The sequence below is a fragment of the Gopherus evgoodei genome, chromosome 13 (genome assembly GCF_007399415.2).
Source record: "Gopherus evgoodei ecotype Sinaloan lineage chromosome 13, rGopEvg1_v1.p, whole genome shotgun sequence".
NCBI classification, from domain to species: Eukaryota; Metazoa; Chordata; order Testudines; family Testudinidae; genus Gopherus; species Gopherus evgoodei.
Window position 1 is genome coordinate 8,381,171 of NC_044334.1, and position 144,179 is coordinate 8,525,349.

The 144,179-nt window shown below is 42.2% G+C and overlaps 2 protein-coding genes across 8 annotated transcripts; one reads left to right on the forward strand and one right to left on the reverse strand.

Moving 5' to 3' along the window:
• Window positions 1-1,574: 1,574 nt before the first annotated feature.
• Window positions 1,575-86,882, forward strand: LOC115661161 (dynein heavy chain 10, axonemal-like). Its single transcript, XM_030583410.1, has 72 exons — window positions 1,575-1,686; window positions 2,648-2,837; window positions 3,359-3,557; window positions 5,200-5,394; window positions 6,066-6,236; window positions 9,375-9,551; window positions 9,956-10,132; window positions 11,022-11,191; window positions 14,736-14,887; window positions 15,358-15,522; window positions 16,271-16,478; window positions 17,245-17,401; window positions 18,388-18,864; window positions 19,152-19,310; window positions 20,314-20,430; window positions 20,511-20,613; window positions 20,834-21,012; window positions 21,659-21,870; window positions 22,887-23,043; window positions 23,837-24,070; window positions 24,178-24,300; window positions 24,852-25,085; window positions 25,615-25,838; window positions 28,661-28,930; window positions 29,008-29,191; window positions 30,026-30,160; window positions 30,899-31,051; window positions 31,466-31,654; window positions 31,760-31,906; window positions 33,332-33,523; window positions 33,702-33,820; window positions 34,021-34,179; window positions 35,965-36,100; window positions 36,239-36,361; window positions 38,234-38,368; window positions 38,756-38,972; window positions 40,222-40,341; window positions 42,207-42,352; window positions 42,903-43,055; window positions 43,890-44,150; window positions 47,523-47,695; window positions 49,142-49,235; window positions 50,442-50,609; window positions 51,917-52,105; window positions 52,783-52,954; window positions 54,255-54,458; window positions 54,937-55,017; window positions 57,024-57,221; window positions 57,925-58,086; window positions 58,766-58,940; window positions 60,578-60,759; window positions 61,602-61,738; window positions 62,681-62,898; window positions 63,677-63,898; window positions 66,615-66,762; window positions 67,814-68,093; window positions 69,015-69,244; window positions 70,355-70,628; window positions 71,121-71,225; window positions 71,877-72,031; window positions 73,023-73,177; window positions 75,508-75,691; window positions 76,642-76,842; window positions 77,944-78,153; window positions 78,531-78,626; window positions 80,289-80,460; window positions 80,807-80,938; window positions 82,644-82,855; window positions 82,950-83,117; window positions 83,477-83,657; window positions 85,864-86,009; window positions 86,487-86,882. Exons 2-72 carry the CDS (start codon window positions 2,698-2,700, stop codon window positions 86,631-86,633), a joined length of 12,540 nt encoding a protein of 4,179 aa, XP_030439270.1. The 5' UTR covers window positions 1,575-1,686; window positions 2,648-2,697; the 3' UTR covers window positions 86,634-86,882.
• A 1,287-nt stretch (window positions 86,883-88,169) lies between these two features.
• CCDC92 (coiled-coil domain containing 92) lies at window positions 88,170-113,419 on the reverse strand. 7 transcript variants are annotated; one of them, XM_030583411.1, is made up of 7 exons: window positions 113,253-113,419; window positions 111,906-112,028; window positions 111,334-111,415; window positions 97,801-97,911; window positions 92,564-92,709; window positions 91,093-91,134; window positions 88,170-89,944 (listed from the first exon to the last, which is right to left on the reverse strand). In XM_030583411.1, the coding sequence occupies exons 5-7, from the start codon at window positions 92,691-92,693 to the stop codon at window positions 89,169-89,171; spliced, it is 948 nt and encodes a 315-aa protein (XP_030439271.1). In that variant the 5' UTR covers window positions 92,694-92,709; window positions 97,801-97,911; window positions 111,334-111,415; window positions 111,906-112,028; window positions 113,253-113,419; the 3' UTR covers window positions 88,170-89,168. The 7 variants fall into 7 exon arrangements, with proteins under 7 accessions (XP_030439271.1, XP_030439274.1, XP_030439273.1 ...); XM_030583414.1 differs by lacking the exon at window positions 111,334-111,415; XM_030583413.1 differs by lacking the exon at window positions 97,801-97,911.
• Window positions 113,420-144,179: the final 30,760 nt, after the last annotated feature.

Below are 144,179 nucleotides of genomic sequence, written 5' to 3' on the forward strand. Positions count from 1 at the left end.
GAGATTAATAAGACTGCGACTTTTCAGCTTGAAAAGAGACGACTAAGGGGGCATATGATAGAGGTCTATAAAATCATGACTGGTGTGGAGAAATAAATAAAGAAGTGTTATTTACTCCTTCTCAGAACACAAGAACTAGAGGTCACCAATGAATTAATAGGCAGCAGTTTAAAACAAACAAAAGGAAGTATTTTTTCACACAGCGCACGGTCAACCTATGGAATTCTTTGCCAGAGGTTGTTGTGAAGCCAAGACTAATGGGTTGAAAAAAGAACTAGATAAGTTCATGGAGGATAGGTCCATCAATGGCTATTAGCCAGGATGGGCAGGGATGATGTCCCTAGCCTCTGTTTGCCAGAAGCTGGGAATGAGCGAAAGGGGATGGATCACTTGATGATTACCTGTTCTGTTCATTTCCTCTGGGGCACCTGGCATTGGCCACTGTTGGAAGACAGAATACTGGGCTAGATGAACCTTTGGGCCGACTGAGTTCTTATGTTCTTATGTATCTTCTTATATTTCTTAAAGTGTGGTGCCCAAAACTAGACACACTACTCCAACAGAGGCCTCACCAGTGCTGTGTAGAGCGGGGTAATTACCTTATATGCAGCACTCCTGTTAATATACTCCAGTATGATATTAACCATTTCAGTTTTCAGTTTCATTTTCAGTGTGTTCAATTGTGATCCACTCTACCGCCCAGATCCTTTCTTAGTACTATTGCCTAGCCTGTTATTCCTCATTCTGTATTTGCCTTGAATAGAAACACTTCAGAAAAAAATGAAGAGAAACACTTACTTTATTCCCCATCTTCTGAATTTTCAGCAACATAACTTGGATAATGGAGTATAACGTTTTCAAAATCATCATTGTTAGCTGTCTCCCTGTTAGTCAAATCAATGTGATAAACATTACATATATTAAAAACTGCAATGACATTTGTTTTAATTTAGCACTGAAATCTTTTATGAATATTCAAAAATTCTCTCTATAAGGACCTGATTTTGCAAACAGTTACACACACAAGTAACTTTATGGAAGTGAGTAAGCCCATTAAAGTCAGCCTGACTACTCATATCTATAAAGTTACTCATATGCATAAATGTTTGCAGAACTGAGGCCTAAAGCCCCAATCCTGCAATTAGTTCCATATGGCAGACCCCACTGCCTATGTGAAGCCCCATTAACTTCAGGGATCTGCTTGTATGGGGCTAATCTCCTGACTGGAACCTAAATTGGCAAATATTTCTTCCTCTAGGAAGTGCTCTGTGTTTCAGAATTGTCTTATGGCCACATTATGCATGTGTAGCCATATAAATATCTTTATTGATGCACCCTTGTTTAGTGCACTGAACATGTTGCAAATAAAAGCTTAAGAAATGTGAGCATGGTTATAATTTCCCCCCCAGTCATAAATAGAATTCTAATGCCTTTTCTTGCTTCCTCTCATCTTCAGGGTAATGGCCCACTAGCAGAAATTGACCTGTGGCGTGAAAGAAATGCTACCTTAAGTGCTCTGACTGAACAGATAAAGCTCCCATTAGTGAAAAAAATCTTAGCAATACTAAAGGAAGCTGAATCTGGACTTCTTGAAAATTTGCAGATAGTCATAAGTGATCTTAGCAGGCACCATGTGGAAGCTGTAATAATGTTAGGTTTCTTTCAACTCTGGAGCGCCATTTGAAGGTATGTTTATCTAATGATACTTCGGGAAGATTGTCAGTGTTTAATTCAGTCATGTCTTTCTTTGATATAAGCCCAGCTCTTCTTTTTATTTTTCCTGTCATTTTTTAAATCAATAAAATACACCATGATTTGCTTAGATAGTAAAAAGAAAAAATGCTCGTTTAGTTTCTCTTCCTAGGTGAAGAGTTGTTCGGATTGCAGTGATCAATAGAGAGGAGAGTGTATTCTGTCTCAGAGATAAGTGGTTTGTAACCTTTTTAGGCAACTGTAGAAGTTTACCGAATTAATGGCTGATTCAATTCTTATTGACAATGGGAGTTGGATCAGGGTCCCAAGATCTTGGCTGCCTCATCTACTGCATGTCAACTCTCATTCACTTCTGTGCCCACTAGACCTTTATGGAATGTGGGCTGCTTCAAACCTCAGTTTTGGAACCGACTTTACTAGGAGTTGTACTTGCGGATAGTAACTGAAAGTAGAACTAGGTCTGAGATTTTAATCACTTAGGTAGGAAGTGCTGGCTATTATACCACAGCCTCAGGGGAGTCACTTAACATGGGTAATAAAATGAGCGAATAAACAAAACCAAAGATTTATCATTGCTCCACTTTTGGGCCAGTTTCTGCTGCTGAATGCACTCGTGAGTCTCCTGTGTGAGGAGCTAAGACTCATTCAAGCATTCAGAGGTAGATTTGGGCAAAAAGTACTGGCAGTCTTAATAGAAACTAGAATTTTAATGAGAAAACAAATTGCCAGAACCTGAATATTCACATCTGTAGGCCCAGTCCTGCAGACACTTAGGCACATGAGTAACTTTAAAGTTACTGACACGTAGGTTTGCTGGATTTGGTCATATGTTTGTTAGTCTCATAAATTCTCTTGAGCCCAAGTATTTAGCTAATAGAATAGTATCTTTTTTTTCATGGCAATCTTATTCACAATATTATCCTCTATTTAAAAGAATTTAACTCATGGCACTGGATTAATATTGTCTTGGATACAATTCCTTCAATGATGAACGCACTGAGAATGGTTTGGATTATCTCACGGCATTACAACAAGGATGAGCGGATGATACCCCTCATGGAAAGAATTGCGTGGGAAATTACAGCCAGGGTCTGCAAAGTTGTGGACTTACGGACTTTGTTTAAGTAAGCAGTAGATTCTTACTTAACTAGGTCATAACTGTTAGTAGCTTTGAATATCTTACAGTAAGTATGATAGGTGTCAATTTTATCAAGTATGTCTTACTTATAGTCAGGAGCTTTCATTATATTTAGCAAATTTAAAGGCACATTTGAGAAGTTCACTATATGCACTCATATATTATTGAAGCAGCTTTAAAGGTGGAGATACTGGTTCCCTTTTGACATGTGCTGGTATAAAGTAGTAGTAACTCTATCGAAATCAGTGGAATTCCAGTGGTACAAATATGATGTAAGTGCTATCAGAATCAGCCCTGAAATCTTCTTCCTTTTGAACTTTTCAAAAACCAAGTCATGAAATGGTTCTTGAGGTGAGATAGTATTGGGAAATTTTAAGTTTTAGCTAGATTTCATTAAAATAGAAGACTTTATTGAACCAAGATATTCTAGCTCAATGAAAGCATCATTTCATATTAAACCTTTAAAGGTTCTTGTCAGTCTTCTAACTGCTTTGTTTTGTTTAATAGAGAAGATAGAAACATTGCAAAAACTAAATTGTTGGAAGCCAAAGGCACTCTTGAAATGTGGAAAAAATCCTATTTCGATATTCGTGCCCAGATTGAAGCCTCAGGAAGAGACCAACGATGGGAATTTGACCGAAGGCGTCTTTTTGAAAAAACAGATTATATGGCTTCAATCTGTCAAGATCTGTATGATATTGTGCAGGTAGTAATGTGTGTGGTTTTAAATAAAAGCATTGTGTATCTAGATTCCCCAGCTGTGAGAGATTGTTTTGCATTGTATTGTATTTGCTGAATTGAATGAAATGTTAGTAACCTTTAAGACATTTGCTAGTGGGCTCATCTGGCAGATTCTTTGTAATACTGTTAGGGTGACCAGATGTCCCGATTTTATAGGGACAGTCCCGATTTTTGGGTCTTGTTCTTATATAGGCTCCTATTACCCCTCCAACCTGTCCTGATTTTTCACACTTGCTGTCTGGTCACCTTAGATACTGTTGTAGTAGAAATGTATATCTACTGCCTCCCAGGTTTTTGGACTCGAAGCACTTTTTCTAATATACATAAGGCGGCAGAGGAGGGAAGGCAGATGGTTTCTGCTTGCCTGCGCACTTATTATCTGATCTTGGAATACAATTGGCCTTGATCTCAGTGTGGGCCAAGTAAGTTGGAGGAAAAAGAAAAGGATCAAACTGGAGAAGGAAGTTAAAAAAAAAAATGATGGGGGTGTAATAATTATTGACCCAAGTCTTCAATGGAAGCCATGCAGGATTCTGATGCCTGCAGAGTCTCAATGGTTTCTATAGGAGTGTGTGGGCATAGGGGTCTGCTCACCAGTACCCCATTATGGAATGGGTTCGTATATCTGGGTCAACCTCTGTAGGGCCAGAAATGGATGGTGACTTGAATTCAAATTGGCTCTTTATTTGGAGATGGTAATGTGATTCACCACCAAATTTACTCATTATTATATTATCATTAAAAATAATTTAAATGTTTTAAGAGGTCTTGTATTTTAAATGTGTACTTTTAACACTGAAGAATAAATGTAATGTTTTAAGAACAAATTCATAGACATAAATAGAGGAACAGTTATCCAAAACTACAACCAATCTTGCAGTAGCTTTACGCTTGTGCTTAACTTGAGCAATGGACAGTCCCACTGATGTCAGTGAAATTAATTATGTGTGTTTGTAGTTAAGCACATGCTTAAGTCTTTTCAGGATCAGGGCCTTAGTCTGGAAAAGATATATTTTAATAGGTTTACATTATTGCTACCTCTATACATATTTAAAACAATCAAATATTTTTATATATTAGTCATTTTTAGGCTTTAGTGTCTATCAGAATTATATTAAATACCAGTGAACATACTTTGTTTTGGGGAAAATAATCCGCTGAAACTGTGGGAGTTTTCCATGTACAGTATTTTAGAAAATTTGACACACATAAAAGGTCAGTATATCAAATGCAAGATAATAGGTCAGAATTATGGAAATTCTTGTTTGATCAAATTGACATAATAAGTATAATGTTCGTGGATGTGTGAGTTTTTGATCAGAAAGTATATCTTGAGGTAGGAGAAAGAATATAAACTTCGTAGTAACTAGCAATATATTCCTACCAGCAGGAATGGAAATTTTGTCTGAATAAGAACTGTGATATTGGGCACCTAGATTTTTATATGGAATTGTACAGTCTTTGATGGGAATATACAAAATGTATGTCAGTGTAAGGATTATTTATTTCCGCTATGTAAAAGTTATTTATTAAAGGAAAGAATACACAAAAATATTGTTTTGGCTGAAAGATAGTTGAAAATAATTTCTGTTTGTCTGAACAAACAGGTTATTGAAGAGTTCTACAATATATTTGGTCCTGAACTGAAGGCTGTCACTGGAGATCCAAAGCGCATTGATGATGTATTGCGAAGGGTTGATGGGCTGATTAGTCCTATGGAAGTGCTGACTTTTGACCCTTTTAGCATCAAATGTGCATCTCAGTGGAAATTTGTTATGGAAGATTTTAAATCGGAAGTACTGGTAGGTAGCAGGTCGTGTGCTGGTTATTTCTATAACACTGTATATCTTCCTTCTAGAATTTCAAAATTTAAACTTAAAATAAGTGCAAGCCTGAAAAGTAAAAAATAAACGAATCAATAATAAAATAAACGTGGCCAAACATTTTAATTTGGAGTTTTGGGAGGAAGCCAAAGGTTATTTTTGTTTGTTTGTTTTACACTTTGCATGTGAACGTAGAGCTGGTGAAAGGTGCTGGTTCATTCAAAGCCCTGGAGTTTGAAGCTCTTTGTTAATTGAGCAGTGGTAGAATTTGCCTTCCTGACACTCACCTGCTAACATGCCTCTCCTATGACCTAAATGGGAGTTAAGGGTCACACTCCTGGATTCCTTCAGTCCCTCACCTCTCTGCTGAGAAGATCAGCGATGGTACCAGTTGGGATGGTGGGATGTACACTCTTGCCCTGTAGGCATTGGATTGAGATCCAGTGCACTCATTTCCCTTAGGCCATTGAACAGGCATCAGTTGGTTTTTGAAAAAAAAAATTCAAATAAAGAGAAGCAAAATTATACTTTAATATTAGCACAATGTTATGTGTTTTACACCTAGGCCACTCTCTCTTCCTCCCTTTGTCTCTGCAAAGTTAATCCATAAGCAGTTTTGTTTCTTGACTTGCTGTCTTTTTCTTTTCTAGGTTATAGAAAAAGAGGCCAAGAACTTTATTGATGAGTCCTTTAAGACCCTTCGATCAGCAGAGGCTGCTTTTGACATGCTCTTAAACTTTAAACACATCCGCTCTCGGGATGCCATCAATAGACAGATGATGATGAAATTTAATGATATTCTGGCACAGTATTGTAAAGAGGTATTTCACTTAAGAATTTCTTAAGAAACACATAAAATTCTCTGCCAAGTAGAAGTATCCTTTCTTGAACAATAAATCTATGTATCTGTCTAGGGACTTACACGGCCCCTGTCACCATAGTATCTGAGAGGCTCCCAAGTATTTAGAAATAACGATAATAATCTCTCTCTTTTCTTTGTAGCCTGAAGGAGAAATAGCACAATTAGTATGTAGATATTTGTGTATGTGGTTGTCTGTGTTAGGATACTTATTGTTGGTCAAAGGGAGACAAGGTTTGCATTTAGTTCTATATGCAGTGGGGCCTGGTCATTCTTATTTCTTGTGGGCATGAGTTCTACAGCAGAGGCTGTCAAACGGTGGTCCGTGGGCTACCAGTGGTTTGCGAGCTCCATTCAGGTGGTCTACAGGTAGTTCCCTCTAAGGTGTGTGCCTGGGCAGCTGCACATGAGAAAATGAAGGGCCACCCACCTAATTAGTAGAGCCGTGCAGGCATGGCTCCATTGATTAGGTGCCTGGACCCTGGAGAAGACACATATGTAAGGTGAGGTGCTGGCCTTGGGGGGAACAGGGGGTAGGTAGGAGGGGGCAGTGGGGTGAAAAGAGTGGGTGGAGGGGGGAATTTGGGATGTGCAGGGCTGCAGTGGCCAGAGAAAGAAGAGACTTTCCCCAGCTCCAGAGACCACCCCCTTTCCCAGTCCCAGCTCAGGGGCTGCCAAGTGGGGGAAGAAAGGGCACATCCATTGCATTAGAAAGGTAAGACTACTGATATTAAAATGAGTTGTGTGTTTTTATTTGTAGAACAAACAATGTTTATTATTAAGGGTTTTATTTATGTAGCACTTTTATCCAAAGTGTTTTACAATAGTTAGCTGATGCTACAAACAACATTTGGAATGATCATTAAGTGGTCCGCCAAGACCCTTAGCAATCTTCAAGTGGTCCATGAAAAAAAAAATCACCGTTCTACAATATTCCATCTCCTGTGAAAATTATGTTTCCTACACTCATGAGCCTCCTTGTACTCGATGACAATTCGATAGGAACATACCAGTTGTGGGAGATCAGGGCAATAAAAAGAGCAGTGATTTCTAAGATAGTCCAGGCTAGTCCCACGGAGAGCTTTGACTATCAGAGTAACTCCATTCTATAATCTTTGGGGAACCAGTGCTGAGAGGAGGGCATCAGGGTAATGCCTTCATAGTGAACTGTGTTGCTAAGCAGAGAGGCTGCTGCGTTTTGTCCAGTTGGAGTTTTTTCAGGGCATATGCCTTCACTCCAAGAGTATAAAGTAGTGTAGATACATTTAAAGAACTATGAAAAGTACTTTTTATCAGATCTAAGAGATTTCTTTTGGGACCATTTTTGTAATATTTGTTTCCTTCTGAAAAATGACCTCAGTTTACTACTTACTGATATTTTAGATGTTTTTGTTCCCCTGCTTCTGTGGCACCTAATAAAGCATTTGATCTTGAGAGGTCCTGTGTAACTGCAACCCCCATTGAAATCAATAGGAACTGCAGGTGATCAGCGCCTTTCTGGCTCAGGTTCCATCCCGCCATTTATAAACTCCTGCTAGGATCAAAATCCCAGCATCAAATGCTCTCCCAGTAGGGTCATGTTCCTGTAGTATTCGGTTTTAGGAATTGGTTCTGCTGCCATGAGGAATTCTCAGTGATTTTGAGGGGAATTTCACACGTGGACCAGTTGCACGATAGGATCCTTAATGTCAGATCCTGCTGTTGCAGACAAATATCTGTGTAGCATATTCATCCTGGCCATTCATCCTGCCTGAGATTTCCTACCATCTCCTTTCCAGATGTCTCTTGGAAGACTGCCACAATGCTTTACAGGGTACTTTCTCAGAGCAGCAGTAATATGCACAATAAAACTTATCCCTGCCATTGTGTGCTGATGGTGGCAGAATATGTGCTTGCCAGCTCATGGACTCCCACTTTGACCAGCTAGCACGCTGTATTTTATTAGGCAGCTGTAGCTGCCATGGTAAGATCATGGCTTTCCTCATGCATTATTTGCACACAACACTGCTGCACATGTAATTCCACCTCACAGGTGGGGGCTGCCTCATAGCACTCCCTGTGGGGACAGGTGTGGTACTGCCAGTGCTCTCTGCCTTAGTCCACTAGTCATGGCCACCTGCCTGGAGCAGAGTGGCCCATGCTGAAAGCCTGGTGTCAGTCTCTAAACATTTAGCCATATTCTGAATTTATTATCTTTGTTTATCTGTTCCCTTAAATAAACAAACCGAAAAGGCAAGCAGTAAATTGCAGTGCTTGAAGGCAAGGCCTTGACCTGGCCCATTAGGTTCTGACCTAGCACTTAGGAGCTTACCTGTCTCGCCTAGCACTGTCTCTCAATAGAAGCCTGCAAGCTTTCTTAATTGGTTTGCTGGCTCCCAATTGGTCAGGGTCTCCTTAGGGCCCTTCTAGTCCTCTGGAGGGCTAAGTCTTATTGGTAGCCTGGCTTAAGTGGGTTTTCCTTGAGAAGAGAGGTGCCAGAGCACTGATGCCTCCAGCAGGGGGCAGAGAAGGCCTGATAGATCCTGTCACACCTTTTTCCACCTTCCAGGTGAAGTCAAGATTGATCCCTTGGTATTGAAAGCTTGTTTTTCTCTTTGTATGAATAATATTAGGATGACCATTTGAGATTGCTTATATGATAGAAGCCAAAATATGATCACATGTATGTATGGGTGTGCATGTGTGTGATATGTAATACAAAATATAATAATATAAAGTTATATCCTTTTAATAAAAAAATGCAAGAACATCAGAAGGTCTTTATGAAAATGAAGTGCCATCTGGCTGGTAATATCAAAAGTGAAATGAGTATCTATTGGTGAAAATCGACAAAGAGTCCAGTGTCACTCTATAGACTAACAAAAGTATTGGCACATAAGCTTTCATGGGTGAATACCCACTTGGTGAAAATGTAGATGGGCAAATAATTCTAATTAGCTTAATCCAAAATAAGGATGCCATGGAAGTTATTAACAATCTGTTAGTGTTCTGCTGCTGGAATTAGTTGTTGATCCTTCTAATGTGTATGGCATGTGCTAGAGATAGTGGAGATGGAAGGTGATGTTTCTGATAACTCTGTACTGTGTTGATTCTTTTATAGGTTGACATAGTTAATAACATCTTCATCCAAAACCTCAGTAATCCACCTCTGTACAAGAATCATCCTCCAATGGCTGGAGCAATATATTGGTCACGATCCCTTTTCCATCGTATCAAACACACTATTATTCGGTTTCAAGAAGTAGAGGAGTTGCTGGCTGGTGAGCGTGGAAAGGAGGTATGTTGGTTTCATTGGTATTTAATAAAGAAAGTAATACTTTGCACTTCAGTAGCACTGTTCATCCAAATATATACAAGTGCTTTACACGCATTAATTAAAATTGGTGGCATGTTTGTGTACATAAGTATTGTGATACAAAACGTATTACAAATGGGGAAATTGAGGCACACATTGATTGTGACATCTCTGAGTGTGTCTCAAAGAGGCAGTAACAGAGTTGGCAATGGAACTTAGGAGTCTACAGTCTCAGCCCCCTGCATTAACCAGTAGACTATACTCGCTCCCTTATTTAATAAAAACAAATATTAAAAACTATTTTAAGTAGCCCTGATCAGACAAGAAAATTTTGTCTCTGTCTATATTATAGAGTAAAATGAATGGAGTTGAATTCTTTCTTACAGGTAAAACAAAAGTATCTGGAAGTGGCTAGGAGAATGAAAGAATATGAAGATCTGAAATATGATCATTGGAGGGACTGGACTGAACAGATGCTCCCAGTATTATTGAAAAAAACCCTGCTTGCTAAAGTCCATTCTTCTGGGACCATAGTCCAAGCTAATTCGGAGCTCTCCGATCAGGTGAGGGGAGGAAGGGTCAGGTGTCAATCTTCTGCTAATTAATTAATTTGTAGCCAAGTTACTGATCAGGTGAGATTTTCTCAGAGTGTTTTCTTAAAGAGAGGAACTGAGTTATTTGGGGATATGTCGATACTTCTGAACTCAAAATTATTTGGGGATCTGACATGGGCTGTCATATTTGTCAGAATTGTTGAATGACTTGGCAGAAGCATAAATGATAATGTGTGTTGTGCCATCATTCCTGGCAATTCTAGGTAGGACATGCCAATGCTTTGTCTTAATATGTCTATTTTGCTCTGAGCACATTATTCAGGTGCTGTAAAAAATAGTAAGTATTTTCCAACAGCTTCATCTTTACTATATAGATATTTGTTACTATACTATACAGCACCAGCGTGATGTGCTCACTGCAGGATACTCCACTTAAAAGGCAACTTGTTTCCCAGGTACTTCTGGGTGCAATCCAAAAAAATCATGGAATTAACATGAGTTTGCTGCCATCACATTGTTCACTCTGCTTGTGTGTTAAGTGTCTTCCTCTACCCCTATGTCTGCCTTCTCTATTTAGATTGTAAACTCTTTGGGACTAATACACTGGGTTTTCCATTATGGATTGTTGGCACAGCATATGTAGGGGGAGTTTTTGCTCTATCTCTTATGGTCAATTTTAAATGAAGAGATAGTTGCGTTTAATTCATGCAAAGAAAGTGATGAATGTGGCAGCCAGTCTGAAATGCATTTCCACAGCTAGCCCTGAATGTCAAGTCTGCTATATGACACAAATGAATCAGTCTATTTACCTTGAAAATGCCTCTTGAAGATAATTGTTTCTTTGATTTTTAACTGACCTCTCCCTCCTTCTTGCTGCTGTTTCTCTTCTGTGCTGTAGAGCCTGCATTCTGAAGAGGTTGACACCGGGGAGAAGTGGAGTCGTTTCACAGTCAATTTTTCTCCCAAACTCCAAGAGGTTATCAGTGAAACAAAATACATGGAGCAGCTGGGGCTTCCAGTACCTGAAATAGCAAGGAACGTGGCACTACAGGAGGACAAATTTCTTAGGTAAGGATATAAATTTTGAACATGCTCTATGTTCAGGCTGTGCTCAATGGCAATACTCCTACTCACTTCACCAGAACAGGAATGGGCCCTCTGTCATCAAATTTAAAAAACATGAGACTCCGTGGTCATTGTTATGTTTTCTTGGAAGTTTGCACAAATAATCTTTCCTCTGGTGTTGTCTGCTTTCTGTATTATGTATGATGAAATCAAGCAAACAAAACACATGGTAACCCCCCAAGAAAAAGCAAATCATATACTATACTGCAGTGCATTGTAACATTCCTCAGTCACTAGGAGACCTCAATTTAATGCCTGACTCTGCCATCGACTTCCTGTGTGACCTTGGGCAAGTCACCTAGGGCAGATTTTCAAAGGTATTAAGGCACTAATGGTGCAGATAGGTGCCCAATGGGATTCTCAAAAGCCCCTGACACCCATTGATTTCACTCATGTGCTTAAAGATGATCATGTTTTAAATGCTTTTTCTGGATTGGTGCTATAGGGGCCAACCCAACACCTGTTGAAATCAGTGGAGTCTTTCCATTGACTTCATAGAATCATAGATTTGGAAGGGACATCTAGTCCAGTCCCCTGCACTCAAGGCAGGACTAAGGGTACGTCTACACTACCTACCAGATCGGTGGGTAGTGATCAATCCCCTATTGCTCTGCTGTCGACTCTGGAACTCCACCATAGCGAGAGGCGGAAGCAGAGTTGACGGGGGAGCAGTGGCCATTGATCCCACGCTGCAAGGAAGATACGTCGACTTCAGCTATGCTATTCTTGTAGCTGAAGTTGCGTATCTTAGATCGATCGCCTCCCCTCCCCCCCGAGTGTAGACCAGGCCTCAGTATTATCTAGACCATCCCTGACAGGTGGTTGTCCAACCTGCTCTTAAAAATCCCCAATGATGGAGATTCCACAACCTCCCTAGGCAATTTATTCCAGTGCTTAACCACACTGACAAGAAGTTTTTCCTAATGTCCAGCCTAAACTGCCCTTGCTGCAATTTAAGCCCATTGCTTCTTGTCCTGTCCTCAGAGGTTAAGAAGAACAATTTTTCTCCCTCCTCCTTGTAACAACCTTTTATGTACTTTAAAACTGTTATAATGTGCCCTCTCAGTCTGCTCTTCTCCAGACTAAACAAACCCAGTTTTTTCAATCTTCCTTCATAGGTCATGTTTTCTAGACTTTTAATAATTTTGGTTGCTCTTCTCTGGACTTTCTCCAATTTGTCCACATCTTTCCTGAAAAGTGGCGCCCAGAACTGGACACAATACTCCAGTTGAGGCCTAATCAGCGTGGAGTAGAGTGGAATAATTATTTCTCATGTCTTACTTACAATACTCCTACTAATACATCCCAGAATGATATTTGCTTTTTCTGCAATAACGTTACACTGTTGACTGATATTTAGCTTGTGATCCACTGTGACCCCTGATCCCTTTCCGCAGTACTCCTTCCTAGGCAGTCATTTCCCATTTTGTATGTGTGCGATTGATTGTTCCTTTCTAAATGGAGTACTTCGCATTTGTGCTCATTGAATTTCATCCTGTTTACTTCAGACCATTTCTCCAGTTTGTCCAGATCATTTTGAATTTTAATCCTGTCCTCCAAAGCACTTGCAACCCCTCTCAGCTTGGTATCATCTGTAAACTTTATAAGTGTATTTTCTATGCTGTTATCTAAATTGTTGAAGATATTGAACAGAACCAGCCCCAGAACCTGTGGGACCCTACTCGTTACGCCCTTCTCGCATTACTGTGAACCACTGATAACTACTCTCTGGGAAAGATTTTCCAACCAGTTATGCACAGTGATGAGCTCCCAAAATCCTAAGAACTGGTTCCCTACAGGATCCTCGGCAGCACTTTGGCAGCGGTGATGGGGTCTTCACTCGCTCCGGGTTTTCGGGGCATTTCGGCAGCGAGTCCTTCACCCAGAGCGAGTGAAGGACCTGCCGCCGAAGTGCCGCTGAAGACCCAGTAGGGAACTGCGCGGTAAGTACAAGCCCCACGTGCCTCTCTCCCCTGCCAGTCTGACCCAACCCACATCCTACCCCCGACTGCCCGCCCCCAGAACCCACAACCCATCAACCCCCCCAGTCCTTGTCCCCTGACCCCCCACTCCCGAGACCCCCCACCCTAACTGCCCCCCAGGATCCCACCCCTACCCAATTCGCTCCGCTCCCTGTCCCCTGACTGCCCCGACCTCATCCACCACCACCCCGACAGATCCCCGGAACTCCGGCGCCTATCCAACCCTCCCCCTTGTTCCCCATCCCCTGACTGCCCTCTCAAGAACCTCTGCCCCATCCAACCCCCCCCATACACATACTCCCCGGGACTCTCTGCCCCTTATACAACCCCACCGGCCGTTACCATGCCGCTTACCCCCTACTCCCCCCCTCCCAGAGCCTCAGTGCGTTGCGTCCAGGAGCTGCCCTGGACAGCGCTGCAGCGGCATGGCTCCAGCAGGACCTGAGCTCCCACCAGTTGGCCCGGAGCTCACAGCCCTGCCCCCTTACCACGCTGCTCTGAGTGGGAGGAGCTCAGGTCCTGCTGGAGCCATGGGGTCTCAGCACTGTTCAGGGCCTCTCCTGGACGCGGCACGCTGAGGCTCTGGGAGAGGGCGGAGGCGGGGGTAATTGGCATGGTAACGGCCGGGGCCGGAGGGGGTTGGATAAGGGGCAGGGAGTCCCAGGGACAAGGAGTGGGGTGGGGATTGGATGGGGCACAGATTCTGGGGGGGGGCAGTCAGGGAACAGGGGGATTAGGGGGAGGGAAGGTGGAGGCAGGGTCCGGGCCGGGGGGGAGCCTCAAAGATTCTCATGGGGGTCCCTGCGGAGCCTGGGGCAAGGGGCAAATTGCCCCACTTGCCCCCCTGGGCAGCTCTGCCAACCCCTCCTCCCAGCCCTGGCCCGGTCCCCTTACCATGCCGCTCAAAGCGGCAGGATCTGTAGAGCTGCACTAGCGCCAGCGGCTCAGCATGCTGCAGCTCTTGGAGCTGGGGGGGAAGCAGGGGAGGGGCTGGGGGAGCCTTCCCAGCTGGGAGCTCAGGGCTGGACAGGACGGGTCCCGCAGGCTGGATGTGTCCCATGGACCGGAGTTTGTCCACTCGCCCGCCCCTTTAGCAACCGGTTCTACACCGATTTCTAAATTTAACAGTCAGTTCTTACGAACTGGGGCGAACCAGCTCCAGCTCACCACTGGTTATGCACCCACCTTATAGTAGCTCCATCTAGGTCGTATTTCCCTAGTTTGTTTAAGAGAAGGTCATGCAAGACAGTATCAAAAGCCTTACTAAAGTCAAGATATACCATATCTACCACTTCCCCCTAACCACAAGGCTTCAATAGCATTGATGTGTAAGCAGGATGACAGAGAGGAGAGGTGCCAGTAGTTTCTGGTTAGGTGACTAAATTGTTAATCTTGGGAAAACTACCAGTGTAGCACTCCATGTCTGGGTTAAAAATTAGGTTTTCAGATGTTCTAGGCAATACCCTTATTGTAATGTTTTGCATTATGCTTGTGACTCTCTTTAGATACACAGATGGAATGAAACAGATGTTGGATCACTATCACAAATTAATGGAAACACTAAATGAAGCAGAAATCCAGCTTCTTGATGATCATATTCAAGAGCTTTGGAGAGTATTTAGATCAGGGTACAAAAGACTCAACTGGAACTCCTTAGGTAATATAGATGATATTTTAAAAATGTCCTTTAGACATTAATTTTCAGTAAAACATCTCCCAGACTTTACATTTTTCTTTTTCTTGTCAACTAATAGCAGTTTCTTATATCTAAAATACTGAGCAGAAGTGACTACAGCTCAAGATCAACGATATCATAAATTGAACTGTGGTAGCTTTGTTGCACAGTCCAGGTTTAGGAATACAGACTGTTACCCTGTGGAAAATATGATGCAGTCCATTGGCCTGACCCAGTGCCTGTTAAAGAAGTACATACTAGTCTTCCCCTGTGAATATGGAATTGCATCCCCTATACATGACATGTTAATACAGTGACCTTTTGGTCTTAGAAGGAATGGGCATTGCACTGCCTACATTGCTCTTTTAGAAGCTTAGATTGGCTAATTAATGAAATGGGGATCTAAGATATGTTGAAGAAGGAGAATAAAATGGACACATGTTATTTTCAAGGTATTGGTGACTATATTGTTCGATGCACACAAGCCATTGGGAAGTTTGAATCGCTTGTATATCAGATTCATAAGAATGCCGGAGATATAAACAACAAGCTTTTATTAATAGAATCAACAAATCTATTTAAATCCCCACCTTTGAAAAATGAGGATGAACTTCCTGGTAGGTCTTATATTTTGTATTCTCATTTCTCAGCTTTGTGAAGTGTCTTTTTGAAGTGGTGTCCTTGCTACATCTCTTTTATTGTTGCCTAGAGAACACATATTAAGTACTTCCCAAGGCTAATTACAGTATAGTGTCATAGTACAGTGAAGGGAGTACAAGCATAGCTTCAATATCTCTGCTGGTGGTTGTGAGACATGAAGATCTACATAGCAGTGGATCTTTTAACAGGTATCTGCCTTTATTCTGGTCATCCATGTCCTGGCCTTTTCCCTACCTCCACCATGTGCTGCTGTGTGGGGGCTTCCTTGGTGCTGCAGTCCCCAATATACAGTGTCTCCTGTCCTCTTGTGCAGCTCTACTGCACAAATTCTGTCAGGGAGACTGCAGTTATAGAGGATGGGGCTGGAGTTGCCTTTTACTCATTTGTGAAATTCAGTCATCATAGCAGATCTTTCAGTCATTAGCATGCACTAGTGGAGTTTAGCTGTTTCAGAATGTCTCTGATAATTAAAAATGTTACCGCCATATGTAAAAATCTCTGTCTTAGTCAAGTTTGGGATTCTTGAATCTGTACACACCAAAAGGTCTGAGGTATTAATATAATAATGAAGATTAAATTCTAAATAAATTTGCAAGATGAATTTACCGTTCAAAGATAAATCCCAACTAATTATTTTGTTAATCTACTGTTACGATTACAACTAAATAGTGATAAATAATAATTTTCTCTCATAAACTTTTACAGGAGTGAAGGAATTCTTTGAGCATATTAAGCGCGAAAGATCTAAAGACGTGGAACACATTGTTAGAAAGTATGTTGCCATTGGACCCTTGCTAACAAAAATGGAAGGGCTGGTTGCCAACACAAATACTGGCAAAGCTTCAAAACTAGCACCCTATTATGCATTTTGGGAAAATAAAATCTATCACACATTGACACAGTTAGTTCTGAAGTAAGTCTGGTGGATTTACTGTCTTGCATCTGTTTAATGGATTTACTGTCTTGCATCTGTTTATTTTTTTCAAATCAGTTGTTTTTAAATTCATAGGTGCTAAAATTTAATCCAGTCCCCCAGTGACTAGGTGCCTGATGGCCCACACTGAGGATGCTACAGTAGGGGAGACTGCAAGAAATAGGGCAGACAATCCCCAAAACTGGTGGTTTATTCTGGAATTAGATTCACCAAGCTAGTAACAGAAGAGCTTCTGTAGTACCATACTGGTTAACAAGAAGAGGGCTAGTTCAGTGGTTTGAGCATCAGCCTCCTAAACCCAAGGTTCTGAGTTCAATCCTTGAGGGGGCTACTTAGGGATCAGGGGCACAAATCAGTACTTGGTCCTGCTCGCGAAGGCAGAGGGCTGGACTCAATGACCTTCCAAGGTCCCTTCTAGCTCTAGGAGATAGGATATCTCCTATTATTATTAAATCAGTTTATCAGAGTTCAATTTCTTGCCTGTTTTCTTGCAGCCCCGTAAGAGTTTACCAATCAAACCAGTCTCTACATGGCACACTGAGACAAATTCTGTCCTCAGATGCACATGTGGGCCTCCCGTTGAAGTCAGTGTTGAATGGCTTAACTGGAGCGACTTGCACATCTGAGGGGAGAGTTTGACCTCATGCTTGCAATTCCTGCTATTTGTTGTCACATATCTGTGCCTATCTATGATGCTATAAAATGCAGGATTAAGATTGTCTGACTTTTTCTTTTTTTGGGTCAGGAATTTGCAGACTTTTAATGCAGCTGTTCTTCGGGATGTCCCACTGTTCCAAACAGAAACTATTTTATCTGCTCCTGAGATAATCCTGCATCCTAATGCCAGTGAAATTGACAAAATGAGTGTTCATTGTATCAGAGACTGTGTTGAAGTCACTAAGGTGATTATTGATAAAGATTATTCAGGGCTTCTTGACACAATGAGTTATTCTTGCTTTATGTTTGTACTGGAACATATATCAAGGGGAAGATTTTGATTATATTGGTTGAAATAAAAATATTCAGTGCATTGTTTTATTTTACAAACTGTGCTAATGACAAAAGACCAAACTCAGATCTTCATACAGTTTTTATTCAGGCAAAACTCCCATTGACTTCATCAGGAGTTTTGCTTGGTAAGAACTTTAGGATTTGGTCCTATACATGTATAAACACCAGCAGGGAAATAGCATCCAAATACAATTAAGACTGGACCCTGCCCTCTGGTGCATATGTGTGCTAGGAGGAAAAGAGGTGTAGGTAACCTTTCCTATAACCACCAACCTCCTCACAACCAGCAGGGCAGGTTATTTACCTAGCACTCAGGAAGGTGCATAACTCCTATGCTAGCTCAATGGGATATAGTATCTGGCCAGGGGTCTGTTCACAATTGTAGGATGCTCACTGCTTCTTTTCAGAAAAGAAACACAATGTTCTAGGAGCAATCCTACCCTGCACTGATGAACAGAGAACACACCCCCTAAAAATATAAATACAGGTCAGTCCTGCCTTCCACCTTCCCACACCAAAACTGACGGCTCATGCTCTACTTTCTTTCTGAGCCTGACTGACCTGTACCTGCCCCTCTGGCCTAGCTTATGACATCCTCAGGAGATAGTCTTGAAAAACAGACCAAATAACAATGCCTGGAAGAATGCATTTGGCATTGTAAGGTACTCTGAGCTCACTTCTGATCTCAGATACATAGGTGTCCTGGTTTGTCAAATGCCCAGCAGTTAACTTTAAAAGTCCAACATGCCTGCATACTTCAGATGAGAATTAAGCCTTGAGTATTTTAGCAGAGCAATCTTCTACTTAAGGGCTAACAACTGTCACTAATTTCACCCACCCCCATTAATACACTATTATTTTAATACTAAAACTCTAGCATTTTGTACGGTGGATGCACGGCACCTGTATCGACTGCCCCCCTCAGCATGCTGAAGAAGACGAACTCATCACCTTGAGTTTTTTTAATGACATCTCTCAGAACCCACTAATAATTGAACAGGCTGTTCTCATTACTCAAAACATACACAAGCTCCTGAATTCTCTCACCAAGTACTTGAATCGATGGAAGCGATATCGCCCTCTGTGGAAATTAGATAAAGCCATTGTGATGGAGAAGTTTGCTGCAAAGAAACCAGCTTGTGTCACCTTTGATGAAAAGTTGCAGTTCTATATTAAGATAGCTCAAGAAGTGACTCAACAGCCCTTGATTAAAGATGAACAGTGCATTAGGCTTAACCTGGGCCCTTTAGCCTACACAGTACAGGAAAATGCAAAAGGTTGGGTGACTTCTCTTGGAAAACTTCTCAATGAATCTGCAAAAGAGGAACTCTTCAGTCTTCAGGAAGAAATTGAGGTAGATGTTTTTTCTGCTCAGTGATAATCAGTCTTTCTAACCAGCTCTGAGTGGTGCTGCACAGTTGCATGACCTGACCCTCCTATTTTATGAAGGAAAAAGAAATCTCAGTCAGACATTGTTGGGTTCATCTTTATCATCAATTAACTAACTGCTCACTAAAAAAATACATGCAGATTATCTAATTGTTTTACATGAGCTGACTTAATATAATTGTACTTAATTGTGTATGTTTTTGCCTAATTATTCTCTTAATGCTGTTTCTGAAAAGTAATTTTCTTTTATAGAGATTATCACAAAACCTTAGGAAAACTCCTGATTCTTTGGAAGAGCTCAAATTTGTTCTTGGCACAATTGCAGAGATCAAAGATATGACTCTACAGGTGGAATTGAAATATTTAGACATTCAGGAAAGATACCGGACCCTTGCAGTATATAACATTCCTGTAAGTGAATTTATGTTTAATCCCATATATATTTTATACTTGTGCTTCAGATACAAACACCTTTTGTGTAAACGAATGAAGTTTAATTAAACTATTTTGAATTAACAGAAATCAAAAAGTAATATTTTCACATTGTTACTCTCAGATTGAAATTTACTAGATTGCTATTCATTTGTTTAGCTCAGTTTCAGGTTATTTAAATAATGTGTTTGTATATTTCATAACTGAAGGCCTGATCATGTAACCCGCACTTTCCTGTAATTCCTACTTGTGAGGGTATTCCCACAGAAGTCAGTGGTACCATTCACTGAGGAAATCCACTCCACTCACATAGAGCCCAGTGACTGGGCTTTATGCAGAATGGAGGCCTGATTAAAAGCTCATTGAACTCAATGGAATTTGTGTAGATGTATACATACATGGTGCATAATTTATCCATCATAATCCATGGAAAGTGTTTGTCTAGAAGACTTTCCTTCTCTGTACAGGATTGAAGCTCTTAGATATTTTTGATAAAGAGTTGGAAAAACATGACTTCAGTAGGCTTTGGATCAGGCCCTGAGTGCAGTGAGGTTTGGAAGGTGAAATCAACCACTCTAACTCAGGGTCAGCAAGTAGGGCTGCTGTGTACTTCTCCCCCATATCTGCTTTTCCTGCCCTCTAAGCTGGAATAGGAGCTGCAGCTCTCTGTGCTAGTTGTGTGGGTGTTGAAACCACAAGATCTGCTAAAATGTTCATCTCATGACCCCTGTCCTGGCATACTCACCTCATGGCCGTCTACCCTAGCCTGTGTTGTTTTGGTGAGAAGAAACTTTCCTTGGTGTGCATGTACTGCCTTATTCAAGGGTACTCACTGTACTGATGGAAGGCTTTCATGATGTGGAAGGTCTTGTGTTGCCTTTGCACCGTTGGTCAATTTCATCCTCTGTCAGAATTCTTCATCTGAGTGTGAGTTTCAGGATTTGGCTCACATACTTTGTATTCATATGTGTGTTCTCTTTAGACAACTGAAGAAGAGAGAGAGCTGGTCGACAAGATTAAGCAAATATGGGAGACCCTCTTATTTGATTCATCGGAAGTTGATCACAGCCTTGGAAGCATCAAAAAGACATTCACGGAGGTAATATTTTTACCTTACATGTTTAAAATGCATTTAGAAAAGGAAGGAAAAAATCCTAATTCAAACAATATTCCCTTTAGATTACAAGGGAGCAGATTGGAGACTACAGTAGCCAGATAGCAGATTTTTTCCACAGATTTTCTACTGAGGGGCCTGGTGCTGTTGGGGAGAATCTTGACAAAGGTAAGAAGACTTATGTCTCTGTAGTTACATCTTAAAGTAGTGTGAAGCCTGATACACTTGAAAACAGAAACCTATGTACTTTCAAAATGTTTTCCCCTCTTAAAATACAAGCTGAACAAGTGTGACGTTTGAAGAATTTGTGTATACAGAAATGGTGCATTATTTATCCATCATAACCCATGAAAAATATTTGTCTACCAGACTTTCCTTCTCTTTACAGGATTGGAACTCTTAGATATTTTTGAAAAGGAATTGGAAAAACATGAGAAAAATCGTCAGGAGTTGGCTAATGCTGAGAAACTTTTTGACCTTCCAATCACAATGTACCCTGACTTATTAAAGGTCCAGAAGGATATGAAGGGTCTGAAGCAGATCTATGAAATTTATAAATTGCAAAGCGTAAGTGTTCTATAAAAATATATATAATATAGAACTTCTCTTTTATTGCAGTCAAGTCTGTTCCTATCCATTTGACTGAAATAAGTTGTGATTGTTTTATCCTTCTGACTACCAGAATATAGATCACCTGAATAGTGCTTTAGTTATACTCATTTGTCCAGGAAATGTGATATTGTAGTAAGGTCCAGATTCTGATACTCTTATTCATGCTGGTTAGCATCTTATCCCCAAGTAGTCTCATTGACTGCAGTAGGCTTGCTCCTGTGCTTGTGTGCAGTGCTCATTGTGAGTAGATGGATTTCAGGCTGGCCCTAAGTGACCTTAGTTGGTCTTTGAACAAGTATTTTTTTTTAATGGATTTTGGAATAATTAAAATGTGGTAACATTAAAAGTCAGACTGTGACTTTGTAAAGCAGGTTCTTATTACTGCTTCCCCTGTTGTGTCTTATCTTAAATCAGACTATAAGCTCGTTGAGGCAGGGGACTGCCTTTTATGCTGTTCATACAGCATCTTTCACATTTGGGCCCTGATATTGACTGGGCCTCTGAATACTATTGCAGTAGAAATAATAAATACGTTGTCACATTCCTTTCATAGTAACTTAAAAGGAAATATTATGAATATTTTCATCTACCTTGTTTCCAGGCTGCTAAAGAGGAATGGTCGCAGACCCTTTGGGTAAATCTCAATGTGCAGTTTCTCCAAGAAGGAATTGAAGGATTTCTTAAAAGCCTCCGAAAGCTGCCCAAGCAAGTGCGCAATGAGCCGGTGGCTTATCACCTGGAAGCAAAGATGAAGGCATTCAAGGACTCCATTCCTTTGCTACTGGATTTGAAAAACGAAGCATTGAGAGACAGGTTTGATCCAGTTTGTTTAAGGAATTTTCTGTGTGTGAAAGGAAATTTATTTTTGTTTGTTATAACTGTTAATTTCAGATGTTGAAATCATGCAAACATTTTGCATATTATAGTTGATATCCAATTACTAAGATCGCACGAGATGATGCAGTATGTGTAAATATGGTGTGTGTTTTATGTAAAATATGAAGTCTCATTCTAAACATGAAATATAATTCTAAATATAATTCTAGACTGTATTGTGCACAGGACCATTATTATACATTTGTTGACAGTAATTTTCACATTTACCGTGTCATAGTGCTTGACAAAATGAAAACCAAAATCATAGACACATAGGCTCAGTATCTCTGACCAGCCACTAAATTCATGCATGCAAAATGTGGCCATGTGGTTATCTCACTTGCACTGACAGCTAGGCACTTGATCATACAAATGTGATAGTTCCACATAATTACCTATTCTGAGCACTCAAACGAACATGTACTACTAACATGTTATAGATATTATAACTACTGATCTAGCGTCTAATGCTAGTAGTTCTAATCTGGAATGCTAGAAACACTGCTGGAATCTGATAACCACTGGTTGTGCTTAGTTCAAAGCTGGCTGCTGACTGATGTTTTTGCTCCTTACGTTTGACCTCAAGCAGAGGTAGCTGAGACCTGATCAAATCAATGCTCCTCCTTCCTACCACCAGCTCCTCTGACATTCAAACCACGCTTTCTCTGCTAGAACAGCTTGACAGCTCAAAGCTAGCACTTCATCTCTCTTATCTGCATCACATGGAACTACCAAAACCATACCCCCACCGAGTTGTGGGAAGTAAAGAATGAGCTGCTGAGCCAATCCCCAACCTGGTGTTTGGCTGGGATGGAAAGATGGAGTGTCTAGGAAATGAATGTTCCCTCCAATTTGTCTTCATTTGATAGTATTATTCCCTGCTTTTTAAGTTGATCCCTATTGTTAATATCTGGTCTTGTTTATAACATGTTGATTTACTGAAACTCTTCCAGGCATTGGAAAGATCTTATGGAGAGAACTGGCACTAGTTTTGAAATGACAACAGCAACTTTCACCTTGGAGAATATGTTTGCTATGGAGCTGCACAAATACTCAGATGTTATCAATGAGATAGTGGGATCTGCTGTTAAAGAACTTAGCATTGAGAAGGCAAGGTTTTTAAATAATACCTAACTTGTTTTGAAGACACTTAATGACAACAGAGGTTTTTATTTTCTTCATTGTTTTTGATCTTTCAGTTTTAATTATCAAATGGTATTTAGAATAGCAGTAAATAGTTTAACCTTTAGTTGCCAAAAAGATTACGTTAGCCAGTTGTGTGATCCTTGTTTGGATTGGATGGGTTTTAAAGTGTGAGTCTACTTTAAAAAGTGATTGTAAAAGTGTCAAGATAGTTTTCCACTTTTATTGTCTACCAGAAAACTTACCTGACACAAAAATCAGTTTACAATTAAAAATATTTTCTTTCCTAACTGCCAGCTCTGCACATTTGACCTGGGATCTGATAATCAAGCAGGATGCTTTCCGTTTTCTGCATCATTGCCAGTAATTAAGGTTCTGCAGCTCAGATAAGTCCTTCAGTGATACTAGTATAACTGAATTATTTTCACTGGAACTGCACTGGAGGTAACTGAGAAGATAGCTCTGTTAATGATGCACTAGATGGAGCCAAATTCATCTCTCTCGGAGCTGTGTTGGTTCTTTAGTGATAAAAAGCAGAAATAACTTACTTCTCTCATGAGATTAGCAGATAAAACTCATAATGCACACTAAGAACAGATCTATTGGATACATTATCCCTGTTCAGAGTAGACCTGCCCTTTAGAGCTAGAAAAATCTGTGTAAAAGCCTTCCTAAATGAGCAATTTTCATTTTGATGTTAGAATGACTGTCCTCTAGTTTTACAGGACTGAAACAGCCTTTTTTTTATGTTCACATGCAGGGTGTTAAGGAGATAGTGGAAACTTGGGAGAACATGAAGTTCACTGTACAAAGGTATTTCAAAGGCACTCAAGAGCGAGGTTTTATTTTGGGGTCTGTCGATGAAATTACTCAGATTCTTGATGACAATGCCGTCAATCTTCAGAGTATCTCAGGCAGTCGATTTGTAGGTCCTTTTCTATCAACAGTTCACCACTGGGAAAAAACTCTATCCTTGATTGGTGAAGTTATTGAGGTAGGGAAGAAACTGAATGATTAATTTTTCTCTAGCTTTTGTTGTTCATGATCAAGATTTTCCATAGAACTTGTTTCTTTGATTGTAACGCTTGACTCTTCTTCTAGGTCTGGATGGTGGTTCAGAGGAAATGGATGTACCTGGAAAGCATCTTTATTGGTGGGGATATAAGATCACAGCTTCCAGAGGAAGCAAAAAAATTTGACAACATAGACAGGATATTTAAAAGGGTAAGTAACTCACCTGTTTTGTAATGGCTTGTGATTGAGAGAATTATGTGATATGTTTTGCTTTTAGCTCCATATTTAACTGCAGTCCTCCATTGATAGATGTCAGTGCCCTAACATTTTTCTTCTGCTGACGACTAAGCAAGTACTTCTCTCTAGCGATACTTCCAGCTATTCGAACTGATTGTAAAAATGTCAACGTGACTGTGAGCTTACCTGGCACAGAAATCAGTTTACAAGTAAAAATATTTTCTTTCCTAATTGCCAGTCCTACACATTTAAGCTGTGATCTGATAGTCAAGCTGGATCCTTTCCATTTCTTGCATCATTGTCAGTTATAAAGGTTCTGCAGCTGCAAGCGCTTCACGACTTATCTGTCTAAGGCATCATGGATATTTTAGTACTGTAGAAATAGTAAATAATAATAAAAAGTGTGACTATATATAATGATAATATCCTAGATTGTTTAAGTATTGCCATAAAAGAAATCTAACTCAATTTGCTCCTCAGTGTTACCCTTAGTAGTTTTTAAATGTTCTTTTCTATGTCCCTAGATAATGGGTGACACTGTAAAAGACCCAGTGATAAAAAAATGCTGTGAAGCCCCAAATCGACTCACAGACCTTCAGCAGATAAGTGATGGTCTAGAGAAATGTCAGAAAAGCTTGAACGATTACCTGGATTCAAAGCGGAATGCTTTCCCCCGATTTTTCTTTATATCTGATGATGAGTTGCTCAGCATCCTTGGTAGTAGTGACCCACTCTGCGTTCAGGAACACATGATAAAGGTACAGCATCCTGCTTATGAGAATGCCCCATGCACACTATGATTTTTAGGTGGAAGATTCTATACTATACAGATTATTAAGAACCTGCTAGTGTTTCTTTCAAAGTAAACGTGCTGTAACAGCAACATAGGAAACACAAGAATTGCCAGACTGGACCAGACTAGTGATCCAGGCAGTACAGTATCCTGTCAGTGCCAATGGCTGGTACCAGTGGCTTCAGAGGAAGATTCAGGATACCCCATAGTAAACTACTATGCAATAACCATCTCTGTAACTCTTGGTAAATTTGTATTTTCTATAAAAATCTTAATTGGGCCAAATTCTATGCTCATTTACACTCTGTGCAGTTGGGTTCATGGGATATAAATCTGTGCAAAATCTGGCTGTCAGTATTTAAAAATAATTTGTCTGCTATGTTTGATTGCTCAGAGCCTGATCCTGAACTCTAATGGGGGGTAAGTGAGGTACCTAGATCTTAGGAACCTTTAGTACAAATCGTACAAAGGGTTCCTCTGCTGGCATGTTTCAGATGTATGATAACATAGCATCACTGAGATTTCAGGAGGGTGATAGTGGTGAAAAAATGGCAACAGCCATGATTTCAGCCGAAGGAGAAGTGATGGAGTTCCGGCGGGCTATTGCAGCAGAAGGGCGAGTCGAGAACTGGATGACAGCTGTTCTGGTTGAAATGAGAAGAACAAACAGACTTATTACTAAAGAGGCCATTTTTCGATACTGTGAAGATAGAAGCAGGTGAAGTAATTACTGTGATAAGGATAACAATTGAAGCATAATAAACCATTAATAGTTTAAAGTCTATATAAACCATAGAGAAAGTGGTGTAGAGACTTGCTTTTTTATTTAAATATAGTTCCCTTCTCTTACTCTGTATGTTAAGGGTCTATTAAAAATTGATTGCCACCCAGTTCTCACATGCACAGACAGTTAAACAGAAAAAAAATCTCAATCCCCAGCATCTAAACAACTTTAACTCTACCCCTGTAGTTCTGTTTATCTTCAAAAAATGTTATCTTTAAAAATGCGTTTAAAGTGTTATATTTGAAGAACAAAATCTAATTCTATAAATTCCAAATGAATAACTGGAAATGTAATTTACAGCCTTGATTATCTATTGGGGATTATTCTGTAGGCCAAGCGTTCTGACACTAACAGTTGCTTTTCAGTATAAAGAATAATTTAATGAACTTGCTTAGGAATTAGGATCTGTTAACCCACTAGCTTTGTGTCCTTTGATATTGTCCACTTTTAAGTGGAATTACTTTGCTCAGGAGAAAAAGACCGGATGAGTATTTGTATGTGCTTATGCACTTCAGTGATAGGCACTATGATATACATAGATCAATACATTCTTCAATAACAGAGACAGATAAATCAATAGATAAGATGGATTATGTTAATGTACTCTTGAACTGTTAAAGTATTTCTGATATGCTTGTCTGAGGCTTCATGTCATACAATCTTTGTACAGATAAGAATGCAGTGTTAAATTGTTATGGACAGTTCAGAGGGAAGCTGTGTGCTGAATGGATAAGGCTCATTTAAAGTTACTGTAAGGAGAGAGCTAAGGTTGCTTGGGTGCTGGGCCATGAAAAATTTTCTGTTTACACAACTGTGTGCATAACTGGGAGTTAAGGTTGTTGTCAGCACTGTGTACATAACCTGAACCTGTGATTTCCTTAGTTTTTAATGGTTTTTAGTAGGACTGTCAAGCAATTAAAAAAATTAATTGCAATTAACTGCATGATTAAAAAATTAATCAGGATTAATCGCACTGTTAAACAATAATTACCATTTGTTTAAATATTTTTGGATGTTTTCTACATTTTCAAATATACTGATTTCAATTATAACACAGAATACAAAGTGTACAATGCTCACTTAATGTTTATTTTTGATAACAAATATGTGCACTGTAAAAAACAAAAGAAATAGTATTTTTCAATTCACCTAAGATTGGTACTGTAGTGCAGTCTCTTTATCATGAAAACTTTATCCACTCAGTCCTATTGTTCAGCCAGTCACTCAGAAAAACACATTTGTTCACATTTGCAGGAGATAATTCTTCCCGCTTCTTGTTTACAATGTCACCTGAAAGTAAGAACAGGTGTTCTCATGGCACTGTTGTAGCTGATGTTGCAAGATATTTATATGCCAGATGCGCTAAACATTCATATGTCCCTTCATGCTTCAACCACCATTCCAGAGGACTTGCGTCCATGCTGATGACGGGTTCTGCTTGATAACAATCCAAAGCAGTGCAGTCCGATGCATGTTCATTTTCATTATCTGAGTCAGATGCCACCAGCAGATTTTCTCTTTTGGTGATTTGGGTTCTGTGGTTTCTGCATCAGAGTGTTGCTCTTTTAAGACTTCTGAGAGCATGCTCCAGACCTTGTCCCTCTCAGATTTTGGAAGGCACTTCAGATTCTTAAACCTTGGTTCGAGTGCTGTAGCTATCTTTAGAGATCTCACATTGATATCTTCTTTGCATTTTGTCAGATCTTCAGTGAAAGTGTTCTTAAAATGAACAACATGCTGAGTCATCATCTGAGACTGCTATGACATTAAATATATGGCAGAAAGTGAGTAAAATAAAGCCAGAGACATACAATTCTTCCCTTAGAAATTCAGACACAAATTTAATTAATGCATTATATTTTTAACAAGCATCATCAGCATGGAAGCATGTCCTCTGGAACAGTGGCTGAAGCATGAAAGGGCATACGAATGTTTAGCATATCTGTCACATAAATATATTGCAATGCCGGCTACAAAAGTCCTGTGTGAATGCCTATTCTCACTTTCAGGTCACATTGTAAAGAAGATGCTGGCAGCATTATCTCCTGTAAACATAAATAAACTTGTTTGTCTTAGTGAGTGGCTGAACGAGAAATAGGACTGAGTGTACTTGTAGACTCTAAAGTTTTGCATTGTTTTGTTTTTGAGTGCAGTTATGTAACAAAAAAAATCAACATTTGTAAGGTGCACTTTCACGATAAAGAGATTGCACTACTGTACTTGTTTGAGGTGAATTGAAAAATACTGTTTCTTTTGTTTATCATTTTTACAGTGCAAATATTTGAAACAAAAAATAATAATATAAAGTGAGCCGTATACACTTTTTATTCTGTGTTGTAATTGAAATCAATATATTTGAAAATGTAGAAAAAAAATCCAAAAATATTTAATAAATTTCAGTTGGTATTCTATTTTTTAACAATGCAGTTAAAACAGCGATTAATCATGATTAATTTTTTTAATCATGATTAATTTTTTTGAGTTAATCGTGTGAGTTAACTGCGATTAATTGACAGCTCTATTTTTTAGTGTTGATAATGTGTGTAATGGTATTTCTTGTCTTGTTATGAATTGCACTTAGTAACCTTTAACTACAAGTTAGTTTTGTTGTGGGGGAATTTCCTAGTATTTTTAAAATAGTATTTGACACCTTGACAGAGTGCTCTCTTGTCTGTAGAGAGACAGACTTATATCACAGTTCCAAAAATTCAGGGTGGAACTGTTCTTTCAAATATATTATCCCATGTTTTCCATAGAGTTGACTGGATGTTGATGTATCAAGGCATGATGGTGCTGGCTGCTAATCAGGTCTGGTGGACCTGGGAGGTGGAAGACGTCTTTCACAAAGTGAAGAAAGGAGAAAAACAGGCAATGAAACTTTATGCTAAGAGAATGCACGAACAGATTGATGCCTTGGTTACCCGAATCACAAAGCCATTAAATAGAAATGACAGAAAAAAGTACAATACTGTTCTCATCATTGATGTCCATGCCAGAGATATTGTTGATTCATTTGTAAGAGACAGGTAATCCACTGACCTGCTGAGATAATTGCAGAGAGATTGTATTCTGTACTCACAATCTTTTGCTTTCTCCTTTATAGCATCTTGGAAGCTCGAGAGTTTGAATGGGAAAGCCAGCTGCGTTTTTACTGGGATCGAGAGCCGGATGACCTGAATGTGCGTCAATGCACTGGCACCTTTTCCTATGGTTACGAATATATGGGCTTGAATGGAAGACTCGTCATTACTCCCCTTACAGATCGTATCTATCTAACACTCACACAGGTATATATTAAAGGGCTTTTTCATATAATATTCTGTTGAAATATATTTCTTGGGGTTCACAACATGATTATTTTATTGCCCCTTTCTGTTTCCACAAGTGATAACATTATATAATAGTATATTTAAACTCAGTTAAAATCCCATGTGATTTGAAATTTTTAAAGACTATGTAAAAGGCTAGATCAGCTTCAAGGCTGGTTGTTTTGTTAAAATCATGTCTGAAAGGTGATCATTTTAAGGCATTATTACAGTGATGGTTGAGCCACTTCATGAGATCTCCAGTTCCTCTGCTACTGGCTGCCAAAACTCCTACCTCAGCTAGTGTTTTAGTTCTAATTTCTGGTGCCCATCTTCTGTTCTGCCTAATCCTCTGCTGACTTTCCATTCTTACGTATCAATCTTTGCTGGAGAGACTGTTGAGGTGCATGCAGTGTAAAAGCTGACTGGCAGCATCCAGAACTGGAAATGCTAGGAGAGAGACACTCTGGCAGCTGTGGGAGGTGAAGGAAGAGCACAAGCAGGGATGAAGCAGAAATAAATCATAAAATTCATGAGTGTGATGCTTGTCCTCTAATTAGTACATTTGCTAAACAACCCAAACCCGAGCTGAGGTATAACAGTTCATATGATATCCACATAGCTAAACTATATTGTACTGTATGTACACACACACACACACATATGCTACATTGTGGCATGTAAGGAACCTGCATAACTTTTTTATTGAGCAAACATGATGACTTTCTCGACAATGTTTATTGGAAGCCTTTGAGCTGAATTGCAGTGTGTTACCCTGCTCCATTCAGCCTTGCTTTTGTGGTTTGTTTCCAAAAGGCTCTATCCATGTTTTTGGGAGGAGCACCTGCAGGGCCAGCAGGTACAGGAAAAACGGAGACAACCAAGGATCTGGCCAAAGCCCTGGGCTTGCTGTGTGTTGTAACAAACTGCGGCGAAGGCATGGATTTCAAAGTAAGAGTTAGAAGGCTGTGTCCTCTGGTAACAGGATACTAGCACCATTATGCACAAAGACCAGGCTAAATGACTTGCCTTTAGCTTTCGAAGAAGACCTCTTCTAATTACAAATAAATCCCATGTAGTTGAAAATGAAATATAGTAAAAAAATATGTTGTTTCTTGTTTAAGTTCCTGAGGTGGCTGGAGCTCAGGATTCTGGCTTTGGCTTGTAACAGTGAGAATCAGTGGCTAGATGATAAGATTCTAAGCCGGGGTCAGCAACCTTCCAGAAGTGCTGTGCCGAATCTTCATTTATTCACTCTAATTTAAGGTTTCACATGCCAGTAATACATTTTAACATTTTTAGAAGGTCTCTTTCTGTAAGTCTATAATATATAACTAAATGATTGTTGTATGTAAAGTAAATAAGGTTTTTAAAATGTTTAAGAAGCTTCATTTAAAATTAAAATAAAATGCAGAGCCCCCCCAAGACTGGTGGCCGGGACCCGGGCAATGTGAGTACCACTGAAAACCAGCTCACGTGCCGCCTTCGGCACCCGTGCCATAGGTTGCCTACCCCTGTTCTAAGCTCATTGTGGGCCACCAGCATAGAGTGAATAAGCCTAGCAATAGACCTTGGAGTGGGAAGGTGGACCAGTATCTATAAGCTTTGTTAAGTCCTTTACTGGTGTATTATATGCCAAAATGTGCTAATGCTGAATGGTTTTTTGTGCTGTTTTTGTTTTGTTTTCAGGCAGTTGGTAAAATTTTCTCCGGTCTTGCCCAGTGTGGGGCATGGGGATGCTTTGATGAATTTAATCGTATAGATGCTTCTGTGCTTTCAGTCATCTCTTCTCAGATCCAGACAATACGAAATGCTCTAATGAATCAGTTGAAAACATTTCAGGTAAACACACACACACACAAAACCTCTTGAGAAAGAAGGCGAGTCTTGTACTTAAGGCATGGGATTCGGGGAGGCTATCATAAGATTCAGTTTACTTGTGCCAACATATCACACTTGGGTATTGAGAGTTAGGTACTTAAGTGCATATTTAAGCACTTAAATAATTGGCCTGATTTTCAGAGATAATGAGTAGTTCCCTTTAAGTGCTCTGTGCCTGAGTTTCCCTGTCTGTAAAATGGGAATGATAATATCTACCTACCTACCTGACGTGGGAGTTGTGAGGCTTAATGTATTATTTATTGTAAAGTTTTGAGATCCTCAGGTAAAAAGTGTAGTAAAGAAGTGCAAAGCATTTTTGCCATTTTATCTTTTTAAGTCAGAGTCAGTATAGTCTAACATTTGTTTATGTTTTAGTTTGAAGGGCAGGAAATTTCCCTGGATGCACGAATGGGCATTTTTATAACCATGAATCCTGGGTATGCTGGCCGTACTGAGCTCCCTGAATCTGTAAAAGCTTTATTCAGGCCTGTGGTTGTGATTGTACCAGATCTCCAGCAAATCTGCGAAATCATGCTTTTTTCTGAAGGTTTTCTTTTGGCAAAGGTAGGGAAAGTTTACTCCAAAGTAAAGTAAAATAAAAACATGCACATGTGTGGTGTGTGGCTTGGGACTTCTTTCTTATGATTCTCTGTCTTCACTCTCAAATAGGCCCTTGCCAAAAAGATGACAGTATTATACAAGTTAGCAAGAGAGCAACTTTCTAAACAGCATCATTATGATTTTGGACTGCGTGCTCTCAAGTCTGTACTTGTGATGGCTGGAGAACTGAAGAGAGGATCACCTGATCTTAATGAGGTAGACTTACTGTGTTCAGCTGAGGAACTGCCCTCCTATGACTTGGGTAAATTCCCAAAGGTTTAGTGAAATTACCACCTTCTGTGGATCTGTATGTAGCACTGTATGTAGCAGTTCATTGATAGTATCTTTGGTTGTATCAAGAATGCCGTTTGTACATCTGCTACACACATAGGGATGCTTTCCTGTCTGTGGCATTTGTCTTCCCACTTAATGATTTACTTATTGAGCAACATCATTCCTTGCACAATGTTCAGGTACCACCTCTTTACATGCAGTGCTAACAGAAAGGGTATGTCAATATGGGAAGACCATGTTATCAGCAAACTGCAGATAAAAGGGAGAGTATAGCTGTTTTAACCCTTAGTTTACTTTGTAAGTGAAATATACCTATCTCATAGAGCTGGAAGGAACCCTGAAAGGTTATTGAGTTCAGGCCCCTGCCTTTACTAGCAGGGCCAAGTACTATTTTTGTGCAAGATCCCTAAGTGGCCCCCTCAAGGGGAGAACTCACCACCCTGGACTTAACAGGACAATGTGCCAACCACTGAGATATCCCACCCCCAGAAAATGTAATGTATGAAGATATACCTATCTCATAGAACTGGAAGGGACCCTGAAAGGTTATTGAATCTAGCCCCCTGCCTTCACAGGTAGGACCAAGTACTGATTTTGCCCCAGATCCCTAAGTGACCCCCTCAAGGAGAGGGCCCACCACCCTGGGTTTAGCAGGCCAATGCTCAAACCACTGAGCTAGCCCTCCCCCCCATATACTTTGTATATCTGTTTGAAGGTCTTAGAGCAAGGTCCTTAAAGGTACTTAAGCGCCTAACTGCTATTAGGCACTTGAGTATTTTGGAAGATCCGGGCCTTAATGTTTATATCTAGGATGCAAAGGCTAGATGAATATACAGAGTAAAAATTTCCAATGTAACACGTAAATTATGTCGCCAAAAATGCTTATATGCTAGTTGTCTAATCAAAACCTATATTTGCATACGCAAAGCTGCTAATTGTACCATACCTTCCAGTACATTTATATACCCAAATGTAGGTTTTGCAGAGTTTTCTAAAGCAAGTAAGTACGTTAACAGTGAGCATTTGTGAATTAATTCAAGAAACAACCAGTAATTTGGGACATTCCAGAACCCTTGTTTGGAAATTTGATTCATATAATGACAAAATCGAATTTAAAATCCCAGTTGAAACTGATCAGCTTCACCACGATGAAATAGCTTTTATTTCCAACAGTAATTCATGCCAAGATAATTATCTAAAGGTATTAGGAGTACATATAGTAAAAATTGCCATCACTGTGTTAAAATAATTGTATAACGGTATTATACAAATATTTTCTAGGCTATTTACACTTTTGAAAATTGGTTGAATATTTGGGGAATCTCTATTCTTTTGTGTTTTATCTAGGATGTGGTATTGATGAGAGCTCTCCGAGATATGAATCTTCCTAAGTTTGTGTTTGAAGATGTACCTCTCTTCCTTGGCCTGATCTCTGACTTGTTTCCTGGCCTGGATTGTCCTCGAGTCCGCTACCCTAACTTTAACGATGCTGTAGAACAAGTGCTAGAAGAAGGTGGTTATGTCGTTTTACCAATCCAGGTAGAAGAAATGTTGACTTGTTTAACATTATTGTTGTAAACAGTGGGTAAGATCTTCGTATGGTGTATACTGGAGTGGCATCACTGTAATCAGTGGAGCTATACTGATATACACCAACTGAAGATCTGGCCTATACGGTTTTTATACATAGTTATCTAAGTCAATGTGTATTTTTCAGGTGGATAAAGTAGTTCAAATGTATGAGACAATGTTAACTCGTCATACTACTATGGTGGTTGGACCTACTGGAGGTGGCAAGTCTGTTGTCATTAATACTTTGTGCCAGGCCCAAACCAGGTGAGCACAGAAGTAGATGTTAGGGAATCAGAATTTGAAAGGGCATAGTCTGTAGGACAAATGTACTGCAGCAGTCCTATGTGCTCATGCTGTGATCTTCCCTAAAACTTTATCCTACTGTAGTATTTGCTTGGTGCAAAGTTTAACTTGGTCTGTGTTGTGTTTGGTAATATTGTTCTTTCTGGTACTTCTCGGCTTAGGCTAGGATTAGTGACAAAGGTTTATATCCTGAACCCTAAAGCTATGAGTGTGATTGAGCTGTATGGTATTCTTGACCCTACCACACGAGATTGGACAGATGGAGTTCTATCAAACATCTTCAGGGAAATCAACAAACCTACTGATAAGAAAGAGCGAAGGTAACCACCTAAGAATTCAAAATTATATTAGTAACTTTTAGATATTCTGAATTTTACAAAGTCACTTTATTTTATGTTTAATACAAATTAGATTAACAGTCCTAAAGAAAAATGAAGGGAACATACTGAAAGGTTAGGAACCAAACAACAATATTGTCCTAAGAGTTTGGTGTCCCAATCTGATTCTGTAAGGACAATAGCTTCTGCTAAAAACGTTACCTGTATTTGACAGTTCTTCTCTGAGTCTTTGTCCGTGTGCATCCCAGTCTTGGTGCACATGTGCCTCATACATATGAGATCTTGCATGCATTAGCTGCAGGTGCAATATGAGTGGATCCATGTGGACAAAACATCTTGAAGAACCACAGGTACTGATAGGTTAGGAATCATTCTCTTAAGTTTATTTTGAATTACTAGAACAGAGGTGGCCAACCTGTGGCTCTGGAGCCACATATGGCTCTTCAGAAGTTAATATGTGGCTCCTTGTATAGGCACCAACTCGGGGGCCAAAGCTACAGGCACCAACTTCCCAATGTGCCAGATGGGGCTCACCGCCCAACCCCTGGCTCTGCCACAGACCTTGCCCCCACTCCACTCCTTCTTGCCCCTTCCCCTAAGCCTGCAGTGCCCTTGTTCCTCCCCCTCCTGAGCCTCCTGCATGCCACGAAACAGCTGATGGGAAGGGTGGGGGAAGTGCTGATCCGCCGAGCTGCCGGTGGGTGGGAGGTGCTGGGAGCGGGTGCGGGAGCTGATGGGATATTGCTGACATATTACTGTGGCTCTTTGGCAATGTACATTGGTAAATTCTGGCTCCTTCTCAGGCTCAGATTGGTCACCCCTGGTCTAGAGTGATTCTAAGCTACATGAGATGTTATCTTTTGTCTTTCCATTGAATTACTTTAAAGTGGGCAACAGTCATGGCCTTTCATCAGATGCAAATTTAACATATTAGTTCTGCAATTGCAGCCCTGTGCATTGCACATTTGAGGGTCTTTTGCACTGCACATGTGAAGAAGGGAGCTAACAGTATTGCTTAGCTCTTGAATAGAGTTTTCTGGTTGAAAGCACTTCAAAACAGCATCTAATACACATCCCCTTGAATGAGATATGTAATAATATTTCAGTTTTACAGATAGGGAAACTAAAGCTGAGCAGTTCAATGACTCTCATGAGGCCATAAAGGCGGGGGAGGAATTGTGGAGGTGTTTGAGGCGGGTTGGGGAGATCTGCCCATGAGCTCTCTACTTCTGCCCTATTGTATATCATAACTTCCACGTGGAGATTCAGTCCTCTCCCGTCATATGCGGTGCCACACATTCGATGTTCTTTTCCCCACCACTAGGCAACTTTTTCCAAGGTGAATATACTGTAAAGTCAGTGGACTTTGGGTCAGGCCCAAGGAGAACATCTTCCTCTCGTACGAAGGCAGGAGAATGCTTGAGCCTCAGCAGGCAAGCAACCTCAAAAGCAAATTGTGTATGAATTGAGCCTGTAGAAGTGTAGCAGTCTGTTAATCTGAGCTCAGTACTCCTAGTAAGGTGAATGGGAACTAGGCAGGTTGAAGGATAGGAAAAGAGAGCCTTTAAATCTCCTCCGTTACAGTTAATTCATATCCTTAGCCTAAAATTGAGCTAACATCTTTGATGATGATGGTGATAATGATGATGATAGTACTTTAAAAGGAAATAAATGGATAGACTGTGCCTTGTTAATTTCAAAACATGAGGGGACTATTGAAGATGAATCACTGTTTATCTAACGTCTCTTTGTCTGACATGTCTATAGGTACATTTTATTTGATGGAGATGTGGATGCTCTCTGGGTGGAAAATATGAATTCTGTAATGGATGATAACAAGTTGTTAACCTTGGCCAATGGGGAGCGCATCAGGCTGCAGGCTCACTGTGCTCTGTTATTTGAGGTGAGAAATGACCACATCATTTAATAACAAATAAAGGGTTAACTCCATCTGGCTCGACAGATTCTGAAAAGCTGGAGCCACAACTGCTTTTCATGGTTTAAAGTTATTTATGGCCATCATTGCAACTTTGTTTTCTAGGTTGGAGACTTACAGTATGCATCTCCTGCTACCGTATCCCGTTGTGGGATGGTCTTTGTAGATCCTAAAAACTTGAAATATAAGCCGTACTGGCGGAAATGGCTTAACCAGAGAGGAAACAAGGTAGAAAATTGCTGGTGTTGATAAGATAATGATTTCAGAATCTGAATGTAGAATATAAATTGTGGCACCTTCATTGGCTGAATTTCTTTAGAATTCATTTGTCACACAGATCACTGTTACCAAGTTTGATTAGAGCTGTAAGAAAATTAGCAAGTTAAACTTTAAATCTTTGGTGTGGAAACAAATAATATAAAAACAGAGGTGCTTGATTTCCAGAATAAAAGTCAAAAACTATCACAAGAATGAACTTATTCATATTATAAAGTAGTGAATCCATGACCCCTGCTTATGTAATGTGGTGCATGTTGCTTTGAAGAGGGCTTTATGTTATACTAAGGCCTGGACTACACTAGGAATTTACTTTGGTATAAGTACGCCTCTCAGGCATGTGAAAAATCCATAGCTCTGTGAGACGCAGCTATACTGACCTAACCTCTAGTGTAGAGCAGCACTAGGTCGACAGGATATTCCCATTAACCTAGCTACCACCTCTTGGAGAGGTGGATTACCCTCCCCAATGGAAGAACCCCTCATGTTGGTATATGTAATGTCTGCACTGAAACTCTACAGCGACACAGCTGCAGTTTTTTAAGTGTAGACAAATCCCAAGATAAAAGAAAATGAAAATGATCTAATATAGACTAATATACTTTAGTAAAAGGGTTCCCCTGCTAGTACGGGATCTTGATGTTCCAGCTGTTCACTTCACAGGTGATAAGTGAACCAATAAAGTTCAGGACTCACTGCTCTAGAGTAATCCCTGTGCCCTGGGTTCATCCACTTTTATCAGCAATAAATAAATATAATCCTGTAATAAACACAAGTAACCATCTTCATCACCTCTGATTTTCCCCATAATATGCCAGATAAAAGGTAGCAATCTTCCAGTACACCAATAATTCATTAGGGTACTTTAATACCAAATAGTAGGCATCGTGATATGTCTGATCAGTGTACGCCACCATGTCTGTTTCTATGTTAAAAATAAGGTTATATGTACATAAAGAAGAAGAATCTATTTACACTGTATTTATAACAAGTATTCCTATATTATGTACAAACAAATATGTGTCATCCATTCATATAGCTGATAAAGGTTGCAGTGTGAGCAGAAAGACACCAGACTCCAAATTTTATAGCAGAGAGCTAGAGAATGGCCTCCTATACCTGGAAGTCCCTCACTTTATTAAGTTCTTACTGCAATATGTCCTGATCCTCTCTGGGAACTGGAGAAGCAAGAACTCTATGAATTCAGCTCAGTTCTACAAGAGTTAACCCTTGGGTTTGCTCAGTGTTCTCATGTCAATGATTTCGATTCAAAGGACCAAGTCCATAGTAGGTTTAAGTTGACCTAGCTCTATTGCCTTCATCTGGCTGATTCAGACCTACTCCTGCTGAGAATCTGGCCCATAGAGTGATGTTGCATCTCTTGAGGGAACTATACCCAGACCTCCTCTGGTACAGGGAACATCTCTATAGCTATGTCTATACTGTGCTGCAATGTGGACTACAGAGGTGGGAATTGCAGAGTGCCCCAAATTGTTATGCTCTGCCCCATATGGATGCTGCTGGCACAGACTAGAAGGTATTTAGTTACATGATTGACTGTATACAATTTTTTTCTAAAGATTGACTTCTATAAATTCGACCTAATTTCTTAGTGTAGGCATACCATTAGATACCTTTTCATTCACGCCGACAGCATCCATACAGGACAGTTAGACTGCAGGATGCTAATGTGTGCTGCATTTCCTACCCTCATAGCCCAAATTGTCAGGCTGCTTAGACAAATCCTAGTTACAGTTGGTTAGACAGGTAGCAAAATGGCTTTTAATGTTTCTTTGTGGCTGTGTCCTATCTCTTTTTTCTCAGCAAGAACAAGTTGAGTTAAGTCGTCTCTTTGAAAAATATGTACCATACCTTATTGATATGATTGTAGAAGGAATTATGGATGGCAAGCAAGGAGAGAAGCTGAAAACCATTGTTCCCCAAACAGATTTAAATATGGTAAGATATAAAGGGTATTGTTTAAGAATGCTTCTACAGAAGGGGAAACTGAGGCACAGAGGGGGTACAGAACTCTCCTAAGTTTACACAGCAAGCCAGTGACAGTGGTGAAGCCAAAGTGTTCCTCAGTATGCTGACTAGACAAAATGTGCCTCTATTCCCACTATAATAAAGACAGTCGGTTGCTAACACTATTTTTACTTTAACGAATACCTATATTTGCAGACACACACCTATATGTACACAAATCATCACAACATATTTGAATATATTGCCTTGCCCAAAAGGCATGAAAAGAAAAGAAGAGAAAAGAAAAGAAGGCATATTAGAAGTCATCATAATTCTGAACTTCATCTGAAGCCATGGTTTCTCAATTTTCTACCACAGGTAACGCAGTTGACTATGATGCTGGAAGCTGTAGTAGGGCTGGAACCCGATGATCCTGATGTTCTGGAGTGCTACTTCCTGGAAGCTTTGTATTCCTCTTTAGGTGCTACCCTCCTTGATACTGGAAGAATTAAATTTGATGAAAGTATTAAACGTATTTCCTCAATGTCAGTGGTTCAAGATGATAATGTCATGGCTAAACCAGGGGAACTACCAGGTAGGCTTTTGTCATTTATAATTCAGTCTGGGACACTTCCCTTGTTTTAAAAGAAAACAGCTGTGACAGAGTGGGATATGCCTGTGTCAAAGAGTTTGTATTGTATGTTGTCAGGGCTGGCTCCAGGCACCAGCGAAGGAAGCAGATGCCTGGGGTGGCCAATAGAAAGGGGCGGCACTCCATCCGTTGTTGGGGCGGCATATCCGGGTCTGCGGTGGCAATTCAGCGGCGGGTCTTTCACTCACCCTCTTTGTCTTCGGTGGCACTTTGACGGCGGCTCAATCGGGTTTTTCTTTCTTTTTTTTTTTTCCTTCACCGCTTGGGGTGGCAAAAAAGCTGGAGCCAGCCCTGTATGTTGTATGCAGGATATTAGAGAGACAAAGTGGGTGAGGTAATATCTTTTATTGGACCAACTTCTGTTGGTGGGAGAGACAAGCTTTTGAGCTACACAGAGCTCTGCTTCAGGTCTGGGAAATGTACTCAGAGTGTCACAGCTAAATACAAGCAGGGCCGGCTTTAGGCCAATTCCACCAATTCCCCCGAATCGGGTCCCGTGCCTAAGAGAGCTCTGCGCCCAGTGGCAGGGCTGCCCAAAGTGGGGGGCAAGTGGCCAAGAATCCCTTCCCTGGATAGAGGTGCCTTTTTAATTTTTACTCACCTGGTGGCGCTCCGGGTCTTTGGTGGCATTTCGGCAGCAGGTCCTTCACTCGCTCCGGGTCTTGGGTGGCACTTTGGCGGTGCGTCCTTCAGTGCCGTCGAAGACCCTGAGCAAGTGCAGGACCCGCCGCCTAAGGCTTGGCGCGCCGTCCAGTGAGTACAAGCCCCACGTGTTTTTTTACATGGTTTATTTATTTTTTTTAGTCATCCCTGCCTGGCCCTGTCAAAACTGTTCAAATCGGACCCACACTTCCTAAAGCCGGCCCTGAATACAAGGTGTGTTCAACATCAGGTCTAAACTTACCTGAGGGCAGCGTGTTGTTCTGCACTCCAGACAGCTGCCTTGCGCTGGAAAGGTGTTTTTGACACCTCTTGGAAGTATTGTCATTAAGAGCCATCTGCTACTATTGACTTTGAATGACTCTCTCTGAGAAGAGTTCCACCCAGGGGAGGATTGCCCAGGCAGGAGGCACTGTGGAAGACAACCACAAGGCTGCTCCTGAGGGTCCCCTTGCAAGTCCTGGGATAGCGGTGTTCTGGGGGCTGGGGTAGGAACGGCAATGTTAAATGAGAACCACATTGTATATTGCAGGTCAGCTTCCAACTTTGTATGACTTTCATTTTGATGGGTATCAAAAAAAGTGGGTACCTTGGAGCAAACTTGTTCCTCAATACTTTCATAAGCTTGACGTAAAATTTATTGACATTCTAGGTAAGTGTTGCTATCCTTTAATCTAAAATGTGCTATCTATAGTCATCTAGTAGTAAATAACCTGTGCAGTGCAGGATTCCATTCTGGGATGTTTCATTCAGGAAGTAAAGACGAATGACAAGGCAAAAAAAATTATTTTGCTCTTTACTGCTCATTTGTGATATACAACAATAGCCTTGAAGTTTACTGGAAGAAGTTTTTCTTTTTTTTGCCTGTTTTTCCCATTAGAAGTAATAGGCTTTGATATCCTTCTTCATGCTGGAGGACTCCAGCAAGGACTTAGGAGGGTTTGAATGGTGATATCATAATAGACCAGGGGTAGGCAACCTATGGCATGTGTGCCAAAGGCAGCACTCGAGCTGATTTTCAGTGGCACTCACACTGCCCGGGTTCTGGCCACCAGTCCGGGGGACGCTGAATTTTAACTTAATTTTAAATGAAGCTTCTTAAACATTTTAAAAACCTTATTTACTTTACATACAACAATAGTTTAGTTATATATGATAGACATAGAAAAAGACCTTCTAAAAATGTTAAAATGTATTATTGGCACGCAAAACCTTAAATTAGAGTGAATAAATGAAGACTTGGCACAGCACTTCTGAAAGGTTGCCGACCCCTGTAATAGACTGTTACCTTAGACAGCTGGGCTAGTCTACACATCTACATGTTACTCAGGATTGTGAATAATCCATACCCTGCTGAGTGACATAGTTAAGCCAATCTAAGTCCCCGAGTAGACAGCACTAAGTCGATGGAAGAATTCTTCAGTCCAACTAGCTACTGCCCCTTGGGTAAGTCGATTAACTACAGTGACGGGAGAACCCTTTCCATTGCTGTAGTAAGTTTTTTACATTGAAGTGTTGCATTGGTGCAGCTGCAGCTGGGGCACTGTAGAGTTTTAAATATAGACATAGCCTTAGACCCCTTCCCTCTCAGTGGCAGCTTTAGTCTTGCGGGATGTCACCCTTCAGGTTCTTCAAGGATCTTGTCAAAACCCTTCAGTAAAATGAGGAATGTGGAAAACCAATATTCATGATACATCTTAATGTGAAGGACAAGGAAAAAAAGAACACTGTCAGGCCATCTTTATATATAATAAAGAAGCAGTAGGGAATGGATAAAAAATGAGTTCGTTCACAGTTCATCTTTTAAGGATTGTTAGGAACATGTTTTGCATAACTACTAAGGTAAAAAGTCGGGAGTTGCTGAACCAGTGAAAAAAAATAACCCCAGTCTCCCAGGGTAGACAAGCCACAAAAATCACAGATCCTGGCTCAATTGCCTAGTCAGAGTAAAAAGTAATCTATCATGAAATCTCATAATATAATATCTGTTGTTATGCCACCATCATAAAATAGTGACAATTGAGTTGTACAGTTATGACAAAGTAATTGCATATACTTTTATAGTAAAAATTCCGAAAGTACATGTTAACTTCACTGAAAACACAAATAAATTATATGGCCACTAAAGTTATCCGTAATAACTTCAATCTAGTCACACACTGCAAAATTCACCTCTGCAGAGCTCCAGCAAAAGACCTTCATAAATCCCAGCTAAATCCTCAAAATAGGGGTTAAGTGGGGCTTAAATGGTGCACGAGCTTTTTGCTGGATCTGTGCATGGGGTGATTGTAATCTATTTCAACACATATGAATAAAGTTTCCACAATAAATGTTTAAAAGAGAGGGTTGTGCAATTAAGGTTGTTCTTAAATACGGTTACTTAACTGCTGTTTCAGATTACACATTTTATGCTGCTGTATGTTAACACAGTATGGGTTTGCCCCATCAGTGCTTACATATGCAAAATCTCTGGCTCTGCTGCATTTTAAATTAATCTTTTACTCTTTTTTTAAATAGTTCCTACTGTGGATACAACACGCACTACATGGTTGTTAGAACAGATGGTAAAAATCAAACACCCTGTTGTTCTTGTTGGTGAATCTGGTACTTCTAAAACTGCAACTACACAAACATTTCTAAAAAACCTAAACCAAGACTCTAATGTACGTATTCAGGGATTCTGTTCTGTTTATAAAACTTGTGTCTTCCTCTTTCTCATGTTGTGTGTTGTTAAGTAGTTGCATTTCTCCCCAGAGGTGGCTGCATTTCAGTGGTGGGTGAAATAATACCTCCAGTTTAAAACCCAGATTCAACAACTGGATTTGCACTGGTAGGGCCTTGAGTCTGTGCACAGCTTCCTTGACTTTGATGAGGCTCCACTTGGATACAGAGTTCTGATTGCCAGGTCCTAAGTATCTAAAATATTTTAGGATCCTTCAGGATCAAAGGCATTGAATTAATGTAGTTATTCCTAAATAGAGGTTCAGTTTTTTATAAGGTAAAAATGCATTATCAAATGATCATCTTGAGGTCTTAGTGAACCCCCAGAATAACACCGGCTATACTCTATGTGAATAGCCAGACCAGAATGGTGTTTAATGTACAGCTGGTGTGCTTTTTTTTTCATATTGTCAAATGTGAAGAACATTGTCTAAAAAATGCCATTTAAAATATTAAAAAAAAATTTTGATCAAGTTTTTTCTTGCTGTGTAGGTGCTGCTAATAATTAACTTCTCTTCTCGCACAACATCAATGGATATTCAGAGAAACTTGGAAGCAAATGTAGAGAAACGTACTAAGGATACTTATGGGCCCCCTATGGGAAAGCGCCTCCTGGTTTTCATGGATGATATGAACATGCCAAGGGTAAGCTGCCACCCTGTTTGCAGTATAAGATAAGAAGATGATAGGCTGCATTCTTGTGGTCCATTAATGCACAAGTGCAACTGGGTTTATTATACACGCTTGGACTTCAGCTTTGTACCTTCCAATTTCTAAGGTTTGGACCTCTGAGAACTGTGGCATATTTCAGTGCTATTACAATATCACTCTTAAACATTAAAAATGTATCTTTTTTTTGGTGGATAGGCTGCCATCCCGGGGTTGCTCTATCTATAGTCAAACGAGGCAGCTGCCTAGGGCCCCCCCATGACAGAAGGGTGGCTGGGTCTAATTTGAGTGGCATTGTGACTCAGTGTGCAAGATTGCAATGCCACTCACCCAAATTTGGCCCAGCAACCCCTTCATCATGATAGAGGGATGGCTGGGCCAAATCTGCTGCCCTAGGCTTATAAGAAGGGGAGCATCACACTGAAGTTTTGTCCATGGTGGCAGATTGCATTGAATGGCCTCTTTTGTCATTAGGATCTTCCTTTCTTCTTGCCCTTAAAATTCCTGTGACACACTGACCCTCCCTCTGGTTGACATTGGCGGGACGTGACTTCCTTAGACCCATCCATATCTGTCCAAAAGCTTGGCAGGGGTGTATGTGTATGTCACTCATCAGCAACATGAGGTGCTTTCCCCACTGGAAACAATCAAAATGAGCGAGGACAACCAGTGCCCAAAGCCCTACAAAATGTCACTTAGACATGATAATGTTCTATTGAATATGGAGCCAATGATTTTCTGCTCAGCGTAGTTACAGGCAACTCAGAAGGCTGTGACTGAAATATGTTGGCTCTTTCCTTTTTTACAAAGGTTGATGAATATGGCACTCAACAACCAATTGCCTTGTTGAAGTTGCTCTTGGAAAAAGGTTCCTTATATGACCGTGGTAAGGAGATGAATTGTAAGAGTCTTCGAGACCTTGGCTTTATTGCTGCCATGGGCAAAGCTGGAGGAGGTCGTAATGAAGTTGACCCTCGATTCGTTTCACTCTTCAGTGTTTTCAATGTACCTTTTCCTTCTGAGGCATCTTTGCATTTGATTTATGCCTCCATCCTGAACGGTCACACTGAGGTAATGTGAATTTATTTAAAAGGCTTCATAGGATTGTTATTTTTAATTAGTTTTATCTTCCATGAAATTACAGAACTTGAAAGTGTTTCTTTTAATGATTTCCCCTCTTCCCGTTTGTGGCCAATCTTTCCCTTACAGCTTGATGACTGTTATTAATGGGCACTCAGGTACATTCCTGGGTCTTCATTCAAGTTGGGAGAGCCTCATGCATTTATCGAAGGGAAGAATTTGGTTCCAAATAGGGAATAACTTACCTGGGAAGGCAAAGTATTTTGAAGTCATAGCAAACAATAATGCCGCACTTCAGACTGGCAATATTGCTATCACTGTACTAAGGCCTGGTCTACACTATGCGTTTAAACCTATTTTAGCAGCATTAAACCGATTTAATGCTGTACCCATCCACACTACGAGGCCCTTTATATCGATATAAAGGGATCTTTAAATTGGTTTCTGTACTCCTCCCCAACGAGAGGAGTAGCGCTAAAATCGGTATTACCATATCGGATTAGGGTTAGTGTGGCCGCAAATCGACGGTATTGGCCTCCGGGCGGTATCTCACAGTGCACCACTGTGACCGCTCTGGACAGCAATCTCAGCTCGGATGCAGTGGCCAGGTAAACAGGAAAAGCCCCATGAAATTTTGATTTTCATTTCCTGTTTGCCCAGCGTGGAGCTCTGATCAGCACGGGTGGCAATGCAGTCCCAAATCCAAAAAGAGCTCCAGCATGGACCGTACGGGAGATACTGAATCTGATTGCTGTATGGGGAGACAAATCTAGTCTATCAGAGCTCCGTTACAGAAGACGAAATGCCAAAGCGTTTGAAAAAAAAATCTACAGGCTACACAGTGCTGCGTGACAAGCGTAATGGGAAGCCAGAGGCTCAAATGGACGCTCATGGAGGGAGGGAGGGGGTACTGAGGACTCCAGCTATCCCACAGTCCCCAGCAGTCTCCGAAAAGTATTTGCATTCTTGGCTAAGCTCCCAATGCCTGTAGTTTCAAACATATTGTCCAGCGTGGTTCAGGGAATAGCTCGTCAATTTACTCCCCCCCCCACGTGAAAGAAAAGGGAAAGAAATCATTTCTTGACTTCTTTCAGTGTCACCCTATGTCTACTGAATGCTGCTGGTAGACACGATGCTGCAGCAGTGAAGAGCAGTATCCGCTCCTCTCCCCTCCCCGGTGGCAGACAGTGCAGTAGGATTGGTAACCGTCCTTCTTATCAACCTGTGAGTGCTCCTGGCTGGCTTCAGGCGATGCTGGCCGGGGGCGCCTGGGTGAAAATAGGAATGACTCCCAGTCATTCCCAGTAGATAGTACAGAACGGCTGGTAATCATCTTCATCAGCACAACTGGAGGCTGAGCTTCAATCAGCCCCCTCCCTTTCATGTGAAAAGAAAAGATTCTGTCCTGCCTGGACTATCATAGCAGTGGGATGCTGGGCTCCTCTCCCCCACACTGCTTAATGTCCTGCCTGGACTGTCATAGCACCGGGAGGCTGCCTCCCCCTCATTTTATGTCACTAAAAACTCAGTGTTTCTTATTCCTGCATTCTTTATAACTTAATGACACAAATGGGGGGACACTGCCACGGTAGCCCAGGAAGGTTGGGGGAGAAGGGAAGCAACGGGTGGGGTTGTTGCAGGGGCATCCCCCGTGAATGACATGCAGCTCATCATTTCTGCGGGATCTGACACAGAGCAGCTGTACTCTCTGATACACTGCTTCTCTAGTACATTTGCCCCATATTCTAGGCAGGACTGACTCTATTTTTAGAAACCATAAAGGAGGGATTGATTTGGGGAGTCATTCCCAGTTTTGCTTTTGTGTCCCCGGCCAATCTCAGCCAGGGGCACCCATGATAGCAGCAGACTGCACAGAAGGACAGACAACTGTCATCTCATTGCCAAATTACCCTGGCAGCAGACAGTACAGAACAACTGATAACCGTCTCTGCTATCATGCAAAAGCAAATGAATGCTGCTGTGTAGCGCTGGAGTATCGCCTCTGTCCGCGGCATCCAGTACACATACGGTGACTGTAAAAAAAAAAGAGCTGAACGAGCTCCATGGTTGCCGTGCTATGGCGTCTGCCAGGGCAATCCAGGGAAAAAGGGCGGGAAATGATTATCTGGCGTTGCTTTCCCGGAGGAAGGAATGACTGACGACATTTACCCAGAACCACCCGCGACAATGATTTTTTGCCCCATCAGCCACTGGGCTCTCAATACAGAATTCCAAGGGGCGGGGGAGACTGCGGGAACTATGGGATAGCTATGGAATAGCTACCCACAGTGCAACGCTCCGGAAATCGACGCTAGCCTCGGACCATGGACGCACACTGCCGAATTAATGTGCTTAGTGTGGCCGCGTGCACTCGACTTTATACAGTCTGTTTTATAAAGCCAGTTTATGTAAAATCGGAATAATCCCGTAGTGCAGACGCACCCTAAGAGATTTTGTTAGCCACCATGGTCCTCGTCCACAGACGCACTGAAATCATGGGAGTCTTTCTGTTGACTTCAGAATAGACGTTTGGATCAAGCCCCACGTTGCTGCTGACAAACAGTTTTGCATATTATTTTCACTTTTCCACATTAATCATTCTTATTCATTTTAGAACCTTATACACTTTTCTCTTCTCCTTTCCCTTCTCTTTCCTTTCTCCTTGTAGTGGGCTTTTTAAATGTGTTTGTTGGTCTTCAAATAATATAAATACTAAAGTATTGTTAAAATCAGAAAAGAAAACCCACCCTGAAATTCTCTATAAAGTAAGTGTTTTTTGTAGCTGCACAAGGAATGTTGCTAGTGAAACGTTAGTAAAGAGTGATCATCTTGTGCTGAATTGATACATATTGGGCAATAGACTTTTAAGCCGGAAGATAATTTGTAAATTGATGGTTTTCAAAGCTGTCTGTAGCCAGTTACTGTAAATGCACAAAGATCTACAGAATATTGACTTGAAAAGAAACACAGAAAATTAAATATAACGCATTAAACTGCATCACTGAGCACATGAAATTGCAATTTTATATATGAGAATATTATTTATTATCCGTATTGTGGTAGTGACTAGGAGCAGCAGTCATGGGACCAGAACCCCATTGTGCTATGTGCGGTACAAACACAGAACAAAAAGATGGTCCCTGCCCCAAAGAGTTTACAATCTAAATAATAAAATAGCTAGACTAAATGTCAGATGCACATGTTACATTATACACTGAATTTCTGAAGAACATTTTATCTTGCACTGACTTATTTTAAATCTATCAAGTGGGGTAAAGAAGTAGGAAAGTGGAGTATGTTTGATGAAACACATTTCTCCTCGATCAGTCTCGTGAAGAAGTCTTGCCTTTCTCGTGTTTGCAGATTTTTAATGACTCTGTAGCAGCGATCGCTGACAAGATGACGGTCTGTACTTTGGAACTTTATAAAGCGATTGTCCGGGATCTACCCCCAACTCCTTCCAAATTCCATTATATTTTTAATCTGCGTGATCTCTCCAGGGTCTACAATGGACTTGTTCTTACAACCCCAGAGCGGTAAGTGGAGAAAAAGTGTTTAGAAATATTGACTTCAGTGGAACTACACTCATTTATGAGCTGTGCCAGTGCAAGGCAGTTTTGCTATCTGGAAAACACTCACATGTAGCAGTCACATAAATAGGAGATAATAAGGGGTAGCTTTTCTCCTGCAGCTGAGTTGTGCTTTGCTCAGGAGAGTTGGGCATCATGGAGTCAGATACAGCTTCCTGATAGTAAGGGGGTGTCTGGACCATTCTCAGCTGTGGTGTGAGTTAGAGAAGTCTAGGAGTTTCTCTGATTTACTTCCAGCAGCATATAGTCCCTATGAAACTGTATGCCATCTGAGGATCACTGTGCTCTGATACATCACCTTCTTTTCCTGACACACCCTCCATGCCAGGGTAAGAGGGGCACTTGGTCAGGAGTCTGTTCTGCCAGTTTTATCTCAGCTGAGAGTTCTTCGCTCGAGCATAATTCTCAGCTGTTCAGTTATGACCTGTTTAAGACTGACATTTAAGTCAACCCATATCAATATGCCTTTGCCTATCTGCAATGGCATAGGTTATGGATGCTGTGTCAATACTTACTTTCAGCTACCCGACTTCTGCTGTGCCACAGCTTTGATCTTCATTTTGAGTGCAATGCCTTTTTCTTATTTCAGTCAAGCTGCATCCTATTGCTTTGAGTAAATTAATGGTTTATTTTGTTTTCCACCTGACCTCCAGGTTGCATAGTGCACGGCAGTGCTAATGAAGCCAGTAGCAAATGTCTGTAAAGCATCTTTGAATATCATTGACTCTTTTTTCTTCCATCCCATTAAGTGTTGTGGCCTTTTCTTTAATAATTAAGGCCCTGATTCAGCAGTCCAACACAGTTCAGCAAAGTACTTAAGCACAAAACTTTAGGCCTGTACTTCAGTCAGTGGGGTTTAAGCACATGCATGTGCTTAAGTGATTTGTTGACTAAGACAAATTGAAGCATATGATTAAATGTTTTGCTGAATTGGGACCTAAATGGGAACTTTTTATAGCCAAATTAACCAGTACTTCTTCCTGAACAGCATTGCTGAGAATGCAGGGTAAAAGTAAAAGTATTTGATTACTGAGGTTTTAATCAAATTAAATTGAGGATAAAATTAATCAGTGATTGGGCTATGTGAAAAGCTATGTAGATCTCTCTCTCTCTTTTTTTTTTCAGGTAGGTAAAAAAGAGAACCAGTGCATAGATGCAGTTCTCTCTGTTTTGCCTTTCATTGTAGATACATCACTTAGGGGAATAAAGAAGTTTAGAAAATCCTGAATTGTGATATTGTTCCTGATGACAAACACTGTAAAAAAAGATAAAGTTACTCTTTCCAGTGAAAAAGGAAACAAGTCCTGATTTGAATTCAGCGCTATTAACCACATGACTTTATTTGTTGTGTCCACTGATTTGGTGCAGTCTGATACTTTAATTTCGATATAGGTTCCAAACAGTCACACAGATGGTGCGAGTCTGGAGAAATGAGTGCCTGAGAGTTTTCCATGACAGATTGATCAATGAAGTAGACAAGACACTGGTGAGCAACTTCTTCCATTTACTAGTAATCATTTATATTAATATGGGAATTAGTTTAAAATAGTAATGTTAACAACTGTTCCACTACAGTCTTGAAATCAAACTGCAGGCCTGATTCACTGCTGCATCACTCCAGTTTTACACCAATGTAATTGATTTAAACATAGCCCACTGATGTAAAAACCATGAAAAAGGTTAGCAGCTGTCTACAAAAGAATAAGTGAACAAACCCACAAACGGCCAAAAGGTCATTTAATCTGTGATTTTACTGTGATGTTAACAAACTTGTGGGCATTACAGGCATTAGATATATAAAATGTAGCACTGGAAAGCTGAATGAAGTGCTGCATGCGTGTTAGGCTTCTGCTGACTCCATGAACTATTTATGCATCTACAAGAGGTCCTCCTAGATGACCTTCTGGTCTTAAACTCTGTGACTCTATGCTTCATTGGCATGCTTACCATCATCTCCATGTTGCTCTGCAGTAGTGAGAAGCTTACCAGTCCCAATCGTGAGTTTTACCTGATTAAGGGTTAGCATCAGGCCCTGTGATAAACTGGTGAAAATCAGTATTAAAAACTGTGAAGTTAGACAGGCAGCTATACGCTGGCCCAATGGAAATTTTGTCTCTGCAGGGGTTGCAGGATGGAGAGCTCACAATTTCTTGTGTAATACCATAAAATATTTGAATAAGAAAAAACATTTTGATGTGCTAAATCTCCTTACACTTTGATATGTTTGCATCCAATACTATATAATGTATGTGTGTATAAATGCATTTATATTTATATGCATATGTATGTGCTGTATACAGTGTGTGTCTACATTATGTATTACAAGAGTGAATGAATTCTTGGCGACACTGGTGGCAAGACATCAGAACTAACTATAAGAGTGAAGGGTGGTATGTGATTTTACCAGAATAATGATAGTGGTTTTTATAATGGACATATTCTGCTCTCTGTTAAACCTGTGCAGCTCATGGCATCAGTAGTGCCTGGGCTGCTTGTATATACTGCATGGTTTTAGAGGATAAACTCACAATGCTAGCAGAGTCTGATCCGGCATGTTGTATTTGTGCCAGTAGCTTCATTGAAATCAATCAAATAGCTCATGGGTAAGAGTTTGCAGGATCAGGCCCTTCTAGTGTTCCTGAATTCAGAACTCCTTGCATCATTTTACCTGCTTGCTCTGATACACTTCAAGGTACAAGAGCATATACGAGCCTTGATTCAAGAGCATTACAAAGATGATTTAGAGCAGGCCATGAGAGACCCTATTCTTTTTGGAGACTTCAGAATGGCACTGAATGAAGAGGAACCCCGTGTTTATGAAGACATCCAGGACTATGATGCAGCAAAAGCTCTCTTTCAGGTATAGCGCATTAACCAACATCTGTGTCTGAGTCTGTCTGTATGAACTAATATGGTATAGCTATAAAAACCCATAATGGCTCGGGCTTGCGGAGCTGTTTAATTGCAATGTAGGCATTCGGGCTCAGGTTTGGAGCCTGGACTCTAGAACCCTGTGAGGCAGGAGGTCCCAGAGCTCGGGCTCCAGCCCAAGTCCAAACATCTGCACCGCAATTAAACAGCCCCTTAGCCCAAGTCCTCTGAGCCCCAGTCAGCTGGCACAGGTCAGCTTGGGTTTGTATTTGCAGTGTTGACATACCCATAGTTGACAACAGTTTGCCCTTTAGGTGGGTGGCTATTAACATAGATGGATGAGCTCGCCAGGTTCCTCACAGACCTACATTTCTATGATTCCATGCCACCTGTGGTACATTCAGGCTTCGACAATTTTCCGAACTAAAAGCTACAAAAAAGTAGTATTCACTTCATTTAATCTGCATGCTTTCTGACATTTAACTAAAACCTAAGTTGGAGACATTCTGGGCTCACATGCAGTATGTAATTCAAGTTTTATAAACATATGTTGGGTTGGTTTTTTAAGGGACGCTGTCACAGAAAAGTCACATCTCAGTCTTAATTCTTCCCCCTTTTGTGACTAATAACAGCTGAGAGCACTCAAACTGAAAAGGATTAGAGAGCGAAAAGCTTTTCCCCCTTTTTTATCAGTTTGTTTACTTTGGGCATGTGAGAGTGCTTTGCATATAATCATTTTCACTCTTTCCTCACTGAGTTGTAGTTTCCCCTGCTGTTTGTGTGAGTCTTTCACATAGCAAAAGGAGAGAGAAAATCATTTTACAAATAGGAAAATACTGATTGTAAAGCAAGAAAAATTGGTATGAGGATTCAAGGGCAGGTGTAGGTAACTCAGTTTAACTCAATTTTGGATTAGATTTGAAACAGATTTGTCCACGGATTGAAACATTTCCAAAGTAAATAAATAGTGCCATTTTTTCATAATATTCCAGTGCAGGCTTTTGTTTGTTCTTTGTGTGAAGTAAACTTGTTTGGAACCAACCCCTCGTTGTGCACATATAGTTTCCACTGGCTTTCCACTAGGTTTGGGTATGAAATAGTAGAAATCAGTGACCGTCTATCTATTCCATGAGCTGAAGAAATCCCAAATGCTAAAATCTTTCTGATAATCTATTTTTTCTTAATGTCCTTTTGTGTAATAATGCTTCTAAATAAATTATTACATTATGTTTGTTTATTAACCTTTTCAGCATTTCCCATTTCTTTTGTTAACTGTCTAACAAATTGGCTTTAAAGGAGATTCTTGAAGAGTACAATGAAGTTAATACGAAAATGAATCTGGTGCTCTTTGATGATGCTTTGGAGCATTTAACTCGCGTGCATCGCGTTATACGGATGGATCGAGGCCATGCCCTGCTTGTAGGAGTGGGCGGCTCAGGAAAACAGTCCCTGGCAAGACTGGCTGCATATACAGCTGGATGTGAGGTTGGTGGGATTGCTCATTTTCACTGAAAGGGGTTGAGGACAGAAGAATGGTGGGTGGTCCCTAAATTGAGTAGAGCATTGAAGGGGAGGTCACAGAAATTAAGCCTGATGCAGACAATGAGGGAAAATGAGTGAAATCAAAATCAGGGTAATAGCTGCTCTCTGGAGAGATTGAAAGGGGTGAGGTGAGCATTCGGAGATTGGAGATTACAGTGATTTGGCATGGAAGATTATGAGGTCTTGAACCTGGGTGTTTGTGGTTGGGAGCAGAGAATACAGGGTGGGTTTTGGAGATCTAAGTGAAAAATCAGTAGCCTTTAACTACTACTGTTGTTATTTATCTGTAGTGCAGTAGTTCTCGGAGGCACCAGCGAGGCCTCATTGTGTCCAGTGATATACAAACATCTAAATAAGATGGTGCGGAAACAAAGGAGAGGGAGAAGTCCAAAATGATTTTGAGATTCCAAGCCTGGAGGATTGTGGGAATGGAAAAGTTTAATGAGAATACAGAGCAGGAAATATTTTGTCACCATTTTACTTTCACATTATATGTTTACTAGTTATAAGACCAAACCAGAACCCTGGGGAAGTTGAGTTCCAGATTCAAAATCATGTTGTTGGCCCATCTCTACAATATTCTGTGTCTTTCAAGTGTATTTCTACGTTGCACTTATTAGGTGTTTGAAATTGTTCTGAGTCGAGGATATGGAGAAAACAATTTCCGTGAAGACTTAAAAACATTGTATATAAAGCTTGGTATTGAGAACAAGTCGATGATTTTCCTGTTTACAGATGCCCATGTGGCAGAAGAAGGTTTTCTGGAACTCATCAACAATATGTTAACTTCAGGTGATGCAGGAAGAGTGATTGCTAATCTGTAAATACTTGCAATGCACAATCAAAAATGCACCTTTGCTCGAGCCACCAGACAAATGTAGCTTTTAAATATTAATGTTTCCTATTCATACTGTGTCCTCTGATGCTGGAGTTCATGTTTCAGTCTGAGGGCAAAAACACTGTTTCTTTAAATATTGCCTGAAATAACCTTGGCTTTAGTTACAGCTTTTCTGCATCCCCACATGGCCATATACATATGCCTGGGTAGGTTTAGTGGACTAGAATGGTTATTTTGCCCTGGCCGTGATGGCTTGACCCAGAATTCTCAAACTGTTCCCTAATGTGGACTATATCTTAATAGAGGTTGTCTCATGGACATCTTTGATCCCATTCACAATCCAGAGGGACACGTCCCCTCTCACTGGCAATTGAATAACATCCCCATGGAAACTACAGCAAGAGCTTGCATGGAAAACTACATCTTAAGATGTATTTTTAGCATATTTTAGTGCATTTAGCAGCTAAAATGAGAAGGAGAAAACACCATGTGACCATCCTCTCTCCATAGACCACCACCACATGCTCTGTGAACCACCAGTGCGCCACAGCCCTGTTTGAGAATCTCTATTACAAAGATCACACCTACTCTCTTCCTTATGTCCTCTTTCCTTGTCTCGTGTGTGTGTGTGTGTGTGTGTGTGTGTGTGTTTGTCTAACCTTGTCCTGATGTCTGTCTGTATCAGCTGTTAAATACATAAGAGTAGCCATTCATTTGTGATAGTTAAAATGAGGACTGATTATTATATTCACTATGTACATTTTGTGTATAAATCTGATGCAGCATGCATTTTAATGGTGTTGTAGCCATGTTGGTCACAGGATATCAGAGAGACAAGGTAGGGGAGGTAATATCTTTTATTGAACCAACTTCTGTTGGTGAAAGAGACAAGCTTTCAAGGTACACAGAGAGCTCTGTGTAAGCTCAACCCAACTTCCGCTGGTGAAAGAGACAATCTTTTGAGCTATGATTTTTATGTTTGAAACCTAAACAAAAATGAAGTAATTATTCCTCACAACACCCTTGTAAGATGTGAAGGTACCATGATTATTGCCCCCATTTTCTGGATAGGGAGGCTGAAACACAGAGAGTTTAATTAAGTGATCTGTCCAGAGCTATTAAGAGTAATTTTTGCTGAGCCAATTTTAGAAGTCAGGAATTTCCTGACTTCTGGGCCCATGCTCATTCCCTACACCCTGCTGCCTCTTTGCCATACTGACAACTTTCTGTGACTCCTCTGTCTTTATGTGATAGGAATTGTACCAGCACTTTTTCCAGACGATGAAAAAGACTCCATACTCAGTCAGATTGGAGATGACGCTATTAAAGCTGGAATTGGACCTGCTAAAGAAAGTGTCTGGCAGTATTTTGTAAATAAGAGTGCAAACAATCTTCACATTGTACTTGGGATGTCACCAGTTGGTGATACCCTGAGAACGCGTTGCAGAAATTTCCCAGGTCTGTATATTAAATCTAACACTTTAGTGTTTAGCCCGTGTACCTGTGAGATGCAGGTCTGCAGTTGTCTTTTATATACAAGTTCTCCAGTGGGCATGTGCAGATATCTGACAAACATGCAGTTAAACTGCATCAAGGCAAACATACACTATAGTGCGTTTCATTATTAAGAACTTGCACAGTTACTTACCACACATAACTGGAGATTATTGATTGACATTTACAAGGTCAGTTTATATTTGGGTCAGACAGTTAACAATCAGTTAATTAACTTATTTGAGCCAGGAATGTACAGTAACTCTCAAATTGTCTCCATCCTGTGGTTTGGTATTTGCAGAGAAAAGTAGGCTTGTGAGTGGCTGTGAAAATAAGAGAAGTTTTATTGCATCTCGTACTAAAGAACAATGCACTGAGCTAGAAGAAGGGAAGGGTAGGCTTGGATTGGATTGTTTTGGTGACAATATTCATTTGTTTTAAGGTCTTGTCAACAATACTGGTATTGACTGGTTCTTGCCCTGGCCCCCACAAGCCTTGTACGCAGTTGCCAAGTGCTTTTTAGGTAAGTAAAATGTCAGGGATTTTTAACCTTCAAACTCATGGTATATCCAGTGATATCAAGAAACACACTCCTTACTTTAAGATAGTGTAAGGCTCTTTATTTGCTCTTACGTTAAGGATGCTTCTTGGGTCTAAACTAACAGTGTAACAACTAAAAAAACATTCAAAAATGGTTACTGAGATACCATAGAATATCAGAGTTGGAAGGGATCTCAGGAGGTCATCTAGTCCAACAAATGCTCAAAGCCAGGACCAATCCCTAACGAAATCATCTCAGCCAGGGCTTTGTCAAGCCTGACCTTAAAAACCTCTAAGGAAGGAGATTCCACCACCCTCCTAGATAACCCATTCCTGTGCTTCACCACCCTTCTAGTGAAAAAGTTTTCCCTAATATCCAACCTAAATCTCCCCCACTGCAACTTGAGACCATTACTCCTTGTTCCGTCATCTGGTACCACTGAGAACAGTCTAGATCCATCCTCTTTGGAACCCCATTTCAGGTAGTTGAAAGCAGCTATCAACCCCCCCCGCAATTCTTATCTTCTGCAGACTAAATAATCCCAGTTCCATTAGCCTCTCCTTATAAATCATGCGCTCCAGCCTTCTGATCATTTTTGTTGCCCTCTGCTGGACTCTTTCAAATTTTTTCACATCCTTCTTGTAGTGTGGGGCCCAAAATGGGACACAGTACTCCAGATGAGGCCTCACCAATGCTGAATAGAGGGGAATGATCACGTCCCTCGATCTGCTGGCAGTGCTTCTACTTATACAGCCCAAAATGCCATTCGCCTTCTTGGCAACAAGGGCACACTGTTGGCTCATAAAAGCGCAGGTGTCTGAGCTGAGTGTTAGCTGCTTACAGTTGCTCAGACTGTATAAATCCTGACAGGTGTGAAATCCTCCCTTCTCAGACTCCAGGTTTTTTAATATGTCGCTTCCCCAAATATATTTTTAAGTTTGCTAAAATTCAAATTGAAACAACAAAGCTAACAGGTCTGCATTTCCAAGAAGTTAGATCATCTTCTGGCTAGGTAAGTGAAATAAAGCATCCTCACAAACATTAGCAGGATGTTTGCAGTCCTCTGCACAAGGTTCAGTACCAACGAGCAGGTTTTCACTTCAAAACAGATCTCTTTCAGGGTTCTTAAATGAATGTGGTTTAGCGGTTGAGGATGGGGTTTTTCAGAAGCATGGATCCCAGACTTGCTCTCTGGAGGCACTTAAGCCCTTCTGAAAATCCCACCCAGAGGCAGTAAAAAGTAACAGATGCACAAGGGATTACAGGAGCTGCCTGCAAGGAGAATGGAAAAGGACTTGGGAGCTTTACTTATGAAACAGTATCACTCTCGTTCCCTCCTTGCTGCTAAGAAGGTAGACATCAAAGATCTGATATATCTAAACAGCTGTCAAGTAATTCCAGCTTCCCATAGGGGGGGCCATAAGAAGTGTTTGATTCTTAAACTTGCACAGACCCTGGTTTTTAAACCTCTGCAGATCTGGTTGTGTTGGTCTTGAACTGCAGTGGACTATTTGCTCTAATCGTACATTTTCACATCTACAAGTTCTTGTCCTTTGTTGTTTAGATGGTGAGTTGAGTTAGGCTAGAAAAGAATTGATGGCTGGAAAATAGTACATTGTACTACAGTGCAAATACCTGAACTCAATCTGACAGTGGGTGCTTATATCCCAGACTCCTCAAAACTCAAATTTGCGGCCTTTTTCAGAGGGTGTGGGGGTATGCAGGGAAAGAACATTTTAAAAATATGCTGGTAAAGTTAAGAGAGAACTCTCAAGCCTAGAGGCAGTATGGTTTAGTGCTCTGAACAGACCAGCTGTTAGGACTCCTGGGTGCTAGTCTTAACTCTGCCACTGACTTTTCTTTGTCCCGGGGCAAGTCATTTAACTTCTCTGTGCCTTAGTTTCCCTAGCTGTAAAATGGGGATTAATGAAACTTAGCATCCTTTTAAATGGCTTTGAGATGTTTTATTTTTCATATCCTTTTTTCAGGGGAAAATCCACTGATCCCGGCAGAGCACACAGAGTTTGTGATTGAGCACATTGTCATGGTGCACGAATCTGTAGGGAATTTCAGTAAAAAATTTCTACAAAAGCTGAGACGCAGCAACTATGTTACACCAAAGAATTATCTTGATTTCATTAATACTTACTCAAAATTGCTGGAGGAGAAAAATCAGTTCATTTTAGGTGAGATTTTCTCTTTAAAAGACTGTATGTGATTGAAATGTTTTAATCAGACTCATTTCGCTCGGCAAATCTGTGCAAAAGCAATCAAATAAATTCAACCCAAATGAATGTTACCTGAATAATGGGCTATTCCCTGAGTGACACTTTTTCTTTATCTGGACCCAAGCCTGAACCTCCTGTCCAAACATCCCTGAGCTTTGGGAGAGTCTAGATATGGATTTGAACTTGGCATCTCAGACTCAGCTCAGGGTTTTATAAAGATGCCTGAGTGACATGTGCTTTGTTCCTCTTGGAATAGTTAGCTGTATTCTGATTGATAGTGAAATGTGCCTAGTGCATTGAAATGTGATTGACAGACAGTCAGAGCTGGTCTTCTGCAGAAGCACAGAAAATGTGCCACAGGAGAAGAGGCTACATGGGTCAGCCAAGTTCTGCAACTCCTGAGCCAACGCTCAGGGGGAAACTCTCTTGTGGGACTCCATACAATTTTACACTCTCAACAAGAGGACTGACCAAGGAGCCTGGGCTCTTTGGAGCTCCATAATACCTTGTGACCCTGCAGAAAAGCAAGGGAGGCCTGCTGCAGTTTTAAGAAAAGGACTGATTTCTTTGCCTACAGAACAGGACACATTTTAAATAATGGTGTCTGTCACTGTATGATAGCTCCATCAATCACTAATATTTCTCCCTCTTTTTCACTAAGCACAATGCAAACGTCTGGAAGGAGGATTAGCTAAACTGAAGGAAGCTACTGTTCAGCTGGATGAGCTAAATGAGAAACTTGCAGAGCAGAAGATTGTTTTAGCTGAAAAATCAGCTGCCTGTGAGGCCTTGTTACAAGAGATAGCAACCAACACAGCAATAGGCAAGTATTTAAAACTCCTGTCGTCCCACAAGCTAAGCTGGGTTGGGCCAGGTCAGTATTAGGCTGAGAAATTCTTAAAGAACGCAGGTCTTGATGATTCAGTAGGTGGTACTCTTGTTCTGTCTGTACTGACCTAAGGTCCCACCATGGTATCATTAATGGTCATATAGTATTTAGCACAAGAGTAGGACTGTTGACCTTTGTTTTTTGACCAAATTCCAACCTGTACAATTGCAGTCTGTCCATTGCAGTTTCAAGTAAATACAGTGTTCTTCACATCCCATCCCAAACTGTTGGGGAGCAAATTGTGAGAGAAGACAGTAGCAGCAAGGGGAGTTTTTGTGAGCCGAAGGCATGGCAGGATGTGGGAAGGCAATGGGAGTGAATGTGCCGGGGATCAGAAGGGGATTTGTGAGCTGTTTCCCCTCTGAAAGAGGAGACACAAACAGCAAGAAGAAAGTAGAAAAGGAGACCATGTTCTGTTGTTCTAAGCATTCCAGAACTTATCTGTGATGGGAAAAGTACTGTGAATAGCAGTGACCTAGCACTAAATGAGTTAATAGTGATCTAGATGTAGTGGTAGTTTCTGATTTTAGGCCATGTGCACTTTTACTGGTTTGTTAGCTAGCTACAAATCTTAGTAAGCCATTTACTATATACTGCCTTTCGCACTTTTTAGCTGAAGAGAAGAAAAAATTGGCTGAAGAAAAAGCAGTGGAGATAGAAGAACAGAATAAGGTCATTGCTGTGGAAAAGAAGGATGCTGAGACATCCCTGGCTGAGGCCATGCCTATTTTAGAAGCTGCTAAACTGGAGCTGCAGAAGCTTGACAAGTCTGATGTCACAGAGATTAGGTGATTAAGTCTGATTTGTAATAGCATAAACTCTTTGAAATTCATGTCCATGGAGCCTTTGCTGTAGTCTAAGTACCTGACAAGCACTAGCACCCTCAGCCTCACACACCCCTGTGAGCTAAGAAAGCATGATCATTCCTATTAGACAGATGTGGGGATTGAGGATAGAGAGGTCAAGGTCTCATAGGGCGTCTGAGGAAGAGCTTGGGGATCTCCAAGTCCTGTGAGTCAACCACAGGCCTGTCCTTCCTTCCAGGAAAGCAATATAATATTTGATGTCTTTCTAATTATTCTGTAATATATTTCTGCCGTCCTGAGTACTACTGAAGTGTCTGTGGGGGACATTCAAGCAGTAGCCATCCTAGCCCTTTCACTCTGGGGTGGTGATTTTATTCTGCACTACATGTGGGGGACACAGCACTTGTGTTTCAAAGATGTTTGATAGTATGAATGTGTATTTCTCTTGTTATATACCTTCTTCTTTTTGTGTTTTAATAATAGCTCTGATAAAAGTGGCTTTAAAGCTATACCCAAACTTCAGCTCCCTTAAAATTCTGCCATTCCTGCTCCCTTCAGACTCTTCCAGTCCCTACCACACTTCTTGAGCATCCTCCTCCCACTAGGCCTCTAGACACTCTTCTTCCCTATTCCCCTTGAAATGGGCAACTTGACCTTCCTCTTCCATTCAATGGAGCTATGCTGATTTACACCAATGGAGCATCTGGCTGTAGTTACACCCCATTGCATTCCACCAGGCATGGAGCAGGCAGGAATGCAGGGTTCAGGAGTCAGTCAAGCAGGAGGGGTCCCATAGTAGCAGCCAGCCAGGGGTTTCTCAGATAACTTCTTGTTTCTTCCTGGTTTATATAGCGCTCCTCACCCAATTAGGGGTGCAGGATGTGTCCCTTTGTTGGGAACTTCAGGGGTGGAGCCCTCTGTGAGTTAGCACTCACTGGTTCCTTTTCTCTGCTTGTTTCAGTGAGCTGCTGGGTGTGGCCTGATGCTGCCTGTGCATTAAGGCCTGTCATCCCTCACAGTTCTTAAATAATGTTGAATAGGAAAGCATGCTTACATTTAATACACCTACTATGATAAAGACCTTTAAACAGGAGATAGATGAGTATCCAGAAGAAAATATTGCATGATGGGCTAAAACTGCCAATTCAAAGGAAAGATCAGAGTATCAGACTTTGATGGGTTTCTTCTTACCTTTCTGTCCTAAAATCTCCTTTGTTCCCCTAGTAGATCACACTAGTTTAGCCAAGAGTCCTGAGGATTATTTCCAAAACCAGCTCAGTATGGCTGCTGCCACTGTTACTGCAGGCTGATGCAGCTTTAAGCTCCAGTAAAAACATGGTTAAGGGGTTCATTTCTCTGATGGTTGAACTCCTTTAGAAACCTTGAGGACGTTGTTGTATGAATGTAATATCAGTTTTTAGCCCTCTGTTTATAAATCTTTCCTTATTTGATTGGATTGTATTTCTCACTTGCATGAGGAGGTATCTTGGGGAATTGCTGTATTCCAGCTCCCCCTGCACTAAATACCACTGGTTGGGAAAAAAGCTCTTCCAACAAGAGTTATGTATTTATAGCATCATGTACTTTGTCTCTTTTCCTTCCTCATGTTTATTTTCTAGATCCTTTGCTAAGCCCCCTAAACAGGTGCAGACTGTTTGTGAATGTATCCTCATAATGAGAGGATACAAAGAATTAAACTGGAAGATAGCCAAAGGAATGATGTCTGACCCAAATTTCCTGCGATCCTTAATGGAGATAGATTTTGATGGAATTACTCAGACCCAAGTTAAATCCGTCCGAGGTAAATTGTTCAGCTGAATGAATCAGGCACTTGGAATTGAATGTAGAGTTTTATTAATATTATTTCAGATGTTAGCAGCTATGCTGGATGCTTTCTTCTCTTTGAGTGAAATTCACCCTAGTGCCGAGGGCAAATGTGCCTAGTGCTCTGCCCAACTTGCTTTGTACTGTTGGCTTAACCAGGACTCTCCTGGTACAAAGGCCCTGTGCTTGCTCTCTGCACAGGGTTATGCCCTAATTTGCATTGTAATCTTTTGTGACTTTTGCTTAGAGGAGGTTAGACATAAACTGAACAGTTGAGCAGGGCCTTTGTTTCTTTTTTAGCTTCTTTGAAAGTATAATTGTCACATAATCTTCACAATGAACATTAAAGATACAACACAAGTGTGTCATGGAAAGGCAGTGGGCTGCAACGCAAACTAATCAGACCAAATTCTGCTCACATTTACACCAGTGTAAATCCAGTGTAACCACACTGGAGTTACTCTGGGCAGTGAGAGGAGAATTTGGTCCTTTGACTGCCACCTAGCCAGCAAAGGGCTGGATCCTGAGAAATGCTGAGGAATCCCTGCAAAGTGCTGATCTCACTCAGCTTCCCTTGGAGTCATCTGGTCTAAAGTCCTTGAATAGCTGAGAATATCTTGCTTGTTTTATTACTGTCCAGCAGCATAACCTTATACTGTACAGTTGTTTTGCACTGGTTATCAATCACATCCTTGTTCCCATACATACCACAGAACTAGAGAGCTAGTTGAGATTTGATTGACAAGGAAAGCTGTTGCTCTTGTGATTTATGCATTGTGATTAAAGTGACTTGCAGTGTTTTTGTGTGTTAACATTTAGCTCTGTTGAAGACTCTTAACACGACGTTTGAAGAAATGGAAGCTGTTAGCAGAGCAGGCTTGGGAATGTTAAAATTTGTCGATGCAGTGATGAGCTACTGTGACGTAGCTAAGGAAATCAGGCCAAAGAGAGAAAAGGTACACTGTGAAAATATGAACATAAACGACCATGAAGAGTATTTGTTGCCACAAAAATAACACTTGGCAATTCTATGTACTGCAGTGTTTCTCCTCTTCAAAGTGTTAACAACCATGAAAGGGGTGTTTGCTAGAACCACTGTAATAATAATACCTAGCTCTTATATAGCGTTTTTCCTCAGCAGATCTCAAAGCACTTTACAAAGCCAAGCTTTCAATTGCAAGCTGCTGTTTTAATTGTATTATAGGTCTGTGATATCAGTTTCTATTTGCATTAAAGCATGAAGTAAAAGGAAGAGTTTTATAATATGCTATTGGGGAAAGGCCGGAAACAGTGATGAAAGTTATAGGTGCCTACTGAAAACTCACTTAAAATAATACGCATGGCATTTGGGCATAGAGGGACTCAGTGGTATGTTGAATCCATTTCTCTGGTCTAAGCAGGAAACATGTTTATGGCCTGTTTAAAAAGGGCTAGCAATGTAGTTCTTATATACAATGAAAGTGTAAATCCTACCAATACTACTAGGAAACATCTCTGGTCAGCAGGGAAGGTTTTCTGCTTGCCACTTGCCAGTGGGCAAGTGCATTTGTCAAGTCCTGGCTCTGAATGTTTTTTTAGGCCCTAATCCCTTTTTCCTTAGGCAGCCAGTACTCTTATGGGTGTCAGTGAGACTGTTCATGTGCTTACATACCTGGCTAGATCAGGGCTAAGCTGTTCATCTGTGTCAGGACTGCAGATTGAGACCATATTATGCATGTGTGGGGTGAGAGGAGTTGGGTGAAAAACAGTGCCTATTTTTCCTTCTTCTACTGTTTATTACCAGATTGTCTGAAACATATATGAACTAGCTAACTGAAGGTTGAAAACCAATGATTTTGCATCAAAAAATAAAACTCCTCTTTCCTCTGACATGACACATGATGTCTTTCATAATGTAGGTGGCTAGACTGGAACGGAACTACTACTTAAGTAAACGTGATCTGGAAAAGATACAGACAGAGCTGACGACTATTCAGAGGGAGCTCAAAGCTTTGGGAGACAAGTATGAAGCTGCAATAAGGGAAAAACAACAGTTACAAGAAGAAGCAGAGATCATGGAAAGGAGACTTATTGCTGCTGACAAGCTCATCTCTGGCTTGGGATCTGAAAATATAAGGTTAAGTCTAGTGCCAGAAGCGAGATTTTTTGCATTGAACTGTAAATTTAGAGACCATGCATAAAATTTTCAAAAGCACCCTAAGTGATGTAGGAGTTTGTCCCGTTTTCAGAAGTGACTTAGGCACTTAGGAGTCTAAGTTTCAATGAAAGTCACATTTGAAAATGGGAATTAGAATCATAGAAGATTAGGATTGGAAGAGACCTCAGGAGGTCATCCAGTCCAACCCCCTGCTCAGAGCAGGACCAGTGCCAACTAAATCATCCCAGTCAGGGCTTTGTCAAGCTGGGCCTTAAAACCTTCTAAGGATGAAGTTTCCACCACCTCCCCTGGTGCGTTTGAAAATTGTACACTGTGTGTTTTGTTTGTTTCTGTGACGCAACTAACATACTTTGGCTACTGAAAAATAATAAAAAAGAATAATATGATTTTTTTTCAATCCAGAAGTCTTTACTGGGCATACTTGAGATTCACAGTTAATCTTTTAAACTGAAAAGACAAAAGCAAAATGTAACTGCACTTAAGCACTGTTTAAAGGCATGATGCAAATCCACTTGTTTTAGATTCAAAGGAAGGAGGTTCCAGGTCTGACTGAACTTTCTGCTGCTATTACTGCTGTGATATGGTGGTTGATTGTAGGTTTGGGGCTCTCCACAACCTGAAGTTAAAACATGCGCAGTTTAGAAATGCGCAGCTGTTCTACACAAAATGGAGTTCTCTGACCCCTGCTGCAGAAAGGATCTCAAACTGACCGAGAATTCATTCATTTTTCTATCAGATGGACAAATGACTTAGAGGAGTTAAAAATGCGAAAAGTGAAGCTGCTAGGCGACTGTCTACTTTGCGCTGCTTTTCTGAGCTATGAAGGGGCGTTCAATTGGGATTTCCGTAATGAGATGATCTACCATGAGTGGCAAGAAGATATCCAATCACGAGAGATTCCTCTCAGCCAGCCTTTTAGACTGGAAAACCTCCTGACTGATGATGTAGAGATTAGCAGGTATGTGAAATCACTGAGCTTTAAAAAAGCAGCCAAGCTGCTACTGGTGTAGAGAAGGGTGGGAGTCACACAGTTTGGATCTGAATCTGGATCCAGGATTGGAGCTTGTTGGGTTTCGAAGTGGTTGGGTTTGGCCTATCTCTGTGCACTGAATCACGGAAATCAGAAAAAAGACATCAGCATACAATCACCTCTGAAAATTGACTTTGAAAACAGGATCATCTTTCTCAATAGAGAATAATAATTTTATAGTCCTTTTCATCCGAGAACAACAAAGTGCCCTGCAAAGAGATCTTCCCCGTGTATTTGGAGTCTTGTCTGCTTACTCCAATGACAAAATTAAATTTGAACTACTTTTTACTCCTGTTAGCCAAGCATAACCAATACAGCTATTAGCTAATCTTGACCCCTCTCCAATACTAAATATACTGTATTCTGTTCACACTGATCAACAGAATTTTTAACTACGTTCTAGTCTGGAGCTCTGTTCCTGCTCTCTGTTCCCCTTAGCTACCAGTTGAAGGCCCCTAAGTCCTATACTGTGATTGGTGCTCTAGAAATACCTGATAGAGATTAGCTAGCTAAGTGTAAGAGAGGTCAGAATGTCAGTGCAGTGGGCTTTTATCGGGGTGAGCAATGACTGACTTTGTAGAGTATAATCTTTATTATTTGTGTAACCCTTCTGCCCCTCTGAGTTGGCAGCAACAAGGGCTGGGTTCAGTATCCAGGGGTTCCGTTTCACTAACACAAAGCATAACCGGCTCAAGCCCCCACCCACTGACGTGGGACACTTACATACCACCCCCCGGGCACCTCTACGAGGCAATACTTCCCCTCTCGCAAGCACGGAGTCTGAGTGTAGCAAAATCCTTTTAATAAAGGAGGGAAACAATGCGGCATCACATTGGAGAAACACCACAAACAGGATTATAACACAAACCATAAGCAGAACCCCACCTCCAAGTACGTTTGGCAATGTCCTTTCCCCCTTAGGGTCTTAAGTCCAATCACCCCAAAGTCCAACAACCCAAAAGTCTCTGGTCAGTGCCACCCCAGCATTCAAAAGTTTATCTGCAGAGTTTTACCCCCCTCAGCCTGGGTGGAAAGGGGGGGGGCCTACACAGGGTGGTAAGGGGCACCTTACATGGGCCAAGGCCAACTGCTCCGCCTCTCCATGGAGTTCTGCTGCAGCCTTCACCACAACCAGCTCCACTACACCAGCTGTGCCGCTCCTCCAGCCAATCCGCAAGCCACTCCAGCTGTCCCCGCAAACTGCTCCACTCCGCTCACTGTTCCATGGGCTGCTCCAACATGCTGCAAACTGCTCTGCTCTGCCAGCCACTTAGCAATAGGTCTTCAGACTCCCCCACTAGTTAACACAGCACTCAGTAATTTCAGCTCTTAGCAGTTTCAGCTTGTAGTGGGGGAGCCCCAGTGCTGGTGCACCATTGGCCCAACATGAATTCACCTCAGCAGCCTTTAGATGGACTCCTAATGGAATCAAAATTAGTTCTACTCTTTAACAATGGAGAAAGGAGGATGTGTAATTGGTATTCTAGGCCCTCAAAAGGGGACCCCTACCATCAAATACACACATCAGTGCCCAACCTCTCTCAGTTCACTGGATTTTGGAACCCATGTCCCTTGTCTAGCAAGTACTACTTAATTGAGGTTGAGTCATTTCTGTCATAAAGCAGTCTCATAGTTCCTCATTCACATAATCAGGGTGACAATACCTTATTCTTCCTACCCCAATAACAAAGAACTTGGGGCTCCCAGAGCCGTCAAAATAACCATCCCAGGCTGCCGTGGGCTATGCTAGGTGAGGTGGGTGTGCCAATGCAAATACCTAAAATTCTTTTCCACACTCCCCATAATTCACCACCAGATGTCAGGGTAGAGCTCATCCTGACTCTGCTTACATTTGTGATGCACAAACATCCCAGGAAGAATTTTCAGATCCCAAGGCTGGCAGTGAGACAAAACAGCTTTCTTCTTGGGAACTGAGCACCTGGATTCTAATAAACCATTGTACTTTGCACATCTATAGCACTCAGTATAGCTGGTACCACATGATGCCATTAAAAAAATGTGTTTCACAAAGTAGATGCACACTATGAGTGGGATGCAAAGCCCAGTGGGAGACCTGTCATTGACTTCAGTGGATTTGGGCCAGACCCTGTTTCATTTAGACCATTTTCCAGCTAGTGCAGGATTATTCACCACGGTACATTAATTAGTGCTTTAGCCAGGCTAGTTATAGATAACTCAATGATGTTTTAATTGTTTCCCTTGGGAGTCTGTTGTTCTGTCTATATGGCAAAAAGAGAGCCCGTGGCAGCAAGTCGCAGAGACCGTGTCTACAGACTCAGGCTCATGCTGTGACACTAAAAATAGCTGAGCAGATGTTTGGGCTCGGGCTGGAGCTTGGGCTCTGAAACCCACTCCTGTCCCTGGGCTTCAGAGCCTGAGCCCAAACGTCTGCATGGCTGTTTTCAGCACTGTAGTGCAGTTCTGTAGACCCAGGCTCTGACTCGCTGCTGTGAGGTTGTTTTTGCCATGCAGGCATGCCTCATCTCACAAGCTAATACACTGTATGTTCTGGAGTGTTGTAACAGAATACTCAGTAGAATGGCAGTTTTACCCATAAGTGAAGCACACTGCTGTACCATAAAGAATAAAACACACAGCAATCTTTACTCTCTTTCCTCCCCAGGTGGGGCTCCCAAGGTTTGCCGCCAGATGAGCTCTCTGTGCAGAATGGCATTCTGACAACACGTGCTAGCCGATTCCCTTTGTGCATAGACCCCCAGCAGCAGGCATTAAATTGGGTCAGAAGAAAAGAAGAAAAAAATAATCTGAGGGTGAAGCTAAATTTTCATTTTATTTTGATATTTATTGTTTTGAAAGATGCATAAATATCTGCCACTTGACCAAGCCATCAGTTACTAGTGGAAATTGACAGTCGTGATGGTTGAACCTCAATAGGATGGAAGTGCAGTTCCATTAAGCATCTAAAAATAAAGTCAATTATCCAAATGGATAGTGACCATGCCCTGCATCCAGCCTGTGGAGGATTGAAGCAGGATATTTGAAACACCAGAAGCCAAGCTGCCATGTCAGAGACCTCCAATTTTGGGAACAAAGAATGCTGGGCTCCAGTTTCCTTCTTCCCTCAGCAGGGGAGCAACAGCTTACATCATGCTTCTGTCTCTTTTAGTGCTGTGTGAACTTGGGAGACCATAGGTAGATGCCACCAAGACCCCTCTTCTCCAGTGATAAAGCATGTTGTCAAAAATTCAGGAGTTCATCTGGAAGAGGTGTCTGTTTGGGGAGGTGAAATGCTGTTGTATCTAAGAACTATTTAGTCTTAATCCCCCCGGACCATGACCCTCCCATGAGCCTCAATTCCCTCACTGTTCCAGTCCTCCAAGCTCATTCAAAACCACTGTTTTCCCTCCTTGCTCCATTGCCTAGCCATCTGTACCCGTACCTAAGTTCTGGTGGATACCCAACAATGTGATGCTATTCCTGCGTGGCACCTGCAAACTTGCTTGAACTTTGGGCTTGCCTCATTACTCATGCTGCAAGGTGCATGACTTGCATCTCACATAAAGCCCCAGTGCTTGCAGGAACAGGATAGACAAAAATTTAGGCCACGTTGTGTTTAGGGGTGCAGTTGCAGCAGGAAAGAATTGTTTTCCAAGTGGACAGTTTTTCTCAGTGGATCAGAATCAAGAATGTGCTTTCTTTGGTCTTTCCCAGTCTGGGTTATATCATCTGTAGGATGAAAGGCAGAGATGCATAGACAAACAGCAAGCTTAATGAATACTGGCAATTATTGTAAAATAGAAATATTCAGTGAATTCAATATTAACTGTTTCCAAATCTTTCCATTTTTCTGTTCTCTTTCAGATGGCTTCCTTTAATGACCCTGATTTCCTTAAACAACTAGAAATGGCCATAAAGTATGGGAGTCCTTTCTTGTTCCATGATGTAGATGAATACATAGATCCTGTGATTGACAATGTCTTAGAAAAGAATATAAAAGTTACCCAGGGGCGAATATTTATCGTGCTGGGTGATAAGGAGGTAGACTATGACAATAACTTCAAATTGTACTTGAACACCAAGCTATCTAACCCTAAATATTCACCATCGGTGTTTGGGAAAGCCATGGTTATCAACTATACAGGTGAGCAAATGCATGTTGTTAGGAGCAGAGTATTAACTGCATAGTAGTGCAAATGTCGGGCATAAACTAGGCTTAGATGAGCGATTGCGCCAAAAAGCTGGGATCCTTTCTCTTGTACCAGAAACCATAGCACATGAGCTTGCATGAGTTCAACCGTAAAGTGCAAGCGTTTTCAGCCAGGGGATAGTGAGCCCAGCTATAGATTCATTAGCTTGAAACCAATGAATCCAGGCAGTTACTCTGCTTTTCATCTGGATTAAGTGCTGGTTGTGTACCTCCGCAAATCCAGGTATGGGCTGAATGAAAGGCAGATTCTGACATCCTTACTCATGTTGTCTGATACCTTTCTCCACGAGTCCCACTGACATCTCATGAGGCAAGCTGCTTCTCAGTAGCAGTAAGGGGGTCAAAATGTGGCCCTCAGTGAGTAAGAAAACAGAGAACAAGACCTGTAAATAGTGGCTAGCCCTCTGATCACATTAGAAGAGGGGACATAAATGTCCTGGCTCTCTGGCAGTGAAATTTGCAGTACCTGTTAACTATGTACAATATTACAGTGTATGTTATATTGTTTATACTCCCCCTTATATTCAGCCTCTGATAATACTGAGTCCTGCCTTGAGGCAGCAGACTGGACTAGAGGACCTCTTGAGGTCCCTTCCAGTCCAACGATTCTATGATTTAATGTTAAATTTTTCCACTTCCCGCTTAATCTAAAAGGAAACTAAACTACATGCTGCTTATTAGATGTGTCAGGTAAGAACCAATATAGAAGAACAACACTCAATGCTGTTAACTAAACCTGTCTTTTCAGCATAGAGTTATATAAGATCATATAGCCTGAAGGAACTATATGAAAGCTAACCTTGTGCTTTAAGAAAGATTGTGCTAAGGACATGGTTCTCCATTTTCCATCCATAGTTACACTAAAAGGCCTGGAGGATCAGCTGCTCAGTGTTATTGTGGGGTTTGAAAGAAGAGAGCTAGAAGAGCAGAGAGAACATCTCATCCAGGAAACCAGCGAGAACAAAAACTTGCTGAAAGATTTGGAAGACTCTCTCCTCCGGGAATTGGCCACTTCCACAGGAAACATGTTGGATAATGTGGACTTGTTGCACACCCTGGAGGAGACAAAAGCCAAAGCTACTGAGGTACCTATTAGAGCCTTATCTCACGGTTGTTCTACCTAGGAATTCCTGTCTTTCCTCTGGGATTTGTTTCATCCTCCTTTATTCCTTAAGTTAGGATGTAAGTTGAAAAGGAGCTGAGAGTTACATGGTGAGCAGGTGTCTATGAGAACTCCATACATGAACAGGTCTAGCACTTGTGCCCAGAGACAGAAATCTTAGTTCTTTAAGAATTTGCTTGCTCAGCGTTGCCCACCTGACCCAGGAATGTTTATCCATACTCCGAAGTACATTATCTTTAGGTACGGGGCCAGGCAGCATGGTATTTCCTGAGGAAATACCTTAATGTGCAGAAGTCTCAAAGTCAATCATGAGCCTATAAAACACCATCACTTTACAATGTTTTGCTTGATGTGATGGTGATGAGTCAAAAGTTCTTCACCTGGAGCATGAATTCATGATGTAACATCATGACATATTTCAGTGCCATGGGGAGGATTTTATTCCATCACCCAAATGGCAAGTCTACCTTCAGAGAAGACTTCCTTATAATAGGGACTTTTAGTTAAAAATAAAGTGAGTATGTATGTATCTATCTATCTATCTATCTATGGTAACATCTTATTCCAACTCCGAAATAATCTTTGCATGGTTTTATTAAAACTGAGGGTTAACTGAAATTTGTAAATCTTTTCCAGTATTTCTTACAAACATACAGTGCTCTCTCTATAACACAGATATTCCAACTGCAAAACAGATATTCTGGAAACTTAATAAACTAACTAAAGCATTCTTGGAGAGGGAAAAGAATTTTTACTAATATGATTTTTTTCCTTAAAACAGGCTACTTGAATTTTTAGCTATTTAATGTGGAATTGTTTCAAGGAAATGGTCTTGATTCTGTGGCAGCAACTGGCTTTTGATGGCACACCTGCCAGTGGTCATAGGATTTTTATAAATGCTGATACTTGTTTTCTGATTGATATATTTTTAAATCCTGGAAGAGTTGTTCATAATATTTCAAAACGCTGTTTCAATATTGCTTAGCTCAGCATATCATTAACCATGTAGTTCTGTGTAGTAGTTATATATAGATAAAATTATTGCCTGGGATCCACATTTCTCACTTGCTAGGTATCAGAGAAACTCAAGCTGGCTGAGAAGACAGCAGTGGACATTGACAAGCTGCGAGATGGCTACCGACCTGCTGCTAAGAGGGGTGCTATTTTGTTCTTTGTTTTGTCTGAAATGGCCCTTGTCAACACTATGTATCAATACTCCTTGGCCTCCTTCTTAGATGTGTTTGGGTTTTCACTTCGGAAATCCATGCCCAACTCAATTCTTCCAAAAAGGCTAAAAAATATCATGGATACATTGACATTCAACATCTATAACTATGGCTGCACAGGTTAGTGTGATGAAGCAATGAAATGGCATTGTGTATGTTTTAATGACTGTAATGGGAATTCCTTCAGTCAGCTGTGCAAAGCAATGTAATTTTGTGCTGTCAAAGATATTTCAACAAATATTGAATTCACTATTCACTGCTAATGCTTCTGCCTTCTTTACCCCTTCTTCCCTCATGTTGAGGTTGTTCCGAGATGCAGAGAAGTGCTGTATTCTATCCCCTGACATTTAAGAAGTGCTTCTACTTTTAATGAGCAATCAGTTACAAATAGCAGGGGTTCCAAACCAGAAGCATGGAGCTCAACCTCTCTCAGCTTTGGAGGGGAGACTGTTTGGAACCTGAAGCTAGATCTCAATCTCTACAGTGGGCTGAACCAAAATTCACCACCTTGAACTTTGTGGGGTGATCAGAGTCAAGAGCTGGATCTGAAATTTGTCCAAGGCTCACATTCTTAAGAAGCAGACTCATGAGAATATTGTGTTCTCATTGCAGGCTTGTTTGAGAGACACAAGTTACTATTTTCCTTTAATATGACTATCAAGATAGAACAAGCTGATGGTAGAGTTCCACAAGAAGAACTGGACTTCTTTTTAAAAGGTAACTTAACTTAAAATACCTTCTAGTAGTTACATGCTCTTCTAGAATTAAAACTGAGATTTTGACTACAAATATTTGACTATCAAAGTTAGCTGCTTAGTAAAATTTCCATAAGCACCTAAATCCCATTTACTGGGACTTGGGTCCTAAAACTGAGCATACTGAGGCTGAGCCCCGAGGCGTGTTTTAAAATAGGTGTTCAACAAAAATACCTGGCATCTGGTCAACTAAAGACAAAGTAGTAGTTTACTGACTTCTCTTAACGGGTTATAGCACTGTTGTAACAGGAACAGTGGATCCTCAGCTGATGTAAATTGGCATCGCTTAGTTTCAGTCAACAGGCCTAGGCCGGTTTACACCAGTAGAAGATGTGATCCTTTGCATTTGTTTCCAGCTTGTTTGATGGCAGAAAGGCCAACAGTGAAATTCTTACCCCAGTGAAGTCAGTGACAAAGCTCCCATTGACTCCAGAAGGGTCAGGATTTTACACCAAGAGCCCATCTTCAGTTAAATGCATAAATAGTGGCAAAAATATAAACTTGGCATAAAAATACTTGCAAAGTAGTAACTGTTTCTCCAGCAGACCGATTAAAGTAATTGTGCTACCTTTTATGATAGTAATATTTATTTAGTTTTCTGAATCGTGACTAGGCAATATTTCCCTGGAGAAGAGTATGCGAAAGAAGCCGTGTGCTTGGCTTTTGGATCAAGGCTGGGAGGACATAATTCGCTTATCTGAGTTATTTCCTGAGGAGTTTGGGTCTCTTCCAGATGACGTGGAAAAAAATCCTGAAATATGGAAAGACGTAAGTGATTTTCTTAGTCTAGTTTCTATTCCTCCTCCCCGCCCAATTAAATATTCAAACATGGGTCAACCTGTTAAAAACGTTTGAGGTGTCACTGGCTTTTCCTTTTAATTCCTTGACTGGATGTTTGTGGGGTAATTGCATGATCTACATAGAAACATGGAAATTGCAGTAGTCAGACCAGTCAGCCATTTAGTCTGCTGTTCTGTCTCCAACACTGGCCAGTACTAGATACTTCTGGGGAAAGTTCAAGAAACTGATAATGAACAGATCTGGAATAACCCCTACGCCTGGGGAACTTTCTTCCTGACCCTGGGCAGTTTGTGACTGTCTTATGCCTTGAAGCATGAGGGTTTTAAATGTTATAAAACATCTTATCTTATGTAACTGTGGATGTTCTTGTTTTCTAGTTAAATGTCTAATATGAGATCCTGGCCCCAGTGAAGTCAATGACAGTTTTGCCATTGACTTCAGCAGAGTCAGAATTTCACCTCTAATCATTTTTTAAATCCTATTTAATTGTTAGCTTTTACTACCTTTGGGAGTGAGTTCCACAGAATAGTTTACGTGTTGTATAAAAAAGTATTTCCTTTTATCAGCTTTAAATTTGCTGCCTTTCAGTTTCACTGAATGTCCGTTTGTTCTTGCATTATGCGGGAGAGTAAATGGGAACCTCCGATTCACCTTCTCTAGACCATCTATTACTGTCTTGAGCTTGTGACCTCATTTATTTGTAGCTTATGACAATTACCATAAAATGAAGGTATCAAGATGGCATTGGACAGACATGTTTTATACTGAAAAAGTTGATTTTGGGCATTTATTTAACATTTTTTTCTAGTTTCTGATTTTTCTCCGATTCTTCTCTGTTTCCCCATGGCTGTTTCTCTTGTTACAGTCTTGTTATCAGATTGACTTTGTCTTTCCTAATAAACTTGGTTGATTTGTCCAGCTCATCAACTCATGTTCTCTACTGTATTTCCTTTCTCAGTGGTATGATCTGGATGCCCTGGAACAATCACCATTTCCCATGCAATACCAAAACAGTCTCACACATTTTCAGAAGCTGCTGCTTTTGCGGTGTTTCCGAGTAGACCGTGTATATCGCGCAGTGACTGACTATGTTACTCTGACAATGGATGAGAAGTAAGTTGCTGTCGTACTTTTTTTTATCCAGAATCTTTACAGATTTTAAAAGAACCAAAGAAAGTCAGAGGTACCCTGAATCAATTGCTAAGCATCTACCGCAAATTGATATTTCATGGACAGAAACCTACATGTGAATGCAAAATGAATTGTGTTAGATTCTAACAAGCTTTTTTTGACATGCGATCTTTGAAAAGTAAACAAAAAGCAGGTGGTAATTAATTGAAAAATCAGTTTAAAGTGGGGGGAAAAGTATACGGAAGGTCTCCTGTCCAGTATTTCCTTACTGAGGTACATACATGTGGGGCAGATTTGCTCACAGGAGAAACTGAGGATCCCCTGCTTTTATCCAGAGCCTTCCTGGGCTAATTCTAGTGCATAGCCATGTACATTTCTCCTTTCATTTAGCCTCACTGCATAGTTAAAGGGTCTGTAACAGACTGGATGGATTTTATTTTTCAAGAATTGCAAGTGTCCTATTTTAGCTGGTATTTATAACTTCGAGGACATAAACATTTTTGAAGCTGCAGCTGTTTTAGGGGCAGTGTGATAACCCCTAGCTACTCTACCTGAAGATGTTAGTGCTTTGCTCATTTCACTTTTTCTGAAATTAACTGTCCCTTCCATTATGCAAATCTTTGCCATTCGCTCGTCCTCCTACCAACACACCATACCCCTAAACTGACAAGTATCATTATTTTGAACAACTGTACTTCCCATATATACAGTGCACAATATACGTGAGATGAGTAGATTTAACAAGAAATCTGTAGATTTAACTAGAAAAGTGCTATTAAAAGTATACATAAAATGGGCTGAGATCAGTTATACATCAAATGAGCTGAGATCAGTTATAATTAGACCTGCTCGAAAAAAATTTGATGGAACAGTTTTCCGTCACAAAATGTAGCTTTATCAGAATCTCTGACAGGAATGTGTCAATTTTCACAAAATTTGGAGGAGGTGGGGAGTTGAAACAAATTGTTTTGAATTTCTTGGCTTATTTTGAGGATGTTGAAAAATTTTGTTTTGATAAAGGTAAACATATTTTGCTTCAAATTTATCATTTTGATTAATTTCATGTTTATAATAATTTTATTGTAAGATTATATTTAATGTATATTATATTGTTTTGACATTATCAAAATGAAACATTTCATTGGCCCCATATTAAACATTTAAAAATATTTTATTCTGCAAGAAATTCTGACGTTTTGTTTCAGAATGAAAACAGATTGGAAATTCCATTTTCTGACCAGCTCTGATTGCAATGTTTACACGACTTGGATACAGTATACAGCACTGACATTGTATCACTTTGATCATTAAGGATCATGCCACACTTTTCATTAGGTCCAGTGTTAGCCCTGTGTCTGAGCCAATTGCCAGCTTCAGTGGTGATGTTCTTTCTCTGTAAATCCCCCCCATGGTTTCAGCTGAACACAGTATTCCACTTACCATCTTGTCCTAAGATACATACTGTTTCTATGATGACAGGTTTCAGTAGCAGCCGTGTTAGTCTGTATCCGCAAAAAGAACAGGAGGACTTGTGGCACCTTAGAGACTAACACATTTATTTCAGCATGAGCTTTCGTGAGCTACAGCTCACTTCTTCGGATGCATAGAATGGAACATGCAAACAGGAGATATTTATACATACATAAAAAGGTGGAAGTATGCATACCAACAGGAAGAGTCTAATCAATTGAGATGATAGTTCATCTCAATTGATTAGACTCTTCCTGTTGGTATGCATACTTCCACCTTTTCACGTTCTCTGTATGTATAAATATCTCCTGTCTGTGTGTTCCATTCTATGCATCTGAAGAAGTGAGCTGTAGCTCATGAAAGCTCATGCTGAAATAAATTTGTTAGTCTCCAAGGTGCCACAAGTACTCCTGTTCTTTATACTGTTTCTATGTGTTGTTAAGTAACTGTCAAATTCCACAGGTGGCCATACTTCAGTAGTGTGTGATGTGATCCATAGATACAGTGGTTCAGTTAAAGGGTCAATCCCACAACCTCACTCCTACATATAGTCCCTTTGTCTTCATTGAGACTGCATGTGAGGCAAACACTGCATTGGCTGATGGGTTTGCTGGTTCAGGCCCTAAATTTGTACTGAACTTTGAGATCCTTTGAATTGAAGGGACTACAGAAAAGTCAGATTATCACTAATTTCCATTTGTGTGAATTGTTGCATAATTTGCCTAAACAGGAAACGGAGATGACTAGCCCTTTGTCCCATTTCCAGATTAACTCTCCTAATAGATGGCATTTTAAATGTTTTGTGTAAATTAGTGTACCAATTTATTGTACTTCTCCCCCAGATATGTTCAGCCTCCTGTGATCAGCTTTGAAGCGATCTTCGAGCAGAGCACACCTAACTCGCCCATTGTTTTTATCCTGAGTCCTGGCTCTGACCCTGCCAGTGACCTCATGAAACTGGCTGATCGGACAGGCTTTGGAGGGAATCGCCTCAAGTTCCTCGCCATGGGACAAGGCCAAGAAAAGGTAACTTTGTTGTGACAAAGCACAGGTCAGTGAGATGGCATGTGTGCTGCCTTCAGTATATTATTTTGTGACTGCTGCAGATCTCATTTCTGATACTATGGGTCTGGCCATGCGTCTGTTCCAACAACACCTGGCTTTTGGGAAAGCTGTTCTCTGTGTATTAGAAACAAAGCAATCTGGGTGGGGAATTGGCATCCAGATTACGGCCCTAGGAGCAATCACTGTCTGTAAAATGAGACCAGATATTGGTCTGGTCGGTTCATTTGCTGTTTGAGTAAAGATAGGTTCGGAATTGCGTCCTGACCTGTAGCAAAATAGCAGTTGTGCTTGAAAAGATTCAGCTATGCAGGCTGTCAGATTTTAGTCAGTGTCCCTGCCTCTCCATCTCTTGATATGAATGTGGGAAAAGTCATCACAGCATATTGGTATTTGCAAGCAAAAAGACCCTGATCTGTGCCCTCTTTGTACCTTCAGTTGTTTCCCTGCTCTGTCATGGCTGGGGGATTTTCAAAAACACTCAGCATTTGGCTACTCTGCTATAATTTGAAATCATGGCGAAGCTCCCATTGGCATGAGAGCTGTGTTAGACCAGTACTAAGCTCTTTTGAAAACCCCACTCCAATGACCCAAGCTTACTTCATTACCGTTGCAAGTGTTTGAAAGCTTTGTGCTGTTTTTATTTTTAAAGCAGTTAGTGAAATAGAAGAGCATCTCTCCCAGCACAAGGTATTCCTGGAAGGCTCTGAGAATTGGGACAATGGCTTAATTGGACATTTTTGTTCCTCCCAGAGTGTGCCAAGAGAATTCTACAAAAGAAAGAAAGAAAATGCTCTGACTGTTTTCTTGCTATGAGGAAGCAGGTGGATACACTAAACCATTCAGAATCCCTGCACTTTCAGGGTCAAAGCAAGCTGTACTCAGAGGCAGCTGTTTCTGTCTCATTGACATAGGTTGCACTACAGTTGCTGGAGAATGCAGTGGCTCGCGGACAGTGGTTAATGTTGCAGAATTGTCATCTTTTGGTGAAATGGCTGATTGATTTGGAGAAAGCATTGGAGAGAATTACTAAACCTCATCCAGACTTCCGCCTGTGGCTGACTACTGACCCTACTCAGGGCTTTCCCATTGGAATACTTCAGAAGTCTTTAAAGGTACAGTACAGGGGTGAAACACCAGCAGAAGGCATGACACACCACTCTTACTCATGACATGCCACTCTTATTCAGGGAAAACTGATCGCCCTTGGTGGGAGTTTGGCCTGAATACAGCATGCAGGATTGGGTCCTAAATGCTGTCTTTTTTCTTGGTAAGTAAGATCCTATTTTCATCCTCTGGTTTTCCAACTGATGTGAAATCAGTTTAATAGAAGTGTTCATCTTGATATTTCATAATCAATCCCTGTCAGTAAAAGTGAACTTGTAAATGCTCTTTAGCCCCAAATACCACAGTGATGAGTGGGTTAGAAATATCCAGATACACAGAAGTAGCTCCTATCAGTTCGCTAATGCTGAAAATGTAGAACTGAGGTCTGTGTCTAGCTGGACAACAGTGTCAATAGGGCAGATGTTCTGATGGGACAATTGTTTCCAGCTGCTACATAAGGCAGACAGATTTATCACAAGCAAGATGAGCTGATTATTTATAAATGGCAAACCAGAGATGATGTGCTAATGTTCCTTTTGTGATGACTATTTCTGTGGTTGTAAATCATTGCTGTGACAATAATTATTTGATCTGACAGATATTAGCGCAGCAGAGTGACACTTAGGCAACTGTCATTGATTCAGATATGTATTTGAGTGTATCAATGACATCTTTAAAACATTCACCACCGGCAGTGCTTAATCCCAGATCTGCAAAAAATAGCTGTGTGTCTATCTTCAATTTAACACTGCAAATACCCTATCTGCGAGCACAGCCGTGACTGTTGTAAGCACAAATTAGGGCTTTTGTCACATTTGAAACTCAAGCTAAGAAGCTATCTGTGCCTCAGTTTCACCATCTGCAAAATAGGGCTAATAATCCTTACCTTTCTCAGAAGAATGATGTAAGGCAACATTAATTAAAATCTGTAATATAAAATATTTGAATTTGATTTCAAAATACAATTAAATATACTTAATAAAGTATCACTATTGTTATATAAGTGTTCTTTATATTTTTAGCATGACGTGAAGAGCAAACATGTGACATCTGTAACTTTATTTAATAGTTTGCCAACTAATTGACAGTTTTTTGGGTTTTTTTGCTAGGTTGTAACAGAACCACCGAATGGGCTGAAACTGAATATGAGAGCCACCTACTTCAAAATTCCCCACAAAGCCCTTGAGCAATGCCCCCATGGCGCATTCAAATCACTGGTCTATGTCTTGGCATTTTTCCACGCGGTGGTTCAGGAGAGAAGGAAGTTTGGGAAGATTGGTTGGAATGTACCATATGATTTTAATGAATCTGATTTCCAGGTAAGAAGCTAAAGCTAATGGCCCTTGAGTTTGCACAGGTTACCTTTGCAAATACGCTGTCTGTCCATTCTCCTTTTAACAGTAAGTTAGCGTGGTCCTCCTTTCCCTGTCATCACAGACACTGTAGACCCTTGAGTCTATAAAGTTACTTTTAGCCAGTATCAGGATTGCTGAGAATAAGAAGCCAGATTCCTGATCCAGCCTCTTTACACATCTCCCCTTGCTGGCTGTTGTGAGATTTATTTTTCATTTTCTTTTGAGGAAGACATGATAATTAATGTACGAATTAGAACTGTGTGAAAACTAAATAAGTCTGTATCCTTGTCTGACTAATTTGTGCCTCTTCTGATCCAACATATTGTAATAACTGTTATTAGGTGTGCATGGAAATCCTGAATACGTACTTGACCAAAGCCTACCAGCAAAATGATGACAAAATTCCATGGGGCAGTCTCAAGTATCTCATTGGAGAGGTAAATCTGATTGTTAAGTAGCTCTGATGGTAAAATGATATCATGTAAATAAGGACAGCACTTGCAAAAAGATCTAGTTTATCTTCAAGCAAAGTGGGCTACAGTTCTCTTCTGGCTCTTTCAAGAAATCACTGTATGGCCCTGAGTAAGTCACTTAACCTCTTTGCCTCAGGCCTTGGCTACACTCACACTTTACAGCGCTGCAACTGGGGTGTGAAAAAACACCCCCCCTGAGCGCTGCAAGATACAGCGCTGTAAAGCATCAGTGTAATCAGGGCAGCAGCGCTGGGAGTGCGGCTCCCAGCGCTGCACGCTACACCTGTAAGGGATGTGGTTTACGTGCAGTGCTGGGAGAGCTCTCTCCCAGCGCTGCCGCTCTGACTACACTCACACTTCAAAGCGCTGCCGCGGCAGCGCTCCCGCAGTGCTGCCAGGGCAGCGCTTTGAAATTCCAAATGTAGCCATACGGTCAGTGAAATAGGGACATAACATTTACCTATATCATGGAGGAGCTGGGAGTCTTAATTAATTCTTGATTAGAAAGCCCTTGGGCTCCTTTGGTGAAAAGCACTTCTGTGAATAGCTGCAAAGAATTATCATTACAATAGGCCAGTGCTGGAGTGTGAACTATACAAAGGGATATTTACAAAGCTCCTGTAGTGTTGCAGCACTATGCATAGTTCAGCAATGCTGCTGAGGAAATTGAATTTTTTCATCTTTGGCCTTGGCTACATGTGAGACTTACAGCGCAATAAAGCCACCAACAGCGCTGTAACTCACTCCCCATCCACACTGGCAAGGCACATACAGCGCTGTATCTCCGTGGCTACAGTGCTGCTTGTACTCCACCTCCCTGAGAGGAATAAAGAGTATAGCGCTGCTGCTGCTGCTGCTACACTGGGGCACCAGTGTAAACAGGGAATAACCTTAGTACGCTGTGACTGATCTCCGGAAGCTTCCCATAATCCTTTTAAGAGAAGGTTCCACTCTTTGTTTTGTTGTGAGCTCTGGGCTCTGGGAGCGAGAAACAAACAAACAGCTGCTGTTTGCTTTCAGTGAGTGAGAGAGGGGTGGGGGAGGAGATCAGAACTTGCAAGGCAGGGCGCTGACACAGTGTCAGCTCCAAAAATCCACACTCTCTCCCCCACGCTCCCTGTCACACTCCACACCCCCTCCCTTTTGAAAAGCACGTTGCAGCCACTTGAACACTGGGATGGCTGCCCATAATGCACCGCTCCCAATGCCACTGCAAATACTGCAAATGTGGCCACAACAGTGCGCTGGCAGCTGTCAGTGTGGCCAGACTGCAATGCTTTCCCTACTCAGCTGTACGAAGACAGCTGTAACTCCCAGCGCTGTACGGCTGCAAGTGTAGCCAAACCCTTAGTGAGCTCTTGACCCTTTGTGGTCCTTGCAGTAACCAAGCTTGAGAGGACCATCCCTGCCATGGTCTTCACAATCTGGCAGTCATCTCTAGATTCCCCCTAGTGTCCAAGCACTTCCTGCTTTTGCCCCATTAGGAGGAGTTACTGGAGAAGCACCGGGTTTCCTCTTGGAGGGGCAGTATGTAACAGCCAAAAATACTTTGATGTTTTCAAAAGTTTTAAAATCGACTTGTTGCAAGTAAGCATGTTATATAAAAACAGTTTCACCAATTTCTAGGTCATGTACGGTGGGCGTGCAATTGACAGCTTTGATCGTCGCATTCTGACCATATATATGGATGAGTATTTAGGGGATTTCATATTTGACACATTCCAACCATTCCATTTTTATAAAAATGAAGAGGTTGATTATAAAATCCCAGCAGGGAGTTCAAAGGATGACTTTGTTGGTAAGAAATGCATTTCCTTCCATACAAGTTAGTATTTAAAAATTCTACCTACACTTAGTTTTCCTTTCTGTATTCCTATTGTTATATAAGGGCTGTAGCAAACTTCAGCCATCCATTGTGTGCACTGATTGAAATGGTTTTATTCCCTTGGTTAAGAAGGCCAGCCACTTGTAGATCTGCGAGTCTAGTGGTCAGCTCATCACACTTCTCTTTATAAAATCTTTAAGGTTTAAAAAGTAAAGAATGCATTAAAATTGTAAACTAAACACCCTTTACACAAGTAAATCTGGTAGCTGTATCTTAATACACTGCATTTTGATGAGCCTCATGTATTTTTGTGTTATAGAGGAGCTAGAGTCTCTACCACTTGCTAATACCCCAGAGGTATTTGGTCTTCATCCCAATGCTGAAATCGGATACTATACACAGGCTGCTCGAGATATGTGGTCTCATCTTCTTGAGCTGCAACCTCAAACAGGTATGATTTTGTCACCTAGAATACAGTTCTTGCAAACAAAAAGTAAATCATGAATGTCTAAGACCTTGGTCTTGTAACTTCTTACACACGGGCAGCCTGTTGTGTTTGCATGGCCACTGACTTCAGCATGGCTCCATGTGGGCACAGCAGGGTGCCTGTAGCGGGATGATCACCCTACTCCGGCCCTGGAAGGCCACGCCCCAATCAGGGCTCAGCTGGCCCTTATAAGAGGGCAGTGGGCTAGGAGCAGAGTCAGGGTACGTCTTCACTACCCGCCGTATCGGCGGGTAGCAATCAATTGCTCGGGGAATCAATATATCGCATCTCATCTAGACGCGATATATCGATCCCCGAACGCGCTTATATCAATTCCATAACTCCACCAACCCGAACAGAGTTGCGGAATCGACAGGGGGAGCCGCGGACATCAATCCCGCGCCATGAGGACGGTGAGTAATTTGATCTTAGATACTTCGACTTCAGCTACGTGAATAACGTAGCTGAAGTTGCGTATCTAAGATCGATTTTCCCCCCGTAGTGTAGACCAGCCCTCAGTCTCTCTCTGCCACTAGAGAGGGAAGGACGTGGCTGCTTAGGAGCTCACAGGATACCTAGAGTGGAGCAGGGCTGGGGGAAGGCTCCAGCCCGGAAACCTCCCAGGCTGCAGGTCTCGTTAAAGGCCCAGAAGGGTACTGGGGTTGCAGAGGGCAGCAGGTCCAAATCCCCCTTGCCTGTGATGAGTGGCTTGTACATTGCAGTCTGCCCCAGTTACTGGGGGGTAAATGGTGACTGGCAGTAGCCTGATACTGAGGTGAGGTGGGGATAGTGGGTGGGGAGACCCAGATACTGTGGGCTTACTGCCAGGGGGCAGCCCCCAAGAGAAAGGAGGACTGGGGTCTGGAAGGGACACAGGGGCCAGCAAAAGGTGAGACACTGGCTGGCAGAGGGCACTCCTGAGGGTGGTGAGCTAATTCCCTGGGAGGCCAGCAGGAGCGCTGCAGAGGTGAGCATTGCCCCATTACAAGAGTGGTGGAGAATGCAGGCATATGCAGTCCACCCCTGATACAGGGAGTAAGGGCAAGGACTGTTGGACTGTTTCCTGGAATCCAAGTGAAGGAACTGAAGGTGGAGAAATGAGTGGAAAGAGCTAATTCCCTGGACAACCTTCAGGCAACTGCCAGTCACCATCTAGCCCCCAGTGTCACTGGGGCAGACTGCAGTGTACAAGCCACTCGTCACAGGCAAGGGGGGGTTTGGACCTGCTGCCTTGGCCTACCCCTGGGCTGTCTTCTGCAACCACAGTACCCTTCTGGGCCTTTAACAAGGCCTGCAGCCTAGGAGATTTCCAGGCCGGGAGCTCCCCAGCTCCTCTGGCCTTCCTGCAGCCCTGCTCCACTCTAGGTACCCTGTGAGCTCCTAAGCAGCCAGGCCCTTCCCTCTCTAGAAGCAGAGAGAGACTGACTCTGCTCCTGACCCACTGCCCTCTTATAAGGGCCAGCTGAGCCCTGATTGGGGCGTGGCCTTCCAGGGCTGGAGCGGGGTGATCACCCCACTACAGTGCCTATGTGCGGATGGTGTAGGAGAGAAACAAGAATCTACTAGTATTAAAAATCTATAGGAAACATTTGAATTCATGTAATATTGAATTTAGACTAATAGAAAACGTAAAAGTTATTTAGCGCTGGCTAAACTGTTTTCATTACAGGGGAATCTGGCAGTGGAATTGGTCGAGATGAATATATTGGACAGGTTGCAAAGGACATAGAAAACAAGATGCCTCAAATATTTGATCTTGACCAGATAAGAAAGACTTTGGGAATAGAAATTTCACCAACAACAGTTGTGCTGTTGCAGGAATTGGAACGTTTTAACAAACTGATCATTCGTATGACAAGATCCCTGGCAGAACTACAAAGAGTAAGAATATTCAGTTTCAAAGGGAATCCTCCTCATTTAAATCTGTTTGGGCTTTGAAATTCTTGAGTTCTGTCTCTGCAAATTCTCTCATCAGGCCTTGGCTGGGGAAGTTGGAATGAGCAGTGAACTGGATGAAGTGGCCCGGGCTCTCTTTAATGGACAGATCCCTAGTATCTGGAGAAAGCTGGCACCTGACACACTAAAAACACTTGGAAATTGGATGATTTACTTTAGGAATAGGTATAACCAATACACCTCCTGGGTGAGTAAGAACAGAGAAACCCTCTTTTGTATCTGCATTAGTTACTGCCCAAATTAGAGTCAGTCTATAGAATTCAACACCTAACACAAAATGCTTTAACTAAAAGCTATTTGAAACAAACCCATTCAGTTACAGTAGTGACACCACGCACAGCGTTACTGAAGCATTGCAGTGTGCTGATTAGATAAGATTCATTGGCCAATCTTTAGAGATGCTTAGCACCTGCAGCTACCATTTAAAGTCAGTGACAGCTGCAGGTGCTTAGCACTGAACCCCCTATTTTTGAATGAGGAGCAGGCAGTTTCCTCATGGGACAGAGCAGTTCAGAATTGAAAGAGGTCTCTTGTGATTGATTCCAGGTTAATGAGGGCGAACCAAATGTTATGTGGCTCTCAGGACTACATATTCCTGAGTCTTATCTCACAGCTCTTGTTCAAGCCACCTGTAGGAAAAATGGCTGGCCGCTGGATCGCTCCACCCTGTACACACAAGTGACCCAGTATGGTACTGCAGAGGAAGTCACCGAGCGCCCTGGGCAAGGTAGCACTTTCCAATGCAGAGAGTTTGCAAAAGCGGTTGTTAATTGGGCTGCAAACACAATATTTGGCCATTTTATAAAGGTAATAAGCGTTAGTTTGTTTTAGCCTGTGCCTTTGCAGCCAAGAACTAGGATTTGTCTGTGACCATGACCATTCAGCGGAAGGAACTGATGCCAAGATATTCAGCAGGAATGGGAGTTAGGCTCTGTCCATATGTAAAATGCTACAGTGGCCCAGCTGCAGCTACACTGCTGTAGCACTTCTTTGTGGACACTACAGCACAGGGAGAGGTTCTCCTGGCACTGTAGTAAATCCGCCTCCCTGAGAGGTGGTAGCTAGCGAATGGAAGAGTTCTTCCGTCAACCTAGTACTGTCTGCCTGGGGACTTAGGTCAGCTTAACTACAGTGCTGAGAGGCATGGATTTTTCACACCCGAGCGATGTCACTGAGTTGTTCTAATTTTCTACGGTAGCGCAGCCCTGAAAGGGACTGATGTTGAACATCACAACAGCTAACTTTTAGGTTCCTAGAAAATCACTAGGATTCACAAAGCCTAGGTTTGGGGCCTAGGCTCCCTGTACAATCAATGTGGGGAGACAGGCGCCTAAGAATGGAAGTCACAAAAAGCAGTACATTGAGCAGGGGCCGCCTGAGCTAGCCAGTGCCATCGGTGGAGGAGAGGGGTCTGTGCTAGGCCCCATCCCTAAGTCCACGTAGCAGAGAAGCAGCTAGTGGTGTGCTCTACAGCTGGAAACCTCTCCTGGAGTCAGGTGCCTAAGTTATTTATTGCAAGAAACAGAGGAGGACCCCCAGCCTCCTAACTTTTAGTCCAATAGTGAGGGTACTCACATGGGATGTGGGAGACCTCCAGTTCAAGTTCCCCCATGCCTGATTTGACCAGAAGTCTTCCACCTTTTAGGTGAGTGCCCTAACCACTGCACACAGGGTAGTCTGATGTGAGGAGCTCCCTCAATTGCATTCGTTGAAGCGATTGCACTTCATATAAATTATTAGCAAGTCACTGGCACAGAGAACTAGATGCTGGGTCTGTCAGGTGAGTGCCTTACCTACCAGCCTCATGCACTCGGTTCCATTCTTCCTCTTTCATTATTTATACATAGTGGAACTGCTTTGATAGGAGAGACTGAGGGAATCTGGACTAGCTCAGTGGTTAGGGCACTCATCTGAGAGGTGCCATATCTCTGGTAAAATTCCTAATCCCTGGGCTACAATTTATAAGGAAGATCGTCCTCCCCCCATGGTGTGTGGTGTTAGGTGACCTCTGAGCTCGCCTAGCTCAGGCCCTGCAGGCAAGATCAGTGGATTTTCTGGCTCACACTGGGGCCTAGGTATGTGGACACAGCAATGCATGGGCCCAGGGATGGATCCACAGGCAGTTAAGGACCTTTTACAGGAAAATCTTGCGCACTGAGTGAGTTTAAGCAGCAGTTGAGCAGGGGCTTAGCGAATGTGGGATTTTGGAACCTAAGTGCCTTTGCAAATGTAGCTCTTAAGGGTTAGAACAGAGGGCTGGGAGTCAAGACTCCTGGGAGGCCTTTATTGCTTTGCTAGTAGCTTTCTTTTTGACCGTAGGCAAGTAAACTCTCTATTTTAGCTTGCTCATCAGTAAAAATACCAGCCGACAGTAATGCTAAGGGTTTATTCCTTAATATAAAAACCTTTGGACAGATTACTGCTAGGCTGTAGTTATCAGAACTGGTTAACAAATCTGGGAAAATATTTGCACATTTTTGTAGTTTCCTTTCTGTCAAAATTTTCATTTTTCCAGTCTAATTATTAATTCAAAGACATAGGAAGTGCTGTATCACTGCAGCCCAGGTGTCCATCACCTCAGATAGCCCTTCTTGGACAGAGGTAATTTCCATATAGTACAAAGGTGTTGAGGTGCTATGCACTAACATGCCCCAGGCACTTAGTGGCTGGTTTATGCCCTAAGGCTTGAGTGCCTTTAAAAATGTTCAGCCTAGATAGTGTAAAGATATATTTAATTTTAAAAACTTCATGAAGTTGGCTTGTCTGATTCACAATAAGTAAACGTAAAAGTCACTTACAGTATTTCAGTGCGCTGAGGTTGCTGTAAACCTAGTAACAAGGTCTAGCTCGTCCAGAGAGAATGTGCCTTACAAAAAAAGAATCCTTTTAAAATGGATTCATTTAGCAAAATGTTCCTTTTCTACTTGCTGCAGGATGCTTTGTTTCTGGTCTATATCTGGAAGGAGCAGACTGGGACATTGAGAATTGCTGTCTTGCCCGAAGCAAGCCCAAAGTCTTGACGGTAGATTTACCTATTCTAAAGATAATTCCTATTGAATCACATCGGCTCAAACTACAGGTATGAACATCTTCCCTCAAGGACAGATTGATGGGCTCTTTCCTATTACCACAGGGAGAGCACATACAGATGTGATTGTTTTAACAACAAAATAGCTTTAGAGATGACTGCGTGTGAAATAGACAAGGCATCATTTTTGTCTTTCTTAATTAGATTTCTCTGGTATTAGTTGCTAACAGTTGGTGACACATTTAGTTTTGGACAATGAGGATTACTGTATGAAATGAAAATTGGGGAAGCTGATACATCCCTGTCCCCCTATCTGCCCCAGCCAGTGATTTAAATTAAGGCTGTCTTAGTATTACAGATTTAAGATTGTAACAGTGAATGCAAGCTTTTGATATCACCTTTACTAAAGGCGTAAGGGTTCAATCCTGCAAACCCTAATCCTTAAGGATCCTTATTCATGTGATTAGTTTGCAGAGTCATGAGCCCCTGTTGTACTTCAAACAATACCTGCTTTTCTCTTGTCTTTAGAACACATTCCGGACACCTGTGTACACAACCTCCATGAGAAGAAATGCTATGGGCATTGGCTTAGTTTTTGAAGCTGATCTTTCAACCGTAAAGCATATTTCCCACTGGGTGCTGCAAGGGGTCTGTCTCACTTTGAACTCTGACTGACACCTTAAACTGTCCATTTCTTACACCCAAAGTGCATTGGTGGATAGCTGAGAACAACTTATGAAGTCAAATTAAGCCAAGAAGCATGGGATCAAGTTTTTTGTGCCGCATGTTTTCAAGAGAATTTGCAGCAATTTTTCCTAACACATTAAGATTTAGTAAATACAAAGCACCATGCAACTTAACTTACATTTAATTTTGTCTTCATATTTGAAGACTTTTAGCCATTTATGTCAATTTGTATCTAACTTTTTCTGTACTTTTGAAAAATAAAGGTTTTAGCCTTTTAGGCTGGAGAGTTCTTAAAACAAAATAATTTCACACACACGTACTGTCATAGGTTGGTATGATTATAAGAAACTTTTTTCACTTCCCCCTGCTACTGTCTTCCTTTAAAAGAGATTCTTTCCATGCTCAAAGAGCAAAGAGGTGGGTTGTCCAGTCATGCCACAGACTGGTTTTGATATCATTGTAGATTCAATCTTGCACCTTACTGTAAACTTTAGACTCAGGCATGGGAAGTTGGATTACTTTCCAGAGCCCTGGCTGATCTATAATGTCCTTAATCTAAAGGATAAGTACCTACTTCCAACCTCTAAGAAGAGGTTTCTTTTATTAGCTTTAACAAGCATTGTATTTTGAATTGGTAAAGGCACATTATAGACCTACCAGCATTTTGGAGTAGTCATTTGCTCAGCTCTATTTGTTGTGGTTTATCGGACAGCAGACTTATACCACAGCAAGAATGAGTGTTGAGGCTAACTCCCAGAAACTTAGGAGTTAAAGGAATATGCTTTCACAAAATCTGCATTGGTGTTTTTGTGGTGTGTGTGTGTATTTGGGGTAGGGGAAAGGAAGGAGGAGGGTGATGGGCAAGCAGCTGGTATGTTACTGGGAGAACAGGAGTCACACAGGACAAGTCAAAGACAACACTGTTCCTCCCATCCTTTGACTACCAGCATGGCAATGCCTTGAGGAAAGCCAGGTTCTCTAGTACTGATTTCCTGTGGTCGCTTGGGTAAGTCATTTCAAGACACGGGTTAAAATGAGTATGAGATTTATCCACTGCTGTAAACTACCTTGAGATCTATGGCTGAAGTGAGCTACAGAACTGAAAACTAGGGCCATCTTCCATACATCTGGAATGAGGGGGTTGAGGATAAACTACTTAAATATTTCTGTTTATTTGCTACTAGAGATCACTAAACCAAAACAGTTTTTAAAATTGTGAGTTAGAAAGGAAAACATTCCCCTTTTTTGTCTCACAGTTTAGTAACTATTTTTTCCTCTGAATCGTAGATTCCCATCCTCTAAAAAAAACCCAACAGAATATTTGTACTTTGCTAATAATTGACACACTTAGTAATGGAATTCTCCAAAACCATTTGAAACATTGAGAATGGGACGAAAGGCTCCCAAGGTTAACATTCTCAGATAACTCTAAAAATACCATTTGGGTTTTGCATCCTTCCGTGAGTGTGCCTCAGAACAGAGTGAGCCTGGTGTCTCCATAAAGTTCTTTCAAACTTAAAACAAAAAACAAATAAATCATGGGTTAGGTCTGATGGTTTTTATGCTGTTGTATACAGTATACAGGCTAAGTATAAAAACAAACATTTCAATAGTGCACTTTTTGTGCAGTGTATTATTTTTATACCTTAGTAAGGCATTTTCAGAGCCTTGTACAAAAGGCACCATAGTGCAAAGTATTAATTAGTGTAAGATTAATATTAACCATTCAGTTTCTAAACTCCAAAACAGGAGCCTGCTTTCCATTAGACAGTGTTCATACTTTCTCCAGGACAACTTACACGATAGTTTTTCAATTGGTGTTTTCTTTCTTACACTCCCACCACAGTCAGTTATATATTATGACCATTTGAAACAGTTAAAAAGAATGAAGAAGAGGACACAAATCAAAATACAGGATTAATAAAATAAAATTTGTTGGTACATTTTGTAATAGTGGAGAGAAATGTAACAAAAATATGAACACAGTTTGATCAGGACCACCTGCAAAAAGTTCTCTCAAAAGGTTATCTTAGAACACATCTGCATTATTTTCAATGCTGCCATAAGAAAGGCTTTGTCATGAAAGTTAGAGTCTGTGTATGAAATGCTACATACACACCATCAAGACTTCAAAGGAACATTGACATTTTAAACATTAACAGCCAATACATATTGCTGGAGGTTTATAATTAGTATCTTTTTTCATTAATGTTGATTAATAATGCAGACTGTAGCCTGTGCTTTTGTCCACATATGCAGTTATAGTAAATGGAGCAGTACTTAGAAGCAAGCAGTCAGGTACACCTAGATTTGGCCACAGCATTTAGTAATTATATACTTTGCAATATGAACAGAGTCTCATTTGTGTTTCACTGAAGTAGGATAATTATTAATGACAGATCTGGAAAAAATTTGGCATGCATGGGGCATTAAAAGAAACTTTACTGCAGATGAGATTTATCCTATTTGATCACAGTGCATAAACAGCAACAGAATAATAGAGCATCACATCAATCATTTCACTTAAACAGTTCTGTCTGTCCCTGAATGCTTTCGGACCACTTTACTTCCATTGACCTGATCCACTGCTAATGTTTCAACCTCAGGCTGAGGCTGGGATGTTGTTACATGGTGAATTCGATGTGCCACACCAATATGCGCCTTGTGCTGCTTCTCTTTTGCCAGACCGTGTGATTCGCCTGATGTGCGTTCTGAAGCAATGGGTGGAATAACTAAAGGCCTCTCTTTGATCAGGTGGATCTCTGCAGTTTCCCTGGCCAATAAAAATGGAGTGGGATCAGGCATAGCATCAACAGGCTCTCGCAACAGCAGCTTTCGACTATCCGATCCTAATCTATAGGCCTCTTCGAACTCCGGGTTTAGTGGTGTTGACAGACTCTTTTTCATTCTGCGTCGGGGAGTCTCAGGTAGCTTATCTTTGGGAGGAGCTGGCTTGTAGCTGGACAATACTGGACTTCCAGATGGGGTGACATCAGAAGTCCCGCTTGAACTCAATAGCTTTTTCTTGGTAGCATGCAGTTGTGAAGTTAGATATGCAATAGTGCTTGCTCGCTGCTCTAGTTCACTTGACAGCATATTTAGCTTATGGCTTTTCATTTTTAACTCTTCTAAATACTTCTTTTCTCTTTCTTTGATGGTGTTTTCCAGCACCATTATCATTGCAGTTTTTTGTTCCAGTTCCTTTAATAATTCATTATTTTCTGCCTCTTTGACTTTCAGCTGAGCTTCAAGTGCTTCACATTTTCTTTTGAGTTCATCACTTCTTGAATTACCATTTTCTAGAAGAACAGGAAAAGTAAATGGTTTCAAGCTAATTATAGCCACTAGGTAAAAATGAGCAATGCAACTCCTTTGTTTAAAATTAATTCTCAGAATGTAAGAATATCCCAAAGGCTAACTTCTGGAAATACACTGACCACTTCATAGTTTAAAAGCTAACACGATAGCTCTTAGTTAAACAAAAAATTAGATACAAGATCAATGCCACATTCAGCAGCTTAGGATGGGGAGGATACCCAGCTGATGATACCAACCTGAAATAAAAATGAAGATAGCTCAGCTGTTCTAGGAAAGTAGCCAGAGATTATAGTAATTTTCATTGCTGAACACTCCCAAATTTAAGTCATTTTGCAAATCCTGCTAGGCCACGAAGAGTAACAAGAACTCATTCACCCGGCTAGGAGAATGCCTGGCTGTACCACATTAGAAAGTCTAAAAATGTTACGGTGAGCTAATGGTTAGAAGAATGCTCTTGAAGTCAGAACTCTTGGGCACTATTCCTGGCTGCCCCACTGCCATGGCGTGACACCTCGGGCAAATCACTTAATCTCTTCATATTTCACCTTATCCTTCTGTAAAATAGGTACAATCAAATACTTAATACAAAGGCGTGTTGTGAGGCCTAACTGTTTGTACCCTTTTCCTAGTCTAAGGGTTATCTCCAGCAAGCATTACGCTCTTAAGTATCAGCAGCTGAAGCACGGCACATCTGAAATGCCTGGCAGTTTTCTCCAGATCTGTGATGCAGCTACAGTATTCACACAGTTTCAAGAATGTGATTTATGGGCCGAGTGAGAGTATTTATAGTTTCCGTCCTCTTGTACTGGAAAAGGGAAATGATGCTTTGGTGGTTAAAACAAAGAAATGGGAGTCAGCAGTTCTGTGTTCTATTCCTGGTTCTTCCACAGGCTTCTTTTGTGACCCTGGGATAGGAATACTTCACAAGCATTCAGAAATTAAGCTTAGCAAGAAAGAAAGCATTTTGGGATCCTGAGTTGGAAGGCACTATAAATTCTAAGTGAAAAGTATTATATACTTGTGTTGTAAAAAAATAAAATAAAATGCATGCCTATACCTCCCCCCCAGCCCCAAAGATGGAAGATGTTAACCGGAACATGAAAAGCATCACCTGCACTGTGTCTCTTACCTGCCAGGTCCGAACTTTTCAGAGTCAGCTCATAGGTCAAATCTAAAAAAGAAACGTTTTATTTTTTGGACATTACATGATTAAAATAGAGCATATCTGCAAAGAGGTTAGAACTGTCTTTTGCATTCACAGATGTTTCTAGTAGCAAAAGGCTGCTCAACAGATTTAAAAGATAACTACAGAAAATGCTCCCCAAACTACCCCTGAATCCTGCAGCTGCACATGTTAAGTTTTGGGTTTAATTTTATTGAATTAAGTGTTCTGACATGTTTATTATGTAAATACTTAAAATGATTTTCATGACTAAAATTGAAGAATAAAATCCGTTCTGTCCAATTGTTCACTTATTAGCATTGTTTGCCATTGATTAGTTTAATAGGCTATATTTTGCTTGAGCCCAATGTACACTTGTACACTAATACTGTGAAATATTCTCAAAAGTTGTTGACTGGACAGAGCTTTGGAGAATATACTATAGGGAAAAATCCTGCTGGGAATACACACTAGTTGGGACCTAACAGGGTTTCTATGGTTCATTTGATGCTGGTATAATAATTCATATTAAATGGAGCCAGTAGAAATGCAAGAGTGACCTTTGCTACTAAATCAAAATCAGTTTTCACCAACACATTAGACCTGAGTGCAAATTATAGTTTTGCTAGACCATACATACATATTTTGCACTACAAACATTTTTATAAGCCCTTAAAACAGCAATACTGTAGAGCCTCAGTTACGAACACCTCGGGAATGAAACATTATGGTTGTTCTTTCAAAAATTTATAACTGAACATTGACTTACTACAGCTTTGAAATTTTACTATGCAGAAGAAAAATGCTGCTTTGCTTTTATTCCTTTAATAGTTTATTTTTAACACAATACTGTACTGCTTTGTTGTGGGAGGGTGACTCTGCTGCTGCCTGATTGTATTCTTCTGGTTTCAATTGAGGTGTGTGGTTGACTGGTCAGTTCGTAACTCTGAGGTTCTACTGTACATTATTATTTGCTATAATAAATTATAGCAAAACCTTTCTACTTTGAACTAAGGGACCCTCTGCAGATTACCATATTAGCACGTAAACCAACGTACGTGAAATAAATATGAGAGAACACTTTACAAAACACACTCTTCAGTTATTTTAACAATTGTACTTTATTTATGACAACAGTTTGTGTACTCAGAAATTTACATTGTTTGAGCTAAGTACAACACAGGAGATGATGCTTTATGGAGATTTCAATACTGAGAAGTGGCATGAACCTGCAGATTTTTATGAGATTACTAGAATATAATACCAATATAATACAAAGCTTCTTCTGGAAGTGCAGTTGGTCAAATACTAGTTGAATACTATTGTGAAACAATATTTCAAATGGCTTCAGGAAGGAGAGGACTTGGGAGTGAAGTCTGCACAAAGCTGAGCTGCTGAGTGGTCACAGCAACACTGCTGGCAGTATTTATGTAATTACCTGTGCAATGCTGTTGCAGTCGTCGAATCTCAGAGTGCAAACCTTTGAGTGTGTTGGCATGTTCCCGCTGGAGAAACAACAGATTCTTCTGGGCACTGTGCAACTGATTCTCCAGGTTTGATGCTGCCATCCTGACATCTAGGAACCTATTATTAAAGGGAGTCAGAGTTATAGCGCACAGTTACCCTGCAGATATAAAGAGTCCAATTCTAGTCTTGGGTGAATCAGGAGCAACTCCGATAATGTCCGTGGAGTTACACTAATGTTGAACCAGTACAAACGCAGAATCAGGCCCACAAAGAGTAAAAGGCATCCACACTACCTGTTTAAAGCATTTAATGACACCTATTGTTGGAACTGGTCATTAACATTCATAGAAAGTCTGAGTGCATTCTAGGCAGCAGCCTCCATGCTGAGAGCCAGGGATGGGGGCACAGGGTGCTCATTTGTTTGTAGTTAACACATTTAAAGCATTAGCTACAGACAGGCCTTAAGGCACTAATCCCTTAAGATAAAAGTGGAGTTCCAAGAAAACAGAGTAATAGATGTTTGTTTTACTGTGGACTTTGATTCACCTCTTGAGGCACAGGAAATCAGGCACGTGCGGTAACTCCCCCTATATAGGGCAAGGAAACAGAGCACTGAAGTGCACTGTAGACAAGTATGGTGAAATCTTATTATGGGAACACCCAAGAGACAGCAAATCATTTGCCTTTAACTAAAGGTTGAGACAAATAGTGCTGGAAACCACCGGGACACTTGGAAGCTGTTGTTAAGGTTACCTAATGGAAGTTGGCTTTTGTTCAAATTTATACAATGGAACCTGCACTAAGAGAAGGTTGCTCGAGGAGAACTCTACATTGTGTGGCGCTATTCCATCTCTTATCGCATTTTCTACTGCACTGTAGTACAGATCCTTGCAACTTCTTGCAGGATTCTCAGTACTGGAGAACAGCCTCCTGACATTTCCATACAAGATAGAATTTCCAAGATTCTGTGATGACATACTATAGAACAAGACAATGGACCAATGGGACATGTCATTTAAAAAAGAATATGGATCTGTTTTGGTATTCATAAAATGTTGGTACAAACAGAAACATTAAGACATTGGATTCTACAGATTGTAAGGCAGTAGTTATCTAGGGCTTGGATCTGCCCCAAAGCATCCACATTGAGGTAAAGAAGATGTTCTCTGTGGCACTGAAGAGATGGAGATGGCTAACAGACTACGTGATCACAGTGATCTCTTCTGGCTTTATAATCTACAAATAGTACAACACTGAGTGACACAGCTACACAACACTAAAGACACTTCTCCACTGCACTACCATAATAACTGCAGCTCATGGGAAGACAATAATGATTCTAAGTGTGACCACAGGGACTCTACTCAGCATGGTGTAATCAAGGACAAAAGCAAAATGGGACCTGTGGCAAGGGTAGTCACATTCTCCTTTTGGAGAAAGGCATTAAGGCAGTGGTCAGGGTCTGATTCTTGAGATTATTTTAAAAGGGCATTTTGGAGTGTTCTAGTCCCAGGGTGATCTGCAAAGAGTAGTTGCCAGAAATCCAGAAGTGATAGTATGCAATTGATACAGTTGCCATACCTCCATTTGATGAGAGGTATTCTGTAACCTCAGCCCCTGTGTTTCTAACTGAACCTTCATCACTTTAAAATCTCTTGGAGAGATTGCAGGGAAAGGGGAACATTCTTGCACACATGGAAGTTGTGTCCAGGAATTACATGGTTGGGGAGGAAATTAGGACAGAACACCAGCTTCCCCAATTACTTAATGCTCCACTAAAGAAAGCTGTAATATCAGTAATGCCAAATTTCAAGACAACCAAGTGTGGGTATCCAGTTCTGCTGCACTTATTGATCCATTTTGATTTGGTAGTAACCTCTATATTTAGGTTGCCTAACACTTTCTATGAGAAGATTGTGACTTTTTTTTTTTTGAGAAGCTCTAACACCTCCACTGTTTGCAGCAGGTCTTTGAAATTCTGCAGGAAGAAAGCCCTCAGGCTAGGGAAGTGCCATTTGTTGGTCCCATGAAGTTGCTGAGGTTTGATAAAGTTATAAACGTTTGAAAATCACCATACCCCTTCTCTTCCTTGCATGCCTCAGGAAAGTTTTGGAGCCACATGAAAATAATAATTGACAACAAACATTCTAAAGAGCTGAGTGCATGCTGATAAAGCGACATCATCAGCACAAGCTATACCAGAAACATGTAGAACTGCTGCAGCAGCTGGTGTGTGAGAGCATAAACCGGGCTTCTCTCATATTGGCATGTGCTTTGGGGCCCATCCCCCTTCTGGGGGCACCACAACGGGCAGGAGCTCCCGCAAACTCCAAGGCCATGTCTACATCTAAAATTTTGCAGCGCTGGTTGTTACAGCTGTATTAGTACAGCTGTATAGGGCCAGCGCTGCAGAGTGGCCACACTTACAGCAACCAGCGCTGCAAGTGGTGTTAGATGTGGCCACACTGCAGCGCTGTTGGGCGGCTTCAAGGGGGGTTCCGGGACGAGAGAGCAAACCGGGAAAGGAAACCAGCTTCCCCGCGGTTTGCTCTCTCGGTCCCGGAGCCACCCAGCAAACCGCAGGGAAGGAGACCTGCTTGCTCGGGGTTCCGGGACCGAGAGAGCAAACCGGGAACGCCGCGGTTTGCTCTCTCGGTACCGGAGCCAGCCAGCAAACCGCAGGGAAGGAGACCTGCTTGCTCGGGGTTCCGGGACCGAGAGAGCAAACCGGGAACGCCGCGGTTTGCTCTCTCGGTCCCGGAGCCAGCCAGCAAACCGCAGGGAAGGAGACCTGCTTGCTCGGGGTTCCGGGACCGAGAGAGCAAACCGCGGCGTTCCCGGTTTGCTCTCTCGGTCCCGGAACCCCGAGCAAGCAGGTCTCCTTCCCTGCGGTTTGCTGGCTGGCTCCGGGAACGCGAGAGCAAACCGCGGCGTTCCCGGTTTGCTCTCTCGGTCCCGGAACCCCGAGCAAGCAGGTCTCCTTCCCTGCGGTTTGCTGGCTGGCTCCGGGACCGAGAGAGCAAACCGCGGCGAAGCTGGTCTCCTTTCCCGGTTTGCTCTCTCGGTCCCGGAACCCCGAGCAAGCAGGTCTCCTTCCCTGCGGTTTGCTGGGTGGCTCCGGGACCGAGAGAGCAAACCGGGAAAGGAAACCAGCTTGATTACCAGAGGCTTCCTCCTTCCACGGAGGTCAAGAAAAGCGCTGGTAACTGTCTACATTGGATTACCAGCGCTGGATCCTCTACACCCGAGACAAAACGGGAGTACGGCCAGCGCTGCAAACAGGGAGTTGCAGCGCTGGTGGTGCCCTGCAGATGTGTACACCTTCAAAGTTGCAGCGCTGTAACTCCCTCACCAGCGCTGCAACTTTCTGATGTAGACAAGCCCCAAGAAAGAGTGAATAAAGATTTGTGCCAAGCGACTCCCTGGCTCCAGTAGCCTATACCCCAGCTGGGACAATAGCCTTCTACTGCCAGCTATCGCAGTTAGCCCTGTAGCTCAGTGGCAGAAGTCTGTCCTGCAGGTTCAAGGTACAAACACTGATGACACATGATGAGGGGTGCCACAGTTGTTCATAACAGAGTTTGTTTAAAACTTGAAAAAAAAAGAAAAGAAAAAAAAAAGGACAAAAGTACGTACAAGAGACTATGTTAAGTGAACACCATTAAGATGGCAAAGTCAAGTACTCCAGAGTTAGGAAATGCCAGATTTATCGTTGCCCATGCAATCTCGTTTCTTCCTTCTTGTGTCATACGCAGTATGATACAGTATTTAATTACATGATCTCCCCCCACTAGGATCCCTGACTCATTCAGGGCACAGGGTGGACAAACAAAGGGGAAGAATTAAGGTCACACTGGCAATGTTAAATGCTTGAACTTAAAACATAAAAGATGTTCTTTTAGGTATATAATAACTTTTTAAAAAAACATCTTTATCTGGGAACATTAATAGCAAATTAAGTTAATGAAATTGAAAAATGTTTCTAAAAATACATCACCACTTTTCGACTTCAATCCCTCACCCCAACATGAGAACCAGAGGTTTTTTGGGCCTCTTTAATCTAGCTGATAGTTAAAAAACAGGGTCTTTGTGATGTTACTTAGTAGACAGAGCTGAAATTTACACAGTTCTGATGAGTCAGCTGGAGGCTGCTATTCCCATGGAAACAAGAGTTGCCTTGTCAAAAATGGGGCAAAGGGGCTTTTTGGGAATCAGTTTCCATGGAAGTGTAGCATGGAGCTTTCAGCTGATTTGCAGAAAAAAGCTCATGGATTAGAATGATTGTTTTATAAAAAATTCTGAATTAACAATGCTGGTTCAGTCTTTGCTGGCAACGTACAAAGCTAGTTAGTAGGCAACTAAATCACCATAATCATAATACATAAAGCAATGGAAAGTTATAGCCCAACAGTGCTCTAAGCAAAAGACTATTGGGCTGGACAAGTAACAAGCTTTGGGTGGATGCTCTGGTGAAACCCAGATTTCAGTAAAACAGGGTTGGTTCAGCACAGTCATAACTGCTTTGCAAGTCAGGGAGGAGGCTTCGCTGAGAGTCACTCTGTTGCCACCACAACTGTACTTTGTCAGAGCCCGTAGGGCCAGATGGTAATTTTTAAATGGACTTTTCAGCTATATTAGTGACCTTGGGGCACCATTCATTTAAAGCATTGTCAATATTTCTGTTGCATTACCTTTTCAGAATGACGTAGCCTACTCTGCAAAGCCAAGTTCAGCCAGATAAAAAGCTTTACAGCATCATCTGATTCTTAAGTGCTCATTGTATTCTCACTGACTGAATGCAACAGCAGAATGAAATCTGCATTAGAGACCATTCCCCAAACATGGCAGGATTTTCAGATATGGTTACAATACTTTACACTCTTAAAAAAAGACTACAGTGGCAGATGGGGGCTCAAAGAGGATTTCTGTTAATATCAGCAATCCATTTATTTGATTAATTTCAGCGTATAAAAATAAATGTGTTTTTTTTAAAGAGATGTCTATAAATAATATTCAGAAAACTTTCCTATCACAATTGTTACTGACAGCAGCTTTGTGCCTGTAGGTTAAAGTGAAGTGAAAAGTTTTACGAAAAAATTAGAAGACTTAAAGACACAAAGAAGTAACAGAAAAGATGTTCAAAATATATAAACATTCCAAATAAATATATTCAACAAAATAATACTATATGTCAGAAAACAAGACAACCTGATTGGATTTCTTCAGCACCTATTATACAGTAGTATTACTTCACACCAGGAGTTACTTTTTTTCACATAGCTCCCTTAGGTCTTAAGGATCACATTGGGATTAACTAGTCTGAAGGAAAAAATAAAACATTAGTTTTATGAGGCTGGCAGGAAAATGTGACATCAGAAATTGACAAGACTGACCTAGGACATTTTTTCCCTGCAGAAGTTAATCAGGAAATCTATGGAATTTAATACACAAGCGTTTGAGGTGGCAGCCCCTCTCAGGTAAGCAGTTTTTTCCTTCCTCTGGATGATAAAGGGAGCACAACCCTCTAATCCTGAGAATATCCTGGGGTCTTCCTGTGTTTTTACTCTGCACTACGGCAAATCCCAGGGGATGCGCCTTGTGGTCATGCCTGAACCTTCTCCTCTGAGAAAAACAGAAGGTGAAGGGCAACGATAAAGCCAATGCTACACAAAGCAGCATTCACGTCTGCTGAAGTTTCCAGGGGTATGTTGGCATCCCCCCCAATTCCACCGTTAGCCTGCTGAACCATACCTTCTTCTAAAACAGGTGGAAACAACCCCATATAGTCTCTGTGGAAAAAACTGTGCATTTTCGTGGAAATGGGGGAAAATATCACTCCATGCAAATAAGAGGGAACTTTATATCTTGGGAAGACAGAGTCACGGTATGGACATATAATAGCTACCTGCCTTTTGAATTCTATGCTTTTGCAGTGCAGAAATGTCACTGTATCCTAATTTACATGACTTTTCTTAGAGCAAGGGGTGGATAGGGAGAAGAACTGGAAAAACTCAGATAACTGACAGTTGAACAGCTTCTCAGACGCTAGTTGATCCATTATTATTCATCTGGCTCTAATTCTGCAATATGTTTTTTTGCTAGATATGTATTAGCTAATGCACTACCCATCTGGTAGTATAAGAAAAGAGGAGGGGCTGAACACATTTACTCATCTGGGAAAAAAATAAAAAAATCTTCACTTGAGCTATTCAAGTGGAAGCCAGTTAAATAAAAAGTATAAATTATTATTTTCCTGGGTTGACAGCAAGTTGTTTTGTGCTGCTAGGCACAAAGTAACCGAACAGGATGCAAACTTATCATCCATAACAACTCATTTCAAGTGAAGTCCAAAGATTCTGAAACTGATGTTCCAAAGCACAAATCGTATGAGCATAAGAAAGGATCAACCTGAATAAACCTGGCTGTGTAACAAGCTGGACCTCTATTACTGATTCACTTAGTCTGTGGTTGGGCTAAATTTTCTAGGCCAAGATGATCACAAATGAGGAATACAGACGCCCTCGGGTTACGCAAACCCGACTTATGCAAATCCGCACTTATGGAAAAAGTTCCATAAGCTAGAAATAGGAGGAGTTTTGTGGGTTTGTTTGTGTAATTGTCGGATACATGTTTCCAACTTGTGCAAAATATGAGTTACGCAAGGCGCTGCAGAACAGAACGCTTGCATAAGTTGGGGAGCGTCTGTATATTAAACATTTCCCACACACTTCCCCAAAAGTATCACAAGCATGGATTTAAGTGGGAGAATAGAAGAAAGAGGTTTGAAAGTCAGGGCCCAACACCCCAGAAGAGTGCGGAGCAAAGGAGGATTTAGAAAAGAATGGGAGATAGACACACCAGGAAAGGTGAAGGTAAGTATTTACAGAGTACACTATGTTCAGAAACAATCAACGTTTCTTTTTGGTGCCTTTGAAGCAGCTCATTCTTTATGTTGCACACACAGCTTGCTCTTTACACCTTAGCTCTTTGTCCTTGTTCAATAGGGTTTTGTTCATTGCTTTGCCAGGGAATGTTTGTGATCTGGGAATTATATACTGCACCAAAAGTATTACTGAACAGGATAATGCTGCTATTAATGCTTTTAATGAGGAGTTCCCCCATGGTCAACGGAAATGAACTAAACAACTGTCCCCCTACTCAGAGCACTGTCACTATTACATGAAGACAGCTCTTTGACTGGTTTCAGGGTGATAGCCATGTTAGTCTGTATCAGCAAATAGAATGAGGAGTACTTATGACACCTTAGAGACGAACAAATTCATTTGGGTATAAGCTTTTGTGGGCTAAAACCCACTTCATCGGATGCATGCAGTGGAAAATACAGTAGGAAGATATATATACACAGAGAACATGAAAAAATGGGTGTTGCCATACCAACTCTAACGAGACTAATCAATTAAGGTGGGCTATTATCAGCAGGAGGAAAAAAAACTTTTGTAGTGATAATCAGGATGGCTCATTTCAGCTCTTTGACTGTTATTTTGCTTTGTGTCAGGCATGAGCCAAAGAACTACAAATGGCATTGAAACAAAAAGACTAAGTTTACCTTAATGAGATTAGGTACTGCATGTCTAGACAGTTTGGACCAGATTCCGAGTGTTCAGTGCAGTTACTCTCATTTTACAATGGTGTAACTGAGGGCAGAACTAGACCCACTCGACCACAGCCTTTGGAGACTGATGCAAAAGCCACTAAAAAGGATGGTGCATGGCCCTCCCTTACGTTATTTTGCTCCCTTGGAAGGATGCTTCCTAGTCTGGTGAATGCAGGTAGGCAGCTGAGCACACATGTACGAACAGAACTGTATGGAGTTTTTCTGGGTGCATCAACTGTACTTTTGAAAAAAAATTAAGTTTTTGCACAAACACTTTGATAGCCACTCCTGCAGGACGAAAAAGACAGGATATTGCGTTGTTTTCACAGGAACTCAGTGCTGTTCAATGCGATGCACTCAGCATGGCTGGTGGAATTTTAAAATTTGTAATCCCCTTTTGAGTGAATAACATGAACTTTGAAACTCCATCTCACGCTCTACATTTCATCTTCAAAACATGCTGAGACAGATGGATGAAGAGAGCACTAGATTGGTGCACAATTAAAAACAATGGCAGTGTCCTGAAAATACACACATCACCAATGGCAACTCGTTGTAACACAGTCAGGCCTTGAACAAAAGACAGCTAACGCTGAACTTTATGATTTGGAATATTACTTTTTGCAATTAGTTCAGAAGACTTACAGGGATACTGAACTTAAAAATTACACTTTTGTCTGAAATTTTTTTAATTACTGTTAGAAATAATATGCAAGCTGACTACAAGCGAAAAACTAGAGGAAATAATAACCTTTTCAGATGTCAGATAGCCTAAAGTAAGCAAACACCTTACATCTAGTAAGTTACCATGTTTCCATGTACAATCCGTTTCCCTATTTGTGTGAGTCTTTCACATAGCAACAAGGGATTGTTTCTTAAAGTCACAAAAAATAACAGGAATAGACTCTGGAGCAAGCTCAATACCTGAAACTACTTTTAACTAATTTTAAAAAACTGACTCGGTTTCAAGTTGATAGCATCCCTTTCCTAGCGTATGCAGAACTAAACAAGTACAAAGTATTATTACTACATTAAGGGAAAAATCTTCATAGCAAGGAGATCCAGACTCAAGAACTACTTGCATGGAAATCCAAGTTTTTTTCCGAGCAGGTAAGAGAGAGGTGACTTTTTATAAGCTGAAGGCAACTGGGCCCTTTGGCTGGATTCCATATAGAGACCCAACAGTCAAAAGAAAACTTAAGTTATGGTACCATAAAATATTTAGTTCTGTAACTATTTAAAGAGAAAAACTTTCAACCTTTCCAAATATTTAAGAAGTGATACAAATTAATAGAGGATGGTATTTACAAGTCAAACTCTGCCGAATACAAACAGTGAGCATGACAGTTGTTTTACAGCTACAATAGTGCTAGGTATTTAGGGGATGTCTACACTTTAGTTGGGAGTGAACATCCAGTCTGGGTAGACAGGCTTATGCTAGTTCAGCTCAATCTAACATACTAAAAATAGTTATGTGGATGGTGTGGCTAAAGCAGCAGTATGGATTCTCAACCCACCCAGTCCCCTGGATCTGAGCTCTGCCAGAGCTCTAATAGTCACACCGTTATTTTTAAGAGTGCTAACCATGTCTACCCACCTGGGTAGACTTTCTCCCAGCTACAGTGTAGATCAGGGGTCCCCAAGATGGCACCCACGGGGGCATCTAAATGCACCTGCGTCCTGGCCAGCGGCAGAGTGTCCGCCGAAATGCCACCGAATTTCTGTGGCGTTTCAGCAGCGATGCCTCTTGATGACGCAACTTGCCGCCAAGAAACGTCATCGAGAGGCATCACCGCCGAAACGCCGCAGAAATTTGGAGACATTTCGGTGGATGCTCCACCACCGCCACGGTCCTTCATCTGGCACCCACCAGACGAAAAAGGTTGGGGACCACTGGTGTAGAGATATCCCCTTATAGTTTTCATACTGGCATTAGCACAATGAGCATGTCAGCAATGTTCCGCTAGTTCTTTTATCTAGACAAATGTATAGCGTTCCACATTAAACCCATGAGATTTCACATGAAGGTGGTGGTCTCAACGGAGACCAAAAGGAAAAATATGTAAATATAATAAGAAATGCAGGATCAAGCCCCAATCTGCCCACAAAAATGTATGGACATACACAGATTCCCAATTTCCTTTTTCCTAGAGACAGAGGAACAGACAAATTTAATCAAACAACATTCCGTCAGGTGCACTGAAAGGAACATGCAAGTAGATTTGTTTGTGTAAGAATCAGTCTAAGACTTCACTCACCTTCCACAATAAAGCCTTAAATAAATGTTAAAATTCTTCTACCCACCCCAAGAAGTGAATGTTTTCCTGGCTCCTCTCAGTGTCAGCATGGCTGTGTGTGGATGATGCAGTGTTACCTGCCAAAATGAATTATATTATGCAAGATGAAATATTGATACAAGTCAAAAGTACAGACGTATTCAGCAGCTCTTAGAGGGCAAATCCCATTCTATTGGCATACCAGAAAAAAATGCTTCATGGTAGATCTGTCTCAGTACTACAGGGTATTTTTTCTTAAACAAAAAAAGATTCTTAAACCAAAAAGTAAAATATATTAAACTGAAAGAGTTGACAAAAGTAGGAATCTTGCTTCACAAATGATAGGCAGGGCTGAGAGAAGGGCCCCTTCTGATCTGAAGTGTTTGGATGTAGTTCAAAATATTTCTGAGGGAGTCAGAAGCCTTTTCTGGCTCTGTATCAGGCTCCTGTGGACAAACTGGAATGCCTTCATATAACACTCACATCATAAGATAAGAGCAGAGAGATGGTGGTTTAGAATCCAGGAGGGAGAGCATATTAAGACAGTACCGGAATGAAGCTAACTAGCCATTTTTATAAGGTTTTATTTTTGACTGAGGGAGATCAGTTAAACAAGAAAGTCATCTCTTTCCAGATGGTACCCATTCCATCTATCTCTAGACATACCAAGCACTTGAGCACCCTCCAGACATGCATTCAGATCTTATGCTGGAATACATTGTTTATACAGGCAGGCAACTAACTTCCTCTCATCTGAGAGCCAATTCCTTACTTGATCAAAACAAACCACAAGCTGTCAGAATATTTTCTTAGGTGTTGTAGCAAATCCAGTTTCAGGAAGTCACCTAAAGAAAGCAGGGGCACAGAGTATCTTTTGAAGACTCTTTCCAGTCAGCTTCAGTTTCACAGATGACAAAAGTGTTCCTGTCACACTGACTGTGATGGTGCACCCCATAAGGCTTTATGGAAATATGCTTATGAATATATATGATATAACTGGAATGTGTTTTAGTCTACATATGCTATATAACATATTTGTAAAGGTTATGATCGACTGAATCTATTCATCCTATTTGTAGGCATGTATCATTTTTGAGTTAGAGGTTATGAATCTTCTCTATATACTTGCTTGATTTTTAAGTAGCCTTAGTAAAGCATTTGGTCAGAGTGCCCAATCAAGAAATACTTAATGACAATGGATCTTGGAAGGCTACAAGCAATATAAAAAGGCTTCCTGGAGACATTCAAGATAGCATGTGGGCAATGGCTGCTGACATGTGACTTGCCCATGTGACTCCAAAACGCCATCTTAGAGCTGGACTTCACATAGGAGAGGCCTCCACCCACAAGAGAAAGTCTACTTAAGCCTGTGGGAAATCCAATTTTGTCTTCAACTGGCTCAAGAGATAGCAGCTTGTCACGGAGTGTGGGGAGTCCAGTCCTGCACCCCTGTTCCTGGGACCCACAGTGACTCTTAGCCAGCCAGTAAAACAGAAGGTTTATTGGACAACAGGATTGCAGCTTACAGCAGAGCTTGCAGGCACAGTCAGGACCCCTCCATCGAGTCCTTCTGGGCTTTCAGGGTGCTTGGATCCTAGCTAGGATACCCTGAATTCTGCCCATCCAGCCCCAAGCCCAAACTCAAACTGCTTCCCTCTTGCCACTCCCTTCCTTTGTCCCCTTCCCGGGCAAAGGTGTTGACCTTTCCCCTCCCTTACCTAGCTCAGGTTACAGGCCCTGGCATCGTCCATCCCCTAAAGTCCTCCCCTGCTCTCCCACTCCCCACACAGACAGTCCCTACTGCATCACACGGCTCCACCCCAAAGGGTACCTGAAAGAAACTGGAACAAAGGACAGTAATCACAGGGGTGAGAGTGATTGCTGGACCCAGACTAGAAGGAGACTAGTCTGTAAAAGGAAACTTACTGGAACACCTCTGAGGGTGAGGTTTTATCTGTATTCAGTTTTCTTACTGTATTAGCCATAGACTTGCGTGTTTTATTTTATTTTGCTTGGTAATTCACTTTGTTCTGTCTGTTACTACTTGGAACCACTTAAATCCTACTTTCTGTATTTAATAAATCACTTTTTACTTATTAATTAACCCAGAGTATATATTAATATGGGCGGGGGGGGGCAAACAGCTGTGCATTTCTCTCTATCAGTGTTATAGAGGGCAAACAATTTGAGTTTACCCTGTATAAGCTTTATACAGTGTAAAACAGATTTATTTGGGGTTTGGGCATCTAAGTGTTAAAGATAGAAACACTTCTTAATTTGCTTTCAGTTAAGCTTGCAGTTTGTGGGACATGGTTCAGACCCAGGTCTGTGTTTGTGGCCGGCAAGCGTGTCTTGACACATCAGTTGGCAATCCCAAGGGGGTTTCTGTGATCCAACCCATTACACTGACTTTTCATGTTACTGGAAAAACATGCAACTTAAAGGATAAAATAATAAAATATAACAGACATGCACAGGTTTCTCCTTTTGATTAAAAATTGTGATGTAGAAGCCTTGACTATAACAACAGGACCACACAATTTCCTCCTGACAGTCTATGGTAAGTATTTTCCTTTCTCTGGTTGCTACAAAACATATAAGATGCTTACTATTAAGCCAACATCTCTCATGCCTCAGATATACAAGTCTGCCTAAATTGCCACCACTTTACCACCAATGATTCATGTATCATTGCCCTCACATTTTTCTAAGACTTATTTTATATTTCAAGCATAATTATAGTCTCTGGAAAGGAAAGAGAAAATTAACATATCCTTTCCTCCCCTCAGAATGAGAATATAGTCCTATATTTGTTAAGAAATCATTTCTAACATTTTTCCTGGTTATTTTACAAGGGGATTTTCCCCTGCTGTTTTCCAGACAGACATATGTGGCCTCCCCAGCATAGTAGCAGGAAGATCAATTAAGAGGAGACAGTCTTGATAGCAACAATTTAAAGTTCCTAGATGTTCAGAAAATGAACAAGAAGAGCCACCTTGTATTCTTTACAGAAGCTTCAGTGAATTCCTGTAAATTTGACACTATCTTAAAATCTTAAGTATTGGCAAGGATGATTCAAATAAAGATTATACAATCCTTCTCACGCCCTGAGACTACACAAGTCCCATGGATGCCATAATTAAATCAGAACAGACTGAAGCAAGCTTCCATTAGGTCAGAGAAATACTGTGGCATATACATAAAGACATCACCAGCACTGGAGTGATTCACAGATGGTATTAGACCACATCATCATGGGCAAACGATTCTATACAATGTCAGGAGTGCCAGAGACAGTATAAATACCTATGTAGATAGGCTGTGACCTATGTCGATTACTACAGGATCCCAGTTCCCTAGGCATAGAGCTGGTCAGGAAAAAAAAAAAGTCTTCAGCAGCAATAGAACTCTGAAATTTTCATTTAAAATATTAAGGAGGAAAATATCAGTAACCGTTCTGACAAAACATTTTTTTTAAAGGAAATCAATTTCACAAAGCATGAACATTTCTACAATTTTTCATAAAAATTGAATAATTTTTTGATTAAAAAAATGTTTAATTTCAACTAGCTTGTATACACAGATTTGAGCTCTCTCTTCCTTTTTGCCAGTAGCAGGCCCCTCCTTGAGGACATCACTTCATTTCTCTCTCCTCCATTTTGAGAACAGACAGTAGTTTATTACTTAATGTAATTTCCATCAGGGCTAAGGGAAAGCCATAGCAAAAGGGTAGGCTCTGCCTTCAGCCCTGAATAGATTTAGATTTGCGGACAGCAATGCAATATTACAACTACCATATGTCATTTTCACTACTGGAGACAATTCCATAGTCAGTGAAAAAGAAGGAAAAGTTCTATCCTCTTCTAAGTAGAGAAACAGTTTTAATATCACTTAATAAATGTAACAGAATTTGTAATCAGCTACAAGAAGTTCATTAAAGAGGCCCTTGAAAATGAAAGCAAAAAATTCAAAAGCAGGATCAGGCCCTAAATTATTTAGAAGACAAAATTTTTCCTACAAGGACATACTCTGAGTGTTATATATTCTGTACGTAAATTTGGAACTATAATTGTGTTTAAATTAGAAATATGATTCTAAAACAGAGAAACCAAATCTCTTGGATATTTCAGGTGTCAGTAGCGCCTCATGAACTCAGATCCAATATTTTCATGTTATTTTAAAGGAAGAGTTTATATTGACAATATTGTGGGAATCCCAGGAGAGATTCAGAGGAAAGGATTTGCCATCATTTTTGGAATGCCCTGATTCTGAATGTTTGACTTTTCAACTTCCACATTTCATTAACACTAGTTCTTTGCATGTAATTTCCATTGTTTTAGGTTTAGTTTTTATGGGAAAAGGACTCCTTCCTCATATTATCTGGAGCTATTTGCCTATACAACCTAATTACAAGCCAAAATGCCTTTACCTGCGCACAGCAATCAACAGTTTACTCTGAGGAATGTATAAATCTCAAACTATATCTACTATATATGTAAAACATATCTGGGAAAAACAAGCTGGAGTCTTTCAGCACCACAAAGAGAATGGTCCTTCCAGGAAAATTCATTTACAAAGAAGGCATCTGCACATCCAAATCAGAACACAGCTGACAACAATTCTATACCTATGTTCAATTGCTTTACTTTGATGATAACTTGCAGGCAATGAGCCTTCTAATATACTTAAACTGTATTTTTTTTTTGAGTAAAATACTGAAATAGTGTAAAACAGTGAAAAATTTCACTACCTGTTCATCTACCTCCCGTTATACTGTTTCATAAATGTACACTCCATTGTTTTAGAATAATGACTTAGAACTACAAACGCTCAATTTTTTTGCTTCTCTTACTCTGCTCAAAATAAGATTTTTAAGAGAAAAAGGTCCATATGACAAACAATGGTTGTATTATTTGAAAAAATGCAATTAAGAAACAGCACATGAATGATAGATTTAGTTATTTTTTTAAACAGAAGAGTAAACACAAACACTCACAGATGTCTTCTTAATACTACACCCAGCTATTGTATACTCCTAAATTATGCAGACTAGAGATATAATAGGGGGTGGACAATTTGAACCAAATCTTTAAAAGTTACTGGAAACAAAACAACATTCTGTTTTTAATTGCTTTGGGCTTACTCTGGTTCCCACCTGAAATGGAGTTTGCTTTCCAATAGTTAAGAGAGCAAGAGAAAGTGCTACATTTGTAGGGTTAACATGCAAAAAGATTTCAGAGATTTTCACAGGAAAACAGCCTACCCACTGTCTGCAAGCAGCTGATAGACTTTTGAAGAGAAAACAGAGAGTAAACAGGATTTTTTTTAAATGATTAATTTGAAAACAATTTATAGAATGTCTGTCATAGTTCTGAGCACAGTGTGTTTTATTTTAAAGGCCTGTTTTGCAAACAATGTGTATCTTCAGCATGAGTTGTACCAGAGAACAGATGCTGTGCACTGAGTTAGATCTCCCATTGCAGAAATAGTGCTGTGTTTACTTTGCCTGCAAGTGAGAAATCTGTTGTTTCCAGGAGTAACAAGCAACATGAAAGAAAAAGTTACGCAGTTAATGTTAAATGTTTGCCTCTTTTTGTTAACTAAAAATACATTTGATACACAATCAGCGCTGGTGGACCAATCTTCAAGATCCTAGGACTCCCAGTGCTCTAATATTAATCTCCTAGTATTTTAATGGCCTGATTCCGACCAAAGTCAAGTCAATGAGAATTTTACAACTGAATTCACTGAATGGAAGACTGTCCCCAAAATATAACAGGAGAAATGTATTTGCAATATTTTTATATTGTTGCTTTATGAACACATTAATACGAAGGAGGGGAACTGTATTTAAGTACAATAGTTCTCAAGTGTTTATCCTACATTCAGAACTATAATAATCCAGTTGGCTGACTTCTCCAACTAGCTGAGATATAATACTAGCATCACCTCTGAGAAGTAATTTCTTCAGGCAATGGTGACAAAGATTCTGAGAAATACAGACAGAACTATGCGTATTGCTCTACATCGTCTTCTAGGCAGAGAAACAGTTTTAATATTGCCTAATAAATGTAACAGATCTTGTAATCAGCTACAAGAAGTTCATTAGAGAGGCAAACACTGGCCCTTGCAAAGAAAAACAAAGACATTCAAAGCATGGCAATGTTCAGTGAATTACCTTACTCTAACATTCAAACAAAAATATCAAAATACAGCACTAAAACAAGAATAGGCCAGGGAATGAATGTCCCAGCCAGAAATTTTATTTTGGCATATAGTAGATGCAAAAGGAATCAACAAGTTCTAGTTATATAGTTGTAATAAGATTTTTTTCTACAAACAATGGGCAACCTCTCACGGTTTAACTCCTTCCACGCTTCTGGGCTGCATCTTTCAGCACAATTATTACACAGGGTATGGCAGGAGCTGCTGGAAAACTAGTTTATTGTACAATATTCAATATGAATTTAGCTTGTACAATTAATTTATAGTAAAATATTCTCATCCCTTAAAGCAGAATGTACAAAAGGTGTGCATGGGTGTTTTTGTCTGTGGATACAATAATGGTGTTGTTGTGACACAAAAGCATGGTTTTACTATGCACTACAGTAAACAGACATGAAAAAGCCTGCATAAAGAGCCAGACCTCAAATAAGAGTCACTTAGTACAATCATCTTACAAAACCTCTACTTTTCCTTTTCTAGGTCTTCCCTTTTTTCAGATCTTAGATTCCTAAACCCCTTTTAGAATAAAGAAAGGGAGAACAGGAAAAGACTGCGGAACAAGAAAGCTACAGACACTGTTCTCTGGCCAGTACATGCCTAAGTATTCCCATAAAGCATCCAATATTACGATTAAGTCATTTGGATCACTGATCTTGCAATACGTTATCACACTTCAAAAAAATGCTATTATTAATTACTGACAAACTGATCAATTAATTCACTTTCATTAGCTAGTGGCACAAAAGATTTCAAAGTATTATAGAAACAGTACTTTAGAAATATGAAAGATCAAAGTTATATACAACATGGTGAAACACGACTAGTTTGCTTCTAAAAATTAGTTATTTAGAATATTTTACTATTAAAAATAATGAGATGACATGTTCAAGACCACAGGCAGAAAGATGGATTATTTTATATTTGTCCATTTACATACATACAAAGTATACACTGGAGATCCTGATGCTATAAAAATAATACGTAGATACCGTTTTACATTTGGTTTTAAATATTCCTTAGACATCTTTCAGTACTTTTAAAAGTCTAAATAAAGTAAATGCCAGGCTAAATATTATATCAAGAGCAAAAGCTTGCAAGCTAGTTTATTCCACCTGCAATCCTACTCCGTCATACTATGCTATATACAATGTTCAAAAAGTGCATTCCTTACAGTAAAAACACGAGAGGGGAATTTTCTCTCTGCCCACTGATGACAAAGGCTCACTGATGACTCCTCCGAATGAATATACAGTAATTCTCAAAAGGTTTTAGATTTTAATAATCAGCCATATTGAAAAAAGTGTTTGTTTTTGTTTTTGTTTTTTACAAATTATGCCAAAGAAAAATGCAGTTTGATAATTTTAAAACTGCTGTTAAAAAGGATAACATTTTTAAAATTTGAAATCAAATTTATTAAATGTAATTTTTTTTCAAAATTACTTGTTTACAATTTTAATGTTCAACTTGGTTATTACGAATCTTATATACAGCATTTAGCATGGCTGTCACAGTTCTTCCTGCAACAATGCTTTTAATATATATTACGCAGTACACTTAGTAATAGCTACAGCAGTTATGCACCAGTTTGTCCAATTATTCATTTTATATATTATTTTTAGGCATGTAATGTCTTCCTGAATCATGACCTCCCCGCCTTTGAATTGAAAGTTCAATGAAACAATAAAACATCACTGAAATCTCATATACTTCATAGAGTCAACGTACAGCTTTAATATTCAACATAACAGATAACATACATGAGATTTAAAAGATAGATCTCTTATTTTTGTCATTTTATTAGCTGTTCCAGTGTATCAATAGTTTTAAACAGTTACATGACCCTTGGGATATGCACAGTTTTATGAATGCATAAATGTATATCTATATTAAACTAAGACAAGATCATAATTCTCTCTTTCTAGTTCACAGTTATACTACTGTACCACCCTAAAGCACTATATTTACTAGCCAACAAGCAGTATATAAGGAGGGACTGCACTACAGCCACACTGACAGGAAATGAAATTTTAAAATATTAAGAGGAAGAATTCCTACTGTTTAAACATCAAAGGCACATTTTAATACAAGTGTTTACCCATCCAAACAAAGTCTCCTGGATATTTCTTATGCACCTGCAATGCAGCTCAGAACTCTACAATCCTCCCCTCAGGGCTGCCACAGCCCCGTGTCCTTTTCTCTTATCGTCCTTACTTCAGCTTTTGACAGTTAATATACTGCATTAAAAAAGCATACCATTATAATTTATGGTGGCAACATACAAACATGCAAGGACCCCCGCCCTCCGTCCCACCTTAGTTCTTGGGTTTGGCGATAAACATACAGCAGCTAGGTGGCTGGAAGACACTCCATTTCCAAACACAAGCTTTGCACTCCTTGCTACTATTTCCACAAATGATGGGCCTCTCTCCTTACATAAAATACCTCGTCTTGAATAAAGATTCCACCCCTACCCTCCCCACACACATTCCTTCCATCTTTTCTTTCTTCATCCAACCTACAGATTTACTGCAACGGAAGAGGAGGAGAATAATGTCACTTCCCTAAAGCTCAAAGGCAACACTGTCCTTCATGTTTCCTCTTTTGTTAGGTACCCCCATGGCATACCTTATGGTCTCAAACAAGCAGTCATGCCACCTCCCCTCCCAGGGAAGAATTCAGTCAATCCACCGAAATGGATTTGTGTTTTCTAAACAGGAACAGGGAATTAAAGAAATGCCCCTGTCAGTGAGTTAGCCAGGGAGTAACAGGGCAGCAGAATAACCCCCCTGCCCGCCTCCTATTCCCCAGTACACTGCAGCAAGGGCTGCAAAGGCTCACAGAAGTGGAAGACAATCGTTTTGCTACAACCCTGCAGTCCCTGCACATGCACATTCATGGAGAAGGAAGTCTTTGCCCTGCACACCCAGCTTTATTCTCTGCTGGGTGTGGGCAGGAGGAAATGTTTTAATGCAGTGATGCTCAACCTTTTCTCATTTGCGGTCCCCTAAAACTTTCATACGGAGATGAGGACTCCTACAGAAATCTAAACAGTCTGCAGACCCCCAGGTGTCCGGACCACAGGTTCAAAACCACTTTTCTTTGGTAAAAAACACCTTTTGCGGACCCCTTAGCCGAGGTCTGTAGACACAGTGGTTGACAACCACTACTTTAGTGAGAGCAGTAAGGGAGTGTCTCACCTTCACCGCAACAAGGGCAGGAAAAGAGTCTTCACCTGATGCCCTCTCTCTCCTTCTCACTCGTGTATGTGTGGAAAAAGGAGTGAGACGTCCCTGGCCCCAGGCTGCCCCCATCTCTCCCTGCTGAGGGGGAACACAAAGGGGGTATGCGAGGCACCCAGCCCCTCAGGCTGCCCCCCCACCTGTCTGTGCGGGGGGGGGGGGGACGCGAGACACTCAACCCCCACCTGTCTGTGCGGGGCGACGCGAGATACTCAGCCCCCCCCGCCTGCCCCCACCTGTCTGTGCGGGGGGGGGGACGCGAGACACTCAACCCCCACCTGTCTGTGCGGGGCGACGCGAGATACTCAGCCCCCCCCCGCCTGCCCCCACCTGTCTGTGCGGGGGGGACGCGAGATACCCAGACCCCCCCCCGCCTGCCCCCACCTGTCTGTGCCGGGGGGAGGCGAGACACTCAGCCCCCCCAGCCGCCCCCCCCACCTGTCTGTGCGGGGGGGGGGGGAGACGCGAGACACCCAGCCGCCACCTGTCTGTGCGGGGCGACGCGAGATACTCAGCCCCCCCGCCTGCCCCCACCTGTCTGTGCGGGGGGGACGCGAGATACCCAGACCCCCCCCCGCCTGCCCCCACCTGTCTGTGCGGGGGGGACGCGAGATACCCAGCCCCTCAGGCTGCCCCCCCACCTGTCTGTGCCGGGGGGAGGCGAGACACTCAGACCCCCCCCGCCTGCCCCCACCTGTCTGTGCCGGGGGGAGGCGAGACACTCAGCCCCCCCCGCCTGCCCCCACCTGTCTGTGCGGGGGGGACGCGAGACACTCAGCCCCCCCCAGCCGGCCCCCCCACCTGTCTGTGCCGGGGGGAGGCGAGATACTCAGACCCCCCCCGCCTGCCCCCACCTGTCTGTGCGGGGGGGGGACGCGAGACACTCAGCCCCCCCAGCCGGCCCCAACACCTGTCTGTGCGGGGGGGGGGGACGCGAGATACCCAGCCCCTCAGGCTGCCCCCCCACCTGTCTGTGCGGGGGGAGGGGAGACACTCAGCCCCCCCAGCCGGCCCCCCCACCTGTCTGTGCGGGGGGGGGGGACGCGAGGCACCCAGCCCCTCAGGCTGCCCCCCCACCTGTCTGTGCGGGGGGGAGGGGAGACACTCAGCCCCCCCAGCCGGCCCCCCCACCTGTCTGTGCGGGGGGGGGACGCGAGACACCCCAGCCTGTCAGGGCGGCTCCTTCTCTCCCGCGGCTGCCCCCGGCCCCACACGGGGGAAGGGGGGGGCGCGAGGCGGGGCTGGGCCAGCCCCCAGCAGGGCCCTTCTGTGCCCAGAACCACCAGCCCCCGCGCGGAGACTTACCCGGCTGCGGGTCGCCACCCCGGGCCGGGCGGGGGCCGAGGCCAGACGGCTCCCCAGGGAGGGGGCAGGGCTGGGGGGGCGGCGCAGGCGCAGAGCTCAGGTGCGGCTGCAGCGACAGCAGTTCCGTTGCCATGGCAACAAGGTCCCCGCTTTAATCAGCCGCTGCCGCTCCATCTCCTCCCGCTGGCCCGGAGGGGCCGGGCGTGCTCCCGAGTGCGTGCGCGTGGCCGAGCGCTGGGCGTCCTCGTGAGCGCGTGACCCTCCCCCTCGCGAGTGGGCACACACCTGAGTGGGTGTGTTTGCAACTGCGCGGGCGTGTGCACACAACGGTGTGAGTCTGAGGAGCGTGCACCTGAGTGTGTCTGTGTGCGCCAGGGTAACCAGCTGTCCCGATTTCATAGGGACAGTCCTGGTATTAGGGTCTCTATCTTATATGGGCACCTATTAACCCCAACCCCTAGCCTGATTTTTCACACTTCCTATGCTTGTGTGCACAGTAGGAGCTTGGCAAGTATGTGCAGAAGAGCTGGGGTTAGCTGTGCTATATCTGAGAGTGTAAACTGTAAAGGCATCTGGGGGTGCTGTGTATGTGTGTGTGAATCTTCATGTTTGTGTAGATGTATTCAACTGTGTATGGACCTGTGCATAAATGCATGAATATAAGTGTGAACGCAGCTTACTCCCGGGGGAATGCTGCACCACGGCACATGGGCAGAATTTATGTCTCCCACAGATTTCTTTGCTTCCCTGCAGAAAATGACTTTCTGCTGGGGAAGCAAAGGGAAGCTACAAGAACGGTCATGCGACCCTCTCCAGCAGTATGTTTTGTGTGGCCAGGGCAGCTATCAGGGAGGTAAATCACTGTGGGGCAGTGGGTGGCACTAGGGAAGACCCAGCTCCTATCCTGTGCTAGGCACAGCTGCTAGTCCTGACTGGACTGGGGAGGACAGGACTTCCTCTTCCCCTGCATGGCTTCCAGGGCCAGGTCAGACCCACTCCCAGATTTCTCCCTCAGCTGCAGGAAACTCTGCAAACGCCCCCTTCCAACCACTTCCTGCACCCATCACTCTTCAGTTGCAGAGGGAGGGATCCCTGTATGGGGAGCTGCTCCCCCCATCTGCCTTGTGAATCCAGACCCCCTCATACCTAGACCCTCCCACCAAGCCTAATGCCCCTGCACTCAAAGCCCTCCCGAAAAGCTCCACTCCCCCTGCACCTGGACCACTCTGATGAGCCACCCAGACCTGGATCCCCACCCCTCTGAGCCCCAACCAGCTGCACCTGGATCCCCACCCCACTCCCCCAGCATCTGAATCCCCCACTGAGCCCCCTACATCCAGACCCCCCCAAGCTGAACCTCAACCACCTTCACCTGGACACCCCTGCAGAGTTCCATTACTGTTGCACACAGAACCCTCCAAGACTCTCTTCATCCAGATCCCCCTGTACCCAGATCCCCCACTGAGCTGCCTGCTCCCATTTTGCCCCCCACACAACCCTCTCAACCCACACCTGGATCCCCTCACAATAAGCCCCTCCAAACTTGAATCCTGCCTTGCTGAGCCTGCCTGCCCACATGGAGGGGCAGGGCCCTCAGGTGTTTCTGGGGCAGGCCCCATCATTGCATTGTGTTAGAGTTGGGTTCAGCCTCTCCTCTGAGTCCATATCCCAGGGGCAGATGCACAGCAATTTCTCAATCTGTGCTGCCAGTGAGCCGTGCTGCCTAATGCCATGCCAGAGCCTCCACATTTGACAAACAAAATTTGAAGAATTTAAAATATTGTGCGCAGAATTTTTATTTTTTTTGGCACAGAATACCCTCAGAAGTAACAACTGTGCATTCATCTGGGTTCATGTGTCTGTACTCATGCTGTGTGCACACATGTGTGAACGCACAAGTATGTCCACAGAGATGTGTTTGTCACAGATGCACAAAAGTTCAAACGTGCATGCTGATATCTGTACACACAGCAGTGCAAATATCCTAGTGCGCACCATGCAGTTAGGCAACTCAATATAACTGAATCCACTCCACTATTATTTGGGATCAGTCAAACAAGATAGTGTGTTATATATGTCTGTAATGTGTGGAAAGAAAAATAGCATTGTTATGGGGAACTTCAATTAGGGAGACGCCCGCTGGAGATCTCATGCAACCAGTAGTAAACCCACAGTTGGCAAGGCTATGGCCAATAAGGAATTTTTAAAATATATTGGGAACAAAATAAATCTTAACAATGGTATAGGCCCCTTACTAGATGGTAATGGTAACATTGTTAATGATGCACAAAAGACAACAATGTTCAATAAATATTTCTGCTCTGTATTTGGAAAGAAGCAGACGGTGTACTCTTATATGAGGATGATTAAGTACTTTCCAGTCCATTAGTAACTGAGGAGGATATTAGACAACATTTACAAGGGATGAACATTTTAAAATCAGCAGGTCTTGAGAAGTTGCATCCACGAGTCCTAAAATAATTGACTGCGGAGGTCTCTGGCCAGCTAGTGTCAATTTTTAATACATCTTGGAATATCAGGGAAATTCTATAAAACTGAAGGAGCGCTAATGTTGTGCCAATATTCAAAAAGGACTGTGCAGAGTATGATACTAGAAAGACAAAAAGAACATTTTGTGACTCTTCTCAATCATGAGTTGAGTGCAAATGATCAAAGAGTGGACTCAATTGAGCAAAGACCAGTTCAATTTGAACACTAAGATCCACGAACTTTGGAGGAGACTAATAATACACTTATGAAAATGGTAAATGGAAAGGCAGCTGGAGCTGATGAAATCCCAGCTGACGGGCTGAAACATGGTGGTCCTAAACTTCACAAAGCTTTTCTACGCCTATTTACTTTCTGCTGGGAAAATGAGGTTTTACCCCATGATTTCAAAGATGCCAAGTAGTAACAATCTGTACGCATAAAGGGGACAGACATGATTGCGGCAATTATTGTAGCATTTCGTTCCTTTCCATCGCTGGTAAGATCCTTGGTAAGCTGTTCCTGAAAAGGCTTCAGGTTATTGCAGATGATGTACTCCCTGCATCCCACTGTGACTTTTATTCATCACGCAGCACTGCCAATGGGACATTTACCCTACGCTAGTTACAGGAGAAAGTTACTGAAGAACTGCCTCTGTACATTGCCGTTGTCGACCGCAGTAAGGCGTCTGACTCCATTGGATGCTCTGCTGTTTGGTACCTTCTTGCAAAGTTTGGCTGCCCTGACAAACTAATAAACTTTATACACTGCTTCCTTGACAATGTGCAGGCCCTTGTATCAGTGGGTGCTGACTCATCCGATTCCTTTTCTGTAGCCCATGGAGTTAAAAAGGTCCATGTGCTTATTTACTTTGTTCCCGGTTGGCGTGTTAGAAGTCACCACATGTACTACCACTACAGGTGTCACTTTAACACGACAATTCGATGGCAGACTTCTAAACTTCCATAGATTCAAGGCTAAAAGCAAATCCCAGGAAAGTGAAATAAAGGATCTCCTGGATGCTGATGACTTAGTGTTTGTCACCCTTTCCAAGAACAACCTGGAACATTTCCTGAATTCCTTTGTCCATGCTGTATCCCTTTCGGGGCTTTGTATTAATGTAAAGAAAACAGAAGTCCTGTATCAACCATCTGGCAGAAACTCATAAGTTCCATCATCACCAGAATTAAAATTGAACAGCTACCAGTTAAACAATGTCAAGTCCTTCTGCTACTTTGGTAGCACAGTTACTGATGCCACCAGCATCGATAAAGAATTTTCAGCACGCTTAAAGTCAGCTGCCTCAGTTTTCAGTCATCTACAAAAGACTTTGGACAAAACGGGGGGCCAAAGTCTCTACAAAATGTCAAGTTTACAGAACTGTCGTGCACCCTTGTCTTCTATAATTGTTAGAGACCTGTCCCCTTTATTGTGGCCATATTCAAAACTGAACTGCCTGCAACATCGCCACCTATGGAGCACAATGGGAATTAAATGGTCTGACAAAATCACTTCCAATGAACTACTACAGCTGGCAGCCATGCAAAGTGTGAAAGCCATGCTAGCACGGAGGCAAATGGCCTGGGTCAGCCACATCATATGTATGGATAACAAATCACCTGCCTAAGAGAGTGCTGTACAGTGAATTTAAAAAAAGACAGTAGGAAGGCTGGCTGTCCCAAACTCTGCTACAAGGATTGCATCAAGTGGCACATGCAGTCTGCCGGGCTGGATTTAATGACCTGGGAGTCTACATCCCTTGACAGGCGAACTTGGCACTCTGCTACAATGGAAACAGAACATGCAACAGAATATTGTTGCACAACCTCCGCCGACAGTAAGAGGGAATATAGACACCAACGTGTCCTGGCATGTTTCCTGAACCATACACGTGGATGCTTATTTCCAGTCATAGTCCTACTTCAATATGAGTGATAGTCATTATATATTATTATTAATTATTATTAAAAAAGGACTAGTGGGATGACCTGGGTAATTATAGGCCAGTTAGCCTGATATTAATCCCTGGCAAAATAATTGAAAAGCTGATACACGATTCAGGTAATACAGAATTAAAGGATAGGAATATAATTAATGCCAGTCAACATGGTTTTATAGAAAAACAGGCCTTGTCAAATAAACCTGATTTCAATCTTTGATGTGATTACAAGTTTGGTTGATAAAGGTAACTGTAATAGACTTTTGTAAGGCATGTGTAGGAAGAGGCCTATGAGCACAGAAGACAGAACTTTCATAGGATCTGGACCTATACTATGGGAACTCACTCCCACAAGAGAAAGATGACCATGGATAACAGAATATCAGGGTGGAAAGGGACCTCAGAAGGTCACCTAGTCCAACTCCCTGCACAAAGCAGGACCAATCCCCAGACAGATTTTTGCCCCAGATCCCTAAATGGCCCCCTCAAGGATTGAACTCACAATGCTGGGTTTGGTAGACCAACGCTCAAACCACTGAACTATCCCTCCCCCTTCTGAAGGATCTTGCTCCCTTCAGAATTACGAACAAAATTAATTTCTTCAGCTGAGTATTTCCACAGCGTGCATACACCCACTCATAACTTTAATCCTAATCAAGCATGTTCTCCTATTTACTAGAGAGGAAGAGAGAAATATTATTTCTCCGTCTTTGCTTAAATACCGCTCAGATGCTAGGGTAGTATGCTCCGACAGAAGAACTGGATGGCTAGATAGCAGCACTGTATCAGGCAGATATAGATTTGAACTTGACTTTTCCCCATTTGTACCCTTCTATTGCACAAATGATATTTTCCCAGATAAGGCAAAGCCAAAACAACTTTATTCCACCTCTTGCATGCTTAATTGTGGGGGCCGAATTCATCCCTGTTGTAAGTCCTGTTGGCCTTGACTGCATATTTGTCCCACCACTAATTTCATTTTTTAACAGCCTCGCTAATTTGTCATCATTGCATAGCGAACAAGTGACTGAGAACCCAGCAAGAGGGCAGGTGCAGAGGCAGGGACCCACTGAGTAGGTCTAATTCTTCATTATTTGTGAGGGATTGCAATGGGAGTTAGGTGCTATCCTTAGCGTCCAAAATATGGGCGTTAGCATGAAAACCTCCAAGCTTAGTTACCAGCTTGGACCTGGTAAAGCTGCCACCACCCAAAAAATTAGAGTGTTTTGGGGCACTCTGGTCCCCCCAAACCTTCCCTGGGGACCCAAAGACCCAAATTCCTTGAGTCTCACAACAAAGGGAAATAAACCTTTTCCCTTCCCCCCTCCAGGTGTTCCTGGAGAGACACACAGAAGCAAGCTCCGTGAATCTAAACAGGGGGATTGCACCCTCCCCGTTTCCAGCCTTGGAAAACAGAAGTACTGAGAGCTAATCTGTCTTTCCCCCTAACCCAGAGGGAATGCAAAGTCAGGCTAGTAAATCTAACACACACAGATTTCCCCCTGACTTCTTCCTCCCGCCAATTCCCTGGTGAGCACAGACTCAATTCCCTGGAGTTCCCCCCTAAAGAAAAACTCCAAAAGGTCTTAAAAAGAAAGCTTTATATAAAAAGAAAGAAAAATACATAAAAATGGTCTCTTTGTATCAAGGTGACAAATATAGGGTCATTTGCTTAAAAGAAATATGAATAAACAGCCTTATTCAAAAAGAATACAATTCAAAACATTTCAGCAACTATACCCAGGTAAATACAAAAGAAAACAATAGAAACCTTACTGCCTTACTATATTTGTACTTACAACTTGGAAACAGAAGATTAGAAAGCAGGAAACAGAAATCCTCTTATAGCCGAGAGAGAGACAGACAGAAGACCCCAGAACAAAAGACTCACACACAAACTTCCCTTCACCCAGATCTGAAAAAGTCTGGTTTCCTGATTGGTCCTCTGGTCAGGTGTTTCAGGTACTTCTTTCCAGGTGTAAGAGACATTAACCTTTAGCTATCTGTTTATGACAGGTGCCTAACCTGCTTAGGCACTTTTGAAAAGCCCACTAGGCACCTAAACACCTTTGTAAGTCTGACCCTGTGTGCTCTTCAGCAAATCAGAATATCTTAGCCATTGGGGTAATCATCATCATAGTTCTCGCTTCTTTTGCATTTTCCATCTTTAAGGCATTTCAAAAACATTAACTGATTAATTCTCCCAACATCCCTGTGAGAAAGCAAAATATTAGTTCTCCCCTTTTACACACAGAAAAACTGAGGCTCAGAGAAGTGACTTAACTTGCTAAAGGTCACAAAGCAAGTCACTGGCAGAGCCAGGAATGGAACCCAGAGGCCCGAGAACCAGTTGATTAGAGCACACGTCCTTTTCTGTTTTATCTCAGATCTTTTTAAGCAGCTTGCTCTAAACAGCATCGCTGTTGGACTCAACTTAAAAATGTTAGAGGAATGGGCCAGGAAGCTGACTCTCATGGAACTCCTGCTAGAAGACAAATGTGCTGATGTTTGAATCATCCTGCAGCAAATGCAGGAGCATTTTTAAATTCAGTGTTATTCCCTAATAATGTAGCACAAAGAAAAAGGCAAAACGAGCTCTACAGTTGAAAAAGGAAACATGGTCAATTGTGCCTTTGATCCTGAAATATAAATTCATTGTAATCCAGGTAAGGGAGATCCCTGTGGAAGTAGAAAGGGAGGTTTCAGCACAGACACATTCTGGGTAGAGCTGGTTAAAAAAACCCAGAAAGTTTCATGTAAACATTTACATTTTTCCCTATTTTTATAACTTTTCAAATTAGTTTCCACCTGCTGTGTAGCCAAATGAAAAAATGAAGTGAACAAATTAAAAAAAAATGTAAATAGTTTTTTTTTCCAGTTTTGACCTACTTAAACTTTAGGTGTTATCTTCTGCAGCCCCCTGACAATGACTGATGAGCCAAAACACCCAAAATGACTGCTTCTGAATTATTTTTAAAGACTACCTTAATGTCTCTATGCCTCGGTTTCCCCACGTGTAAAGTGGGATTAAAACATATCTCACAAGGTGCTGAGAAGCTTCAGTCCTCCATGCCTGCAAAGCTCTTTTGGGAGGTGCCATGTAATACGAGTACAAAGCAATATTATCTACAGCCAGCTAAATTCTCTTTGCACACACAGCTGGACTCCTGACAGCGATGGCCCCCTACCACAGCACAAAATGCTGGAGGTGTTCAGCCTCTCACCCTTAATCTGGACCCCCCTCTGTAACATTGCAATGTTCAATATCCAAATCAGAATGCTGAGGTGTGAGCCTCTAACTGCTGGGGAACAACTGTAAAATCTTAGAGCCTAATTCAGTCTACCCAAATTGTAGATGCCAAAAGGATTTCTTGGCATATAGCCATTTATCTTCTCTGCTGTGTGTGTGTGGAAATCAAAATGGCAGTGATGTGTAATGCCAATGACTGTGCTTGCAGTGGTGGTAATCCCATGCATATTTTTACATTCAAATTGCAGGCTTCTTTCTTTCAAAGTTTGTCTCCAAGTGATTTGCCCGAGGTCACACAGGAGTCTGGGCATTGGGAACACAGCCCAGGATCTATTGCTTTCTCGTCCTGGCCTTTAGCTCCAGGACCAGCATTCCTCTATTGCTTGTTCTGTGGACTTATGTTTGAGGTCTATGAATCTTGAAACACCTCTCGTATAGAGATGTGTATGGCTTTAGCTGGAACAGAATAATTTTGATTGCCACTACTTTGCTCACAGGCAGAGAGCTACAGGCCGGGTGATCTGCCTGTGGATCTACTCGATGGCACACATTAGCCGTATTCCTGCACACTTTCCCTAGGTTTGTGTGACAGCACAATTATATAAAGAATTGTGCTATGCATCATTTGTGTGAAGGCTACCAAAAGTATTACACAGAAACAAATTCAATAAAAAATCCTCACTGGATTGTTTATTTTTCAGACTGCCTTGCTGTTCATAAAACTAACTCATTACTAGTCCAGTGGTTTGGTTTCCCTGGTAAACAGTAGGTGGCACAAATGTTACATGAATGCCTTTTGTATTTTGGACTAGTTTTACCCGTAGAGGGGGGCTGGAACCTGGCATGGTTCTTGGGGAGGGGGCTGAACAGTGGATACAGTGGGAAGGGGGGAAGATGATCTCTTTGTCTTGCAGATGTCTCAGGTTTCCAACTTTTGGCCCAGCATTCACGTGTTCTGTAGAGCCCTGAGCTCTATGTTAATGCTCAACTAACAGTAATACAAGAGGATATTTTCAAAGCCACAAAGAGCAATGAAACACCCAACTCCCATTGACTTTCTATGTGCCTTTGAAAAATTACCCCCTAATAAAAATGATAAATGCAACTACCTTTTTCTCCTTACCCCCTTTTCAATTTAATACATTGTAAACAATAACAAAGACAGAAGACAGAGCAGCTGATTATGAAGCTGGGAGGTGGATGCTACAGTAGGGTCGGGGATGTTGAAGAGGGACCATAAAAAACACCATTATCCATCCAATTCAATATGAAGAACGTTTCTGCTGTAAAAACAGTGGTGACAATACACACAATGGGCCTATTTCTGTTCCCTGCTACACCCAGGTAAATCTGGAATACCTATCAATGAAGTCAACCCAATTATTTCCTATTTAAACCCATGTCACTGAGATTAGAATGTGGCTCGGTGGAGTTACTACAGATTTACAATGGTGTAAATGAGAACCGAATTTGGGCTGATATAACCACAATAATACAACCTACAGCTGGTGTTACCTACTTGAAGTATGTTTTAATTTAATGATTATTAATAATGCAGCCCTCACTGATAGATAATAGCCATATAGCTGCCATAGGTCCTATGTAACCCCACTGTGATTGAGATGAGATATAGCACTACATCAGGTATGAACTGGAACCAAATGTTATAAATTGCAATCAAGACCGTTCCCTTTTGCTATCTGGTAACAATACTGAAAATCATGAGTTAAAAGATCATGGGGCTAAATTCTGCTCTCAGTTAAACTCACTCAAGCCATCGGCTTCAATGCAGGGTTAGAGCTGAGGGCAGGATTTGGGCCCTACACTGTACAATAAGTGGGATAGTAGGTGGCAGATGTAAACTAATTGCTAACAAACTGCTCACAGCCTGGGAGGGGAAGGAGAGAGCTCTGAAAATGCCAGGAGAAGTCCATTTCATCGAGCAAGGTTGGTTTCTTTGTACTGTCCTTGAAAAAATGGTGATGCTTCCAAGGATTTATTAACAGAAGAGATGATAAAGATAAAGGATAAGCTATAAGCTCCTTGGGGCAGGGACCGTCTTTTTGTTCTTTGTTCATAACATGCCTAGCCCAGTGCCTGGGCCAGGAATAGGGCTCCTAGGCACTACAGCAATATGAATAATAAACAACAAAGATTGAAGAACTGTAAAATATGTGTAGGATGATGAGTGTGTAATCAGGGTCTGAATGAGTTCTCCCCCTCCCAACTAGCCTGGGTTAGAAGTGAACTCACATAGATGCCCCTCTGAACCCTGGATCCTCATGGAGCAAGGACAACCACTGTGAGTGAGCTGTGGTGAGGAAGCAAAGAGGGCACAGAAAAGGAACTTTTGGTTGTAGAACTCAAGAACATGAGTCAGAAGGCTCTGCCCATGCACTCTGGGGTGGGCGTCCTGCCCACAGTTTTATGATTATCAATCCTGCTTGTGGCATTTTCCCTAATTAATGTCAGATGACTTCCCTCCTTTCATTAAAAGTTTCTTTTCTACACTCAGACTCTGTGCTTGCAAGTGGGGAAGTATTGCCTCTCAGAGGCGCCCAGGGGTGATGTGTAATTTCCCCAAGTTATTGGGTGGGGACTCAAGCCTGTTCTGTGTTGTATTGTTGAAAAGGAACTTCTAGATATTGAACCTGGCTCTGCTTGCTGCTGGCTCCACTTGACAGAAGGGTTACAAGTAGAACTGGAGAAAGGGGATCAGGTTTTAGGAAAAATCTAGTCTAGTGCAACATCAGGCCTGGGACTCAAGAATGGAAGCTGGGGCAAGTTTGCTAGGAGACAGACACAGACTTCTCAGCCTGTAGCACTGGCCTCTAGGCATGCACAGTAAAGATCTCTTTCCTACAACTCTGCTTGCTGCATCTCTTATTGCTAGTGAAACAGTACCAAGCAGAATATGGTCTCCAAGCACAGGGCCCATATGCCAAGGATAGCACATTGGCACAAGCCTCCAGAGCAGCTATTTGTCTTGCAGCAGGATATTTGAGAACATCAGCATCATTTGTTTTTAGTACAACAACATCTCCAAATAGGTCTGCTTGACCTTGCTCTGAATTTGCACATGGGGGCCACCTGGCAGGAGCTGTATGCATCCATAACATCTCATGCTTCCCAGAAAGCTCATTTACTGTAAGCAAATCATATCTCATCCCTTACATATGCAAGCGCGTTGACCTAACTCTCTGAACGTAAAACATTGCAGGATCCGGCCCATAGTTTGTGGCAAGGTGCTGAGCATCTTTGGCTCCCACTGCTTGTTGAGAGAGTCCAGGGTGCTCAGCTTCCTGCAGGAAGTGCTCAGCACCTTGCCAGATCAGTTCCCATAACATTCAGTCATCTTTACCAACAATATACTTAGCAAATCCATTACTTTTCAGTATTAATTTATGAAATGGCCTTTAGCCAGGATCCCATGACTGGGCAAGTCACCTCTTGTTTATACTGGTTGAGATTTTTAAAGGGAGCCTCAGGTAGTTAGGTGCCTTCCTCCCAGTACATTTCATTGAAAACCCCAGCTACTAGACTTGGATATCATGACTGCAAAGGACAAAGATTGGAATATTTACAAGTCACAGGGGAAGGCTATAGACTTTCCAGGGCAAAACAAAGACGTTTCAGACAGGGGCCAGAAACCCATCACAATATTTAAAGATCTTTTATTTAAAATCCTCTTTGTGCAGGGACATGAGTTGCTGACCTGTCCACATACACGTGCCTGTGTTCTGTTCACTACTACTTATTAAAGATCAAGAAAAAGCTCAGAGGACTTAGTGTTTGGAGAGCAAAATATACATGAAGAACTGTGTCTATGGGCCACGGGTTGAGAACAACTGCTCTAGTGCAATTTTCATTAGAAGAATGGCATGATTTTATTTGACAAATAGATGTATGTATTTATATTAGGAACAACTTTGACAGCCTTTAGTCACCTAAATCTCCCATTTAAATCAATGGGAATTTTGCAAGAGAAGACTGCAAAGCTTTGGTTCAATGTGTAGTGGAATGTACTGGTTGTCACTGGGTTGTCACAGCTTCTCGAGTGTACATGAGGTCATGTCACCCTTTTAATGACAGCAGAAGCTATAAGTCATAAGACTACTGAAAACCAAGGGGAATTTTCCTAGAGGTCAAGTGGTAGGTTTCTGTTCTGGAGCTGAAATCCCAAGATCTTTCCCTACTGTGTATAACAGATAACTGCTGCGTAGTCTTGGCAGCTAAACCATCAGGACACTATGTCTCTATGATGTTCTGTACTGGCTGAGACAGGGTGAAGGAAATGAAGTGAACTGCATTTCTTCTAAATCGATTGTTTTTCCTTGTTTTAAGTAAATGAGTGAAAAAGGGAATTGTGCTGAAGTTGCAACATGCTTTGTGCATTATTTTAAAGTAAAACATTCTGTCTATGTCCATGGCATGCTGGGATCTGAGCTGTATGGAGTATGCATGTTGGGCCACTCCCCAGTTCTTTTCTTCTCTTTATTAAAAACAGACATATTTTAAAACTCTACTAACGGCTTGATTGTGCCCATTCCACTTGTAGTTGCACAAGACAGGTAGGGTGGAAAGACACAAGGAGCCTTCCACATTTTGCACAAGAGTTAGGTGCAATCTTATGCCCCTGATCCTGCAAAAAATTATGCACATGCTTAAGAATGTGCACTATGAACAGTCCATTGTAACATCAATGGATGTAGACTTCAACGGACTACTCACAGTGCATAAAGTTAAGCACCTGCAAAAGGATTTTCAGAGTCAGTCTTTGTGTTCCCCTAAGCACAAAGAATATTGGAATCTAGATCTGTTGCCCAAGCTAGATCCCCCCTAACTGAGCCCCCATGTATAATAAATGGTATAAGACAAAGTCTCCAGTCATTCACACCATTTTTGTGTCAGTAGACATTGTGGCTCAGATAAATGAGAAATCTTTAGGACGACACATGGATATATTCACATTTAAACCATCACTAAGTTTGGTCAAGAGAAAGAAAAACAGATGTCTCCAATTCTTGGAGTAATAGAAAAAATGCTGATCAGTTTAACTGAAACATATAAGGTGCTTCTAACCTGCTTTCAGGCTGGAAGGATGGCATTTTGGAGGGTTGAACAAGCTATATATAAAGGAGGAAGCAACATTTTGCCCCCTAACCTATGACTAATGCTAAAGCTAAGTGCTATGTAGTGAAGTAAACATGTACTGTCATTTGGCCAGCACAGAAAGAAAGAGTATTGATTCTTCATTGCACCTAGTCAGGGGAATGCTTTAAACTCTCAGCATTCTGCCTTGAAGATACATAACTGGTTTCCATTAGCTTGCTGGAAAGGACTAGAGAAGCCCATAAGAACCTACAAGCACAAAGTTTATGATCAGGCTGTAAATTATAATTTCAGCTCACATCTTTTGACTGGGTTCATTTTAAGAGCCTTTGAAGAACTTGGCAACCATGGAGGAGTTTGGTGGCAATGTTGTAAAATATGTGGTGGCAGCCTCTTGAAAGAGTCTGCTTCAATCTTGGGGAATGTTAGATTCCATTTACTGTACAACCAGCTACCAGCACTAAAACCTTATGACTGATAGGGTGGCGACGGGGAGCGATTAGAAGTTGATATTTTTAGATCCTAGGAGTAATTTTGCATTACTGAATGTCAAAGATGGATGTACTCAGGCAACTGGCAGTGGCATGGGTCTCAGACTCTAATTATCTGCAGGTGCTATGAAAATGCTATTTATCATGTACTCAACTACTTTCACATGGGCCACAGAAAAGCTGTGAGATAATAGTAAGTCATCCAATGGCTAGGACACCAGACAGAGACTCAGGAGAGCTGAAATCTCTTTTCCTGGCTCTGCCACTGACCTGTTGTGTGACCTTCAGCCAGGGCTGGCTCTAGCCATTTCGCCGCCCTAAGCATGGCGGCACACCGTGGGGGGCGCTCTGCCACTCACTGGTCCCGTGGCTCCGGTGGACCTCCCGCAGGTGTCCCTGCGGAGGGTCCGCTGGTCCCGCAGCTCCGGTGGGGCATCCGCAGGCACGCCTGCGGGAGGTCCACCGGAGCTGCCTGCCGCCCTTTGGGCAACCAGCAGAGCACCCCCCGCGGCATGCTACCCCAAGCATGCGCTTGGCGTGCTGGGGCCTGGAGCCAGCCCTGCCTTCAGCAAGTCACTTCCCCCCTCAGGGTCTCCATTTTCCACCTTCCACCTTTTGTTTGTCTGGTCTATTTAGCTTGTCAGCTCTTTAGGGGCAGAGATTGTCACTTACACTTTGGACGTGCAGGACCTAGAATAACGTTATCCTGATTGAGGCCTCTAGCTGCTACAATAATACAAGCAATTCGTTATTATCACAACTATGGGCATTACTGCCCTGAGCTACTTTTGAACAAATGACCTTCCAGTGACAAGTCTCTCCATTATAGAATGACTGGGTGAAAATTAATGACCTGTGTTCTGCAGGAGATCAGGCTAGAGTGAGGCAAGCAGGATTGGGCCTTCAGAGGTTTAAAATCTGCTGTGACAATTGGTCTATACAACTTTTGCCTGCTTAGAAATTAACCATGAAAAATGGGTCAAGTTGTTGTCAATAATGAATGTTCTATACAGGCACAAGCAAATCAGAGAGAGATTAAATTAGTCCAAACAAAAAAGGCCACATTGGTATAATCCAAGGACTATGTTGAAATCACGCCTAGTGAAAACAGAAGATGTGGAACTGGAAATTCATGAATCAAAATGGGTGTATTGGAAATTAGGTCTAATTGATAGACAAAATAATGAGGGGCTGGGCTATCCCACTCACCACTCCTTTTGGGTGTCCTTGGAGAAAGAAATTTTGGGAAGAAAGCACAGAAAGAACAGATGGAGGAGGATTATAGTGAGCATCACCGTTGTGGCTGACACCCTCACTGTTTCCTGGGCCCTGCCTTTGGCACCCTGATCCTGAGATATCCTAACCAGCATGGGCCAAAGAGAGGGACCCACATATCATCATCTCTATTGGCTCCAGCTGAATCCCAAACAACACCTGGGATGAAATGGGATCAGACTTTAACAGCAAACACAACGGCTCCAGCCCAGCTCAACTCCCTTATCCTGTACGCAGAACAACCGTTATTCCCATTTTTTATACCATCCAAGAGACCGCCAAACAAGGGATTTTTCTTCTAAAAATCTCTCTTCATCCGAAGGGAAAGGGAACAAGAACTGTTGTGAAAATGAAACCTTTATGTAATGTTTCACATTTCAAATGCTTTAAGTGTTTTTCCTTCTTCTTTGTATCTTTAATACTAGGTTCATATGAATTTTAATGGTGTTTGCCTTGGCACTAAGCAGGCTGAGGCCTCTGTATACCAAACCTTGAACCTTTTTTTAAACACTGTGCAATACGGGACAATGACTGGGTTATGTTAACACCTTTGGCCCATTTACGCCATCTAAATTAACCTGACAGATCCCAACACAAATCTGTCACTTGCATCACCTGCCAGTCACACAACTGGATCTGAGCTAATGTGACTCATGTTATTTTTGAAGTCCCATTTCAAAAGTGCCTTATGCTCCTAAGTGCCTAGATCACTTCTGAAAATCAGATTTTGGCTCATAAGTCACTTGGAGCTATTTGAAAATGTGATGCTAAATGTGTAATACATTTCTGGTTTAAATAAAATGCTGCTGGGACAGGTTTGTGCCCATCAGAGCCCAGGGCAGCGTTTCACAAATGTGGCCACCAGGGGCTTTTCTTGCAGCCACGGCCTCCTGGGCAATTTATGGGGTGTGGGGCCAGCTAGTGCTGTGGCAAAGCATTCACTCCTTCCCCAGGGATTTGGCCCTGCCCCCCTCTGGAACCACAAACACCAGCGGGGCAGGCAGCCAGTGTGAGTTTCCCCCTTTTCTGGGGGCAGCAGGGCTCAGGTTTCCAGTTTCAGCCTGGGGCATTGGGTGGCTGGCTATGGCCATGGGGCTTTGGGTTCCAGCTCCGGGGCTTGGGGATCCATCCCCCCAGCTGCAGGGCTTTGGGCTCCAGGCCCTGGTCCTGGGCTCAACACCCCCACATCACTGATGGCCCCCACTGCCTTCCCCAGCCCTCCATTGCCCCTAGCCCCCGCTGCCTCCCTATCCACCTCTCCATTCAGAGGTTAATTTGTCCCCCAGCTTGCCAGGACTGGGTAAGTCTGCTGTAAAAAGCGATATTAACAAACCTACAAATATTTTTCGCACGAGCAGATTGTCACAGAGTGTGGGGGAGACAAGGCCCTGCACCCCCAGCTTCCTGCAATTCACCATGACTCTCAGCCAGCCAGTAAAACAGAAGGTTTATTTAGATGACGGGAACACAGTCCAAGACAGGTCTTGCCAATACAGACAACAGGACCCCCTTTAGTTAGGTCCATCTGGGGGCCTCAGGGAGGCCACAGCCCTGTTGGTCGGGGTGCCCCTCTCCATTTCCCAGCCAGCTCCAAACTGAAACCACCTCCAGCCGACTCACTCAGCCTCCCCCCGGCTCCTCCCCCAGACTTTGTGTCCTTGGTCCAGTTTCCTGGGCAGAGGTGTTACCTGGCCTCCAACTCCCCTCCTGGGTGCTCATGTTACATGCTCAGGTATCCTCCCTTCCCCAATGCAGACAGTTCCAGCAAAACTCCCCTGCAACCTTCCCAGGTCAATACTCCCCACTCAGTATTCAAAGAACACATCAAGGACATTCCCACTTGGTCACACAGACTTCCTAGTTAACAAGTCTAAATAATAATAAAAAAAAACAACAGCAACCAGAAAGAGAAGAATGGGCAATGCACCTTATTTTGTTTCTATTCTGTTTAGGTCCAGTAAAGAATAGAGACAACTGCACATTATTTTTATTATCGAGTCTGAAAAAAAAAACCTGCATAAATAAATTACAATAATTTGGACATGGATATGTGTTTATATATTTGTTCTTCCTGAAGTTAATTAAGTATTTTAGGAAACATTGTCAGAGTGGCCACCAGCAAGAGTTGGTGGCCGCACTCTAAGGCCACCAGAAATTTTCCTGTGAGAACCCCTGGCCTAGGGTGGGATAAGAAGTTCTCCCCAAGCCAGTGGGGTCTAGAAGAGAAGAAAATTGAGATATGCAGGCTAAGCCTTCTTCACAGCAAACTGGCTTTATATGCAGCAGTTCAGCAGAGGGCAGAATTCTCCTTGTCTAGCCACTCCACAAGTGCTCATTCTATCTGAGCACTGCCAGGGACTGGCTGGTGAATCTGGCTAGTCAAGGATCTGTTTGTCCCACCACCTCGGCCAATCCCTGTTGTGCTCCTGACTCTCTTTGTTATGTGTTTATGGCTGGAACCCCTGAGAGCTCAGTTCTACAGAGTAACTCTCCCTTCCCTGCCCCTTGAAGGGTCTCCAGGCATCCCACATGCTCTGTCCTTGCTTGCGTCCCACGCCGCAGGAGGTGTGTGTGTCAGGCGGGGGGGGGGGGAGGAATGCAGGCACAGGCATGGTATGTGTAGTATTTTTGAACTATAGGAGATAGTGTTTTTCCATATGGGTGTTGTGGTTTGGCATATGCAAAATCTACAGATTAGTAACAGATGGGAAAAGATGCAAAACCTCCATTGATCTCCGAGGGCTTGGGCCATAACAGATTTCTAAAAGATAGACAGAAGGCAGACAGTGACCTTGGGCCAGACTCTGGCCTGCACCCTGGTCCCTATACACAACTCCAGGAGTGTCTAGTGACCTCAAAACAGCTGTAAGCTCAAATTGGCAAAGAATTCCCCAATGCAGGAACATTACTACTCCACCCTTCCTGCCATCCCAAGCCCCAAGATATAGTGCGTGCCAGGGATGGGAAAAAACAGAGTGGGGGCATTCTCATGGCACTTAAGGCAATGGGACTTCTGGGCTGTAAGGCGGCCCAGGAAGGAGTGTTCCAAATTAGAGCAGCCTCCAGGTCTGCTCTACATTACACTGCACATTTCTGTCCCTGTAGCAGCCCAGAATCCAGGTGGCACACAGGTGACAGAGAGCCACCGCTGTCCCCCTGCTCCAAAGGGGATGCTTCCAGCATCCTCTATGACAACTAGTGCCAATTTAGTGTCCCTTAAAGGCAGCTGTTTTTAAGAACCAGCTGAGTTTATATCTATAGTTCAGCTCTATAGCATAGTCAAACCACCACCTCTCTGAACATAAGAACACCCTGCAAGAACTAATAAGTTTTGTTATGTTTTTGACTTTCTACAGAACACTTTGGGGGGGGATATACTATGCCTTTCCCACTTGCAACCAGCAGAAGGCGCTTGCTTTCTTCGTCATGAAGGATCTATGTACAGAGCAACAAGTGAAAAGATTCAAGCCTAACCCACATGTGGACACCGTAAGTGTTTCATAGAAAGAGTGACCAGGTAGGTTTGGACAGTTACGTTTTCTATTTAGTTGCCTTTTAGTTTTTAATAAGACATTCACGTTGTGTGTAAGATCCAGCTAAAGCGCCGCACATGGCAAACCTGCAGGCCAGTTTAGGTTGTCTCCTGGATTAAGGTGCTAATTCGGACATGCTGGCAGCTGTCTTCCTGAGAATTTGTAACTTAGCAGATGGGCTGTAACAGGGGATTGTTCTTGCTTGGTGGCTCTGTGTAACTTCAAGGAAGGGAGTGGAAGTTAGGAGAGCAGAGGTCTAAGAGAGAGTATAAAGGACACAGGACTAAAAGGTATGGGCCAGCTATTGGCCTCTGTTAAGGTCCCTTTGTGGTGCCCTGGTGGCATGAAGAAGCCTTAAAGTTGCCCTAAATGGGTGGCAGAGGATTACCCTCGCATGAGCGACAGGCAGTACACCAGGGTGGGAGGGATATGGCCAGAGCAAGCTTTATTCTGGTAATTCCTGCCTGGCATAAGTTACAAGGGAGCCTAATGGTAGTTTCCCCCCATTCCAGTCATGCTGAGCAGAGCCTTGGTACAACTAGGGGGGACCAGGGCCTCTAGTACAGCGGTGGGGGGGGGGGGGGAGGCAGAATTCTATATCCAGCTTTGCCATTGAGCTGCTGGGTTCTTTCTTAGCCAAATCATTTATTAAACTGCTTGGGGCTAAAATGGGTTTAATGTTATTTCTGTACTTTACAGGGAGCATGTGAGGCTGAAACCTGAATAACACTATTTATGAAGTGCTGTCTGCAATTCTATAGCACCTTTTATCCAAGATCAAAGTAATCCCTCCCCACCCACTAGAGGGAGAAAGCACTTATGCTTTATACCTTGCATGGGCCTTGAGCACTGTTCCAAATATCTGTACTCAAAACAAACACAGATTTTGAATGAATAGAGCTGTTTCTACAGGGGACAACTTACATGCCTGTAAACATTTAGGCATGTAAGTTGTCCCACTGACTTCAGTGGGTCTACGCACATGCGGAAAGTTCAGCACATGCAGGAGTGTTTGCCCTACTTCAGAACCAGACAATAGCCTGGTCCTAGCCCTTGGAGAGAAAGCAACGTGCAGGTCCTGGCCTTTGAGACAGTCTGGCTTGTTGGCGATATCACAGTCTAAGGCAGTGGGCTGTGGAGCCTTAAAATCCCTAGTTAGGAGGGAGCGGGACATGGGTGTCTGCCCAAGAGAGAGGTGACAGCTGGAAGCCCAAAGTGGTTGACCTTAGAAGACCACAGAGGGGAAATGCAGGTGTAGTTGCCCTGAAACTGTGACTGTGAAATATGCTTTTAAATGGCTGGCAAACTGTGGCTGAAGAATGGGACTGTCTGGCAGTCAAGAGATCTAGGTTCTATTCCTGGCTTTGTCACAGGCTTCAGGTGTCTTGGCCAGTCAAGTCATCTCTTTGTGCCTCAGTGTCCCCATCTGTAAAATGGGGCTGCTAACCTCTCTACCACATGGGAGTATTGTGAGGCCACCTGTGTTAATGCTTGCAAGGCACTCCTCACAGGGAAGATGCTATAGAAGTGTCACACATTTATTTATTGTGGATTGCTTTTTAATTAACATTTTATAAGGTTATTCACCCATCCAAAACAACCATGTATTTTCCACTCAATGACTTACTTTAGATCAAGGGAAACAACATAACTGGAAAGAACAAAAGTAAAGTCTCCACATAAGAACACAGTGTGCACGCATGTATGCACACATATTGTAACCTGCTGCACCGGTGCTGCTGTGCAAAATTGCAGTTGCCCTGTCTAACAGGCAGAGCCCTTAAGGATTTAAAGGTGAAGATAAAGCCAGAGCAGTTGCATAGCTACATACACCATATCTAGTTGCTTCAAGAAATAAATCAATGGCTTCGACAGTGACAGCTGGAGATTTTATAATTAATAATAAGTGTCCTCACAGATAATGAGATGTTGAATGATGTGTTGGTGAGATGTGTTGCAATACCCAAAGGACTCCAGGCTTGTGTGGAATAGTTTGTGATTCCCTCCCCCCATCTGTGTGTGGCAGGAGAATTATGGATTTCACTCCTGGTCCACAAAGAAAACCTTGGGCTTAAATGAGCCATAGAGTAGGATGGGTGAAGTTATAAAGGCAGCGCATAGGGCTGTGCAGAAAAAACATACACAAGTCATGGAGAAAGCATTTCTGCCTTGCCCCATAAATGGACCTTGACCATGGATCTCCCAAGGAATATGTGCAAAAGCAGAACCTTTAAGGAATGAAAAACAGCACTTCACAGGGTTCACAGTGCTAAGGATGAAGCAGAACCAAGACCTGTGGAGACCGCACCCTCCCTCTGGGCTTCCAAATACACCCAAAACGGCTGATAACACTGCAAATACAGCCAGAACTGCAAGATGCTGAGTCCTCTCCCATTGACTCCAAATCTGCATGGTAACTGGGACCAGTATAGGCCAGACTCCTTGGTCCTCCACGTGCCCACTACCCTCCATGTCTTTCTCAATACCAGAGTCCAGCAAAAGCCAAACCTACAGTCTGTAACCAGGAGGGGTACATTTTCCAGCATTGCATGAGGTTTTAGCCCTGCTCTCCCTAGTCAGAGGACAGCGGTAGCAGCAGCTGTGCAAGTCTCCCGACACTGCCTCCCCTGTTCAGAATGGCAGCATCTTTGGGAGTAAGAGAATTCAACCTCTGCGTCCCTTCAGTCTTTTGCCTCTCTACTGGGATGACCAGCAAGGATAGAACCTACCAGTAAGGACAAGGGATCTGCTAACAAGGAAATAGAATAGAGACCATCCACTCAGGCACTCACCATCAATCCAGGTTGGATTTGAATGGACAACTTCAAATGAAAGACTTTGTATTCTGCTATCAAAGTCCTGCTCCAGCCATGTAACTCCTTCATGAGGCTTTGAAAATTTAGTGTGAATATTTCTTTGAATACGTAAATCTGGATCTGGCCTGCATATACAAAGCTTTCCAAGTCAATTAAAAGAACCTAATGAGTAGGGAGGCTGAGATTCGATGGCTGTCAAAACAATATGACTAGGTAGTGATTTGTTGGTGACATGCAAAAAACAGGCAGCAAGTCAGCAGTCAGGATACATTTGATTGAAATTAAATCAAAGTGAAAGGCAGTTGACTTTGAACTGGCTCTGAAGGCCAAAGAGAAACAAATAAGAGCTGATTATGTTCAATGTAAAACAGAGGCAGTGGGTGCAGCAGCATCTTCCTGGCACTGGAAATGATTGGCATCCAGTTGCAACAACTTTATTCTTAGTTCAGAAAATAAATTCATCGGGAGGGAGAAGGACTGAGGCGGTTTGGAGTATTAAAAGAGAAAATGGATCAGTGCAAGTAACCTGCCTGTTATGGAGTTGAGGTGGAATTGTGCTGATGTTCTGAGACATCCCATGGGGGTGGGGGTGGATCTAGCCAGGCTTCATGCTATAAGCATCCAAGGTGGTTTGAACGTAGCCCTATTATGATTTGTATTACAGCTGTGCTCATAGGTCCCAGATGAGACTGGCTCCCCACTGTGCTAGGTTCTGCACATACACTGAGCAGGAGAGGGCAGTCCCTGCTCTGTGGAATTTACAATTTGAATAGACAAGATAGCCCTGCTTATTGCATCAGTGGTACTCGCCTACCTCCCTCACATGCCTTCAGGGGCCCAGGGGTCCAAATCCTGCCCCCCTGGCACTGGGAATCAATCTGGAAGAGTTTCATTAGCTTTGGAAGGAAGGAGTGGTATTCAGGGATTAGCTGAACAAATACGTTTGGTTGCATTGTGTCCCAAAGCTCAGCAACCCAGGATCTGCCAAGACACTGGAGAAGCTGATTCCAGGGGAGAGGAGCATCAGCTGAGATTCCTGATACTGGAATATGCAACTCCAGGAATCCAGCAGATCTCATCTGCCACAAGTGGCCAGAGAGGTCTCACATGGCACATCCTCCATATGTACCAAATGAAATAGCATCACCCATAAGGAGACAACACACCTGCTTGTGGGGTTCTCCCCTCCCTTTCCAACAATTGCCTTGGAATCCTCAGGCATTGTTAACTGGCTGGATTTCAAGATGCCTGGTAGCACCTTGGGCCATCAACTCCTGCCCCAAGGTCATTAACCTCCAGAAAATGCCCTGAATCTCGAGTCATTGCTGTCTAATTGCACTCTTGCTCTGCTTTCTCACTCATGATGGAAGTGCATGGGGGCTTTGCAGAGATTCCTAGACAGTGATAGCTGAACCACTCTCTAGCCATACTGTCGCTTTGGAGCTGCAGAAGCATCCGGAAAGATGTATTCCTGGATCTTTATGTTCATAGACACACAGGCCCCATCCTGCTCTTCCCCTTTTCCTGCTCTCAGTCCCAGCAAGGATGGAGTTGGGCCCCACAGCATGCAATAGCTATGTTCCCAATATCCTCTCTCCCCAGCTTTCAGGTCCTGCAGCTGCCAGGGCACTCCAGGGCTGTGGAAGGGGGTAGTGAAGACATCTGATCGGCTCCTAAACCAACAGCACATATTATCCTGGCAGGCCCTTGGACTCATTTCTTAGATCACCCTGACTCTCAGCATCTGTGAGTGTAATGTGGGAGTTTTATTTTCACAGTAGTACTTAGCTAGCTGCCAAAGTAATAGAAGTGCTTAAAAATATCAATCAGATCAATGCCAACAACAGCCAGCTCTTCAGCAGATCAGCTGGCTCAAGTCATCTCCCAGTACTTCATTCACTATTCCAAGAATCCATACAGATGCATCCGACGAAGTGGGTATTCACCCACGAAAGCTCATGCTCCAATACGTTTGTTAGTCTTCAAGGTGCCACAGGATTCTTTGCCACTTTTACAGATCCAGACTAACACGGCTACCCCTCTGATACTCAGCCCAAGTGGCCCTCTATTGATCAGTAAATGGAATGGATCAACTTGACTATGCACATCTCCATGGAGCGAACAGCTAACTGGGAAGGGGTAACAATATTCCAAGGACCAAATCTTGGGAGTTGTTATGATTTCTGTTACAGTAGTGCCTAGAGGACAGAGCCCCATTGTGCAAGGTGCTGTACAAATGTGTCACAAAGAGACATTCCTTGCCCCAAGGAGTTCACAAGCTAAGTTTAAGATGTGCCACCATATCCTGTTGAAGTAGATGGCAAGATTCCCACTGGCTTCAGTGAAGTTGCAATTTGGTCCCAAATGCAGTGTCTAAGGACTGTTAGCATCTTAGTTCTGTTCACCCACAAGCAGAAGACATTCAGCTCAGCCTGCATGTCTGAGGAAGCTGTCCAGAAAGAATCAAACCCCAGAGGATCCCACCATCCCCATCCCCACTGGCTAAGGAATTCTGAAACTGACCGAAGGGCAGGGATGTTTATATCTAGTGGGATCTCCCATAAAGCACAAGAGAAGGCTCAACATGAGTGGAACTCTGTTCTGTCCTATTTACAGGAAAAGCTCAGCTCTTTCAGTGAATGATCACGGCATGTTGCATGCAATTTCATTAAAATATGCTAGTTAAAAGCTTTCATCCTTTTGGCATTTTGTTGGCACAGACTTTAAATTATCACACAAACTTTGGTGTTGAATATTAAATACTGTTACATTTTTCACACATGTTAAATGTATTAACATAAATAAGATTAGAAGACCATGTCCAAGTGTAAACAACCCCCTCACCTGTTAGCAAGGGTAGAAACCAGGACCTTCAGTACCAAAATCACAGTCCTCTATTAACTTAATTAGCTCCATTTGGTGGTAGCAGAAGTAGGCTCATATCCTCCACATAGGCCAGCCAGGGGAGAGGGAGAACCACCACCCTTTGCTGGTGCGTTACACACACTCCCCATCAGAGACGGCTCATTTCAAGAGTATGAGGTCAGCAAGAGTTCAAATACTCAAATGGGTCACAAGTTTATAATGACTCTCCCACCATGGGCCAGGCTGGGATTTGAACCCTGTGGAGCTCAGATACTTGTGATAAGCCACCCCTAAGAGTAGGCATGAATAATACACTGCCTGTTCTACATAGGGGATAAAGAGCCAACTACTGCTACCAGCTAATGAAGTTGCTCTTTTGGGTCCAGTGGAAGAGGCACTCATGGAGACCATTTTTGTAATGAGACATATAATGTGCACTTGTGCCCTCAATTACCCGAGCGTAACTAAGGGTAGGATTTGTCCCAAAGCGTCATCTTGTCTCAGTTAGGAAGTTATACCGCTTAGAATTCTGAACAGGAATTTGGGTGTGTCTGTGCTGGAAGAGTGAAAAACAATACAGGGTGCTTTGCGGTAAACTAGTGCCAAAAATTAGAGGTGTGTGTTAAATATATACCATCTGAGTAGCCTCTACCAACCATGGGATACCTCCCGCTTCTACACATAGGTATCTCAAAGAACATCTATTATGTGTCAATGGAAATACTTCTTATGAGAAAAACTCTCCAGCCCATCAATAATGCCTGGCTATATACTTAATCCCTCTAAAATGGACAGAATAAAACATTCATTCATGCTTGGGAGCACTCTTTTCACTACTGGCAGCTCAAGCTACACTAGCTAAAATACCTGAGATCCAATCCAACAAGCTTTCTTTCCAGGTTTGCTGTGCCACAATGAAACCACAAGGATGACGGTACAGAAAGGTCTGAGCCTCCCAAAGTCTAGAATCACTGGAATTTGGACTGTTTGGATTTGATCCTAAAATAATGAAACCCATGTGAGAAAGCATTTGGATTTGTCTCTTCTGTGTCATTTTGAACAGTTTCTGGTTTACTCCCCATCAGCTCTGTGCCATACAGTTACACAAATTAAGGCAGAAAAGTAAGTTGCAGAGTGTATGCTGCTCTCATAGACCATAGGAATAAGTATTCTATAGTGGTGGGATTTTTTGAAAGGAGGAAGAGAAAAAAAAAAGGAAGAATCACAAATGGTTTGAGGAATACAAGAATTTAACAATGTTGGGTGAAATCTTGTCCCCATTGATGTCAATGGGAGTTTTGCTATTGATTTCAGTGGGCCCAGGAGTTCATCTGATGCATTCAGAAGCAAGTGTTACTTTGCAGAAGCATCAAGAACCTAACACACATTATACCCTCAAGAGGAAGGTGGGGCTAGTGCACCAGACTGACATTCAGAAGAGCTGGGTTGAGTTCTCAGCTCTGCTACAGACTCCCTACATAGCCTGCTGTTCTGTGTTTGTACAGCCCCTAGCACAATAGGGTCCTGCTACAACTAAACACCACCTCATCTCTTTTGGACTCAGTTCCAAATTTGGAGAATACTCCTTTCTTTCTCTCATCCATTGTCTGTCTTGTGTATTGATAATGTCAGCTCTCCAGAGAAGGGACCATCTCTTACTCTCTTACCTGGCACAGTAGAAGTATTAATAATAGCGATAAGATGCACACAAGGAAAACCAGTGAAAAACACTGAGGAGCAATGCAAAAATCCCAAAAGCTGTTGACAAATGCAGAACAGCTAAACAATCCAAAGTATATTACATACTCCTAGCACAGCAGTAATGGTGGTGTCTTCACTACGGAGGCCATCAGGTGTAAGAGAATGCAAATGGGGTTGTCCTCTCTTGCTCCAGGTCTGAATGTGACCCTCCTGTAAGTTTCAGAGTAACCAAAGTAAAAGAAGAGTCTGCAGCCGCCATTAAAAATGCTGATCTCCAGTAACATACCAGTACAAGATTGCATTTAAATCTTTCTAATTAACTTGCTAATCAAGCCCTTTTTAAATATGTCCTATGATTCTTCTCAGTCTCCTTCTGAGGATGGGGAGGCTTAGACATTTAATATAATTCTGTGGTTGACCTGAAACGTTAGGAAGCTTTCAGGCTATATTTTACTAGAACCAGATGAATTTCTAAGCTTGAAATACAGCATACAGAATGCTGATTAACTTTGATCTGGTGGCCATCTGTTACTGTGCTTGCAGTATGAGTAGCTGCATAAAATACTAGAAGCACAGGGTTCTCCTAACGACACACAAGACAGAGTAAAAGAAGAAAGTCCCGTGGTTGAAGCACTGTTGCAAACGGACTCTCTTCAGCATGCTTGGAAGATAAATCTTGGCTCCCAGATGGAGCCCGCTTCCTCCGATGTACCCACTGGGAGCCCTCGTACTCTGGCATACCCAGCCTCCGGTTTTTATTCGGATTCCCAGAAAATGAAACTTCAATCCATACATCTTATTCTAACTGCCTTTTGTGAAATTTCCCATCCAAAAGACTTGATTTCTGCTCATGTTAGAGGTTACAGTATTGGAAATAGGCCAGATCCTTAGCTGATGTTGGTCAGCGAAGCTCAGCCCAATGTAGGACACTGGTTCAAATTCACCTGGGGTTGGCAGTAACAAAGTTGTTACTATCTGAGGGTTCTGGCGTTATGACAGTGCTTATTATTTGTATTGAGGAAACACCTAGAGCCCCAGCCATGGACCTGGACCCCATTGTGCTAGGCTCTGTACAAACACAGGGAAAAAAAGACAGTCCCTCACCCAACTTCTTGTCTAAACTGGGATAATTACACCTCTAGAGTAATACCAGTAAAGCTCCCCATGCGGGCACTCTTCTCGCACAACAAGACTGTTTTTTTTCTGGTTTAGCATATCTCACTACAAAGTACACTGGAGAAAGGGACTAGTTCCAGAATGAGTGTCTACATGGGGAATTATACCATAATCAGTAGAACTACAATGGTACAATTACACTGGTATAGTTATGCCGTAAATTTCTCCTTGTTGACAAACCCTAAGACAAGAGATAACAGGTAGATACAAACTAACAGCTGTGGGAGGCACAAGGTAACAAGGATCCAATACTGTGCATACTATGAAGTAGGGTACAGAAAGCTATGGTGGTCTTGGTCCAGTTTCCAGTGGACAAGTGTCCATATCTCAGAACAGACTGCCATAGTTGGTGGTAAGTCGCAGTCCCAGTGAATGGGCCATTGAGACAGAATTCCCCTCCCACACCAGAGATGGTGTGCAGGGTGCCGGAAGTGGAGACAGAGGCATTTTGGTGAGGCTGCATGGCCTGCCACCGCCCATCCTGTGTGCTTGTATCTGTGGATTAAATAGAGGGCTGTGGGGCTGTTCCCATAAACACAAAGAGATATCACGGTGTATGGGTTCCATCCTGATGCGGAAACGCGCTGCTGTCCATGGCAATGAGGGATGTGTACAGTGTGGACAGGAAGCTGAAAAACTTGCTTGTGGTGAGGTTGGGGGCTGGCAAAGACCCCTTTTACCCATTTTTATAGCAGGGCAAATGAAGCACTCGGAACAGGACGAAAACTCGGCTTCTTGAAACAGTTGCTGGTTCACCTTCCTGTCCTGAACTAAGATGTTTCCCAACAAAAATGGCAAAACTCAATAGCCAATTAGAGGCTTTCTGACATCAAGGGACAGAGATGATGGATGCCTGACATTTGCTTGCTGTCCATAATGGAAATAATTGGGAAAAGGAGCTTAGGGAGGGAAGAATGGTATGATTGATGGTGTTGTGATATCAATGCCCTCATCTCAGAAAGAACCACCAGGACAGCTAGAGCTATTGACAGAGTGACTGAGTAGGTCGGAAGAGATGGTAGCAGGAAAGGCAGAAAAGTTTCACTGGGGCCAGGTTATGAATATAGAAAACAAGAGTGTTTGTGAGGGTTGATAATGGAAATGGTTTCCAACATGCAAAGGCCTGGAGAAGATGCCAACACATAGCAAAAAGATTTCTGTTTCCACCTCTCATCCCCACATTCCTTGCCATCAGATACTCCGACCCTACACATGAGGAGCCATGGAGATGGCAGCACGAAAACAGTTTCACTTTGTAATTCGCCAGCAGGGGCCAGCTCCCCACGGAAGCTGAGCTCTTTGCAATGAAAAATCTCCGTTCTTCTTTAAAGGAGGGGACCCGAGGCCGGCCTGAGGGCCCATTGTGAGGCATGGGCAAGCCACATGAGAGAGCTAGCCTAGAATCTTGGAGTTTTTGTGGTGTGACCAAGATTTTTGAGAGTGTCTTGGGTGAGGCTGAAGCTCTTTGCTTCTCAGGGAGCTTTGTGTTTCATACTCTCCCTGCTGTTTGGTCTCCCAGTGAAAGAGTGAGGCCTGGGATGACGGCGGCTGCTATGAGGGAGGAAGGAATCCCATGAGGCCCTAGGAGGGGTGGTGAACACAGCCCAACTTGATGGGGTAAGTAGATACATTCAGAATTCCATTAGCATTATTATCGCCATCCAAGAGGCCATGAGGTGTATTCCCCTAGCTGGGGTTAATGCTAAGATAAATAGTAGGTGGGTTCAGCTATTTCTGAAGCTTAGTGGGGATGCTGCATATACAGCACCTGTGTGAATTCAGCTGGCTTTGATCAAACTCACATTAGCATTCAAAGTCTTAAGCTCAGGCAAGAAAATCCAATAATTAGGCTCCTTTATACATCACATAACCCTATAACACATTGTTTATACGTCACTCAGCTTAATCCATAATTACTTGTACTTTGTGCTTTTTCCTGTTAACTTTAAAGAGGTACTTGTTTTCCCTGCTAATTCTTTCCTATCAGGTGCAGATATGGATTTCTGAACATGATAGCAGTTGAGTGAAATTCAAACCCATTTTTAAGTGTCATTCTGAGAGAGGTTGGGTGAAGCTGGTGGGTGTGACAGACAACTTTCATTCAGGAAGCAGTCAAGCTCCTTTTTGGAGTAAGATAGCTGAAACAATAGGAGCTGCCATCCAAAACACAAGTTGTGCGCAAGACTGGTCAGAAACTGAGCTATGTGAAGGGGTTTCACCGGGCATGTTTCATGGCAGTGCGTATGTCAGAGAGGAAACACCAGAAGCAGCCAGGGAACCAGCAGAAAGAAGAGTAAAAAAATAATGAAGCCAAGACGACAGCCAAGAAGCACTTAAAGTGTGGCTCTGAAAGAAAACTAGGAGAGAGAACTTTTTGGGCAGGGTTGCGGATGGAAGGAGGTGTGGAACTGTGAGCAAAGAAATTGCTGCCTGTTTGATTCCTACTGTGCTCAGGGTAACAAGATTTTGTGTCCATTCTGTGCAAAGAAAGAGGATTGCATCAAAGAGATACCTGGCCACTTCATTCATTTCTCCTCCTAACAGAAAAAATCTGCATTACGAGCCAACCACACAGGTCAAAAGAGGAAACAATATATTCCGTTATAGAAGGAGCATTCCACAAAACAGCCTCCTATTATCATGTAAGCAGAGTCAGGATAAGCTCTAAACTGACATCTGGTGGAAAGAAGTTCAGAGAGTGTATTTGCATAGGTACGCCCACCCTATCCCAGACTCCCAAGCTGTGGGATTGCTTGGTGACAAATTGCTCACCCTCAGTTGGGTGGTACTGGCTAGACATGGGACATGGGTTCCAAAACCCAGAGAATTGAGAGAGGTTGGGAACAGGTATTTGTGTCTGGTGGTGCAGTCTCCTTGTGGAGCTAGAAGCACCAGTTGCACCCCCTCCTCTCTCCACTGTGGAATGTCAGAGTTGATTTTTTTTATTCTCTCAAGAATCTAAATACAGGTTACTGAACTGAATGCCCTTTGGGCTAATGGTGCACTAGCACTGGGGCTCCCCCACTAAGAGCTGAGATCACTAAGAGTTGAAATCACAAAAAAGCTGAAATGACTGAGCTGAGAGCACTGAGCACTGAGTACTGTGCTAACTAGTGGGGGAGCCTGAAGATATGCTGTGGAACAGAGCAGCTGGTGGAGTGGAGCAGTTGCGGGGATGGCTGGAGCGGATCACGGGACAGCTGGTGGCAGCAGAGCGGAGTAGCTGTGGGACGGGTGGAGTGGCCCACAGAGTGAGCAGAGCTGAGCAGTTTTGCAGAGCAGCTCATGGAGCAGAGCAGCTGGTGGAGCGGAGCAGTTCCTGAGGATGGCTGGAGGAGCAGAGTGGAGCAGCTGGTAAAGCAGAGCAGTTCGTGGAGAAGGCGGAAGCAGAACCCACAGAGAGGCAGGGCAGTTGGCCCCGGACCACGTAAGGTGCCCCTTTCTACCCAGGCTGGTGGGGGGACCTCTACAGATAGACTCTCGAACTCTGGGGTGGCATTGACCAGAGACTTTTGGGTTGTTGGACTTAAAACCCTAAGCGGAAAAAGGACAGTGGCAAACGTACTTGGAGGTGGGTTTTTGTTTATGGTTTGTGTTATAACCCTGTTTGTGGTGCTTCTCCAATGGGATGCCGCATTGATTCCTTCCTTTATTAAAAAAGATTTTGCTACACTCAGACTCCGTGCTTGCGAGAGGGGAAGTATTGCCTCCTAGAGGCGCCCAGGGGGGTGTGGTATGTGAGTGTCCCAGGTCACTGGGTGGGGGCTCGAGCCGGTTATGCATTGTGTTACTGAAACGGAACCCCTGGATACTGAACCCGGCCCTTGTTGCTGCCAACTAGAGGGGCAGAAGGGTTACAATCATAAAAGACTGAAGACTAGCTGTGGTTGATCCAGACGGTTCAACTAAAATTAAGACAGTAAAGTGCAATGATTTGTGGTTTGCATCTCCGAGATGTTTAATCCTTCATTAAACTTGCAGTTGGAGAGAGGAACGAGGGAAATCCACCTCTGCTGCTGCTCGACTTAAGACAATGGCAAAATTTCAAAGTAACTTGCAGAAAGTAAGTAATGCTGCTGACAAACTGAGCTAGTAGAGGAGACATGCAAGTGACAGGGCATAAAAATAAAGGGAGGGGATTTTTGTTCTTGTGTGTAGAGGTGTGTGTGTGTGCGCGCACGCACGTGCTATGGTTAAATTTCAGGTTTCTTCTCTCCATTTTCCATTCTCATATTAGCCCGACTCTGTAACAATGCACCTGAATGAACCCTGTGCCTGTGCA

Bases quoted from the DNA above. Each gene is read 5' to 3' on its own strand.
- CCDC92 (XM_030583416.1), bottom strand. From the start codon at position 92,693: ATGGCAGCATCAAACCTGGAGAATCAGTTGCACAGTGCCCAGAAGAAT. The intron at 91,135-92,563 runs GTAATTACATAA...TTTCTTTTTTAG, and splicing joins ACTGCAACAGCATTGCACAG to ATTTGACCTATGAGCTGACT. The intron at 89,945-91,092 runs GTAAGAGACACA...CTGTTCTTCTAG, and splicing joins GAAAAGTTCGGACCTGGCAG to AAAATGGTAATTCAAGAAGT.
- LOC115661161 (XM_030583410.1), top strand. From the start codon at position 2,698: ATGATGAACGCACTGAGAATGGTTTGGATTATCTCACGGCATTACAAC. The intron at 58,087-58,765 runs GCAAGTATTTAA...CGCACTTTTTAG, and splicing joins AGCAACCAACACAGCAATAG to CTGAAGAGAAGAAAAAATTG. The intron at 70,629-71,120 runs GTTAGTGTGATG...TTCTCATTGCAG, and splicing joins CTATAACTATGGCTGCACAG to GCTTGTTTGAGAGACACAAG.